The following is a 144,179-nucleotide window of genomic DNA, read 5'->3' as shown; positions in this document are numbered from 1 at the left end:
TTTCCCTCACCCTCCCCTTTGTTCTAATTATATTGAAATTAATCATAGGGGATAATTTTGACCACCCCCTCCATCCCAATATAGGTGGGAGAGTGTCCTGGGGGGAGAAGGGCTGGATTAAATTGTTAACCTGAAACCCGATCCCAACTCCCTATGAATGCGTCTACCTCTGGTTCAACCTCGGGCATGTTTGGGGTCAAAGGGCCCGATCTTGAGAGGTGGGTCAGGTAATTATGTTCTTTAATGATTTTAGCTGTCATTTGGATTTAATGGTTCTGGGCCGTAGTTCTCAGGACTCAGGAAACCAGGCAACTAAAGGGAAGCGGATCTGTCAAATGCAGCAGGGAAATTCTTTTTAGAACACTGCTTGTGGACCAGGAGGAGCTTTCTGCTCACCCTCAAGCAAACATCCTGCTACCTGCCTCATGGTGCTTGGTCCAGCCCCACCCCCACCCCCACCCCCACAACACCCACTGTATTCCAATCTCTACACCCCTACGCCTGCAATCTGATCATTCCTGTGCCCCCACCAACAATCTCCAGACCACCTCGCGATCTCTCCTTCCCTCTTTTCCACTGCACTATGAGGCCCCCATGTTCTTAACAGGGGTCCCTGGCTGGTGCCTTGTACTGCAGAATTTCCCACCCAGCAGCTAGCCAGCTGTCAATATATCTGGCTGCCAGCCAGGAAATGGAGTAAAAGAATTCTAATGTTATTAAATTCAGCGAGACGTCACATCCATGTTTCCCAGTCGCTGACAGGCACCCCCACTCCCTCCCCACCTCCCTGTAAATATTGGACATATGGAAACTTACAGGATAGAAGGAGGCCATTTGGCCCATTATGCCTGTGCCAGCTCTTTGAAAGAGCTATCCAATTAGTTCCACTCCCTTCCTCTTTCCTCATAAGCCCTCCTTATGCTTGTTTATCTTCCATGTTTAGATCCAAAAAGGGGTCCAGCCCAAAATGTTAACAGGTGCTGACTGGCCTGCTGTGCATTTCCAGCATTGTCTGCTTTTGTTTCAGCTTGAATTCATTCAGTAGTGAAGCAATTAAGCACAGTAACTTTAACACACCAAGTACAAATTGCATTCGCTTTCAAAATTATTAATTTGATGTACCCCTTTTATCAAAGCTAATCCTGCAGTTACAGAGTGTAATCATATTCCCCTTGAGGGAAGTGAGTGCTCTTTTGGGCTATGCTACGTAGGATACAAGAACATATGTCAGCTGGAGGACCACAATTAGTCTTAGTACTTCCGGGTTTGGGATCAGGGAGGGACAAAATCATCCAGGGTTTCCCACATCTGGTTGCTCTCCAGTTGCTCTCTACCAGAAAGTAGACTGTGTACACAGAAGAGGATTAGGCTCTTCCATAGTTGAGACTTAAAGGGATATTCACGATTTCATGTTCATTGCTGTGAAGAGCTGTGAACAGGACCTCTGAAACACATTGGGAAACTTTCTGGGACATGTTGTCAAGACTTCACCGACACTTGAGCATCATTTATTCCAGAAATTCTCTGAGGACTTCACCTAAAAAGAGTAAGTGCTGTGCTACTCTACTTTATTAGAGTCACAAGGGGAAAGGGAGTGCTTGGCCATGTGCATCTTGCTGGGTGTCCCTGTTTGTGTGGAGGTGGAATGGGAGGAGGACATGAGGCCAGGCAGCGCAGCACCAGCTGCTGTAGGAGAGAGGGATAGCAGGGCAAGGAGGGTGAGGTGGCATCCTCCCTCCACTGGGGGTACAGAACATCCCTACTCCTCTGGACCTTCTCCCATGCTGCACCTGAGAATCTATATGTTCTCTACCTTGTTCCCTGAGCCATCCTGAAAAACACCACTGTGTGCCAGCCAGTGTACTCCACACCTTCAGTGGAAGTGGATGCAAATAGCTGACATATACTTCTCCACTAAAGTTGTGTCTAAACCTCGTGTTAAACCTCGGGGTTTCTGGCTAAGCACCTCCAGGCAAGTTCAAATCATGGCAATCTGCATTTAGGACCAAAACTGTATGCTAAAAGGAGATTTTCAAACAGGCACGTCTTATTAACACTGCATCCATTTAGAGTCTATTTTCACCCTTTAGCCAAAATAACCCCCTCAAGTCCTGGCTCACAATACTTGCCGGAGTTATCAGATATCCATCAGTGCCTGTGGAAGCAGGTCCCAGCAACAACCGCCTTCTGGAGAAAAGGAGAGTATTTAAAGATAAAAATTATAAATTTTAGAACAGGACATTGCCTTAGTAGATGTATATCAACTGTGCCCACCCTGCTTCTCACCATATCCTTCAGTCCCTTTAACATTTTACAATACAGGAAGCCATTTGACCCATTATACTTGTGCAAGCTCTCCCGTTCTCCTGCCCTTTCCCATCCCTCTTAAAAAAAAACTCCAAATATTCATCAGCTTTCACTCAGCAGTAGCAATACTGCCCCGAGTTAAAAGATTGTGGGTTCAAGTTCTACTCCAGAGAATTGAGCATATAACCTAGGCTTACATTTTAGTGCAGTACAGAAGAAGTGCTGCACTGTCGGAGGTATTGTCTTTAGAATGAGATGTTAAACCAAAAGCCCATCTGCTCTCTCAGATGAACGTAAAACATTCCATGGTACTACTTGTAAAAGACTGTGTGTCTTGACCAATATCTTTCCCTCAACCAATATCACTAAAACAGATTATCTGGTCATTTATCTCATTGCTGTTTGTCAGACCTTTCTGTGTGCACATTGCTGCTTTTGCTAAATAACAAAAGTGATTGAACTTCAAAAATAATTTGTTGGTTGTAAATAGCCATCCTGAGGTCGTGGAAAGTACCACATAAATGCAAGTTTTTTCTTCCTTTATTGACTTCTCTCTGGAAAACGATAACGGATTCTACTGCAGCCACTCTGGTAGGGCATTCCATGTGCTAACAACCCTCTGGTGTAAACAAATTCTCCTAACCATTCCCTTTACTCTTTCTTCTCTCCAGAAGTGCATCTAATTGCTTCTTGAACCCGTTTGTACTGTCCACTTCAATCATCTTCAAATACTATCCTTTCGTATTTACTTCTGCAATCTTGCTAGATGGTTTCAAAAATCCACAACACAAATTATTTTTTTTTGTTTTATCCTGCAATTATTTTAAATGTGATTTTTTAAAAATGTTGTTTCTTCCTCTAGGTCTTCTCTGCTCCATGCACCAAAACACAGATGAGAGTTATTCTAAACCTTTCACAGCATGGCTCTGAAACTCGCTACAAATAGACATATTCAAATATCCCACTGTGATAAGACATTGAATTTTGCCTCTCTGCCCACGGAATAATCTCTCTGTCTCCTTCTGTCTCTTTAACCTCTCTCAGCTGATAGGGTGGATGAGATTGGGACATTGAAATTGCGGGAATGATTTCACATCTAAGCATGATGGGGAAGAAAATATTGTCCTGATGTGAGTCATTTACAGGTTTGTCTTGATGATTTGTGGATGTGTCATCACTTTCTTCTTTGTATTGTTACGACTGCTCAGGACAAAGCCCCCAATCAAAATATATGATTCTGATTGGGGTGGGAGTAAGGCACTGTCAATTCAATCTCCTTGCTCCACAGGTCGCAGCATATTTCTTTAAGCTTTCCAAATCGGGGGGAAAAAAGCAGCCAAATTGAACAATCTAGTAACCCCCGAATGAAGCGAACCAAACTAGGTATCTTTAGATATCAACAAAATAACTACTTATTTAAGATAAACCAATATCTAAAGACCTTATAACTTCTTATTTAAAAATCTAGCTCCCGCATTCACATACATATACTCAGTTATAAATTAGCTGACCGACAAAATAGAAAAAATAAAGTCTTTGCAAATTACATTCCTGACGAATGGTCTTCCAATACAACACAGTCAAAGTTCACTTGCAGTCTTCCAAGGTCCGGTGAAAACAAAAGGTCCTTCCAAAGATAGGGGTTCAGCAGTTCGGCTGTTGTAGTATGAACACAGCATTTATCAATAATTTGTTGTGAAAGATGGAAATAATTTGGCTTGAAGCTTTGTAGAGTTTTGAGGGAGACATAATACTTTTCTTGTCCCTTCAGTTTAAATTGTCTCAGAGCTCTTAACTGACTGCTGCTCAGCTAATTTGAAAAGTCAAAACTACTACATTGAATCTTGTGTCCTCTCTCTCTCTGTGGCTGTTGCTTGGCCACCAGAATGCACTCTGGCTCAGTGATCCTCCGGGACGTTTTGCCTTAAAGATGCACTGATCTTTTTACAGCCTTAAAGGTGCACAATATTTACAAGGAGAGAAAAATAAAACACAGAACTATGACAGTATCTAGATGGTGCGTGTGAACGGTGGGAGGCCACTGATACCTCAAGCGGATGGAGGCCAAGGTTTGCTGCAACAAGCTCTCGGTCATTAATAATTGCGTTTCATTTTCTCTCAACTGCCACAGTTCAGTGATAAGGCGATTGATATAGTATTTTTAAACTTCAAGTGTAGCATCTCCATACTGAAGGACTTGATTCTGTTCATTGATGCGGATTAGAACTTTTAGCCAAGTTGATGTGAGTGAAACACATTTAAGTTTGAACATGTATTTGAGTAGACTCGCAATATTACTTCTGAATGTGCAGTCATACCCAGTTCAAGAAACTCATCCAATTCAGCCTTTAAGCTTTTTAGATTTTTGTTTATTTTTGTTAACCAAAGGTATTAAGAGATATGGGGCAAAGGTGGGTATATATAGCTATGTCGCAGATGAGCTATGATTTTATTGAATGGCAGTACAGGTTCAAGGGGCTAAAGGGCCTAGTCCTCTGTTATTTTGTTCCTAATTTTTGGCAGAAGGATGCACACAATCAATACGAGCTGACCACTGTGTGTTAGACATTCAACCAAGTGAAATTGGAATATTTATTTCCTCAAAATCTCCCACCTTTGTGGAACTTGTGCTAAAAATATTGTACAATGATTGAAAACACCCAAAGACCATGGTACAATCAATTGACAGCTTTGTTGAATTCACACCAACTGGGTTCAGGGTTTGTGCTACACATGGAGAAAAAGTAGCTGTGGATTGTATTGAAGAAGCACCACTTGAGTTTCAGACTACTTCCCTGCCATGTTGGCTCCATTATCATAAGCTTGTCCACGGCAATGGTTGAAATATAAACCATGTGCAGCAATACAAAAGCAAATTACCACAGATTCTGAAAATCTAAAATAAAAACAGAAAATGCTAGAAATACTCAGCAGGTCTGGCAGCACCTGTGGAGAGTGCCAGGCAATGACCATCTCCAACAAGAGAGAATCTCACATCTCCCCTTGACATTCAATGGCATTACCATCGCTAAATCCCCCACTATCAACATCCTAGGGGTTACCATTGACCGGAAACTGGAGTAGCCATATAAATGCAGTGGCTACAAGAGCAGGTCAGAAGCTAGGAATCCTGCAGCGAGTAACTCACCTCCTGAATCCCCAAAGCCTGTCCACCATCTACAAGGCACAAGTCAGGAGTCTGATGGAATACTCTCCACTTGCCTGGATGGGTGCAGCTCCAACAACACTCAAGAAGCTCAACACCATCCAGGACAAAGCAGCCCACTTGATTGGCACCCCATCCACAAACATTCACTCCCATCACCACCGACACACAGTGGAAGCAGTGTGTACCATCTACAAGATGCACTGCAGCAACGCACTAAGGCTCCTTAGACAGCACCTTCCAAACCCGCGATCTCTACCAGCTGGAAGGCCAAGGTCAGCAAATGCATGGGAACACCACCACCTGCAAGTTCCCCTCCAAGTCACACATCATCCTGACTTGGAACCATATCGCCGTTCCTTCACTGTCACTGGGTCAAAATCCTGGAACTCCCTCCCAAACAGCACTGTGGGCGTACCTACCCCACATGGACTGCAGCGGTTCAAGAAGGCAGCTCACCATCACCTTCTCAAGGGCAATTAGGGATGGGCAATAAATGCTGCCCACATCCCATGAATGAATTTTTAAAAAGAAAATATAGTTAACGTTTCCGGGTCAAGGTCATTGACCTGAAATGTTAACTCTGTTTCTCAAGCCACAGATACTGCCTGGCATGTTGAGTATTTCCAGCATTTTCTGTTTTTATTGTCTTCAACTATGGTGTTTTGAATCTTCTTAGCTATTTCCTTGCCTGTGTTCTTGGTAAATTCTCCGAGTTTTTCATTTTGCACCTGTGACTTTTTTTTTACTTATTCATTCACAGGATGTGGGTGCCCCTGGAAAGAGCAGCATTTATTGTCCATCTCTAATTGTCCTCATGAAGGTGATAGTGAGCAGCCTGAGTGGCTTGCGAGGCCATCTCACAGGGCAGTTAAGAATCAACAACATTTATGTAAGTCTGGAATTATATATGGGCCGGATTAGGTAAGGACAGAAGATTTCCTTCCCTAAAAGACATTAGTGGACAAGTCGGGATTTTACAACAATCTGCTAACTTCATGGATATCATTAATGATTCTAGCTTGTTATTCCAGATCTTTTTAATTTACAGATCTCAACTCACATCTCCAGACTATTAGTCCAGTAACATACCACTAATTGTATTTTACGTGGTCAGTCAAGATCTGATAATATTTGGCTACCAATTCAATAAAACCTAAGAAATTGGCACTTGATTTATCACCCGGCTTGGAGCTTATACTCCAAGAAACAAAACATCTAACGTACAGTTAAGAATTTCATTCCACATTTCTTTCTCATTTGTGTGATTTTTGTGAAATAATGAGTGGCTGCTTTTATCACCTTTCAAACTCCTTCTCACACCTATCCATTTCATATATAGCATTCCTTGCGTGCGTAACTTTTTTTTTGTGGTCAGCAATTCGCTTATACAGCTGGTGCCAGCTGCAATCTGCAGTCCAGCCAATCGTCTTGGTTAAGGTCGGAAGAAAATCTTGTGTTGCCGCATCCTGCGGAAAAGTTTAACATGGAATGCAATGAACAGTATGCTGCATCTCTGCTATCCAGTCGCGTTTAATTTTCTCCCCATTAGGAAAAGTGTAGTGGATAGGGAAACAGTTTTCATTTGACACATTTTAGATCAAATTTTAATGTGTGAAGCACTTGAAAGAATTTTCTGAACAGAAAGTTGAGGAGGTACATGTTTGTTTCTTTCCTCTTGGTGCTCTTTTCCCGCCTGCTCTTCATCTAGACTAGTTATTAGGAGGATTACAATAACAACTTATATTTACATAGCGCCTTTAAAGTAATAAAACGTCCCAAGGCTCTTTGCAGGAGCGTTATAAAACATACAGCACCAAGCCACAGAAGGAGATAATGGATCAGATGACCAAAAGCTTGGTGAAAGAGGTAGGTTTTAGGGAGCATCTTAAAGGAGGAAAGAGAGGTAGAGAGGTGGAGAGGTTTCAGGAAGGAATTCTGAGCTTAGAGTTCAGGTGGCTGTAGGTGCAGCCACCAATGGCGGAGCATTTAAAATCAGGAATACTCAAGAGGCCAGAATTAGATGAGCACAGATTTCACAGAGGTTTGTGGGGTTGGGGGAGATTACAGAAATAGGGAGGGGCGAGGCCATAGAGGGATTTGGAAACAGGGATACTAATTTTAAAATCAAGGCGTTGCTTTACTGGGAGCCAATGTAGGTCTGCAAGCACAGGGGTGATAGGTAAACAGGACTTGGTCTGACTTAAGACTGAAGCAGCAGAGTTTTAGATGACCTCAAGTTTACGGATGGTAGAATGTGGGAGACCAGCCAGGAGTGCATTGGAATAATCTGGTCCAGAGGTAACAAAGGCATGAATGAGGGTTTCAGCAGCAGATGAGATGAGACAGGGGTGAAGTCGGGTGATGTTAGAGGTGGAAATAGGCGATCTTAGTGATGGTACAAATATGGGGTCGAAAGTTCATCTGGGGGTCAAATATGACCCCAAAGTTACGAAGAGACTGGTTTAATCTAGGACTGTTGCCAGGCAGAGCGCTGGAGTCGGTAGCGAAGGAATGGAGTTTGGAGTAGGGTCTGAAAACAATCGCTTCAGTTTTCCCAAAATTTAAATGGAGGCAGTTTCTGCTCATGCAGTGCTGGATGTCAGATAAGCAGTCTGATCTTTCAGAGACAGTGGAGAAGTCGAGAGAGGTGGTGGTGAGGTAGAACTGGGTGTCATCAGTGGACATGTGAAAACTAATGCCATGCTTTCAGATGATGTTACTGAGGGGCAGCAGATAGATGAGTATATAGGAGGGAGCCAGGGATAGATCCTTAAGTGACACTAGAGTTAACGATGTGAGTGCAAGAAGAGAAGACATTGCAAGTGATACTATGGCCACGATTAGATAGGTAAGAATGGAATTAGGTGAGAGCATTCCCACCCAGCTGGACAGCAGTGGAGAGGCATTGGAGGATGGTGTGGTCAACCATGTCAAAGGCTGCAGACAGGGTTGAGAAGAACGAGGAAGGATAGTTTACCTTTGTCACAGTCACATCGGCTGTCATTTGTGACTTTGATAAGAGCTGTTTCAGTACTGTGGCAGAGGAGGAAACCTGACTGGAGGGATTCAAACATGGAGTTCCAGGAAATATGGGCACAGATTTCAGAGGCATCAACACATTCAAGGACTTTGGAGAGGAAAGGGAAGTTGGAGATGGGACCATAGTTTGAAAGGACGGTAGGGTCAAGGGTTGTTTTTTTGAAGAGGGGGTGATGGCGGCAGATTTAAAAGAAAGAGAGAGACAATACTCTTTATTTTCCTCAGCTTCAGACTCGAACTGGTCCAGTTTCATTGTGTTGTGATCGGCACAAGGATACGATGTGTTAGGTATTTCACCACTCTCTGCCTCTGAACTCTATGGCTTCTCTGAATAGTGCTTGCTACACTGAATTGGATTCCATCTGAAAGATTCTAAAGTTTTTTTTATTTCCCTGTTACTTGCTCTGCAACTTTTCTCTTCTTTTCCTTTCTTTTGTCTTGCCTGACTTGTACATACCATTTTGACCATTTAATATATTTACTGAGTACAGACTGAGACTCTCCAGAACTCACTGGAATATTCCATGAATCCTGATTGGTTAGTTTGGATGGGCAAGGCACAATGACACCCTGGCATCATTGAGTGACAAGTGCAAGTCCGGTCTTACTAAAACTTACTTTTATCAAATGTACTGCAATGTTTTTGAATAGAAAAGAAATAAGAAGTTAAAATTTATGGAAATCATAGTGATGTATGTATTATACAGGCTGAATTGCTACCCTTTGAATCCACAACCGTTATATAGTGCGGCAGGATATTTATTTCATTTGTTATCTACGTTATCCCTGTAGCTTTCTATTTTCTGTTACTAAACCTAAAAAAATTCCAAAATTAATTTATTAAATGATGAAAATTACAAATATGTTTCTTAAATTCCATTCAATTATAATCTGTAACAAATTTTGAATTGAACTCATTAGCAACAAAGTTTGGGTATGGGATTGGGCCCCAGCAAAGGCAATGTACCTGCCCCCCAATTTTCTCTCAACAGGCCTGCTTATTTTTCTTTATTCATTCAGGGGATGTGGGCGTCGTTGGCTAGGCCATCATTTATTGCCCTTCAGAAGGTGGTGGTGAGCTCTTGAGTTCAGCTCTTTTGTTCATGTTTGAACCAAGGTTGTAATGAGGTCAGGAGCTGAGTGGCCGTGGCGGAACCCAAACTGAGCGTCACTGAGCAGGTTATTGCTAAGCAAGTGCCACTTGATGGCACTGTTGAGGACACCTTCCATCACTTTACTGATGATAGAGAGTAGGCTGATGGGGCGGTAATTGGCCGGGTTGGATTTGTCCTGCTTTTTGTGTACAGGACATACCTGGGCAATTTTCCACATTGCTGGGTAGATGCCAGTGTTGTAGCTGTACTGGAACAGCTTGGCACGGGGTGCAGCAAATTCTGGAGCACAGGTCTTCAGTACTATTGCCGGAATATTGTCAGGACCCATAGCCTTTGCAGTATCCAGTGCCGTCAGTCATTTCCTGATATCATGCGGAGTGAATCGAATTGGCTGAAGTCTGGCATCTGTAATGCTGGGGACTTCAGGAGGGGGCTGAGATGGATCATCAACTTGGCACTTCTGGCTGAAGATTGTTGCAAATGCTTCTGCCTTATCTTTCGCACTGATGTGCTGGGCTCCCCCATCATTGAGGATGGGGATATTTGTGGAGCCACCTCCTACAGTTAGTTGTTTAATTGTTCACCACCATTCATGACTGGATGTGGCAAGACTGCAGAGCTTAGATCAAATCCGTTGGTTATGGGATCACTTAGCTCTGTCTATCGCATGCTGCTTACGCAGTTTGCTTACGCAAGTAGTCCTCTGTTGTAGATTCACCAGGTTGACACCTCATTTTGAGGTATGCCTGGTGCTGCTCCTGGCATGCCCTCCTGCACTCTTCATTGAACCAGGGTTGGTCTCCCAGATTGTTGGTAATGGTAGAGTGGGGGATATGCCGGGCCATGAGATTACAGATTGTGGTTGAGTACAATTCTGCTGCTGCTGATGGCCCACAGCGCCTCATGAATGCCCAGTTTTGCATTGCTAGATCTGTTCAAAATCTATCCCATTTAGCATGGTGGTAGTGCCACACAACACGATGGAGGGTATGCTCAATGTGAAGGCCTGTTGCTCTAGGTTTCTACATGTTAGGCATGGACCTCACATTATGTTTGGCCTATTTTGTGCCCTGTGACATGCTTTTGCTAAGTATATTGGTAATCCAAGTGATAATGTGTTTTATTTCTTACTTCGTAAGTTGATTTAACACTGCTAGGTATTACCACAAAATAATGCACTATTATACTGTACCACAGACTGTGACTGTGATTCTCCATAGGCTCTATTTGCCAATCTTGTTCAACGATAACTTACATTTATATAGCACCTTTAATGTAACAAAACATCTCAAGGCACTTCACAGGAGCATTATAAAGCAAATATTTGACACCGAGTCATATAAATAGATATTCGAGCAGATGAACAAAAGCTTGGTCTGAGGTGGGTTTTAAGGATTGTTTTAATGGAGAAAAGAGAAGTAGAGAGTTGGACAGGGTTAAGGAGAGGGTTAACTCACCTCCTGATTCCCCAAAGCCTGCCCACCATCTACAAGGCACAAGTCCGGAGCATGATGGTATACTCTCCACTTGCCTGGATGGGTGCAGCTCCAACAACACTCAAGAAGCTCAATACCATCCAGGATAAAGCCCGCTTGATTGGCACCCCATCCACAAACATTCACTCCCTCCACCATTGACGCACAGTGTGTACCATCTACAAGATGCACTGCAACAATGCACCAAGGCTCCTTAGGCAGCACCTTCCAAACCCGCAACCTCTATCCCCTAGAAGGACAAGGGCAGCAGTTGCATGGGAACACCACCACCTGCAAGTTCCCCTGCAGGCCACACACCATCCTAACTTGGAACCATATCGCCGTTCCTTCACTGTCGCTGAGTCAAAATCCTGGAACTCCCTTCCTAACAGCACTGTGGGTGTATCTACATCACATGGACTGCCGCGGTTCAAGAAGGCAGCTCACCACCACCTTCTGAAGGGCAATTAGGGATGGACAATAAATGCTGTCCTAGCTAGCGACACCCACATCCCATGAATGAATAAGAAAAAGGAGGGTATTCCAGAGCTTAGGGCCTTGGCAGCTGAAGGCACAGCCACCAATGATGGACTGACTAAAATTAGGGATGCTCAAGAGGCCAGAGTTAAAGGAGCGCAGACGGTTGTGGAGCTGGAGAAAATTACAGAGGCCATGGAGAGATTTGGAAACAAGGATGAGAATTTTCAAATCGAGGCATTGCTTAACTGGGAGCCAGTGTAGGTCAGTGAAAACAGGGTGATAGGGGAACAGGGACTTGTTGCAAGTTAGGACATGGGTAGTTGATAACCTCAAGGTTATGGAGGGTAGAATAGGGAAGGCCATCCAGAAGAGCATTGGAATAGTCAGGTCTAGAGGTAACAAAGGCATGGATCACGGTTTCAGCAGCCGATGAGTTGAGGCAGGGACAGAGTCGGGTGATGTTACGGAGGTGGAAATAAGCAGTCTTAGTAAGGCCATTAGAGGGATTTCAGAGTGGACACTAGGGGCTTCCAAAACAGAAAGTAAAGGAAAATTGGCAGTGAGTTACACTGCAGCATTGGCTAAGGCTTGGATGTAGATGACCTGCTCACCTTCTCGTACTCATGGCAGAGGCAGTAAAGATGGGGAGGAAATGGAAACTTAAAGTGGTTGTTCCTTTGGGAGGAAGGAATTTCACTGTTAAATATTCCAACCATTTGGTTTATCAATCAAAATTCATTTCACCTGTTATGAGATACCAAGCATTGTGTGACTCACTAGTTGTCTATTGGGGAGATAGGCGTAACACTTCTCACCAGCACCTCTGCTGTCCACACATGTGCTTTCCAATTGTAGATTCTGATAAAAACCAGGAGGAGGAGTTCTGCTGATTTATTTTCCCTTTCCTTGCCTGGAGGCACTGAAGCCAATGGCAGTGGCCCTACTGCAACTCACAACAACAACTTGTATTTATATAGCGCTTGTAATGTAGTAAAACATCCCAAGGTGCTTCATAGAAGCTTTATCAAACAAAATTTGACACTGAGCCACATAATGAGATATTAGGGTACATAACCAAAAGCTTGGGCAAAAAGTCTTAAGGAGCGACTTAAAGGAGGAAAGAGAACTAAAGAAGTTTAAGGAGGAAATTCCAGAGCTTAGGGCCTTGGCAGCTGAAATGATCTAGCTCAGAGCAGCTCAGGGTCAAGCATGAAACCTTTTGGTTCTATACATTTCAGTACTGCATCAGACAGTACCTTTATCCACTGAGACATCAAGAGAACTTTCAAATTTAATTCCCAATATAAAATTTAAAAGCTAACAAGTAATGGATCCCTTATTAAAATAACAATGTTCATCAGTTTCAAATCTTGAAAACTTTATTTTTGTTGCCAGATTTATGTTGCTCCCCATGCTCTCAATGGAATGTTCTATTGATGATGTCATGAGTTGAACCATCGCCATGACCCCCACATTATCTGTTCTACTCATGACATCATCCAGTGAAATGGTTCATGGAAGCAAAGGGAGCTACATTATGTGGACAATAAAATTAGAATCAGGCTCTTGACTTTTTGAACATTTGGTTTTAATACTATAAGATCCGTTAGCTGTCAGAATTTTTTTTTAAATGCTTTAAGTTGTTATTAATGTACATGAGCAGAAATATATATTTTCCCAAAAGTCCTATTTGTCAGTTTCAGGTGTCGTTCACCCATTTAAATTTAACTTCTCATAAATCTTTGTATTCTCATTCTGGAGTTTCTGTTAATTTTTTTTTGATAAGGTCAAGGAAGGAATAAGGTTTCTGTGAAATTATAAAGAGGAACACCGATGAAGTAACTTACCTTTTTATTCTTTCCAATACTGACTGATCTACTGCATAATTTTGAGTATTTTCTGTTTTTATTGCAGATTTCCAGCACTTTTATTATCACTCCATATAAAGTAAGTGGAAGAATTGGCCAGCAACAAACCTCATCCCTTTATATATAAGAGGTGATTATCCAATGTTATGCACCCAGCCGGAAACCTCACCCGTTGAGAGCACATTGTGGAATTTCCAGTCAGAAAATTTCAGATAAGCATTTTTGTTGGGCAAAGCTCCTCTTTGGGAGCATGATGTTGGAAAGCTTTTTTGTGCATAAATCTCCACTGTTGCATTTCCCACGCTGCATTTTTTAAAGTTACTTCACTTATCAAACTCTTTTTCCTGATCAAGAGAGCTGGGACATATCCCGGCCTGTAATTATGTTACTCTGTAAGAACGCACAGTCTTCATGAATTATTTGATTTTTTTTTGTCTTCCTCCCTGACACAGGCCTTGAGTTCATTTGCCGCTTACTTCCAATGACACAGAGATTGGGAACTCCAGATAACAAGAGTCATAAGGAATCATTGTGCCATGCTTTGCTGCATGTAAGTAAAACAGCCCACTGGGACATCAGGCTGCCAAATATGTGGCTACCTATTGGCTAAAATATCATTGCCTTATTCATTGTGTTGGTGTTTCTTTCCCCCTCGATTTCTCCTCTGAAGCTGCTGAGGTACATTTCCAAGGATACTGGCAGCCCACTGGTATCTCATTCAATTGCCAATCTCCACACCTGACCCTAGATGGTAAGTGTTCTGATGAAAGGTCACAGACCTGAAACGATAACTCTGCTTCTCTCTCCACAAACGCTGCCTGATCTGCTGAGTATTTCCAGCACTTTCTGTTTTTATTTCAGATTTTCAGCATCTGCAGTATTTTGCTTTTATCCTAGATGGTCAGTATATTGAAATCAGCTTCTGACCACATATTTGCGCCATCAGTAAGATCGCCTATTTCTACTGCCATAACATCATCCAACTCAGCCCCATCTCAGCTCATCAGCTGCTGAAACCCTCATTCATGCCTTTGTTACCTGTGGACTTGACAATTCCAACGCACTCCTGGCCGGCCTCCCATGTTCTCTGCTCCATAAACTTGAGGTCATCCAAAACTCTGCTGCCTGTGTCTTAACTTGCACTAAGTCCCATTCACCCATCACCCCTGTGCTCACTGACCTACATTGGCTCCCAATCAAACAACAGTTCGATTTTAAAATCTTATCATTATTTTCAAATCACTCCCTGGCCTCACCCCTCAATATCTCTGCAATCTCCTCCAGCCTCGGAACCCTGTGCTCTGTTAATTGTGGCCTTATGAGCATTCTCCATTTTAATCGCTCCACTATTGGTTACAGTGCCTTCAGCTGCCAAGGCCCTAAGCTCTGGAATACCCTCCCGACATTTCTCCGCCTCTCTACGTCTAAGATGATCCTTAAAACCTACCTCTCTGACCAAGCTTTTGGTCATCTGCCCTAATATCTATTCATGTGGCTCAGTATCAAATTGTTGGTTTAATAAAGCTCCTAGAAGTGACTTGGGATGTTTTATTACATTAAAGATGCTATATAAGTACAAGTTTTTGTTGTTGTACTAATAAGAGGTTTGATTGTGTAGGTAATTACAGCCAATCTCAACCTATACCCATGTGGGAACCCTGGCGGAATTTCCCCCTTCCGTGCCCAGGGTTGCTAAAGTCAATTGCAGCCAGCTGTTACAATCAGGTGAAGAGGGTCGAATGGCTCCCCTTTTGTCCCTCTCCTTGTTCAACCGCAACAGGATTTATTTCTTTTAAACACTGGATATGCTTAACAATTCAGTGAGTGTTAACCCTTTATGTGCCAAGATTAGAATTAGAATTAGAATTAGAACATTACAGCACAGTACAGGCCCTTCGGCCCTCGATGTTGCGCCGACCTGAGAAACCATCTGACCTACACTATTCCATTTTCATCCATATGTCTATCCAATGACCACTTAAATGCCCTTAAAGTTGGCGAGTCTACTACTGTTGCAGGCAGGGCGTTCCACGCCCCTACTACTCTCTGAGTAAAGAAACTACCTCTAACGTCTGTCCTATATCTATCACCCCTCAACTTAAAGCTATGTCCCCTCGTGTTTGCCATCACCATCCGAGGAAAAAGACTCTCACTATCCACCCTATCTAACCCTCTGATTATCTTATATGTCTCTATTAAGTCACCTCTCCTCCTCCTTCTCTCCAACGAAAACAACCTCAAGTCCCTCAGCCTTTCCTCGTAAGACTTTCCCTCCATACCAGGCAACATCCTAGTAAATCTCCTCTGCACCCTTTCCAAAGCTTCCACATCCTTCCTATAATGCGGTGACCAGAACTGCACGCAATACTCCAGGTGCGGTTTCACCAGAATTTTGTACAGCTGCAGCATGACCTCGTGGCTCCGAAACTCGATCCCCCTACTAATAAAAGCTAACACACCATATGCCTTCTTAACAGCCCTGTTAACCTGGGTAGCAACTTTCAGGGATTTATGTACCTGGACACCAAGATCTCTCTGTTCATCTACACTACCAAGAATCTTCCCATTAGCCCAGTACTCTGCATTCCTGTTACTCCTTCCAAAGTGAATCACCTCACACTTTTCCACATTAAACTCCATTTGCCATCTCTCAGCCCAGCTCTGCAGCCTATCTATGTCCCTCTGTACCCTACAACATCCTTCGACACTATCCACAACTCCACCGACCTTCGTGTCATCCGCAAATTTACTAACCCACCCTTCTACACCCTCTTCCAGGTCATTTATAAAAATGACAAACAACAGTGGCCCCAAAACAGATCCTTGCGGTACACCACTAGTAACTAAACTCCAGGATGAACATTTGCCATCAACCACCACCCTCTGTCTTCTTTCAGCTAGCCAATTTCTGATCCAAAGCTCTAAATCACCTTCAACCCCATACTTCCGTATTTTCTGCAATAGCCTACCGTGGGGAACCTTATCAAACGTCTTACTGAAATCCATATACACCACATCCACTGCTTTACCCTCATCCACCTGTTTGGTCACCTTCTCGAAAAACTCAATAAGGTTTGTGAGGCACAACCTACCCTTCACAAAACCGTGCTGACTATCGCTAATGCACTTATTCTTTTCAAGATGATTATAAATCCTGTCTCTTATAACCTTTTCCAACATTTTACCCACAACCGAAGTAAGGCTCACAGGTTTATAATTACCAGGGTTGTCTCTACTCCCCTTCTTGAACAAGGGGACAACATTTGCTATCCTCCAGTCTTCCGGCACTATTCCTGTCGACAATGACGACATAAAGATCAAGGACAAAGGCTCTCCAATCTCCTCCCTGGCTTCCCAGAGAATCCTAGGATAAATCCCATCTGGCCCAGGGGACTTATCTATTTTCACACTTTCCAAAATTGCTAATCATAAAATCATAAAAGAACCAATCGGACAAGTTTTGAGTTTAAACAAGAGATTAGTTTATTGTACTTAAAATCAAAACTCAATCTAAGTAAAATAATAAACTACGCTCCAACTTTCACACACAAGATCACACACACACAAATAGGTTACAAACTCGAAAAGAATAGATTGGTTGGATTAGAGTCCGGATCAATAAAAAAAATACAGTCTGTGGAGTCTGTTGTCTTCCGGCTGAATTTGTGGTCCTGAAGTTCCTGGCTGGTAGATGTGGCCAACTGGTTCAGGGTTTTCTTGGACACAGTGATGCAGATGGTTTTCTTCCTGGGGTCTCTGTCTGTGGCAATAGTACACTAGGATTTTTTTCAGCCAGCAGACAGGGTTCGAACTTACAGGGTCCCTGGAAAGAAAGAGAGAGAGAGAGAGAGAGGGAGACCCCACTTGAGTCCCTCACTGGTTAAACTCAGATGCTTGTCTGCTGTAAAGAGAAGGAACTGCACATTTTCACACAGATGGAGGGTCTGTCACATGATGGCCCAGTGTATTCTCTCTTTTGCACTTTAATTAGATCAGGTCTAAGAATTCCAATTGCTCTCAGGTACCATTGTTTCAGTGTTTACCCTTTGAGTGGTTCGTCTCCACCAGTGTTAATGTTCCAAGATGGTCTTGACTTTCTTGTTAATGAAGGCAATGCAAGTAGCAATTTCAAAATGCTCAAACCATTTTTCTGGTTGGAGATTTTATCAGACCTACGTCTCCACCTCAATAGGTTGGTATGTAGGGTATTTAGCTGCAAATTGCGGTGGCCATTTTAGCTGCTTGCAGTGACCTTTTATCAGTTTTTTGTTTCCTGCTTTCTTTTTAAAGTTCAATTCAGGTTGCCAACTGATGGATTAAAAAAAATCATTTGGCATAGCACGCGTTCATGACACAGCCAACAGCTCCCCCAGTTTCGATCAGGCCAAGGATGGAAACTGTGACCCGTATGGCTGAGTGGACACCTACACCAGGTGTCAGCTTTAACCACTGGGACGTTTGGAGAGTTCCTGTTGGTGTTTCTTTCCATTGCCTTCATGTGAAGACTCAGTCTGGCTACAGACAGTGAACAGGGACAGCTCTGTTAAAATACTGCTACTTCTACTTTGAAAAGTCAAATTAAAAGATCAGAGCAACCACATCAAAGGGTCTGCCCTTTAAGGAGGAGGGTTAAATCCAAACTGTTTGTCCATACTTATGCTTGCTCGTTTCAGATATCAAAGCAGGTTACATTAAGTGAAACTATGTTCACAGTTAATTTTAAAAGCATGCTGGGCACAGGTTGTACCCACATCGCAGCCTTTCCAATCTGATATTTAACACTTGTTCTGAAGTGAGCCAGACTCCACCTGGCTATAATAGATTGGGTATATTTCAATGAACGTACCCAATGTATCATCAAAAATGTCTCATCTTGTTTTCAGCCTGTCTCCAGGATGAGGGAACAGAGATTATTACGTGACTGAACAAAATTTCTGATCATATCTTTAAAACTGTTCAACAATAGTTATGATGAATGTTCCAATGCATTCTGAATCCACCAAACATCTTGCAGGACAATGGTTATTTGGTCCCATGGTTCCCCAAAATTTGTCACCTTGGCATTGTTGGGCGAATTTCACAGCACTGTTAGTAATACCAAACAACCATGCATGCAAAAGATTGCAACATCAAAACTTTAAGAGCAAATGTGCTGACATGATTTTGGGTAAACAAAATTGTTCAAAAGTCCACGGTTGTGACTTTGCTTTCTGCTTTGGATCTTCTTGGACATCAGGCAAAGATCTACTTAGCCCAACAATGCAAAAAAGTATACAGCTGGTATATCCAGGCGGGCTGATAGCTCAGATCAAAAGGGCAGCATGAAACATGTAGCATTACAGGAAAAAGTCACCTCAGGGTGGGTTTCCATACTGCCAAGGGACACTGTGTCACACTTTTACAGAATTGCCATTCAAGTTAGAATCATAGAATGGGCTACAGCACAGAAGGAAGCCATTCAACCCGTCGAGTCTGTGCCAGCACGGACCAGGCACCAGGCTACAGTCCCGCAATATAAATGTAGTGTAAGATTGCATAAGGTCTGAGCACAGATATTGAGAATGTACCATTTGACTGAGGGTGCAGCAGCTCACTGTGTGCAAGTGGAGAAAATCCCCCAATAAAAAGGCCAGCAAGGATGAGAAGCAAACAACAGCGCTCCCTACCCTCTAAATTTATTAAGGCAGAGAGGGATGTTCCAGAGCAATGGAATGTTCAGAAAAAGAGATTAGATTGGCAACAACCACATGTACCCAATGTAATACCAAAATAATTTTGCTGTCCTTGTTCCATGTTATTTTAGGATTAATGTTTAGAACTGGTGCTGCACCCGATTGCAATTCTGTTTATTTTGAGTATTCCTATGTATCTGAATCTGATCAGATCTGAATTTATAGTTCCATAAATACAATATTACACCCATTGAAGAATTGTCTTTTTTTTACATTTTCTTCAATTCTTTTTAAAAATCTTTCTCACATACATATGTACAGAAAGGCGAGTTGCCAGTTGGAGGCCCATGTCCATCACTATGAAGCAGCCTTTTCTTTTAGAGATTAGATATTGACCTGTATTGTGCTTTTCCTAAATGGATATGGATATGGGCTACTTTCCCAAAAGGGAGGGAGGAAGGGTAGATTGCAGGTAAGTCAGTTCAGGTCCCTCATGTACTTCCATCGGGAACAGGCAGCCTCCAGGACCCCTCAGTTGGGGAAAGGTTTGTGATATGCATTGACCCAAACAGAGGATATGTACATTTGGAAAATAGGGTGGGGCATTATATGAACTAAATTTTTAATTAAAATCTGTTGCTATAATACTTTTTGTATACAAAGGAGACAACCAGAGGAGATTTTATAGCTGCCACTTTCCTTACAGCATTCACAGACTGTGTGTCCAGTATGAGCATACAGGGAATACATTCATTACGATACTTAGCTATATCTATATAAACATATAAGTTCATTATAGACTGCAATAAATTAGAATTTGCATCAGGGTATTTGGTAATAGGCGTATGTAAACACTGAAATCTGATTTAAAATCTTACAAATTACGATGGACCAAGTGGCCTCTTTCTGTGCCGTCAACTTTCTATGATTCTACAAATCTGTTTCTGTACATTCCGTAATATCCATCAGTTTTACAGAAGGTTTAGAGCATCATCTACTGATCATCCTTGGTACTTCACAAACTCTAGGTTAAAAGATTCACTCTGTTCCACTGAACAACTTCTTGCATTTTTTAGTTATTACTTTATTTATTTATTACTGGCATTTTGTAGCAAATAGAAATAATAATCCAAAGCTTCTGGGTGTTTCAATCTTCACTCTCATGAAAGATATCCCAAGTTCAATCAAACTGACTAATTATTAGCTTTTTTAAACAGAATTATCCATGTAATTTACATCCCTGGAGCAAACAAGTAAAAGTTCCCCCAGACCTTCCTATTTGTAACGGAGATTGTACACATAAGCACATCTGTTTATGTGATGCCCGTATGTTTATACTTATAAATTTTCAAGTGCATTCCCTTTACAGTGTACAAAGCCTGTTAGAAATTACAGAAACCTAACAAGAAAAGAATCAGGAAAAGAGGGTAAAGGACAAACTAAGAGAAGGAAAAGGGATAACACAAATGGACAGAGATCGGATAAAATCATAAAGCCTAAAGAAAGAAACAAAAGAAAGACTTGCATCTATATAGCGCCTTTAACAACCACAGGATATCTCAAAACGTTTTACAGCCAATGAAGTACATTTTGTTTTGAAGTGTTCTCATTGTTGTAATGTAGGAAACACAGCGGCCAGTTTGCACACAGTAAGCTCCCACAAACAGCAATGTGATAATGACCAGATAATGTTTTTGTGATGTTGACTGAGGGATAAATATTGGTCAGGACACTGGGGAAAACTCCCCTGCTCTGCTTCGAAATAGTGCCTTGGGATCAAGTTTCCACCGCAGACAGAGCCTCAGTTTAATGTCTCATTCGAACATCCGAAAGACGGCACCTCTGACAGTGCAGCACTCCCTCAGTGCTGCACTGAAGTGTCAGCCTTGATTTTTTGCTCAGTCCTAGCGTGGAACTTGATCTCACAACCTTCTAATTCGAAGGTGAGAGCACTACCAACTGACACGAGAAGTAAAATAATCACTAAACATAAAAAGTGAGGAATATTAAATTAAGAAAATTGAACTTTTGGTACAGCAATGTGCAGAGTAATCAAGGCAAAATGGATGAACTGGAGGCAATAATTTGTAGAGAGGATCTGGACATAGTAGGGATGACTGAAACATGACTACACAGAGAACACAATTGGCAACTAAATATTGCTGGATATAACACATTTAGGAAGGAATGGAATGGAAAGAGGGGAGGTTGAGTAGCTGTACTAGTTAAAGATAAATAATAGCAGTGGAAAAAAAGAATGTAACTGGCAGTACAATAGATGCAGGATCCATATGGATTGAGTTAAAAGATAAGAAAGGATCCATCACCCTAATAGGGGTATACAACAGACCACCAAATAATGGACAGGAATTCAAGGACGAAATATGTAGGTAAATCTACAAGGTGAGTAGCAGGCATAGAATAATAATCATGAGAGATTTCAACTTCCCCAAATAAACTGGCAGGAAGAAGGAGTATTACGACCAGGTGACAAAGGGGTCTAGGGTTCCCTCTCCACCTTCACCTGGTCTTATCTTAACAGGGTTTGATTTTAAACACACTGTGTTTTTAGCTCCCCCTTAGTGAATCCTTGTTCACTGCTTTCCAATTATAAGGCAAAGAAACCAGCACAAACAGGTTTTCTTAGGTTTAAAGAAGAAAGGTTGAAATTTATTAAACTTAAACTCTAATTCGGTTAACACCTACAGATACATGACGCGCCCACGCTAGCATGCATACGCGATACACACATGCTGATAGGGACAGAACAGAGCAAAAGAAATAAAGTGGAAAAGTTTGAGGCAATCTCTGAAGAGGGTTTTGTTACAGATATTCGAGCTCACTGTAGAGTCCTTAGTTGTAAGTAGATCTTGCTTTTCGTTGGGGCCCAGTATTATTCTTAACCTTGTTCACTGTAGGAGGCTTTTCTCTCTTGGAGTTCATGTGTCTTCAGTGGATTTGGAGTTCCATGAGAAAGAGATAGGAGCAGACAAGAGAGGCTGTGGCGAGCCAGCCAGGAGAGGTCTTTTCAGTCCATCAGCATACAGACATTCTGAGTTCAAACTGTTTGTACAATTCAGAAAAACCCAGGTTGCCAAGCAGGTTAGTCATGTGACTAGCTGGTCTGACCATGTCTTGGCCCTGTGGATTGTATCATCTTAGCAGGGCCTGGAATGTGCTTCCCTGCCTTCAGTGTCTGATGCTCAAAGTCCATTGTGGGTTAAATGGATAAGGGAAGTAACCTCTCTTGTCCCTATTGGTATGTAAATGTCTTCCAGACGAGTGTCTGGCAGCCCTTGTAACAGGCCTTCTCTTCTTCCCAGCAACAATTTGAAATTTAATGCCCATATGGCAAAATTAATATGCCTCATTCTTGGCAGGTGGGGGTCTAGCATGACAGTAGCGAAAGCAAAAAGAAACTGTACACAACACTCCTTTCTCACTAAGTACATAAGATAGCCAACAAGAAAGAATCACTGCTGAATCTCATATTGGGTAATGAACCAGAACAGATAGGAGAAGTAAGAGTAGGAGATCATCATTGTAGTAGCGATCACAACATTGTAAGCGTCAAGATTAGGATTAAGAGTAGCATAAGTAGGACGAATACTAAGGTAATAGATTGGAAAAGAGCAAATTATGAGGAAATGAGGCTGGAATTTAAGAAGGTAAATGGGGAGAAAATCTTATAAAACAAAGTGACAGGAAAACAGTGGGGAATATTTAAACAGGTATCAATGGAACAACAACAACTTGCTTTCATACAGCATTTTTAACATAGTAAACCATCCCAAACATTTCACAGGAGCGTTATCAAACAAAATTTGACATGGAGATTGACACATATTGTTGATAGGTGAGTGATGGTGCATTGAGCAGCATCTGAGGCTAGGGGTGCATTTGCTGAAATATGGCGTTTGAAGATGCATTCACTTTAAAATCTTTCCTGGTACTGAATCCAGGTGCTCAGAGTTTGACTCCTGGCATTGACCGTCACAGCAATCTGGTCCCACTGCCTTCTGAGAGTTTGTCTCAAGGACCTCCTGGCCACCCCTGCCATCACCACCCTACATCTCCCCCCACCCCCAATGTGGATAGAGCATATCTCTCCTGCACTGCAACAGGCTGAAGTATTTGCAACATTCTTCAGGCAGAAGTTTTGAGTGGATGAACCATCTCAGCCTCCTCCTGATGTCCCCAGCATCACAGAAGTCAGTATTCAGCCAATTTAATACACTACAACTGTTATCAAGAAATGTCTCAGCGAACAGGATACAGCAAAGGCAATGGGCCCCGACAACATTCAGGCTTTAATGCTGAAGACTTGTGCTCCAGAACTAGCCACGTTTGTTCGTATGTATGTTCGTATGTTCATAGTCAAGCTATTCCAGTACAGCTACAACACTGGCATCTATCTGATAAAGTGAAAAATTCCCCACGTACGTCCTGCCCACATAAAGCAGGATAAATCCGATCTGGCCAATTAACATCACATCATCCTATCCCAATCATCAGCAGAGTAATGGAAAGTGATTAGGGAAGAATTGCGGTGTTGGAAAGAGAGGATGTCCTTGAGGGGGTAAAGACAGAATCCATTTGGCTAGAGTTGAGAAGCAAAAAGGGTATGATCACGATACTGGGGGTATTCTATTGACCTCCAAATAGTGAGAGAGTTGGAGGAGCAAATCTGCAGGGAAATCATAGAAATGTGAAAGAACTGTAGAGTGGTGATATTGGGGGACTTTAATAACCCAAATATCAATTGTGATAATGTTAGAGTAAAGGGAAAGGAGGGGGAAGAATTTCTGAAATGTGTTCAGGAGAACTTCCTTGACCAGTATGTTCTCCGTCCTACTAGGAAGGAGGCATTATTGGATCTGGTGCTGGGCAATGAGGTGAGCCAAGTGGACCGAGTGTCTGTGGGAGAACACTTGAGTAAGAATGATCATAAGGTTTAGATTAGTAATGCAGAAGAGCAAGGAACGATTGAAAGTAAAACTTTTAAGTTGGAAGAAGGCTAACTTCAATGGGATGAGAGGGAATCTAGCCAGGGTAAAATGGAACCAAAGATTGACAGGAAAGAATGTAATGGAACAATGGGTGATTTTTAAGGAAGAGATGTTTCTGGTACAGGATAGATACATTCTAACAAGGACGAAAGATAAGGGAACCAAAGGCAGTGTATGAGAATAGAATGGCAGTTAACATAAAAGGGAATCCAAAAATTGTCTACTGGCATGTAAATTGTAAGCAGGTAGCAAGAGGCAGGGTGAGGCTTATTAGGGACAAAGAAGATGATACCTGCTAGAATGCTTAATGAGTACTTTGTACTGGTGTTTACTAAGGAAGAGGATGTTGATGAAATATTGGTAGAAGTGGAGATCGTAGAGGTAATGGATAAGGTGAAAAGTTATAGGCAGGATGTACTGGAAAGGCTGGCTATGTTTAGAGTCGATAAGTCACCTGGTCCGGGTGGCTTGTATCCTAGTTTGCTAATGGAAGTGTGGGAGGTTGTAGTGGAAGGGCTTGCCATAATCTTCCAATATTCCCTAGATATGGGTGAGCTGCCAGAGGATTGCAGAGTGGCAAATGTGACACTTTAATTCAAGAAGGGGTGTAAGGACATTCCAAGTAACTATAGCCGGTCAGTTTAACATCAGTGGTGGGTAAGATTTTAGAAACAATAAGCAGGGAAAAAAATTAACAGGCACTTGGAGAGGCTTGAATTAATTAAGGAGAGCCAGAACACATTTGTAGAAGGCAGATCATGTTTGGCTAATATAATTGAAATGTTTGATGAAGTAATAGAGAACGTTGATGAAAGGAAAGCAATGGATGTTGTCTATGGATTTTAAGAAAGTGTTTGACAAAGTACCACATAAAAGGCTGGTTAACAAAATTGAGGCTCTTGGGATAGGAGAGTTAGTGTCAGCTTGGACAAAATAGTCGGCTTAAAGACAGGAAACAGCGAGTTGTGGTAAATGGTTGTTTTTCAGACTGGAGGATGGTCAACAGTGGTGTTCCCCAAGTGTCAGTGCGAGGACCATTGCATTCTTTGATATGTATAAATGATTTGGATATTGGAATACAGAGAAAATTTCAAAATTTGCTGATTATACCAAACATGGAGGTATGGCAAACAATGAAGATGATACCAATCGACTGCAACATGACATTGATAGGCTAGCACAAAGGCTAGCAGAATGGGCAGACAAGTGGCAAATGAAATATAATACAGAGAAGTAGGAGGGACTATGGGAATAGATTGCTCTACAGAGAGCTGGCATGGACTCAATGGGCCAAATGGCCTCCTTCTGTGCCCTACTGACTCTGTCGGAGACGGGAGGGCTGAAGGATTGGCCTCAGAGAGCGGGGTGCCAGTTTGCTGCCTTGTTCCTGACTCTGGACCATTTTAAAAGTGGATGGTTGGGGGGGAGGGGGTTAGTGAAGACTACCTGCCCGCAAGCGGCAGGTAGCCACTTAAGGCCGTAAAAAGGACCTAACACAGTTACTGGGGAAGCGCCGACTGCGGCAGTCGGGCCCCCAATGGCAGGAGATGCATGGAGTGGTCTCTGAGCGGCAGACCTGGGGGCCAAAGCTCCAAATTACTTTTATAACCCCTGTGGGTGCGTCTGTTAGATGGCCACAGCTGGGGCTGCAGGCCACGCTGAGGAGGGGATCCCCCTCCAAAGTAGTGGTCTGGCAGCTGTGGCTGGTATAAATTTAATCTGTGTTGATAAGTTTGTAGAGGGCACCTCTATATTAAGGCGCCCTCTCTCCCTTACATACAGGGGCAGCTCCCACCAATAATGGAGCTCACCCGCCATTCTTAATTGGACATCAAGCATGCACCCTGGCCACTGATTGGCCAGCCGTTCAAAAATCGGGTCAGGCCTCAGGCGTCAATGTGATGCAGGGTCAGGGTCAGGCCCAGAAATGGTCCCGACGTCAGGGTCTTGAACCCAAAACAAAATCCTGTCCTATGACTCTAAGATGTTGCTGACAGTGATATTAAGTGTTACTTTTTTTTATTCATTCATGGGATGTGGGCATTACTGGCAAGGCCAGTACAGCTGGGAAGTCAGTTTCAGCCTAAAGTAAATTACCGTTTGTTTCGGTGGAACAGGGGACTGCTGGGTAAGTAAAAACGTATATATTTGGGCAGTGGCTGAACCTGAGACACTACACATGTAACCATGTATACAAAAAAAAGGACTCTGGTGTGTTGATAAGGTAAGCTTTTTTATTTCTTCTGTATCGTGTGATTGGTTAAAAATTTACTTTCTTTTTTTACTTTTTTTTGATTTATCTATTGGTTATTTGAAAAAGACCATAGCAGAGAAGTATCAGAAAGTATTTAACTCATAAATTTATATAAAGTAATAAAGTAATTAACTAAGTAGAGATGGCTGGGCAGGTGATGTGCAGTAGCTGTATGATGTGGGAGATGGCTGTCACCATTGTGAACGGCAGGGACCACATCTGCAGCAAGTGTTGGTTGCTGGAAGAGCTCCGGCTCAGAGTTGATGATCTGGAATCTGAGCTTCAAACACTGCGGCACATCCGGGAGGGGAAGAGTTACCTGGACGTTTTGTTTCAGGAGGCAGTCACACCTGGTAGATTAAGTAATTCAAATTCAGTTAGTGATCAGGGACAACAGGGTGTGATTGCAAGTGAGGCAGGTAGGGGGATCCTGAGTTCAGGAGTGGAGGAGCCTCAGCCTTTGACCTTATCCAACAGGTATGAGACACTTGCTCCCTGTTTGGATGAGGAAAAGGGCTGCGGGGAGGATGAGCCAACTGACCATGGCACCATGGTGCAGAAGGCCATTCAAGAGGGGGGAGCAAAAAGACAAGTGGTAGTTATAGGGGATTCTATAATTAGGGGGATAGATAGTATCCTTTGCAAGCCGGATCGGGAGTCCCGCATGGTGTGTTGCCTGCCCGGTGCCAGGGTGCAGGACATCTCTGACCGGCTTGAAAGGATATTGGAGCGGGAGGGGGAGGATCCAGTTGTTGTGGTCCATGTTGGGACTAACAACATAGGCAAGGCTAGGATGGAGGACCTGTTTGGGGATTATAAAGCACTAGGAACGAAATTAAGGAACAGGTCCTCGAGGGTCATAATCTCCGGATTACTGCCCGAGCCACGTGCAAATTGGCTTAGGGATAAGAATATTAGGGAAGTAAACACGTGGCTAAGGGAGTGGTGTGGGAAAGAGGGGTTCCATTTCATGGGGCATTGGCATCAGTTTTGGAACTGGGGGGATCTGTACCGATGGGACGGTCTCCACCTGAACCGATCTGGAACCAGTGTTCTAGCGAAACGGATAAATAGGGTGATCTCTAGGACTTTAAACTAGTGACTCGGGGGGAAGGGAAAGGGAAAACGACAGGGAGTATGATGATAAATAAAAAGGTAAGCAGCAGGCTAACGTGTGCAGGAGGGTTTAGGTTCAAGGCAGACGATGAAAGAAGCAGAAAGGAAGGATAACTCAGGAGTTATTATTAGAGATGTTGGGAATCATGAGGGTAAGAAAGCTAGCATAAAGGCACTTTATCTGAATGCTCGTAGCATTCGTAACAAGGTTGATGAGTTAACGGCACAAATCATCGCGAATAAATATGATTTGGTAGCCATTACGGAGACATGGTTACAGGTTGGTCACGACTGGGAGTTAAATATCCAGGGGTACCAGACTATACGGAAGGACAGACAGGAAGGTAAGGGAGGTGGTGTAGCTCTGATACTCAAGGACGACATTAGGGCGGTGCTGAGAGATGATATAGGTTCTATGGAGAATGAGGTTGAATCTATTTGGGTGGAAATTAGAAACTCTAAGAAGAAAAAGTCATTGATAGGCGTAGTCTATAGGCCACCAAATAATAACATCACATTGGGGCGGGCAATAAACAAAGAAATAACTAATGCCTGTAAAAATGGTACGGCAATTATCATGGGGGATTTTAATCTACATGTAGATTGGTCGAACCAGCTCAGTCAGGGTAGCCTTGAGGAGGAATTCGTTGAGTGTATCCGTGATAGTTTTCTTGAACAGTATGTAATGGAACCGACGAGGGAGCAAGCTATCCTAGATCTAGTACTGTGTAATGAGACAGGAATAATTAATGACCTCATGGTTAGGGATCCGCTTGGAAGGAGTGATCACAGTATGGTTGAATTTAGAATACAGATGGAGAGTGTGAAGATAAAATCCAATACCAGGGTCCTGTGCTTGAACAAGGGGGACTACAATAGAATGAGGGAGGACTTGGCTAAAGTGGACTGGAAACAAAGATTTTATGGTGGGACAGTTGACGAGCAGTGGAGAACTTTCAAAGCAATTTTTCAAAGTGCTCAGCAAAAGTATATTCCAGTGAAAAGGAAGGACTGGAAGAAAAGGGGTAATCTGCCATGGGTGTCTAAGGAAATAAGGGAGGCTATCAAATTGAAAAAGAAGGCATACAAAGTGGCCAAAAGCAGCATGAAACTAGAAGATTGGGAAAACTTTAAAGGTCAACAGAAAGCTACAAAAAGAGCTATAAAGAAAAGTAAGATGGAACATGAGAAAAAACTAGCACAGAATATAAAGACAGATAGCAAAAGTTTCTATAAATATATAAAACGAAAAAGAGTGGCTAAAGTAAACGTTGGTCCTTTAGAGGATGAGAAGGGGAATTTAGTTATGGGATATGATGAAATGGCCGAGGCATTGAACAGGTATTTTGTATCGGTCTTCTCAGTGGAGGACATTAATAACATGCCAGTAATTGACAAAGAGACAAACGTAGGTGAGGACCTGGGAACAATCATTATTACGGAAGAGGTAGTGTTGGGCAAGCTAATGGAGCTAAGGATTGATAAGTCTCCTGGCCCTGATGGAATGCATCCCAGGGTACTAAAAGAGATGGCGGGAGAAATAGCAGGTGCACTGACGGTAATTTTCCAAAATTCGCTGGATTCTGGGGCAGTCCCAGTTGATTGGAAAACAGCAGATGTGACGCCACTGTTTAAAAAGGGAGGTAGACAAAAGATGGGGAATTATAGACCAATTAGCTTAACCTCTGTAGTGGGGAAGATGCTTGAGTCTATTATCAAGGAAGAAATAGCAGGGCATCTCGATAGAAATTGTCCCGTTGGGCAGACGCAGCATGGGTTCATGAAGGGCAGGTCATGCTTGACAAATCTTTTGGAATTCTATGATGACATTACGAGCAAGGTGGACAATGGGGACCCAGTGGATGTGGTGTACCTAGATTTCCAAAAGGCCTTCGACAAGGTGCTGCACAAGAGGCTGCTGCATAAGATAAGGATGCATGGCGTCAGGGGTAAAGTATTAGCATGGATAGAGGATTGGTTGACTAACAGGAAGCAGAGAGTGGGGATAAATGAGTGCTATTCTGGTTGGCAATCAGTCACTAGTGGTGTGCCTCAGGGATCGGTGTTGGGACCGCAATTATTTACAATTTATATAGATGATTTGGAGTTGGGGACCACGTGTAGGGTGTCAAAGTTTGCAGATGACACTAAGATGAGTGGCAGAGCAAAGTGTGCAGATGACTGTGAAACTTTGCAGAGGAACATAGATACATTGAGTGATTGGGCAAAGGTCTGGCAGATGGAATACAATGTTAATAAATGTGAAGTCATTCATTTCGGTAGGAGTAACAGGAAAAAGGATTATTACTTGAATGGTAAAAAGTTGCAGCATGCTGCTATGCGGAGGGACCTAGGTGTCCTTGTGCATGAATCGCAGAAGGTTGGTCTGCAGGTACAGCAAGTAATTAGGAAGGCAAATGGAATTTTGTCCTTCATTGCTAAAGGGATTGAGTTTAAAAGCAGAGAGGTTATGTTGCAGCTGTATAAGGTACTGGTGAGGCCTCACCTGGACTACTGTGTGCAGTTTTGGTCTCCTTACTTGAGAAAGGATATACTGGCACTGGAGAGGGTGCAGAGGAGGTTCACTAGGTTGATTCCAGAGTTGAGGGGGTTGGCTTATGAGGAGAGACTGAGTAGATTGGGATTATATTCATTGGAATTCAGAAGAATGAGGGGGGATCTTATAGAAACATATAAAATCATGAAGGGAATAGATAAGATACAAGTAGAGAGGATGTTTCCACTGGCAGGTGAAGCTAGGACAAGAGCGCATCGCCTCAAGATTAGAGGGAGCAGATTTAGGACTGAATTAAGAAGGAACTTCTTCACCCAGCGGGTTGTTAATCTATGGAATTCCTTGCCCAGTGAAGTAGTTGACGCTTCTTCAGTAAACGTTTTTAAAGCTAAGGTTGATATCTTTTTGAACAATAAAGGAATTAAGGGATACGGTGGGAGCGCGGGTAAGTGGATCTGAGTCCACGAAAAGATCAGCCATGATCTTATTGAATGGCGGAGCAGGCTCGAGGGGCCGGACGGCCTACTCCTGCTCCTAGTTCTTATGATCTTATGATCTTATTGACCATCCCTAATTACCCTTGAGAAGGTGGTGTTGAACTGCCCTTTTAAACCATTGCAAGCGTAGCGACTTGGTACAACGGAGTGGCTTGCTTGCCCACTTCAAGGGCCAGATAAGAGTCAACCACACTGCAGTTGGTCGGGATTCAAAAATAGGCCAGAATGGGCAAAGGCTGCAGATTTCCTTCCATAAAGGACATTAGTGACTCAGATGGGTTTTTATGACAATCCAATAGTTTCATGGTCACCATTACTGATACCAGCTTTTTAATTCCAGATATAATTAACTGAATTCAAAGTCCCCAACTGCTGTGGTGGGATTTGAACTCAGGTCTCCAGATCAATCGTCCAGGCCTCTGGTTTACTAGTCCAGTAACAAAACCACTATACTTTTGTACCCTTGCTTACTTGCCAATAACCTACACACTAATGTTCAGTTTGGGTTCCGCCTGGGCCACACCCCACCGCCCCCGGGTCAGGGATTGGACACCTACCTGGATGGGGAAAAGACCCAGAGCTGCGGCCTGCTCCAGCGTCCTCCCTGTCTGAAAGGAAGTCAAGACTGTCAATTAGGCGGACTTCTAGGTAGGGAGCCTGTGAGGTACAAAAGACACACTGTGGATTAAAACTCCTGAGCCTGTGGAGAAACCCAGACTTTTAGATTTCCAGTCCAAACTCCACCCTCCTGCCTACAAAACCCACCCCTGTTAATATCCAGACAGTTCACTCGGATTCTCTCTCCAAAGATGCTGCCTGATCTGCTGAGTGTTTGTGGGGTTTATTTTCTGTTTTTATCACAAAGTGCTTCACAGTTGGAGATGAAACATGAGCAGGAGTCTCATGGAAGTCAGCGAGGTGTTAAAAACTGTTGAAAAGGTGCTGGGGTTTAGGGAGAGATTCACATAGAGGCAAGATGGTTGAAAGCTCTCTCGCTGATGGTACAGTGGAAAGAAGGTTGAATAAAAGACCAGCCTTGGAAGTGTGGAAGGTCTGAGCAAGGATAGAAGGCTGAAGGAAATTGAAGGGATAGAGAAGAGGAAGGGAACAGAGTTCTGTAAACAACCATGAGGATTTAGAAGTCGATGCATAGGGGAATGGGGAACTGATGGACTTGCACAAAGGCAGGGGTGATAGTTGGGCAGATGTACTACAGAAACTGGTTTCATAATAAAAGAAACAAATACCGTAGGATAGAATCACATAACAAAACAGCACAGAAGAAGGCTAATCGGCCCATCGTGCCTATGCCTACTCTTTGAAAGAGTTCTCCAATTAGTCCTTTCAATTTAAAAAATGTCAATGAACTACCCATCGGCCAACCCATCTTCCCCAATACCTTTGCCATGTAGCTGAAGGATATATCCAACATAGTACGTGCAACACAAGCTGAAAATATTATTGTAAACAGAGTTGGATATACACCTAGTAAATCATTGCTAGTGAATGCAATACAAACCCAGTCGGGGGTGCTTGGAAAGATCCACTAAATTACATCGATGTAACCAGCAGCAAATGGCAGGGGTCGGGGAGTGCAAAATGCCATTATGAACTGGGAAGATTAGAAGAGGAAAGAGTATCTCTATAAAAGAGTGGAATGTTACAGTCAGGTGAGGAGGGGTCACAGGCTCCCCTCTTGCCCTTCCTCTTATTTGACCACAATGGGGTTTATTTCTTTTTAAACAGTGGTTGTGCTAACCACCTCAGTGAGTGTTTTATCTTTTACCTTTAATGTGATCATGAAAGAACCAGACAGGTTTTCTTGAGTTTAAACCAGAAAGAGGTGAGTTTGTTGTACTTAACAATCTAAACCCGATCTAAAAAAAAGTTACACATTCACGCACACATTCACATGAGAATCTCACACACACAAATAGATTGCAGAGTGAAAAATAGATTTTGTGGTTTGATTAGAGTCCAGAATAAATAAAAATTAAATACATAATCTGTGAGGTTGGATGATTTGGTGGTCTTCTGGCTGAAGTTGTATTCTTGAAATCTTTGCCTGGTCAAAGTGCACTTTGTGGCTGGCCGGCTTGGCTCTGGAAACTTCTAATAAGATTCAAGGTTCGTAATTGGCTCTCCAGGCCCCAGGATGGCAATATTTGTACTTGGTGGGGTTTGGTCTTTTAAAGTCAAGGTATTAGGATTGCCTTGAATGCCATGCTAATGAAGCAATCTTAGGTAATTCAATCACTTAGAGCAAGCCATTGTTCTGGGTCCATGCTCCTCAGACATCTGTCACCGGTTGGGGCCTTGGAATCTGAAAAGGTGTTTCAGATGCAAATTGCAGTGGCCATCTTGGCTGCCAGTTTTTTAAAAGTTAACTGCAGGATTTTTTCCATTAAAAGCTGAATGTAAGTTTCCATCCAATGAATTAATATTCTTTATTTGCCATATTGTTTTTTCTTGACAGAAGAGTTAGTATTGAGGAAGTATTGCATTGTTGGAGATGTTGTCTTTTGAATTAGACATTAAAGCAAGGCCATGTCTTGATGTGAAAGAACCCATGGCACTATTTGAAGAACAGCAGGTAAGTTTTCCAAGTGTCTTAGCCAACATTTGTCCCTCAGTGAAGTTCAAAAAAGATAGATTGGCAATTTCTGCCTATTTTTTTGACCTTTCTTTGCAAATTGGCTGTCATATCTGACTACATAACAATAGTGAATATGCTTTAAAAGTAATTCATTAGTTGTTCTGAAGTCACAAAAGGCACTAAATGCAAAATATTTCTCTCCTTCGGAGGAATGAGGTGGGAGGAAGAAAATTATGAAGAAAAATGGCTATAATTTTCATGCTGAACAATATATGTATAAGGTCGCATGGACAAAGAAAACCACCACAGTCACCAAAATAATTGGAAATGGAAAGCATTAGAATGTCTTTTAATAATTCTTAATGGGTGTCATTGTTCAAAATGAGGTATGCCCATACATTGTTAAATGACATGTTTTAATATAAATCTATTTATGTTTATAAATATATTTACTCTGAATTTGTGTCATGATCATGTCCTTATAAGGCTGTTTTGCACAAATATCATTTCAACAGCCTGCTGCCTAAATAATGTATGCATGTATAGACAGCTTGACATACATAGGGTGTCATTTGGAACATTGTCTGAAAAAATGCTGTAGGCCATAAAATGGACTTACTTCATGCACATGAATCAGACTTTTGCTACTGAATGGTGTAACTCACTGCAGCCAAATTAGAAGGAAAGAGATAGCTCAGACAGTGTTACAACAGGGATTCCGTTCTCTCATAACTACAATAGCAAGGCTGAATATTGTATTGCTGTCTTGTGGGACAGGATCCATTGCAGCTATTGTTATTAATAATTCACATATATTGTTTTTTGAAAATTTTAATAATGCTATTGGGAGTTCCTGGGGTTAGTGACTAATACAGTGACACATGTGATAGGAGTGTCAGTGGATAAGACTTGATTATGGAAGCACCATGGGTACATTTCTGCTAAAATATTCAGGCCACTCACTGTGTCTGTGCTGCTTTTGGGAACTGGCAGTCATATAGATATAATACAGCAATGATTTAGAATACCTATTAAAAGAAGGTTGTGTGTTGGGATAGTTGGCACATCAATACAATCCACAGTGGAATGCTGGGCTAATACATTGGTGTACTAATTCACCTCAAGTGGTTGTATATTTACTGCCATACCAAGTAATTGTGCCATGCAATGGTGATGTGATCCACTCACACATCAATTCATATGCCATAAAAAGTAATAGGGCATAGGTTTGCACCAGCAATTTCCTACAGTGAGAAAGGCCAAATGTTAGTTCCAAAAAAGGAAGGCAAATACTAGAGATAGGTCCACGCATTCCACTGATGGGTTCCAGAATGACACTGGCAAATGACATGGTGAAGATCTGGATACAGGTCACTCCTTGGCTTTTTCAGTCACAGAAATGACAGAGGAAGAGAAACAGAAAGTACAAGAAAGAAATTATAAATAAATACATCTAGAAAGGAGGACCGCCCTAAAACAAATTATGATGTGCAGTGCCAAGTAAAAGGTTTTTTTTTAACATAATTGTGGTGCTAACTTTAGTATTGCTTCACTGGAAGAAAGAGTCTAACTGAATATTATATGTTCTTTCTTAAGGAGTTTTTAACTAGGCTCATTTATATGATACAGAAAATATTGGACAGTGGGGAAATATAAGGACAGTGACTACACCTCAAAAGTACTTAATTGGCTCTAAAACACTTTGGGACATCCTGAGGTCTTAAAAGGCGTATATAAATGCAAGTATTTCTTTTTTAAGGAATCTAGGTGAAGTACTCCAAGGTTGAAATCAAAAGGAAAGAAAATGAGATAAGTCAGGTAATAGTGAGGCAGAAGCTGGATTGGAGGGTCTTGAATAAGGAGTTGGGGAGAAACTAAACGTATAGTTCCAAGGCAACGACTAGGCCCAAGACATTGAAAAGAAAGGGCAGGTAGCAGCTAGGTTGCAAGTTAAAGAGAATAGAGAGTTTGAGATTGGGTTTTTTGAGGCAAGGGTGATAGCAGTGGTTTTGCAAGGAGATAATGACAGTCCCCAAAGAAATGGATGGTAATAGTACACGTGGAGCTAAGAGGGTGAAGTTGTGTATTCCAGAAATGGGAGACAGGAGTTGGTCTTTAGTATTATGGATGAGATAAATGTATTGAGAGCTGAGGGGAAGAAATGGCATAAAATGGAATGGGCAATGACTCAGTTGATATGGAAGACAGGTGTTGAAGTTAGGAACTCGGGGAAGTTAGTGGAACCAGTGACAGCTATGCACATGGCCTCAATGTCAGCCACAAAAACATTGGTAAGTATCTCGTATTTTGAATGCAAGGTGAAGATGCGAATAAGTGGTAAGTAACATTTGCACTACACAAGTGGCAGGCAATGACCATTTACAACAAGAGAGAATCTAGCCATCTCCCCTTGACATTCAATGGCATTATCATCGCTGAATCTCCCACCATCAACATCCTGGGGAGTTACCATTGACCAGAAACTGAACTGGATCAGCCATGTAAATACTGTGACTACAAGAGCAGGTCAGAGAATGGGAATTTTGCAGTGAGTAACTCACCTCCTGACTCCCCAAAGCCTGTCCACCATCTACAGGGCACAGGTCAGGAGTGTGACGGAATACTCTCCACTTGCCTGGATGAATGCAGCTCCAACAATACTCAAGAAGCTGAACATCATCAAGGGAAAAGCAGCCATTTGCTCGGCACCCCATCCACAAACATTCACTCCCTCCACCACCAACGCACAGTGGCAGCAGTGTGTACCATCTACAAGATAAACTGCAGCAACTTGTCCTTCAACAGCAGCTTCCAAACCCACAACCTCTGCCACCAGGAGGACAAGGCAGCAGGTGCATGAGAACACCACTGTTGTGGTATTGTTTTAAGTACTGCAGTATAGCTTTAAGGGGCGTGTATGGCTGTCCATCACCAGACAGGATGTGATGGACACACCCTTGTGACCTCTAAGCACTTGCTGCAAGCAGCCACAGGAACAACAATGTAAAGCAGCTTCCCAGTATTGCTGTGTATGGTTAGTAACTTCAATTAAAGAGCCTGCCTTTTGGATTCACTGATCTTGTCTGTGTAATTGGTGTGTCCATGTTATAACACAAAATGCAACAACCACCACCTACAAGATCCCCTCCAAGTCACATACCATCCTGACTTGGAACTATAATCGCTACTCCTTCATTGTTGCTGGGTCAAAATCCTGGACCTCCCTCCCTAACAGCACTGTGAGTGCACCTCACACAGAATCACACAGAACTGTTACTGCACAGAAGGAAGCCATTCAGCCTATCATGTCTGTGTTGACACTCCGAAGGAGCAATTTACCTTGTGCTGTGATGAAACATAGGTATATTAGGCTTAATTTTAGGTACAATTTAGATATAATTAATACATTATACCTTTTAGAATTAAAGATTGAATAAATGGTCAGCTTTCAAGACTCACTGAAATTCCCCTTTCAGGATAGAGTTTAAAAAATCCATTCCAAGGTCTCCCAAGGTCTCTGCTACAATGGAATTAGAACATGACACACATTGAAACATCCTGTGTGAAGTCAGTACAGGATGGCTATAAAGTTAATTAGTTGATAGTGCTAGTGATATAGACAGACTGACTCAAAAGAATGGTACAAGGTACCCTAAAAAGACAATTGCAGATGATAAATTACAGCATGAAATGGTACGTACGAAAACAGATGCCACGTAAACTCAATTACAAACATTTTGACCAGATAAAAGTTCACAACTTCAAGAGAAGGGGATTTCCAGCAAATATATTAAGTGAGGATGGTAGCTAATGATATTTCCATATATGGATCTCAAAAGCAGGAAAACATACACAGAAAGGTAGCACCTACATTCCAAAGATGAAAGATTAGAAACAGTATAAACATGAGAGTTTTGAATCAAAAAGACAGAAGTATTGAATTCCTCATCAATACTTCTAACATATGGTACTCGGGGAATTTCAGGTAAAAGTTTACTTTAAATTTGGATGGATATTCTAATATATTTTGCTGTAATATTGTCAGGGTTGAACTTTTGGATTCTATTTTAGAAATACGATTATGTTTTACAGCTCTTAATCTTTGATATTGTAGTATACTTAGTCACTTAAAGTGTATTGCATGTTCAAATCTTTCATGAATATATAAAAGTTAATAAATCGTCTCATGTAGCATTCTGTATAAAACTACAAGAACCCCCTCTCTCTGTCTCCTTAAGTGGGGAGATACTTTTTGAAGAGAGTTTCCCAGACCCTTATAATATCTGGGATATTTATGACTTAGCTATAATTATTTTTTAAATAGGCTATCCGAAAGATAGTAATATTCTCTGTTGATTTTCTTTCTTTGAGGGAAGACTAGTTCAGTTCTTCACACCCAAACAAGTGTCTGTAGGAATCTGTCTGGTCTGAACTTAATTAAGGGAGACTTATAGGCATGTACGCTTGATTTGGTTTAGTCCCTATAAGGGGTTAAAGTCATAAATCACTTTAGTGCCACTCCCCCGCCTTCTCCCCATAACCCTGCATAGTCTTCCTTTTCCGATAACCTGCCTCTACCACACTCTCATTCCAGATCCTAACCACTCGCTGCGTGAAGATGTTTTTCCTCATGTCGCCATTCCTTCATTTGTCAATTACTTTAAATCTGTGCCCTCTTGTTCTCGATCCTTCCACCAATGGGAAAAAATTTTCCCTATCGACCCTATCAAATCTCCTATCAATCTTCTCTTCTCTTCAAGGAAAACAGTCCCAACTTCTCCAATCTATCTACGTAATTGAAGTTGGGACCATTCCCTGGAACCATTCTTGTGAATCTTTTCTGCACTCTATCTAATCCCTTCACATCTTTCCTAAAGTGTGGGGCTCGGAACTGGACACAATACTCGAGGTGAGACCGAACCAGGGTTTTATACAGGTTTAACATAACTTCTTTGCTTTTGTACTCTATGCCCCTATTAATAAAGCCTAGGATACTGTATGCTTTATTAACCACTCTCTCAACCTGTCCTGCCACTCTCAATGATTTATGCTGTTACGACCAGATGAGAAAGAAGTCTAGGGGTCCCTTTCAGGCTTCACCTGGTCTTTTGGCTCCCCCTTGGTAAATCCTTGTTCACCGCTTTCCAATTATAAGGCAAAGAAACCAGCACAAACAGGCTTTCTCAGGTTTAAAGAAGAAAAGTTGAAACTTATTAAACTTAAACTCTAATTCGGTTAACGTCTCTACGGATACATGATGCGCCCATGCGAGCATCCAAACACGATACACACGTGCAAATAGAGACAGAAAAGAGCAGAAGAAAAATAAAGTGGAAAGGTTTGAGGCAATATCTGAAGAGTTTTTGTTACAGTTCTTAGAGCACAGTGTAGAGTCCTTGATTGTAGGTAGATCTTGCTTTTCATTGGGGCCCAGTATTCTTCTTAAACCTTGTTCACTGTAGGAGACTTTTCTCTCTTGGGGTTCATGTGTCTTCAGTGGATTCAGAGGCTTCTGAGAAAGAGATGGGAGCAGATAGGAGAGAGATCTTCTCAGTCCAGGAGCAAACAGCTTTTCTGCCCAAACTGTTTGTACAAATTCAAAAAACTCAGGTTGCCCAACAGGTTAGTCATGTGACTAGCTAGTTTGACCATGTCGGTTTGTGTATTCGGCCATCTTAGCAGTCAACCTGGAATGTGAGCTCCCCCACCTTCAACATCTGGTGATCAAAAGTCCCTTGTGGGTTGAATGTCAGGGAATGGCTGCTTTGTCCTCCCAATCACTGTCTGTTAATATGCAAATGTCATTTCCAGCCACAGCTGATCTGTTCAACAAGTCCTCTCTTAACTCCAGTAACAGTTTAAAATCAATGTTCATGACAAAATCAATGTGCCCCGTTCTTGGCAGGTGGGGGCCTAGCATGACAATGCATATATACCCCCAGGTCCCTCTGCTCCTATATCCCCTTTAGAATTGTACCCTTTATTTTATATTGTCTCTCCGCATTCTTCCTACCAAAATGAATCACTTCACGCTTCTCTACCTTAAATTTCATCTGCTACTTGTCCGCACATTCCACCAACCTGTCCATGTCCTTTTGAAGTTCTACACTATCCTCCACAGAGTTCACAATACTTCCAAGTTCCGTGTCATCTGCAATTTTGAAATTGTACTCTGGGCACCAAGGTCTATGTCTAGGTCATTAATATATATCAGGAAGAGCCATGGTCCCAACAGTGACCCCCAGGGGAACTCCACTACAAACATTCCTCTAGCCCGAAATACATCCATTAACCACTACTCTCTGTTTTCCTGACACTTAGCCAATTTCGTATCCATGTTGCTACTGTCCCTTTTATTCCATGAGCTATAACTTTGCTCACAAATCTGTAGTGCCGCACTTTATCAAATGCCTTTGGAAGTCCATGTACACCATTAGCAGCATTATCCTCATCAACACTCTCTGTTACCTCATCAAAAAACTCAAACAAGTTAGTTAAACACGATTTTCCTTTAACAAATCCCTGCTGGCTTTCCTTAATTAACCCACATTTGCCCAAGTGACTATTAATTTTTTCCTGAATTATCATTTCTAGAAGTTTCCCCCCACACCAAGGTTAAACTGACTCACCTGTAGTGGCTGGGCTTATCTTTATACCATTTTTTTAAACAAGGATGTAACATTTGCAATTCTCCAATCCTCTGGCACTGCCCCCAAGAAAAAGGAAGACTGGAAAATTATGGCCACTGCCTCCATAGTTTCCACTCTCACTTCCCTCAGTATCCTTGGATGCATCTCATCCGGTCCTGGTGCCTTATATACTTTAAGTACAGACAGCCTATCTAATACCTCCTCCTTATCAATTTTAAACGCTTCAAGTGTCTGAATTACCTCCTGTTTCACCATGACCTGTGCAGCATCTTCTTCCTTGGTAAAGACAGATGCAAAGTATTCATTTAATGCCTCAGCCATGCCCCCTGCCTCCATGAGTGAATCCCCTTTTTGATTCCTAATCAGTCCCACTCCTCCTTTTACTACCCTTTAACTATTTATATGCCTATGGAAGACTTTTGGATTCCCTTTTATGGTAGTTGTTGGTCTGTTTTCATATTCTCTGTTCGCTTCTCTTATTTGCTTTTTCAATTCCCCACTGAGCCTTCAATATTCAGCCTGGTTCTCAGTTGTATTATCCATCTGGCATTTGTCACATGCGCACTTTTTTGTTCTTCATCTTAATCTCTATCTTTTGTCATCTAGGCACTCTGGATTTGTTTGCCCTATCTTTCCCTTTCGTGGGACTATACCTTTACTGTGCCCAAACTATCTCTTCTTTAAAGGCAGCCCATTGTTCAGTTACTGTTTTGCCTGCCAATCTTTGATTCCAATTTATCTGGGTCATATCCATTCGTACCTGCAACACATGGACTGCAATGGTTCAAGAAAGCAGCTCACCATCAGCTTCTCAAGGGCAATTAGGGATGTGCAATAAATGCTGGCCTAGCCAGCAATGCTTACATCCCATGAAAGAATACAAAAAATGGAGGAGGAAGGTTTGAGGAAACAGTGTGCTGGAGGAGTTTTAAGTTTTTCTGCTCTCTAGCAAGGCACTAGAGTGACAATTGGGAGAGGGAGTGGCAGTATAGCTTCAAGTTGCCCAGTCACATCTGAAAATTAAATGATTTTTTAAAAGTTAAGTGATCATTCATCTTGTTGCTGTTTGTGGGTGTCTTTTTTTACCACATTTGATAAATGCAAATTCTTTCTTTAGATTTAACTGGAGCTTGTTTTTGTTTGAAAACATTCCAATGGTTTTATATAGTTATTGTAGATACAAGATTTCTAAAATTAATTCGAGAATTTATTAATTCATTGGTAGCTGTATTACAAATAACCACCCAACTTATCAGTGATATTGCCCTTAGAAGACAGTATAGATCCCAGGCAGTTATTCATCCTCAGCGCTAGGAGACGCCACTGCATCGATGCTCCGCCGCTCTTGTTCTCAATGCTCATTGGTGTTTGTGTTTGTGATTGTGCCGATCGGAAATTATCGAAGTCTTCTGAAACGAGGCGCTGTCCCGGAAATAGCCGAAGAGGGCCGGTGCTGTCCCGGAAATAGCCGAAGAGGGCCGGCGCTGTGCCGGAAACTCTCAAAGAGAGCCGGCTCTGTTCCGGAAATCCCCGAAGAGGGCCGAGGCGTTCGGCGGAGTCTGTGTGGCTGAGAGCGAGGAGGCGGACGCTCCGTGTTCCGGTGGTGACGAGGCCGGCCGGTAGGCCGGGTGGGAAAGATGGCGATATCGCGGGGGCTGTGGTGCTGTCAGCGGGTCTTGGCCTGGATTCCTGTGCTCATCATCACCCTGGTCGTGCTGTGGTCTTACTACGCCTATGTGTTCGAGCTGTGTGTGTGTAAGTGGCTCTTTGTTGTGGAACTGGTGCTGACAGGAGTAGGAAGTTATTGGCTGCATCCAGTGAGGGATAAAAGACACCGGGTCTGTTAGCATCAAAGCTCAGATCACATCCCACTCAGTATTTGGGCCTTTAACAAGCTGTCAGGACAAGAGGAATTTACAGTGTAAGAAGTTGCTGCTCAACTTTTAAAATCTTACAGCAGTGTTTAAATATACATACAGATTATTTAGGTAGGGTGCTGTTAACAGTCCCAGTTGTAGTTTCACCTATTTTACAATAAATTCTGAAGTTATAGCTATTAGAAACTCAGCAATTAAAGCCTGATTCTACCCAACGTTAAGGCAGTTTTCAGATTTCCAGTTGATACATATAAATATACATTGATACATATAAATATACATGGTACAGATTTAGTCCAGTTTCATTTCCCGTGTTCTGTTCTCCTCTTCATGGGAAAGGCTTTCAAGCGAAATTGAATTATAACTCATGTAAAAGGTCAGATTCCAGTTAGTTTTCTGCTGATACTCTGGGTGGGTAATTTGATTCTGTCAGGTACGTGTCCTGATTGTGGACAGAGGCGAGTGTAACAAGAGCCAGGTCTGCAATTAGGCAGTGAGCATTTGTCCAAGATCAGCAGTTGTTTGCAATAACTATGGTGTTGCTGTGTCATATGCAAGCAGGTTCCTTAGGCATAACTCAATACTCAATCCAATGATATAGATACACTCCGAATGAAGAACTGCTTCTTGATGCTTTCCTGAATTTGCTTCTTACTAGTTTGTACCAGGTCCTTTTGTTCGGCAGTCCTTGTTTAACTTTAAGTAACACTCTAGGTTTGGCTTTTGTATAATATTGTATATCTCTACAAGATTACCTCGACAAGTTTTCCTCTCATTCTGCTCTGTCCCTAAGGATCAACCTTATGGTTCTTCTCTGCTTCCAGGGTTTGATGTTTCTCTTATGCATAGATAACCAGAACTGGACACAGTGCTCAGGATGAATCTTGAACAGCTTCAGTTTTGTCTCATTTACATGCTGTCCCTGGGCAAAAACACGATGTCAGGTTCCACAACCTCTCTCAACCCCACTGTGTTTCTGATTTATCACACTATTTGACCAACATCCAATACTGAATGAGCAGAAATTTCCTCCAACTAATTATTTGGAAGACTTCAGCCAATTTCTTTGGTCTTTGCCACAAATTCCATTCCCGAGTCACCTACTCCATCCCTTCTCCATGGCAACTGTCCGAGGCAGAACCAGATCGGATAAAACCTCAGTTTTAAAATTCTTATCCTTATTTTTAAATCCCTCCATGACCTTGCCCCTCCCCATCTTTGTAACCTTCTCCAGACCTACAACCTTCAGATCTCTGTGCTCCTCCAATTCTGGCCTCTTGCACATCCCTGATTTTAATCGCTCCACTCTCGAGGGCTGTACTTTCAGGTGCCTAGGCCCTAAACCTGGTCACTTCTATGCACCATGGTTCAGCATGGACCCTTGGGGCAATTCCAATTCAGCTGCAACTTGTAATAATATCGTGCCTTTAACGTAGAAAAAAAATTCAAGACATTTCTGAGGGACATAAGCAAAAATGAACACCGATCCAATGTATAGGTGATTAGGAAGGGTACCTAAAAGTTTGATCTGAGAGGACTGATTTAAGAAGAGGGAAATGGAAATCTAACTCCTCATGACTACCCTCTTTCCTTCCCACTAGCCAATTCTTAATCCATGACACTGTTCCAGGTGAAATGTTATCTCTACTGCTTTACTTTATCAAAAGGCATTTTGGAAGTGAAAGGACACTACAGCATATGGCTTACTCCTCAATCAAGATGTTACTGCTTCAAAAGAGTATGAGATTAGTCAGAGATGAGGTCTACCTCTTCTAAAACCATGTTGACTGTCACTTGTTAGGGTTCCATTTTATTTCTGATCATTGATTCACACAGTTTGTATTTTTGGATTATAACTTCATGCACTGTGAAAATACGACGTAAACAATGTGTGATCAATGGAAATTAAATTAACCTAAAAGTAAACTGCAACAAGAGTATTTCGAGGAGAGAAGTATTGAAACAGGATTCATTATATTTGAAGCAAATTGTCATAGGTATGATGCTATTGTAGTTACACTAGGCTTTTTAAATTGCCAGACAAAGGATTTTTTAAGAATAGTTTTAGTCCTGACTATATTGCTGTCCTGCCTCTGATATATACCTTCAGGGTATCTGTCATTGAAATCCTGCAGTTGGTTATAAGACACAAATGCTGCATACAAACTGCTATCTGAAGATACTGTTTCCAGTTGCTTGCTGCAGTGCCAGATGTTATCAGAAGTTCAATCTTTACCTAATGTTGTGTTGGAAATTTAGATCAAATTTGTCAATTGTTTTTAATGATTTGTATAGGATATCCCAATGGGTTGGAGGGAATTACTGTGTAATTGCTTGCATTTGAGATGGAGTTCGATTCTGCTCTTTCAGGATGTGTTCCAGCCAAATTCCACAGGGATTCTAAAGAGCCATTACATAACCTTGCTGTAATCCTATCTAAATCTTGTCAATAACCCCCAGGACTCTAAGCCTAATGGGAAGCTTATGGATTTAGTGACAGCACATTGCCTCTGAATCTCAGCATACCATGACATTTTCTAATGAGATGCACTGTATAAAAAAAAAGAACCAGCAATAGATAATATAAAAACTGCTATCTTCCTCCCTTACTTTAGTCCAGTGGTGGCTAGATCCTTCTATCTGAAGCTACAGATTTACTGACCCCTTTAAGTTGCTACCAGGTCTTCAAAATGAAGACCATCTTTCAGGTTTGCTAATGATTCCCATATTTTCACACTTCACTGCTCATATCATGTACTGTAAGAATTCTGATTAACTTCAAATAATGATGCAGAGTCAACATTGCTCTCCCAAATTGGAAGCACAACCAGAAAATGCTGAAAATATGTAGCAGCTTGTCAGCATCTGTAAAGAGGAAAGACAGGTTCACATTTTGGGTGTGACCCTTTGCCAGAACTGAAAGACAAGCAAGCATTTTAATAGGGTGGGGAGAATAGTGAAGGGAAACAGTTGGTTTTCTAATGACAGTGAAAGAGTTAATGACCTACAGACTCCTTGTTGTTTTTCTCTTCCCTGCTTCCCACTTTTTTTTCCAAGCCTTGCTCAAATGCTTGCTTACCTATCAGCTTTTAGTGCTGGTCTGACAAAGAATGACACTTGAAGGGTTAACCTGTCTATTCTCTTCAACACTGAACTTGCTGTGTAATTTTCTGTTTTTGGTTTCAGACACGTATTAAGGTTTGTCTTTACTCCATGTAATTTACATTTTCTTTAGATGCTTTCCCCAATCATTTGTGAGCTTTTTTTTTGTACAAGCAAACTGGGTTTCACCACACCAGTCTCACTTTACCATCTACTGTATAATTGTGTTATTTTTGTGGAGCATAGTTTGCTTGCGATGTGGACACAGAACTGGGTAACAAGCGTATTAGACTCCATTGATGCAAAGTAGGCAGGGCTCTTCCTATGGAGAAAAGCTGGGCCAGGTTTTGAGCTGGATGTGGCAAGGATTCATTTGATATGTGATATTACTCTGTGGAGCCTGAGGAACCCATGCTGCAGTTTGTATACAAAGTAGCTTTGCATCATTAAAACCTATGGAGAAGGCTGGGTGCTGAATTATGAAGGGCAATGACATTGTGATTAAAACGGGAGGATCTCGTGGCACATCAGTTTCAAAGAGGAAAGCTTCAGAGTCCATGCAGGGCTGGTTTGTTTAGAAAAGACATTTTTAATGTATACAAGGTCTATTGCTCCCAGTAATCTAAACCCTAATCAGTGTAGATCTCAGGACTTTGTTGTTCAATGGAAGGTTCTTAAAAGGGATGATTTTGTTTTTGTTTCCATCCATTCTCCCATTGTGGAAAACGAGGATCTTTCCATCCCCATGGTGAATACTAAATGGGAATGCCTTCCTGACATCATCTTCCTAAACAAGTTTCAGGGTTTTGACTGAGATGGAATATTGCAGCCCCAATTTTCTTTCATGCAAAGATTCTCTGCTTCCATTTTATTCCCCGTTTTCTTACCTTTACTCCTCTCTTTTGAAGGTGCTGGCTTATAGTTTCACATGTTGATGGTCCCCACTTGCTCCTGTAGCTTCAGATTTGATTCTGGACAGTTGAATGTCAGTGGCCTGCTTGATCATAGTTCTATTTTTGAGTGCAGCCTACTGAACTCAGTCTTATCTTCACCTAACTTTGCATGATATGCAGTTTTCAGCAGAGTCACTGAATAGTGATCAAAGGTAAAAAATCTGTCTGATCTTTGTTTTCCTTACCCTAATTAATCGAATGGCTAATTGTAGAACTTCTAATGACTTCCCAGCTAAGATCAGCTGATTATACACACAGATTTAACTAGGAACATACAAGCTGGAGAAGTCAGCTTTTATGCAGTTTCAGTAGCTCTGTAAAAATGTGCATTACTTAGTCGTTCTAATCTTAATCACTGGCAGCACCAAGAATTTCCAATCTCCACTTTCAGCTCGCTTACTGGTGTACAAAAACAAACCTTAACAATGCACAAATAAAACTATTCAAATATTGGGAGTACCTCTTACTACAACATTCCAATGCAACTAAAATAAATATCTTAAACACTGAAAGCTTACATTAAAAAATTAATCATCTTCTCTTGCCTATTCTCATTATTTTAACCTTTTGTTCTCAGTCCTCTGTACCTTTTCTGCTCTGGAGATTGGTGAATAGTGCATTCCAAAGTGTTTCTATATCAGCCTCTGATGTTACACTTGCCCATTCCAGCAAGCTCTATTCATCGTTTACTGCCTTTTGATTCATTAGCATCATCTTATCAGGCACCCCCAATGACTCCTGCATATTGAAGCCCCAATATAGAATCTTCTCATCACCATCAACCTCATTACCTCTTTTTTCTTCCTGTGCTTGTTCAGTTACATTCTCATTAATCTTTCTACGAAGTTGTGATATCCATCTCGAGCACTACAAACTCAAAGTTCAAGATTCACGTTCCAGTTTCCCATTTCATTCCCTTTTCTCCCCTTAAAATGGCCTTTTGGGGTTACATTTATTTCTCATCAACGATACAGACTTATATTTTTCAAGGCAAAATGGATGGGATCATAGAATTTGATCCCCAAAGCACCAGTTTAAAAGTTCCAAGATCCCTTATAATGAAATTGAAATTCTAAATCAGTAATCCTGCTTAGCTTTTTATCTGACACCAACATTGACAAGTTAGATTTTCATTGGCTGCAAACTGGCTCCAGCTAAGGCTTAGAACAATGACAACTGACATGGCTTGCCATAAGACCAAGTCTTAAGAAAATAACTTGCCTGGCATTACAGTTAAAACGGCCCATTTTTATTCTAACTCTTTAGTGCAGTAAAAGCTTAAAAGTGGGAATAAAAATGCTTGTAAAGCTCCTTAAGGAAAAATAGCGGGCAATATTATTTTTGGTAATTGCCAATTAGAATTGTGTTGGTGTAGATGTAAATCTGTTTTGGACAGAAACCATATTTGAAGAGCTGATTCCAAAGAGAGACTTGTGTATGTTAAGTCTTTTCTGAAAGTATTTTAATTAACATTCTTGAGTTCAATACAGATTTTCTGGCTATGTGGTACTGAATACAGAATAGTTAGTGATCATTTTATTCCCAATCATTGTTGCAATGGTATGACTTTTGTGCACTGCTGTGTAATATTCTTTGTACGCTACATTTCCCCACTTCTTTCTTGTTAAGTTGAGCAGTAGCTTTCTTTTCCTCTTCCTCCATTGACATCTTTGGTGTATTTCCTCTCATCTGTCTTCCTTCCTCAAAACCCTTTTGTTTGAGGGTATGGGTGGTGCAAAAATGATCTTTCAGCTTTCAGATCTAGAGTCACATTCATCCCAGACTGATGGGATGGAAGTGAGCCTTCTCAACCAGTTTTAAGGATCCTATGTGATATCCGTTCAAGCAGTCTGTTTAAGATTTCTTGCTGTGTGCAGGTCTGCAACACAAAACAGCCTAGCACATGAACAAAATGGGCAATTTAACTCAGACTGCGAAGATGACTGCTGCGGGACATGGAAATGTGTCAGCGAGGAGGCTGTTCTTTGTTCAAAATGTGGGCAATGTTGGAAAAGCCACATTTTTATTAGCCAGCCCTAGTTACCCTGAGAAGGTGGTAGTGGACTTTCTCCTTGATCCACCAAAGTCCTTGCACTGATGGATGGCTTCTGAGGTTGGAGTAAATGGCAACTGGACAGCTTAGAGGGAGTCTTACTTTACACCTCGCCATGTTGGACCTGAGCTGGAGATGTAAATTTTTATTTCCCAATCCTGACATCTGGGCCTTGCTGATGTGCAGGAGTGTCCGAATGCTGTGCTGAAGATAGACTTCCACAAGGACATTGTCAATTGTGGAAAAGTTTTAATTTTCCTGAAGTGCTTCTTGCCTTTCCAAATTCAAATGTACCTAATTGACATCTCTTTTCTTTGGGGGAAGGGTGTTCAGCAATAACTATGTCTGTTGAAAGGTGATTTTCTCCGTTACTTCTTCCTCTTCCTCTCTTCAACTTTTTTCTCATATGCTAGGATTGGAGTGAAGTGGGTCTTTGAGAAAGGATATATTTTGTCTTTTCTGGGTTCCGCTCTTAGCTATCTGATCGTAGCCAGGACATCTTCAGCAGTGGCTTCTTCTCCTGCCCCTGCACTGTTCCTTCTGTCCTTGACCCACTCATCTACCTGCTGCCTCTTGGCAATGTCATCTGGAGACATTGGATCAGTTTCCATGTGTATGCTGACAAAACGCAGGCCTACTGCTCCATCATCGCTCCTAATCCCTGTACTGCCTCTATCTTGACAAACTGTTTTTCAGACAACCAATCGTGGATGAGCTGTCATTTCGTCCAGCTAAAGCTGGGAAGACCAAAGTCATTGACTTCGGCTGTTGCCAGTGATCCGATTCTGTTTCCTTCCCAGCCATCGTTACCAGTTGAACTAGATTGTTTACAGCCTCGACTCTGAACTGTGCTGTGGTACCAATGCCATGTCAGCTCCATTACAAAAACTGCCTACTTCCAACTGTAACATTGCCTGCCTCCACCCCCATGCTGTGAAATTCCCTGTCTAAATGATTTCAGCTCTCAACCTCCTTCCCTCCTTAGAATCCACCTTGTTGAGCAAGCTTTTAGCCATCCTTCCGAATATCTCCTCCTCCTTTAACTTGATATCCATCTTTTGGTTGTGCCTCTGTGAAAGGCTTTGAGGTTTTTTTTAGCATTGAGGTACTCTATAAATGCAGATTGTTGTCATTCAGTGCAACTGTATTGTCAATCCTATTAATAGTTCACGTGTCTCAAAGATGAAACCAAGAAATTTCAATCACAACATTTGTACCTAGTGTTAGAGAAGCAAGAAACTGTACCAGTGCATGTTTCACACTAACAGGTCTACGTCATAAGCATTGGTATTTACGGTAGCTGTTTCTTAGAATACCAACTGTAGAAAGTGAAATTGACCAATAACTACTGTTGCATGTAACAAAGACAACACCAGCAGTAACTGCCAAGAAAGATGCTTTTTTTGTTTATTGAAATAAATCTGCGGTCTTGGTATTTGATAATGGCAGATTTGCATTTGACAGTTTGACTATTTTTGAAAATCAATAGGTAAATCAATATATGATGCTAACTAGGCCTAACTGAAATAAAAACAAGAAATGCTGGAACCACTCAGCAGGTCTGGCAGCATCTGTGGAAAGAGAAGCAGAGTTAACGTTTCGGGTCAGTGACCCTTCATCGGAACTGGCCTAACTGAGTACTGAGGTGACACCATCTTGGGTCGAATTTCAATGTAGGTCCCTTATTCTGCACTAAACTAAAATAGGTTGACTGATTTATCATCATGCGACATCCTACAAACTTCTAAGTCTTCCACAAATGGTGTGTTTGCCGCCAAGTGCAACAGTTTCACATTTTTAAAAAACTTGAAGAGAAAGTTTACATTTGTTTAGCATCTCATCACAAAAAGTTAGCATGCAGATACAGCAAATAACTAGCAAGGCAAATGGAATGTGGCATTTATTGCAAGGGGGATGGAGTATAAAAGTAGGGTTCTCTTAGTCATAGTTATACAACACAGAAACAGGCCCTTCAGCCCATCGTGTCTGTGCCGACCATCAAGCACCTAACTATTCTAATCCCATTTTCCAGCACTTGGACCGTAGCTTTGTATGTTATGATGTTTCAAATGCTCATCTAAATTATTCTTAAATGTTGTGATGGTTCCTTCCTCCACCACCTCTTCAGGCAATGTGTTCCAGATTCCAACCAGCCTCTGGATGAATTTTTTTTTTCCTCAAATCCCCTCTAAACCTCCTGCTCCTTACCTTAAATCTAAGCCCCCTGGTTATTGACCCCTCCGCTAAGGGAAAAAGTTTCTACCTATCTAACCTGTCAATGCCCCTCATACAACTTGATACAACTGTCTAGGGCATTGGGTATTGCTAACAGTTTTGGCCTCCGTACTTAATGAGGGATATACTTGCATTGGAAGCAGTTCAGAGAAGTTTCATAAAGCAAGCCCTTCATCCTAGGAATCAGCCTAATGAGAAAGGATTGAGCAGGTTGGGCCTATACTCATTGGAATTTAAAAGAATGAGAAGTGATCTTATTGAAACATGTAAGATTCTGAGGCGGCTTTATAGGGTAGATGCTAAGACGGTGTTTCCCTTCGTGAGGGAATCTAGAATACGGGGGCACAGTTTCAAAATAAGGGGTCTCCCATTTAAGACGGAGATGAAAAGGAATCTCTTCTCTGAGAGTCGTTAATCTTTGGAATTCTCTTACCCAGAGAGCAATGGAGGCTGGATCATTGAATATATTCAAGGCTGAGTTAGACAGATTTTTGAACTACAAGGGAGTACAAAGGCCTGCTCCTGCTCCTATTGCTTATGATCTTAAAGCACTTTGTAAAAAACATGTTTTTTGAAATGCAGTTACTGTTGTGTAATCTTGCAGCAATGTCCCACAAATAGCAAATGAATGAGTGGCCATATACTTTGTTTTTGGTGGTAGTGCTTGAGAAAAGATAGAATACTAGGAGAACTCCCTGCTCTTCTTTGAAAAGTGCAATGGAATGATTTGCATACACCTGAATAGGTAGTTGGGATCTCGGTTCAGACACGCAGTCTCATCAACACCAGCATTTCCAACCATGCAGAACTCTTTCAGTACTGCACAGGAGCGTCAGCCTAGATGAGTAATTCTCAAACTTTTTTTAGTTTAGTTTAGTTTAGAGATACAGCACTGAAACAGGCCCTTCGGCCCACCGAGTCTGTGCCGACCATCAACCACCCATTTATACTAATCCTACACTAATCCCATATTCCTATCACATCCCCACCTGTCCCTATATATTTCCCTACCACCTACCTATACTAGGGGCAATTTATAATGGCCAATTTACCTATCATTTTTTGGTTGAAGAACCCCTTTTCAAATGGATTGGTAATCATGGACTCTCCATCTGAATTATAATATATAACACATATAATATGAAAGTGCTGTATGTAACGAGTGTTTGAATAATGTTTTTAAGAAAGCAGGTATTTACTTTCGTGCTGCTGTCCATTCTCATTCCCCTCCTAGATAAGGCACCCGGCCCACTCTGTGCTGCACATGTGAGGGTTTGCACTTCCACATGATTTTGTGGGCCCCCTGGAAAGTCTTTATCGACCCCCCCCCCCCAAGAGGTCTGCAGACCCCAGTTGGAGATCCACTGGCCTGGACTATGTGCTTAAGTCTATAATGTGATGAGTTTACCGAGTGTGCTGCCAACTGAGCCAAGCTGACACTGGATGTGGTCAAAGATGCCAGTGGGTGGATGTGGACGATGGTGCAAGTTGCAGATATTCCATAGATTATGGTGAAAAACCTGTGACGGTTTCAGCCTCTGATTCTGGTAACCCACCCCACCGGAAAGTGTGGATTTGTGGAAATTGACAGGATGTGACACTTTCCATGGTTGCACCATCTGTCACTTTTTGTGCAGCCTCATGAAGGATGGCTATTTTGGGAAGATGCCAGAGAACCATCAGCGCTTGTGAATCTGTATCTCAGCACAATTAAGCACCTTTAGAAAAGGAGGAAAGAAAATGAGGCAGAAAAATAGAGATTCATCTTCCATTCAATGTTAATTAAATACAAAGGGAAAATAGTCAAAACTTTCAATATTTGGTTATCAGTGTGGAACTGATGATTTCTTACCGTGAAGTGAGCATTGCTGTGAAAATACAAAGTATAGGTAGAATTTATTTTTTAAAATTAATTTGTTTTTTAATTCACTGATAATGTGAAAATGCATCATATCCTGCATCAATGAAGTAGTAGTCTGATTGGATTGTGTGTGTTTTTGGAGATTTAGAATCAGTATTTTTTTTTCAGTCTTTTCTCAGCCAATTTTTACTCTGTCAAAGCATGAAATTTAAATGACAGTCTCTGAGTGGTATTGTGTCCTAAAGATTATCGCTGCTCATTCTCCTCAAGCCATAGTATTTAGTTGTTAAAAGCTAGCACATCATTCCAGCGAGCCATGCTTGTGTGTGGATTGAAGGATCAGGACACAAATATAAAGGGTATCATTCATTACAATTTGCTCACTATACCAAGTTAGGGGCTGCAACAAACTGTGAACTGAGAAAGAATTTGGTAGATTGCAGGAAAACTCCAACTGGTATGGAAAGCACAGTTCAATGTTGATAAATATGAAGAGATACACTAGGTTGCACAATACAGTACACAAATCTTTGAAAGCAGGGCTTCAAAAAACCAGAAGAGGGCAGACAGGATTCTGGGTTTATTGTAAGGGGATTAGTACAAAAGCAAAAGGGTGATATTGAATCTGAACAATACACTGGCAAAGGCACACTTGGAGTGCCAGTGCCAGCTTCACATCAACTATCTACTTTAGTTCCTCAAGCAAAAGCAAAATACTGCAGTTGCTGGAAATCTGTAATAAAAACAGAAAATGCTGGGAGTACTCAGCAAGTCAGGCAGCATCAGTGGGGAGAGAAATGAAAGGTCTTCGGCCCGCAATCTTGACCCTGTTTCCCTCTCCACAGATGTTGCCAGACCTGCTGAGTATTTCTAGCATTCTCTGTTTTTATTACTTTAATCTCTATTTCCTAATGCCCTTTAAACCATTTCCTCAATTTCTTCTTAAAATATTGTGATTGGCTCAGCTTTAAAAGCAGTTTGTGGTAATACATTTAAAAAAAAAAAATTTCTGTAAAAGGAAAATCTAACATCCGCCCCCAACTCCCCTCCCCACAAACTTTTATGCCTGTAATGCCAATCCTTGGGTCTTGCCCTTGTTCAAGTGATTCACCAGTCAATGGAAATAATCTTTCACTATGTATCCTGTGAAAACCTCTAGAAGATTTAACATATCCTTTACCTTAATCTTGTCTGCTCCAGCGAATGCAATCTTAGTTTTTCCAAGTTTCTCTTTTTTTTATTATTCGTTTGGGGGATGTGGGCGTCACTGGCTAGGCCAACATTTATTGCCCATCCCTAATTGCCCTTGAACTGAGTAGCTTGCTAGGCCATTTCAGAGGGCATATAAGAGTCAATCACATTGCTGCGGGTCTGGAGTCTTAAGTAGGCCAGGCCAGACCAGGCATGGATGGCAGATTTCCTTCCCTAAAGGATGTTAGTGAACCAGGTGGGCTTTTACAACAATCGACAATGGTTTCGTGGTCACCATTAGACTAGCTTTATTGTGACGATATCCTCCGATCCCTAGGATTTTCCATAGCTCCAATATCCTTTCTATATTGAATGTTCAAAATTGTACACTACTGTAACTGTGCACTCATCAATGTGTTGTACAGATTCAATATCAACTCTTTGCTTTTGTACTCAATCTCCTTACAATAAACCCAGAATCCTCTTTGCTCTCTTCTGGCTTTTTCTACTTGAAACCCTGCTGTCAAAGATTTGTGTACTGTATTGTGCAGCCTATATCTGGCTAATCCTGCACTGCATTTGACAATTTAATCACGTAGGGTACATTTCCATTCTCGGCTCTTCTCCCCCAAAACGTATCATTTCTAATCCAATAAAAATCATTTGAAGTGACTAGTTAATAGTAATGCATTTTTGTACTTTGAGTCTGAGTAACAGGGATTGCTAATTTTGAACTGTTCATGATTTTGAGTCTTCCTGTGTTAAAACACTTGTTCTCTTTTTTTTTTCTTTCTCTACACAGTTACTGTCCAGAATGGGTTTGAGAAGGGTAAGTTTTTTGTTTTGGATCGAAATATCCTGTTATGGAACCTGCTTCTACAGTGAAAAGCCAGTACAGTTCTGCCTTTTCAAAAAATCTTCATTACTATTAAAAAGCAGACTGAAAGACTTAAAGCAAATATTAATGCCACTCAAATAGCTGGCTTTCATTTAACTGAGAATCTTCAAAATGTAGAGTATAGCACCTTCCCTACAAAACCCTGATTTGAATTCTATATTTTATAATCAGGAAATTATATTGTTTAAATTATAACTAATATATAATTGAGGGATTCATAAACCATGAGTGAAAAGCTTGTTTGTTTTATCCAGTGTCACCTGAACATGAATATGCATAGGATGTCAGATGTTTTTCACTAAATTAGGAGCATCATGGCTCTGATTTACTAATACTCTCCCTGCATTCTCAGCAACCCCTCCCACACCCGCCAAAAAAGTCCTTTGCAATCCTTTATGGTATTTGTTGGATGTCTGAACATTTGGATCTATCTGGTTACATTGGTTTTTCATGAACATAAGGACAATGTTCACTCCACCAAGTCAACCTCATTCCATGGACAAAATCATAGAGCTGAGTTTAATTCTCCTGACAGCGGGCGAAAAAAAGGTGACCCGCACGCACGAGCTGTGCGCCACAATCTACCACGTGGTGGCTCAAGATAATATGCCAGTCGGGCTGTCCCCCCACCCATCACATGGCGGGGGTGGGCTCTGCGACACCGGCAATAGCATCAGCTGCTTATCTACAGGTGCTGGCACCATTTTTGAAAGGCAGCCAGACCTGCCATTAAATTTAAATATTTAAAACCGTACAACCCCTAGTACACTGCAATAAAAATATCGGCCCTTCCACCCCTCCCAGTAACACTTACAGATGATAGTTGCCCTCTTTTCCCTCCCTCCCCCTCCCCCCCCCCCCCCCCCCCCGAAAGTCTTAGATGCAAGACTTGACCTTTCCCTGCCCCCCCCCACTCAAAATACAGAGGTCACGCTTTTGCCCCCTCCCCTACAGTGTTAATGCATATTTGACTCCATGCCCCCCACCCCACACTACACTGAAATCCTAATTACCCACCTTCCCCATCTCATTGGTGCCAGCTTTCTGTGGATGGGAAAGTGAAGGCGCGTGAGTGCCAGCCACTGTTCAGAAGATCCCGGGCAGCAGGTAAGATTGCTGACAATTTTATTTAAATGTATTCATTCTCTTAATTTACATATTCAAAGTTGGGACCCGCCACCCAGTGGTGCGGGGGGCTGCCATGGAGCCTTGCTGCCGCCAGGAAGATCCGGCCAGGCACTCCCGAAGTTGGGACCTCAACAAGAACCAGTCTGTAGAATTAGACAGTGCAAAAGGAGGCCTTTCAGCCCATTCTGCCCGTCAGCTCTTTGAAAGCTATCCAATTAGTCCCAGTACCCTGCCCTTTCTTCTGTGAAATCTACCCTACTCACTTAATCTCCCTGAAGGAAATCTTTGCATTAATACACCAAGATCTTCAACAGTTATAAATGGTTTATCATCATGTACCAAATATAGAAGGTTCAGAGGGGAAGTGAAAATACGACCGAGAAGCAAAGAGAGTATGAGAGACTCATGGCTAACGTAAAAGGGAGTCCAAAGTCTTCTATAGGCGTATAAATAATAAAAGGGTGGTAAAAGGAGGAGTGGGGCCAATTCAGGATCGAAAAGGGGATTTAGACATGGAGGCATTGGGCATGGCTGAGATAATAAATGAGTACTATGCATCTGCCTTTAACAAGGAAGAAGATGCTGCCCAAGTCATAGGGGAGGCGGTGGCGTAGTGGTATTATCACGGGACTAGTAACCCAGAGACCCAGGGTATTGCTCTGGAGACATGGGTTTGAATCCCACCACCGCAGAAGTTTGAATTTAATTAATAAATCTGGAATTAGAAGCTAGTCTAATGATGGCCATGAAACCATTGTCAATTGTTGTAAAAACCCATCTTGTTCACTAATGTCCTTTAGGGAAGGAAATCTGCTGTTCTTACCTGGTCTGGCCTGCATGTGACTCCAGACCCACAGAAATGTGGTTAACTCTTAGATGCCCTCTGAAATGGCCTAGCAAGCCACTCAGTTGTACCTAACTGCTACGAAGTCAATGAAAAGGAATGAAACCGGATGGACCGAGGCACCGGAAACGACAACGGCAAACCCAGCCCTGTCGACCCTGCAAAGTCCTCCTTACTAACATCTGGGGGCTTGTGCCAAAGTTGGGAGAGCTGTCCCACAGACTAGTCAAGCAACAGCCTTACATAGTCATACTCACGGGATCATACCTTACAGACAATGTCCCAGACACTGCAATCACTATCCCTGGGTCTGTCCTGCCAGTGGCAGAGGTGGCGGGACAGTGGTCTACAGTAGGGAGGGAGCTGCCCTGGGAGTCCTCAACATCGACTGCGGACCCCAAAAAGTCTCATGGCATCAGGTCAAACATGGGCAAGGTAACCAACCTCCCACTGATTACCACCTACCACCCTCCCTCAGCTGATGAGTCAGTACTCCTTTATGTTGAACACCATTTGGAAGAAGCACTGAAGGTGGCAAGGGCACAGAATGTACTCTGGGTGGGGGAAATTCAATGTCCATCACCAAGAGTGGCTCGGAAGCACCACTGCTGACCGAGCTGGCCGAGTCCTAAAGGACACAGCTGCTAGACTGGGTCTGCGGCAGGTGGTGGGGGAACCAACACGAGGGAAAAACATACTTGAACTTGTCCTCACCAATCTGCCTGTCGCAGATGCTTCTGTCCATGACTGTATTGGTAGGAGTGACCACTGCACAGTCCTTGTGGCGACAAAGTCCTGCCTTCACATTGAGGATACCGTCCATCATGTTGTGTGGCACTATCACCGAGCTAAATGGGATAGATTTCGAACAGATCTAGCAATGCAAAACTGGGCATCCATGAGGCGCTGTGGGCCATCAGCAGCAGCAGAATTGTACTCAACCACAATCTGTTAGCTCATGGCCCGGCATATTCCCCATTCTACCATTACCATCAAGCCAGGAGACCAACTCTGGCTCAATGAAGAGTGCAGGAGGGCATGCCAGGAGCAGCACCAGGCATACCTCAAAATGAGGTGTCAACCTGGTGAAGCTACAACCCAGGACTACTTGCATGCCAAACTGCATAAGCAGCATGCAATAGACAGAGCTAAGCGATCCCATAACCAACGGATCAGATCTAAGCTCTGCAGTCCTGCCACATCCAATCGTGAATGGTGGTGGACAATTAAACAACTAACTGGAGGAGGTGGCTCCACAAATATCCCCATCCTCAATGATGGGGGAGCCCAGTACATCAGTGCGAAAGATAAGGCAGAAGCATTTGCAACAATCTTCAGCCAGAAGTGCCGGGTTGATGATCCATCTCGGTCTCCTCCTGAAGTCCCCAGCATTACAGATGCCAGACTTCAGCCAATTCGATTCACTCTGCGTGATATCAAGAAACGACTGAAGGCACTGGATACTGCAAAGGCTATGGGTCCTGACAATATTCCGGCAATAGTACTGAAGACCTGTGCTCCAGAACTTGTTGCACCCCTAGCCAAGCTGTTCCAGTGTAGTTACAATACTGGCATCTACCTGGCAATGTGGAAAATTGCCCAGGTATGTCCTGTACACAAAAAGCAGGACAAGTCCAACCCGGCCAATTACCGCCCCATCAGCTACTCTCAATCATCAGTAAAGTGATGGAAGGTGTCATCAACAGTGCCATCAAGCAGCACTTGCTTAGCACTAACCTGCTCTGTGATGCTCAGTTTGGGTTCTGACAGGGCCACTCAGCTCCTGACCTCATTACAGCCTTGGTTCAAACATGGACAAAAGAGCTGAACTCAAGGGGTGAGGTGAGAGTGACTGCCCTTGACATCAAGGCAGCATTTGACCGTGTGGCATCAAGGAGACCTAGCAAAACTGGAGTCAATAGGAATCAGGGGGAAAACTCTCTGCTGGTTGGTATCATACCTTGCGCAAAGGAAGATGGTTGTGGTTGTTGGAGGTCAATCATCTGAGCTCCAGGATATCACTGCAGGAGTTCCTCAGGGTAGTGTCCTAGGCCCAATCATCTTCAGCTGCTTCATCAATAACCTTCCTTCAGTCAGAGGTGGGGATGTTCGCTGATGATTGCACAATGTTCAGCAGCATTCGCAACTCCTCAAATACTGAAGCAGTCCGTGTAGAAATGCAGCAAAACCTGGACAATATCCAGGCTTGGGCTGATAAGTGGCAAGTAACATTTGCGCCACACAAGTGCCAGGCAATGACCATCTCAAACAAGAGAGAATCTAACCATCTCCCCTTGACATTCAATGGCATTACCATCGCTGAATCCCCCACTATCAACATCCTAGGGGCTACCATTGACCAGAACATGAACTGGAGTAGTCATATAAATACCGTGGCTACAAGAGCAGGTCAGAGGCTTGGAATCCTGCGGCGAGTAACTCACCTCCTGACTCCCCAAAGCCTGTCCACCATCTACAAGGCACAAGTCAGGAGTGTGATGGAATACTCTGCACTTGCCTGGTTGGGTGCAGCTCCAACAACACTCAAGAAGTTTGACACCATCCAGAACAAAGCAGCCCGCTTGATTGGCATGCCATCCACAAACATTCACTCCCTCCACCACCGACGCACAGTGGCAACAGTGTGTACCATCTACAAGATGCACTACAGCAACGCACCAAGGCTCCTTCACCAGCACCTTCCAAACCCGCGACCTCTACCACCTTGAAGGACAAGAGCAGCAGATGCATGGGAACATCACCACCTGCAAGTTCCCCTCCAAGTCACACACCATCCTGACTTGGAACAATATTGCCGTTCCTTCGCTGTCGCTGGGTCAAAATCCTGGAACTCCCTTCCTAACAGCACTGTGGGTGTACCTACCTCACATGGACTGCAGCGGTTCAAGAAGGCAGCTCACAACCACCTTCTCAAGGGCAATTAGGGATGGGCAATAAATGCTGGCATAGCCAGTGACACCTACATCCCATGAATGAATAAAAAAAAAGAAAGAGGAATTAGTTGAGACACAATTTGGGCTAAAAATTGATAAAGCGGAGGTATTAGATGGGCTGGCTGTACTTAAATTTGATAAGTCACCAGGACAGGATGCGATGCATTCAAGGATACTGAGGGAAGTAAGGGTGGAAATTGCAGAGTCACTGGCCATAATTTTCCAATTATCCTTAGATACAGGTGTGGTGCCAGAGGACTGGAGAATTGCAAATGTGAAACCCTTATTGAAAACGGAGTGCAAGGACAAGCCCAGCAACTACAAGCCAGTCAGTTTAATCTTGATGGTGAGAGAGCTTTTAGAAACGATAATGCAGGACAAAGTTAATTGTCACTTGGACAAATGTGGATTAGTTAAGGAAAGCCACCACGGATTTGTTCATGGCAAATCTGCTTAACTAACTTGATTGAGTTTTTTGATGAAGCAACATAAAGGGTTGATGAGGCTATTGCAGTTGATGTGATGTACATGGACTTCCAAAAGGCATTTGATGAAGTGCCACATAACAGGCTTGTCAGCAAAGCCCATAGAATAACCAGGACAGTAGCAGCATGGATACGAAATTGGCTGAGTGACAGGAAAGAGAGTAGTTGTGAATGGTTGTTTTTTGAACTGGAAAAAAGTGGAGTTCCTCAGGGCTCAGTGTTGGGACTGCAGCTTTTCTTGATATAAATGACCTGGACTTGGGTGTACAGCGCTCAGTTTCAAAATATGCGAACGACACTAAACTTGGAAGTATTGTGAGCTATGAGGAGGATAATGATAAACTTCAAGAGGGCATAGACTGGCTGGTAGAATGGGTGGGCAAGTGGCAGATGAATTTAATGTAGGAAAGTGTGAAGTGATTCATTTTCCTAGGTAAACAATGAGAGGCAATATAAATTAAAGGGTACAATTCTAAAGGAGGTGCAGGCACAGAGGGACCTGTGGGTATATGTGCACAAATCATTGAAGGTTGCTGGGCAGGGTGTGCCCTGTACACCATGGGCTAGGTCATTAATATATTAATATATCAGGAAAAGCAAGGGTCCCAATATTGATCCCTGGGGAACTCCACTATAAACCTTCCTCCAGCTTGAAAAACATCCATTAACCACTACTCTTTGTTTCCTGTCACTCAGCCAATTTCGTATCCGTGTTGTTACCGTCCCTTTTATTCCATGAGCTATAAGTTTGCTCACAAGTCTGTTGTGTGGCACTGTATCAAATGCCTTTTGAAAGTCCGTATACACCACATCAACAGCATTGCCCTCATCAACTCTCTCTATTACCACCTCAAAAAAACTCCAAGTTAGTTAAACACGATTTTCCCTTAAGAAATCCATGCTGGCTTTCCTTGATTCACATTTAATCCATGTGACTATTGAATATGTCCCGAATTATTTTTTCTAGAAGTTTTCCCACCACCGAAGTTAAACTGATTGGCCTATAGTTGCTGGGCTTATTTGTACACCCTTTTTTGAACAGGGGTGTAACGTTTGCAATTCTCCAGTCCTCTAGCACCATGCCTGAGTCTAAGGAAGACTGAAAAAATGTTTTCATGTAGAACTGTTGCAGCTAATTGATGATCAACGCTTCAGGCTAAATTCCACCCAGGTCCCAGAAGTGAAAACAAAGTGTGCAAATCTACTACACCACCCAGTCCCCAAGAGACCTAGTTTCTCTTGATACAGAAATGTTACTACAGTCATAGAAGGTCCTTGTTATCAGATCATGTAATGCTCTAAATATTAAGAGATTATTTCTCCTTGCTGTTCCTTTTGACAACCTTTTTTTTTGGAATGTCCAAATAAATTAGTGTTCAGAAAGTAGAATTATTTGCATGTATACAATGTGTATCATGTAACAAAACATCTTAAGGTGCTGTATAGAGGGAAAGGGAACACTGAGCAGGAAGTAGGAATGAAGTTGGGGGAGGTGACCAAAAGCAGAGATTAGGTATTTGAAGATTTAGGGAAGTGGAGGCTCAAGGCTGTGGCACTGATGGGGGGGATGGGGGTTTGTGCGAAGGAGCAGGAATGCATTGTAAATCAAAGTTGGAAGGTGTACGAGGCATGTTAGGATGTAGGGCTGGAGAAGATTGCAGATCTAGGGCGGAGCGAGGCCAAGGAGGTATTTGAAGACAAGAATGAAAATTTTGGAATCAGTTCATTTGGGGTAGGAAGAAATGGAGGTCAGTAAAACTGGAAAGTGAGACTTTATGTTGAGTAAGATGCAGAAATAGATTTCTGGATGGTTTGGAATTTTCCCAGCATCAAGGGGAGAATGCAGGGAGTTAAGTATGCTGGAAAAGGTCAAGTCTTAAGGGGCAGATGAAGGTTTTAGCAGTGGCGGGGCTAGGATATTGGCATTCGCCGGCATTGTTCTGGAGGTGGAAGTAAGTGGTCATGCCAATGGACCAGATGTGGGCTTTGAAATTCCACTCGGGGTCGAGCAGTATACTGGATTCGGCATATGTAGGTTCCAACTGTGTAAGCAGCTGGAGAAAAATAGAATCAATACCTAAGGTTTCAAATAAGATGACCTCAGTCTTGCAGATGCTGAGCTGAAGAAAGTTATGGCTCGTCCAGGACTTGATTCAGACAGGCATTCGACAGCTCACCAGCAGATGTCAAATCAGGAGTAGAGTTAGAGAGGTGGAGCTTGGTGTTGTTGGCCTACATATAGTAAACTAGAGTCATAGAGTTTTAGAGCACAGAAACAGGCCCTTCGGCCCAACGCACCTGCGCCGACAAACTGACCCACATTTTTGTGAATAATGTTGCCAAGAGGCAGTATACAGATGAGGAATAGGAGAGAAGGCACAGGCTAAGCGAGCCATAGGGCATACCGGTGGTAATTGTTTATTTGTGTATGGAAGTAGTACATCAGCTTTGTGGGAACAGGTAGAAATGGAATGCCGCAGAGGTGAACCATATGGAGATGGTTGGGGTGACAAACTGTTTCAAAGGCAGCAGCAAGGACAAGAAGGGATAGTGTGCTGCTGTCCCAGTCAACGGATATTGGTGATTTTGATCAGAATGGTCTCAGTGATATTGGTGGGAGGAGCGTTAATAAATGCTGAAGGATCTTCTAGGTGAGGGATTTAAACATTGAATGGTTTGAGAGAAGGGTTACAGAGTTGTTAATAATGAAGAAGTTGAAAAAAGGGCAGTAGTTTGCAGGTATGGTTGCCATGTTTGTTGTTTTGACAGTAACTTACTTTGCCAAATGGTGATTAATATGAGAGAAATTTGTTGTCCAAGAGCTTGGGTGGGTGTGTTGTGTAGTCGCTGGATAAATATATGTTTTGTAAAAATGTGAATGTTGGATAAGGCAGCATGACAGACGCATTCATAAAAAGTATGCTAGTGCATCTCATGCTATTGCTCCCTGGACTGAGCTTCATCGGCTGATGTCTGTTGGCCATATTCTAGGTGAGATCTGTAAACATGGTGGCTGGCAGCAGTTACAAGCTAGAAAACCAACTCAGTCTGTGCATGTGGGTTTAGCGGGTTTAGGAGGAGGCAGAAACCTGAGGCTGAAGTTCAAGATTAGGTTGGAGAGTAAGGAGAGTATGTGTCTGACTCCTGATGGGAGAAGGAGCATGACTTGGGAGAGGACAGGAAGTGATGAGTGGAACCCGGAGCCCCACTTCTGCTATCAAAGTCCTCTGTGGCTGCATTGTCCAATATGGTGAAAAGAAAGACTTGTATTTATATAGCACCTTTCATGACCACCAGATGTCCCAAAGTGCTTTATAGCCAATGAAGTATTTTTGAAGTGTATACTCACTGTTGTAATGTTGGAAATGTGGTAGCCAATTTGCGCACAGCAAGCTCCCACAGACAGCAATATGGTAATGACCGGATAATGTTTTTTGTGAGGATTGAAGGGTAAATATTGGCCAGGATACCAGGGAGAATTCCCTTGCTTTTCTTTAACATAGTGCCATGGGATCTCCTACATCCACCTGAGAGGGCAGACGGGGCCTCGGTTTAATGTCTCATCTGAAAGACGGCACCTCTGCCAGTGCAGCACTCCCTCAATACTGCACTGGATTGTTGTGCTCAAGTCCTGGAGTGAGATTTGAACCCACAACCTCTGAGGCCAGGATGCTACCAACTGAGCCACAGCTGACACTACCTTACCTGACATGGTGGTGATCTGCTATATTCTGTATCCTATTGGATCAATTCTGTCTAGTTTCTGAAATTTGGTGTTATTTAATAGAAAGTGATCATTTTGGCCATAGAATGTGATTGATTGAATTAGAAAATTCAGGAAAAAAACAGCAGAAAATCCAATATTTAATTGGAAAGATCAAAATTATGGATATTAAATAATTATTATAAGGAAGATAGTTAACTGATGCACAGTGCCAGCCATTGATAAGCCTAGTGTGAACACGCCCACACAGGAAATAACAAAAATTGAACAATGAGACAGAGATTAATTCCTGCAATTATTTCCTGGTTGTTGTAAACACTATGTTGCATAGAGAAGGAAATTTGACTGCAAGCTGTTTAAAAATGCTGGAGAATCTTCCAGATGGATGCATAGATTGATTCTATTAGTATTTTAAAAATTGGCTTATAAAAGCCAAACAAAAGAGACTGTGTCTGTGTAAATACAGTGTGGGCTCTGTCGAGCCTGTTGACGTGCTGCCACACACTTCCTGCTGATCTCTGCCCAGCACTACAACCGGTACCCTGGTTCTGGCTGATGGCAGCGAGAGATCCATAGGAGAAGCTACCAGATACTGAATGCCCTCGTAGTCTGTAAGATCTGGCATCTTAGTTTTATTTCATATTAAAAGGAGTAAAATCTTTTCATGAACCCAGGCCTTAAACACAAATTATGGAAGTTGCCTCTGTTACATTGTTTAAGAAATTAGACATGAAAATAAAGAGTATGATTCGGTATGGAAAAAAATCTGAGGTAAATTTTAATCACATTGCATAAATAAACTACTGGGAACTGCAGTAAGTTGAAATGAAAAGTATCTCTGTCGCCAAGATTTTACTGAAACAAAGCTACATAAGATCATAAAGACCAGTTGTTCTGGATACAATGGGCTTTTACTGACAAACCAAAGCTCTTCCAGCATGTTGCCCTTTTGATCTTAACAAATGAGCTTTCAGTGCTAAATATCCATGTGTATCTGTCCAGTTTCTTGCATTGAAGCTGAAAATTTTCCTGTAATGAATAAGATATTTAATTGGAGGAATGGCCAGAAACAACATCATCCTAAACACTGAATTCATTAAAACTTGTGTTTTAAAAATGGTTTTTATTGTGTTGAATTTTTTTTTTTTGCTGTCAGTACTCAGGGTTAGTTTGGCAAGTCATTCCCAAACTAATTTTAACAAGCTTAAAACCTGTGCTAAATAAGATGTGAGCTAGTAATCCAGTAACAGTTATAATAACTGTGATATCTGATGTTTGATGCCATATGCCCAGATCAAGCACAATGAACCATATGTCACATTGTGCAAGCTCACAGCAATCAGATTGAAGCCCTTCATTTTCCTTTCACCTGAATGCTACTGCTCTACTATACACCCAGTCCACACACCACAACTGCTTAATAAATCTTACATATTCACAGTTCCTTCTACCTGTCAGTTGAGTCAGTATGCCTGAAATAAAACAGATGTTTTAATAAATATTGGCTACCAGCAGATCTGCTGTGACAAGCTTCTTGGCAAATGGGAGGATATGCTGTGTTATCAACAAAGTTTTAGAGAAAGTTAAGTGCAACATTTGGATAAATTTCACACTATATGCAAGAATTTTATATATTTTTGTAGTTAATAAACAATCCGAATCTTGAATACTGCTCCCATATCTGTGGAAGTTGTTCTAACATCTTGCACTTCTGCGCAGAACTTGAGGAAAAAGCTTGTCCTGTAATAGATGATTGCTCTTTAAGCTCCAAGAACATCCCTCCCCTTTCTTACTTTTTGGTTTTATCAATGCTGTTCTGGTCAATGGTGTTCCAAATTATCCACTCTTGTTCTATTTCTATCCACTGTCTCTAAATTGTCAGATTTAGTCTGACATCCAGTACCGAATGAGCAGAAATTTCCTCCATTTAAATATTGGGAAGGAAGGTAGGTTTGTCTTCAGCCCCCGATGTAAACTCAGCTTACCAGCCACCAACTTCATCCCTATCCCTGGCAATTGTCTGATGCTGAGCCAAGCTGGTGTCTTATTTGACCCAAAGATAATCTTCCAACCACACATCCATGCCATCACTAAGACCAGCGATTTCCACTTTCGTAACATCACCCGACTGCCCCTGCCTCAGATCATCTACTGAAACCTTATCCATGCCATCCTCCTGACTTGACTATTCTGATGCACTCCTGGCCAGCCTCCCACGTTCTATCCTCTGTACGCTTGACATCATCCAGAACTCTGCTGCGTGTGTCCTTACTCGCACAAAGTTCTGTTCACCCATCGCACCCTGTTTGCGCTGACCTACATTGTCTCCCGGTTGAGCAATGCCTTGATTTTAAAATTCTCATCCTTGTTTTCAAATCCCTCCATGGCCTCACCCTCCCCATAACTATACTCTCCTCCAGCCCCATAACCTTCCAAGATATCTGCGCTGCTCTAATGCTGGCGTCTTGAGCATCCCTGATTTTAATAGCTCCACCATTGGTGACCGTATCTTCAGCTGCCTAGGCCCTAAGCTCTGGAAATCCATCCCTAAACCACTCTGCACCTCTACCTCTTTCCTCCTTTAAGACACTCCTTAAAACCTCTTTGACCAAACTTTTGATCATCTGCCCTTGTATCATATTTTGTTTAATAATGCCCCTGAGAAGCACCTTGAGATGCTTCATTATGATAAAGGTGCTATATAAATACAAGTTGTTCATTCCAAGTTGCAACTGTCATTCTACATGTTATTCTCCCCCCCACCCCCCCCTTCTCTAAGTTGAAATCAAATCTCATCACACAATCTCCTACTCTAACATTCTTTCCCAAAACCTCAAAGCTGGAATTCCTTACTTTCATAGAGTCATAGAGAGATACAGCACCAAAACAGGCCCTTCGGCCCACCGAGTCCACGCTGACCATCAACCACCCATTTATACTTTCTTTTCTTTTGGGCCTCCTTATCTCGAGAGACAATGGATACGCGCCTGGAGGTGGTCAGTGGTTTGTGAAGCAGCGCCTGGAGTGGCTATAAAGGCCAATTCTGGAGTGACAGGCTCTTCCACAGGTGCTGCAGAGAAATTTGTTTGTTGGGGCTGTTGCACAGTTGGCTCTCCCCTTGCGCCTCTGTCTTTTTTCCTGCCAACTACTAAGTCTCTTCGACTCGCCACAATTTAGCCCTGTCTTTATGGCTGCCCGCCAGCTCTGGCGAATGCTGGCAACTGACTCCCACGACTTGTGATCAATGTCACACGATTTCATGTCGCGTTTGCAGACGTCTTTATAACGGAGACATGGACGGCCGGTGGGTCTGATACCAGTGGCGAGCTCGCTGTACAATGTGTCTTTGGGGATCCTGCCATCTTCCATGCGGCTCACATGGCCAAGCCATCTTAAGCGCCGCTGACTCAGTAGTGTGTATAAGCTGGGGGTGTTGGCCGCTTCAAGGACTTCTGTGTTGGAGATATAGTCCTGCCACCTGATGCCAAGTATTCTCCGAAGGCAGCGAAGATGGAATGAATTGAGACGTCGCTCTTGGCTGGCATACGTTGTCCAGGCCTCGCTGCCGTAGAGCAAGGTACTGAGGACACAGGCCTGATACACTCGGACTTTTGTGTTCCGTGTCAGTGCGCCATTTTCCCACACTCTCTTGGCCAGTCTGGACATAGCAGTGGAAGCCTTACCCATGCGCTTGTTGATTTCTGCATCTAGAGACAGGTTACTGGTGATAGTTGAGCCTAGGTAGGTGAACTCTTGAACCACTTCCAGAGCGTGGTCGCCAATATTGATGGATGGAGCATTTCTGACATCCTGCCCCATGATGTTCGTTTTCTTGAGGCTGATGGTTAGGCCAAATTCATTGCAGGCAGACGCAAACCTGTCGATGAGACTCTGCAGGCATTCTTCAGTGTGAGATGTTAAAGCAGCATCGTCAGCAAAGAGGAGTTCTCTGATGAGGACTTTCCGTACTTTGGACTTGGCTCTTAGACGGGCAAGGTTGAACAACCTGCCCCCTGATCTTGTGTGGAGGAAAATTCCTTCTTCAGAGGATTTGAACGCATGTGAAAGCAGCAGGGAGAAGAAAATCCCAAAAAGTGTGGGTGCGAGAACACAGCCCTGTTTCACACCACTCAGGATAGGAAAGGGCTCTGATGAGGAGCCACCATGTTGAATTGTGCCTTTCATATTGTCATGGAATGAGGTGATGATACTAATCCTACATTAATCCCATTTCCCCTCTCACATCCCCACCTTCCCTTGGCTTTTTTTCCCTTCCTATATTCTTCAAGCCTGGCCTCACCCATCACTGTCCCTTGATGTACTTTGACTTTTTACCTATTCCTTTCAGCCTTTGTGGTGTACTGCAAATATGGGCTTTGGCCCTTCAAATTCTTAATTTAGAAAAAAAAGTCAATGAGTAACGACATTACTTTAATCTCGGGGGAGAGCAATTATATCTTTTACTCTTGGTGAATTTTATTTTCCACTCATTTGAAATAAGGGATGTGACTGTTAACAAAAGCATTATTTTTACACTTTTAGCATCCAGTGCCAGAGTTGAGCACTTTCAAGTCAGGAATAGTGCAGCCAACTGCAGAGGAATTTTCTGTTCCATTAGTGTGCCGCAGTTTCCAATGGCCCATGTGCAGTGGGTTGAGATTGTACTAACTCTTTCATGTAAGACTCTAACAGCCAACAGACAGCAAAGGTTTCCTTTCCATCATTCTGCAGTGCATTTGAACCTTGGTCATTCAGGTGAAAGAGCATTGCACCACCTGTGCTCCTAGTCTTGTGGTTCTGCTGATATCAAAAAACTCCTGAGCCTTGTTCTTGTGTAGATTACAAACTTGGAATCAAGAATAAAATTATCTGATATGTATATGTTAAACATATTGTAATCTTTGATCTGTCAATGACTTCAGTTCAGGCAGTGTGACTCTATCATGTCTGTCCCTGTTCCCTTCCATGACTGCAATGCAGAATAGGGCTGCACGTAGGTTTGAATCTTCTCATCCTGCCCAGGCTCTGGCAGCTTAGCTGCACGTTTCCAATCGGGATTTATATTTTTCTGCTCCTCCAAAATTTTGAATGCAACTACTATTAGTTAAATCATTGGGGATAAAATCAGTAATATTGCATTTCTGTGCAATAATTCAATTTCTTTTAATCTAATCCTCTTTAGACTGTTTAAAAGTAAGGACATATTTTCTGTCAAGTTACAATGCATTGCATAATATGTTTCCCACTCTCTCTTTTTTCACAATAATCCTAATTGCAGCATAAATGCAAGTTTGCTCTTGCAATATCCTAAAATAGTGACCCATGTGAGGAAACAAAATTGTCACCATTTTCTGGTGTTGCAACACTTGTGAAAGACTCATTGACAAAATGTTTTAATATTGGGACACCTGCTTGTACAAAAATGATTTATGCCTTTGCCTACATAACAATGATCACTGCACTTCAAAATATTTCATTGTGTCTGAATTGCCTTCGGACATTTCTAACAAGCATAATAAAACTCGATATAAATGTTTTTTTCTTTTCACACCAGAAATATCAAATTGGGCTCTTGTACTGTAGCCAATCAAAGTTCAAACTAAATATATGAATAGCATTGTAAATTTTACAATATTGGATTACTCTCAGATCACTTATTAGTTTCTTTAGTGTTTGTACTAGTTTCCATCTGATCCATTTACTGAATATTTAAGAAATAGTCCACACTAAGGATTTTGTATTTATTAATAGCCTTGGGGATGTGCAATGCAGTCGGGAAATAAATCTGTTTTGATATCTGGCCTTAGGTTTGGGGACTGCCGAAATCAAAGTCTGCTCCATTTAATTATTAAAAAAAAGTTTGGTAGTCTCCACTTGTTGGCTGCAGAAAAGCTGTTTCAGTTTAGTGCAAATTGGTACTAATTTAGCAATTTCAGTAGAAATGTGATGAAGGGAGCTGGCTTTTTTCTGAGATCTGAATCAAGACCAGTTGTTGGGGCACAACAGAGGATGTTTTTGGACTAGCTATAAACATTCTCAATTTGAGGCTGCCTTATTAGTGAGGTTTCCATGGCCAATTCTAGGTTTAGGTTTCTCAGCTTCTGTTCCCACCCCCTCTCAAACCTCCCCTTCATCCATCATCAAACCAATCCATGCTTTCAGTGGAGGAGCATGGTATGCTGAGAGAAATTGTATATTCCAACATCCATGAACAAGGAACTGGGCAAAATGGCAATCTTAATTGGAGGCACTGCCACTACCTGGTGAGATTTAATGTATTTAATCTTTTCAAAGAAAAACAAATTTTTGACTTGAAGAGTGATACTCCAGGATAAAGTTATTACAAGAAATTATCCTGAAGGTCTCCACATTGTTGTTCTTTATATTATTGCTTTATTGTTGTTGCTTTATATGATGAGCCACTGGCTTATGTTTTCCAATTGTAATGCCAACTGCTGTCCATTCATTTTAATGGCTTCCCATCAGTATTATCATTGAAAAACTTAAGCCACTGTCTCTGTCAAGCGGAACTGAATGTCTAATCAACCTTTACATACGCGAACATATTTGTTGGTAAATATAGCTACATGTATTTTTTTATCTGTTTAAAAATAGAACTGTTTTTGTTTTATCTGATCTTTTTTTTTATATTGCAGCTGCGTATCTCGTGGTATTTCATTTATTTTTTGTGATGTTTGTGTGGACCTATTGCAAAGCTATTTTTACAGAACCATCTCAACCTTCCCGAAAGGTAATTCAATTTGAGTGAAATGTGCAGCGACTGTTTTTTTTTATATATATGTATAAAGTTCAAATCTTTGTAGCGTTTAACTTCAATGTGGTTTATGTAAAGATGACTAGATTGATCAGACTGATTGCAAGGTCTTAATGCTCCAAGGCACTCTGCTACAAAGTAGAGGATTGCAAGGTGTCTGCCACAGCCCCTTCAGTGCAGTTGGATGCTGATTCCAGCAGTGCTATTGGAGAAAACTGTAGAGAAGGCCATTGAGAGGGAGAGTTGCTTTGGGCTCCTTTTTGCACACTTTGCCTTGAGCAGCATTGGCAGATATGAACCAACTTGAACTGTTGGCTGTTTCAGTTGGAGGCTTTAAGGTGGAAAATTTAAACTAAATTAAAGGGCAAGGAAATAAACAATGGGGGAAAAACCTCCTCTAAAAACAAGGCTTAATCCGTTGCTGCAAGATATTTAACTGGTACAAGCAGTTGTACAAAACTCACTGCTGTGGTATGTTTATAACAGAGCATTATAGGATTTTACAGGCTATAAAATCTTTGCAGGATAGTATGTAACACTAAGGTTCTTATTTTTTGTTCTCCATTCCCTATCACAATTTTTCTTCTACTTCAGTTCATCTCAGACTTGTATCTTTGGAGTTGGGCAGGCAGCCTGCTTCCAGACTTTTAGCAGAGCCTGCTTCAATTGGCTGTTGAGGATTGTGAGGTAGCATCCAATGCACTGCTCAGACAGGACAGTCCCTGACTTTTGCCTCCTTGCTGAGAAGGATGGCAGAAACCCTGCTTAACACCTCTGGGCCCAGCCAGGCTGTAATCAATTTATGAATGGGGTTGCCGATTTAAAAAGGCCATCTTTCAAATTTGTAGCATTACTAGCTAGTGCTCAATTCACAACACTAGAATACTACAGATCTTTGGATTTAAAATATAGCAATAATTAATACAAATAGATTCTAGTGTACTAAAACCATACACTGAGAGATTGTAGGGTTTTTTGGAGGACGATTGAATTCTATTGTCTCATTTCCACTGTGTTTTGCAGAACTAGTCCTGATGGTAAACAGCAACAAGCTGTGAGGGTGAATCAGTTTGAGTATTTATAGGGGAGAAGGTGAGGGTTATGTGCCTCTGGCAATCTTTCTGACTTCCTGCCACTATATTACTTAGAAGTCTGTTGTATGTTTCATGCTCCACTGCTGATCACCCATTTTATTTTGACACTTCCTGGCATACTCTTGACAATAGTGTTATCATCGTTGAATCCCTCACCAATATCCAATAAGGCAGTCACCTTATTGGACCTGCTATGCAAATATGGTGGCTGTAGGAACAGGTCAGAGGCTGGGTACTTTGCTGTAAGTGACTTGCCTTCTGACTCACAGAGCCTTTCCACCACCTACAAGGCACAAGTCAAGAGTGTGATGGAATACTCTCCACTAGCCTGGATGAGTGCAACTCCAGCAACACTCGAGAAGCTCGGCACCATCCAGGGCAAAGCAGCTCACTTGATTGGCATCCCAACCATCACCTTAAACATTCACTCACTTCACCACTGGCGCAGCATGCCTGCAGTGTGTACCATCTACAAGATGTGCTGCAGCAACTCACCAAGGCTTTTTCAACAGTACCTCCCAAACCCATGATCTCTTCCACCTAGAAGAACAAGAGTAATCAGGCACTCGGGCGCACCACCACCTCCAAATCACACACCACCCTGACTTGAAAATATATCACTGTTCCTTTGTCACCACTGGGTCAAAATCCTGGAACTCCCTGCCTAACAGCAATGTGGGAGCACCTTCACTGCAGCAGTTCAAGAAGGTGGCTCACCATCACCTTCTCAAGGGCAATTAAGGATGGCAATAAATTTTGGCCTTGCCAGTGACGACCATGTCCCATGAATGAATACATTTTGAATATGTTTTTGTTACATTTTTTATGTGCTTATAGTTCCAATTGTCCAGAGCTGATAAAGAAAGGTACGAGCGAGAAGAAAGGCCTGAAGTACAAAAGCAAATTCTCTTGGATGCTGCTAAAAAGTTGCCAGTATACACCAGGACTGCAGCTGGAGGTATCCAGATCCAATCGCAAACTTAGTTTTAAAATAAATCAGTTGCAAGTAGCCAAAGTGGTATTGGGCTGTAAATATCACAGTAGGTCTGATGTTGTGATGGATGACATTTATAACCTGTGATAACTATGTTTAAAAAAAAAAGAAACTTATCAACCAGGGTGATTGCAATAAATCAGTCGTAAAAGTAACCGTTGGCATCTATATGTAGTAATCCCAGATCCAAATTGCTGTAGTGAAGTTATTGTTACCTTAATTAGAAGCGAGAACAATGGAATAGCATCTTAACTGATATCTTAAAACTAACAGCTGGAAAACAGTTAATGATTTGAGTTCAAACATTGTCTTGTAGTGCATTCATGCTTTAGCGATGGAACTCAAAGCTAGTCACTCCCACATTCACTTCTGGTTTGGAGATCTTCACAAAGGAACCCTCAAAACCTGAACTGTGATTGTGGGGATTCTTCTGGTCATGCATGATGTTGTGAAGTCATGATGCAAGTAAACAAAATAGTTCATTTCTTTAAACTTTTAAATTATTGTTAACTTTATCCCTCAGCTGGGACAGCCAATTGGGTTTTGATTTTTGACAATTTTTCTCTTCTTGGCACTACAGAACTTTGCCCATTGAATCCAAACTGCAAAAGGCCATCTTTGCACTGCGATCTGCAGTCTGAAAGTATCAGGGTGCTGGGAGTAGAGGATCAGCACTGGAAATTGCTTTGAACTGCCATCAGCTCGTAACAAATCATCTTTAGCATCACTGTGAAGTGGGAACCAATTGACAGGAATGCTAAAGATGGCTTGCAATATGCCTTGAAGGTGACATTTAATTAGGTGAAGTGTGAGTGCCCAACCACCCTGATCATCCTAAAAAATTTGCTCTGTACTTTCATGTATTATATTAATACATGTTCATGACGTATTATGGAAAAACTGATGTTTCTCATAAGCTGGGCAGAAACATGATGTTCAGTTCCTGATTGTGGAAGCATTATCTGAAGAGGGAATAATTAGAACAATAACAAGAAATGCTGGAATCACTCAGCAGGTCTGGCAGTATCTGTGGAAAGAGAAGCAGAGTTAACGTTTCGGGTCACTGACCCTTCTTCGGAACAGGTTTGAGTTCCGAAGAAGGGTCACTGACCCAAAACGTTAACTCTGCTTCTCTTTCCACAGATGCTGCCAGACCTGCTGAGTGATTCCAGCATTTCTTGTTTTTGTTTCAGATTTCCAGCATCCGCAGTATTTTGCTTTTATAATTAGAACAATATTGATCATTACTGATGAGTAAATCGGAGCATTCTGACAGAGAAGGGGGTTGGGGAAGCCTAACTCACTAACTGTTCTACTTCCTCTGGCTTTACTGCCTTCCCAAAAAAGAAAGAATTTACTCATTTTTGATCAGTAATAGAGTTCTGAAGGTGTGTTTCAAAATTCTCCACCCATTAGACCTATTGATATGCAATATTTTAACATTTACAGATTGTTTGTAAATAACTAAATCCTATGAAGTAGCAATGGTTTAAAAAGGAAATTTGTTTTTAACAAGTTTTGATTTTGAAAAATGATGACATCCTGAAATTGAAATTGTATGTTGTGCAAGTACTTTCAAGTATATTTTGTAGTACTAATCCTTGCTTTCTTCCCTCATTAGCCATCCGGTACTGTGACCGATGTCAACTGATTAAGCCTGACCGCTGCCATCACTGCTCCATCTGTGATACGTATGTAGTTCAGGTCTTTTCATTAAGAAAATCTAGAATAAAGGAATGAGACTGTTTAGATCAACCATGTCCTTGCATACAGGATCATACATATACACGGGGTTCCACAATTAACAGACCCAATTGTAACAACTACCTACCGCTCAAACGCCTCGATTTGAATTCAGTGCAACTCCATTGTGACACCAATTGCATGCAATGAATGGATTTCTCACCTGCAGTGTTATCTATGAGTGATGTTGCAGTGAAATTAGGGGCATGGTTTCTCTATTAGAGAGTGTTTGTCACACTGATCACACCTTCTCTGTCTGGTTCCGTCATCATTTGAACCTCTGCTTCCCAGACGCCATTGATTGTATGTGTAAAAGTCCATTTGATGTATTGCTCGCCTATCTGTGCACATTTCAGTTATTACTGGAACACTTCTGTTTGATGAATGTAATTTCATCTTTCTGAAACTGGCAAAATACATTGAAATATTTTGTGCCACACTGGAATTCAAAATAGGAGGGATTAGCATTTTTTAAAGTTATTACAAGTTGAGGTGGTCCTAATTCTAAATGCAATAGAGAATACAAATGTTACAAGAGCACAAGAAATACTGTAACATATTCAACCCAGGATTGAACAAATAGCCTGTTATAATTATTTAGTATGACAAGCTGATGTTTATTATACTTAGGGTTATAATTATCTGATATGGTAAATGGTTGAATAAATAATGGTTAAAACAACACACCATGGGTTGTTCCATTCCCACCCCAACCCAAAGTACATTTTTCTCCATGGTTAAGTTCCCATTGCTGCTAAATGCTTTAGAGGCACTGAGCAGAGGAAAGCATGTCTCCAAAAATAGGATGGGACAAAATGATGAGTAAATTAATCTGTACTGCCTTCACAGAACTTAGCAGTTGGTTGAGAGCATTATTGGTAAAAGATCATGAATATGTTGCCTATCTGATATCTCAGTTAGAATGGTGATATCAATGTGATGGTGACTGTGGAACTCTTACAACATAAGGTGAAATATCAAGAATATACAATGGAGAAGGAGTGAAAGCTTAAACCTGGCAAATTGTTGAAATGTGCAAACGATTAATGTTGCTCTCGGTAGATTACATTATCTAGATTGAATCATGGACTGAAATTACTTGAGCAAAGAAAGGTTCCTGGATTATACTTCAGCCATTAAACTTTCCTTAAACATACTTTAGACCTTTAATTTGATAGAACTTACTATTTTCCCTTCTCCCCCAGTTCTCTGGGCTCCTCTAATTCTGGCCTCTTGTGCAAGCAACAACGATTTTAATCACTCCGCTGTTGGAGTTGGCAGCCATGCTTTCAGCTGCCTAGGCCCTAAGCTCTGGAATTCCCTCCCTAAACCTCTATTTCTCGCTCCTCCCTTAAGACGCTCTTAAAAACCTATCTCTTTGATCAAGCGTCTTCACCCATCCTAATAGTTCCTTTGAGGCTTTCTCAAATGTTGTTTCATAATGCTCCTGCATAGCGCATTGGGATGTTTTACTATGTTAAAGGTGCTATATAAATCCAAGTTGTTATGTAATACCAGCCAAAGCAAAATGCAAATTAACATTCTGATACACATAGATCACAGAACTCTGTGCCCCAAGAAAATGGCTTTTGTTAAAATAGCCAACTAAAATATTTTAAATATTTTGAATTCAATTTCACTGAAAAACCTAAACTCTTTTCTCCTGGAGCTACCCTGAGGTTTTACTTTTTTAGATGTCCGGTACCATCATTTGTCACTAACTGGATTTTATTGCTGTCTTTGTTTCTTAGATGTGTGTTGAAAATGGATCATCACTGTCCTTGGTAGGTCCAAATTGATATTTAATATATTGCTAGCCCTTATCAGTCGCACTGGTCACGACCAAGATACAAACCCATTTATAACAAAGTTTACAGTTTTGTTGAACAGTGCACAGAAGATATTTTCTCCCTTGGTATCAATGCCTGGATTGTAGGGTTATTCTGTCATAATTTAAGACTGTTCGTTGTTGGCTGTCCCTCAATTCGAGGATGGCGTCTACTCAAGGTCTGCCATGGGCCTTCAGGTGACTGAACAAGCCGATTCTCGACCTGCAGACCTTTGGGCACATGGGGCAGGACATCACACGAGGTAGTGGGATCTGGATTGCAGGATTTGTTTACTTTTCTTTCCTTCTTTGCTGCCGCTCTGCCTCATCAATAAAGTGTTTGCAGTATGATGCAGTTGTCCAGTTGTCGCTATTTTGAACGATTGGTAGCAAGCTCCTCCCAGTCATCAATGTCAATGCTGCTGCAGTTCAAAGAGAGCTTCAGAGTGTCTTTGAAGCATTTTCTTTGTCCTCCCCGGAACACTGGCCGTTTGAGAGTTGAGAAAACGGGACCTGGCAGAGGCAACGGTTTTCAGCCATCCGGACACAGTGTCCAGTCCATCGAATTTGGTTTTGCAGGAGTTTTGTCTGAATGCTTGTGGAGCTGGCTTCAAGAAGGACACTAGTGTTGGAGCGACGGTCCTCCCATTGAATCCGGAGGATGCGGCAGAGGCATTGCTGATGGAATTTCTCTAGCACGCTTATGTGTCGCTGATACACAGTCCAGGTCTCTCTGCAGTACAAGAGTGTGGTGACAACAATTGCTTTATACACTAGAACTTTTGTTGCCTAGCGGAAGTCTTCGTTGTCAAACACTCGCTACTGTAGTTTGTAGAAGGCTGAGCTGGCACAGCTGATTCGATGTTGAATTTCCTCGTCAGTAGTGGTCTTTTCAGAAAGATGGCTGCCAAAGTTTGAGAAGTGCTCAACATATTCCAGAGTCGTCTCTTTAGCATATATGGGAGGTGGAATATTTGGCTAACCAAGTGTGGGTTGATTTAGGAGTTTGTTTTGGCAATATTCAAGTACAGGCCGTGTCTCTTGTATGCAGAGTTGAAGAGATTGAGAGAGGCTTGCCAATCTGGTTCAGAGTAAGCAATGACACTGCAGTCATCCACAAACTGTAGATCATGTATGTCTATAGTGGTCAGTTTAGTTTTGGCACAGAGGCAACTGAGGTTAAAGGGATATCCATCTAGGTGGTATTTACAACAAACACCAGAGGGCAGCTGATCTTTCACAAGGTGAATAGCCACTGTCAGGTAGATTGTAAATAGTTTGAGGGCTATCACACAGTCCTACTTGACCCTGGTCTGGATTTTGAAGGCATCTGTTTCTGAGCTCCCACTCGAGACAGTTGCAGTCATGTCATATATGGAGCAATTGCAAGATTGTGAAGAAGTTTCTTGGACATCCAAATTTTTGGAGCACAATCCACAGAGCCTCGCGATTTACTGAGTCAAATGCTTTGGTCAGGTTGATAAATGCAATGAAGAGTTTCTGGTGTTCTCGACATTTTTCCTGGATTTGTCGGGCAGCAGAAACCATGTTGGAAGTTCCTCTGGAAGATCTAAAGCCACATTGTGTCTCTGGGAGGATTTACTCAGCCACAGGAAGTAGGTGATTCAGGAGAATGCATGTCAGGATTTTCCCTGCTATGGACAAGAGTTCCCACGGCATGATTTATCTCTCTTCTTGAAGATAATTACAATTGCGTGTTCCTGAAGTCGGGGGTAAGTTCATTTTTCTCGCCAATCTGTAGGATGAGTGCATAGAGACTTGAACAAAAGCCCACCAGCTTTGAAGAGCTCAGCTGGAATACCATCGGGCCGCAGGCTTTGTTGTTTTTCATCCGTTTGCTAGTTGCAGCTCTCCCATCCATGGATTCTACCACAGGGTAATGGGGGATAGCCTGGAGAGTATCAGCTGCCATTGTGGATTCACGGTTGAGGAGTTATTGAAAATGTTCTTTCCAGCGTTGACGGATGGCATTGTCATTCTTAAGAAGAGAGACACCATCCTGTGAGCGAAGGGCATTTTGTCTATTTGATCTTGGTCTATAGATAGCCCTGACAGTTTCAAAAAAGCTTTGCAAGTCATGATGGTCGGCGTATAGTCTCAAGCTTTCTCTTCCCACCACATGTCCTTCCTCTTCCAGATTTGTCTTTGAGTGTCAGAATTGAGCTGTTTGAATGCTGCCTTCTTGACTTGCCACCTTGGGTTGTTCTGCCAGGCAATGAAGTCTGCTCGTTTTTGTTCCAGGAGGTCACAGCATTGTTTTCATCAAACCAATCCTGGTGATGACTATGCTCAGCACCAATGGTCTGGACACAGGAATCTAGTACAGCTGACTTTATTTGTTCCCACTGTTCTGAAATCGAGTCGGATGCATGAAGGTTTTTCCAGATAGGTTGTGAGCTGCACTTGGAATTCCTCTCTTCGGTTGGGCTGCTTTAGGGCTGAGACATTGATCTTCCTCCTCTTGGACTTTTGGGTTTTGCGATGCCTTGGTGCTAGGTGAATGTTCAACACCGATCGAACACGTCGATGATCTGTCCAGCAGGTACCAGTTCCCCGTCTGGATTGAGTGATAGACATCACTTAGATCTTTGACTCGAACAATGACATAATTCAGGAGGTGCCAGTGCTTTGACCTAAGATGCCTCCATGTGGTTTTGTATTTGTCTTTCTGGCGGAAGACGGTGTTTGTTATAATGAGGCCATGCTGAGTACACTTTGCCAGCAGGCGGACCCCATTTGCATTGGTTTTCCCCACCCCGTTTTTCCCAATGTTTCCTCTCCAGACGTTGGCGTCACAGCCAACCCTGGCATTAAAGTTCCCCAGAAGGGTGATCTCTTTTGGGATGGCAGTGAGAACTTCATCAAGGTCAGAATAGAACTTTAACATCTTCATCGGAGTCAAGGGTTAAGGCATAGCGCTGATGACTGTGGTGTTTTGATTACGGCTAAGTTGTAGATGAAGTGTCATGAGTCTTTCATTTATGCAGTTGGGGAGTTCTGGCAGTGCATCCAAGATCCTATTCTGGATGGCAAAATCAACTCTGTGAACACGTGGGTTGCTGTCAGCCTTTCCTTTCCATTAGGAGGTGTATCCTCCTGGTTGTTCCTTCAGCTGCCCCTCCCCTGGAAGGTGGGTCTCACTGAGGGCGGCGATGTCAATTTGGAGTCTTGATAGCTAACGTGATATGAATGCAGTTCTTTCTGGGCGGTCACTCTTGAGATTATTCGTGATGAATGTTCTGACATTCTAAGTTGCAAAATTTAAAGTTTTCTTCTTTCTTTGACCATGAAGATGGTAATCATAGAATCATAGAAAGTTTAAGGCACAGAAAGAGGCCACGGCCCATTGTGTCTGTGCCGACTGAAAAATGATCCACCCAATCTAATCCCACCTTCCAGCATTTGGTCCGTAGCCCTGCAGATTACGGCACTTGAGGTGCATTTTGAATGAGATGAGGGTTTCTGCCTCAACTACCCTTTTCAGGCAGTAAATTCCAGACCCCCACCACGCTCTGGGTGAAAAAACTTTTCCTCATCCCTCTAATTTTTCTACCAGTCACTTTAAATCTATGTCCCCTAGTCACTGACCTCTCTGCTAAGGTGAATAGGCTGTTCACATCCACTCTATCCAGGCCCCTCAAAATTTTGTGCATTTCAGTCCGATTTCCCCTCAGCCTTCACTGTTCCAAGGAGAACAACCCCAGCCTATCTAATCTTTCCTCATAGCTGCATTTTCCAGTCCTGGCAGCATCCTCGTAAATCTCCTCTGTACCCTCTCCAGTGCAATTACATCCTTTCTGTAATGAGGTGACCAGAACTGCACACAGCACTCACGTTGTGGCCTAACCAATGAGTTATACAGTTCCAATATAACCTCTCTGCTTTTATATTCCATACCTCGGCTAATAAAGGAAAGGATTCCATATGCCTTCTTAACCACCTTATCGACCTGTCCTACCTTCATGGATCTGTAGACATTCACTCCAATGTCCCTCACTTCCTCTACACTTCTCAGTATTTTCCCAATAGTCGTGTATTCCTTTGTCTTGTTTGACCTCCCCAAATGCATCATCTCACATTTCTCCAAGTTGAATTCCATTTGCCGCTTTTCTGCCCATCTGACCAGACCATCAATATCTTCCTGCAGCCATCCTCCTCGCTATCTACCACACGGCCATTCGTCTGCAAACCTCATGATCATGCCTCCTACATTTACGTCCAAATCATTAATATATACCACAAATAGCTTAGGACCCAGTACTGAGCTTTGCCGAACGCCACTGGAAACAGCCCTCCAGTTGCAAAAACACCTGTCAACAATTACCCATTGTTTTCTGCCACTGAACCAACTTTGTAACTACCTTGCTGCATTTCCCTGGATCCCATGGGATTTTATTTTTTTAACTAGTCTGCCATGTGGGACCTTGTCAATAGCCATGCTAAAATCCAGGTAGACCACATTAAACTGCACTACCCTCATCTATCTTCCTTGTTACTTCTTCAAAAAATTTGATCAAATTGGTCAAACAAGATCTTCCCTTAACAAATCCATGCTGACTATCCTTGATTAATCTGTGCCTTTCTAAGTGACAGTTTATCCTGTCTCTCAGAATAGATTCCAATAATTTGCTCACTACTGATGTTAGACTGACTGGCTTGTGATTATTCAGTCTATCCCTCACTCACTTTTTAAACAGCGGTGCAACGTTAATAGTTCTCCAATCCTCCGGCACCACACCTGTATCCAGTGGGGACTGGAATATGATGGTCAGACCTTCTGCTATTTCCTATCTTGCTTCTTTTAACAGCCTGGGATACATTTCATCTGGCTGTGGTGATTTATTAACTTTCAAGGATGCTAATCCCCTTAACACATGCCCTCTCCCTACTTTTATCACATCCAATACTTCACACCCCTCTTCCTTACCTATAATATCTGCTTCGTCCCCCTCTTTTGTGAAGACAGGTGCAAAGTATTCATTAAGAATAATACCAACATCTTCCGCCCCTACAGATAGGTTACCTTTTTGGTCTTTTATGGGTCCTACTCTCTCCTTAGTTATCCTCTTACTCGTAATGTATTGATAAAACATCTTTGGGTTCACCTTGATTTGGCTTGCCAATATTCTTTCATGCCCTCTCTTTGCTTTACTGATTTCCTTTTTGATTTCACCCCTCCGCTTTCTATACTCCTCTTGGCTTTCTGATGTATTGAGTTCTCGGTGTTGGACATAAGCTTTCCTTTTCTGCCTTATCATACCCTGTAAGCTCCTTGACATCCATGGGGCTCTAGATTTGGCTGACTGGAAAATTTGTGAAGAGAAGGTGTTTACTCTGAACCCCTTGAATCTCCGCTTTGAATGCCTCCCACAGCTCTGACTCTGATTTACCTTCAGGTAACTGTTCCCAGTCCACTTTAGTTAAATCGGACCTCAGTTTAGTAAAATTGGCCTGTCCCCATTTGAGAACTTCAACTCTTGTTCTACCTCAGTCCTTTTCCATAATTATGTTAAAACTGACTGACTGAATTATGATCACTACCACCAAAATGTATTCCCACTGCCACTCCTTCCAACTGCCCAGCTTCATTTCCGAAAACTAAGTCTAAAACTGCACCCTCTCTTGTTGGACTTGCTATATACTGGTCAAAAAAGTTCTCCTGAATGCACCCCAAGAATTCTGCTCCCTCAATTCCTTTCACACTAAAACTATCCCAGTTAATATTGGGGTCGGTAAAATCCACTATTATTACTGCCCTGTTGTTTTTGCACTTCTCAGAGGTATGCCTACATATCTGCTCTATCTGTCTGTTTAGGGGTCTACGGTACACACCCAGCAGTGTGATTGCCCCATTTTTGTTCCTTAGCTGAATCCAAATGGCCTCATTTGATGAACCTTCCAACAAATCATCCCTCCTCACAGCTGTTATAGTTTCTTTGACCAAAATTGCCACTCCCCCTCCTTTCTTATCCCCCTCCATATCACGTCAGAACCCGTGGGGTGTAGTTCCCTAGCCAGGAGAAAGTGGGACAGCCTATTTTTAGGGCACCTTTTCTAGCCCCCTCTCCATTTGGGGTGAGCAGAGGGTATCCTGAAGAGGACTGCTCAGTCACCGATGCTGCTGCCTAAAGAAACCTCTGTCCCAACACAGCTGTCCAGTGACCTTCATGCATCGGTCGCCTGTGTGCAGGTTCTTGACTCGGGACTCCTGGGTTCACAGCCCTGTCCCCGTCGCCAATTCTCCATCGCCACAGGACTAGGCAAATGGACTCTAGTAGAAGCCTGCGCGTGACTTTGTTTAACGTGGGGACCATGGGGCACCGTCGCTGTCCGCATGATCTTGATGGATTGGTGGTCAGATTTCAGTGATGTGTCATAACACAATGACTGGGACCACCTTGGTGCTGCAGCCTTCTTCCACCTTCGCAGCCGGTGAGATGCACAGTCTTCCTTCGCCTGTTCTGCCATTGAGGACTTTTTGGACCGCACTTTGTCTGGCACAACTCCCTGACCTTACCGCCATGGGTGGCCCTACCAGGAGCAAGGAGGCTCCCGATGTCATCCCTCCGTGGATTGCCACCTTGACGTGGTGGAGAGGCTTGCGTGCACCAAGGATCACTTGAGCGATGCAAGACTGTAATAATCATTTAAATTATAAATCCTGTTCAGATGATCTTGTCTTTTTTTTTAATAGCCATATTATCTCCTTGGTAATATTTTGAAAACCCTTCAAAATTGCTATTTAGCTATTGTTCAGTTGTCACTGTGGGCGAGAAGTGTTAGTTTAGAGAATTAAAACAAGAATTTAAATGTAGAATAAATGTACAGTTAGTATTCTAAGACTACTTAATTTGAAAGGCCTAAGAAGTTCTACCTCTTGTCCATCTGATTGCATGCATTAACACTTTACGTCACTCCCAGATATTGAGTGGTGGGCTTTGATTTCAGACTAGTGGATCATTGAATGCAGCTTTTACCTGGTAGTTAATGTGTTGTTTCAAAAAATTAAGGCCTTCTTGGAATCAAGGTTTGAACTCCAGTTTATTCAAAGTGAAGAATGTTAGTGATTTGGGAAATCTGTTTACATTTACACCTTGGTACAAGAGAACAGGCAACATTAAAAATCTACATGATTTGCTCAGTGGTAGCACTAGCCTCTGAGTCAACAGGTTGTAGGTTCAAGTTCCACGCTGAGGACTTAAACCCGGAATCTAGGCTGATACTTCAGTATTGTAATGAGAGAATGCTGCAATGTCAGAGAGATCATCTCTCAGATGAGTTATACCAAGACCTAGTCTACCTTCTCAGGTAAAAGATACCATGGCACTATTTCAAAGAAGAGCGAGGGAGTTTGCCCCCAATTCCTGATCGATATTTATCTCTCAGCCGATGTCAGGACAGACCCAGCAGAGGTGGCGGCACAGTGGTATACAGTCGGGAGGGAGTTGCCCTGGGAGTCCTCAACATCACCTCCGGACCCTATGAAGTCTCATGGCATCAGGTCAAACATGAGCAAGGAAACCTCCTGCTGATTACCACCTACTCTCAGCTGATTAATCAGTACTCCTCCATGTTGAGCTTGGAGGAACCACTGAGGGTGGCAAGGGCACAGAATGTACTCTGGGTGGGGGACTTCAATGCCCATCACGAAGAGTGGCTCGGGAGCACCATTACTGACGGAGCTGATCGGGTCCTAAAGGACAGAATTGTGACAGTGTAGAAGGAGGCCATTCAGCCCATCGTGTCCACACTGGCTCTCTGAAAGAGCAATTCCCTCAGTTCCATTCCCCCGCCTTCTCGCCGTAACCCTGCACATTCTTCCTGTTCATATAACTGTCTAGGGGGGGGGGGGGGGGTCGGTTACCTCAGTTGGCTATAGTATGAGGCAAAAAGACGCCAGTGCGGGTTCAATCCCCGTACTGATGTGGTAGTTTATGGAGGCCTGCCTCCTCACATTGTCCCATGCTTGAGGTGTGATGACCCTCAAGCTGTACATCACCAACTGTCTCTCTGTAATAGGGAGGGATGCCTATGGTCCTTTGGGACTATGGCTAGAGCTTATAACTGTCTATTTCACAGCGCTGTTAGGAAGGGAGTTCCAGGATTTTGATCCAGCTACAGTGAAGGAACGGGGATATAGTTCCAAGTCAGGATGGCGTGTGCTTTGGAGGGGAACATGCAGGTGGTGTGTTCCCATGCATCTGCTGCCCTTGTCCTTTTAGGTAGCAGAGGTCGCAGGTTTGGAAGGTATTGCCTAAGGAGCCTTGGTGCATTGCTGCAGTACACACTGCTGCCACTGTGCATCGGTGGTGGAGGGAGTGAATGTTTGAGAATGGGGTGCCAATCAAGCGGGCTGCTTTGTCCTGGATGGTGTCGATCTTCTTGAGTGTTGTTGGCACTGCATCCATCCAGGCAAGTGGAGAGTATTCCATCACACTCCTGACTTGTGCCCCGTAGATGGTGGACAGGTTTTGGGGAGTCAGGAGGTGAGTTACTCGCCTTGGGATTCCTAGCCTCTGACCTGCTCTTGTAGCCACGGTATTTATATGGCTACTGCAGTACAGTTTCTGGTCATTGGTAACCCCCAGGACGTTGATAGTGGGGGATTCAGCGATGGTAATCCCCATCCTCAATGATGATATCAAGAAACAACTGAAGGCACTGGATACTGCAAAGTTTCTGGCAACATTCCGGCAATAGTACTGAAGACTTGTGCTCCAGAACTTGCCATGCCCCGAGCCAAGCTGTTCCAGTACAGCTACAACACTGGCATCTATCTAGCAATGTGGGAAATTGCCCTGATATGTCCTGTACACAAAAAGCAGGACGAATCCAACCCTGCTAATTACCGCCCCATCAGTCTACTCTTGATCATTAGTAAAGTGATGGAAGGTGTTGTCGACAGTGTTATCAAGCGGCACTTGCTTAGCAATAACCTGCTCAGTGATGCTCAATTTGGGTTCTGCCAGGGCCATTCAACTCCTGACCTCATTACAGCCTTGGTTCAAACATGGACAAAAGAGCTGAACTCCAGAGGTGAGGTGAGAGTGACTGCCTTGACATCAAGGCAGCATTTGACCGAGTATGGCATCAAGGAGCCCAAGCACAACTGGAATCAATGGGAATCGGGAGGAAAACGCTTCGCTGGTTGGAGTCATACCTAGCGCAAAGGAATATGGTTGTGGTTGTTGGAGGTCAATCATTTCAGCTCCAGGACATCATTGCAGGAGTTCCTCAGGGTAGTGTCCTAGGCCTAACCATCTTCAACGCTTCATCAATGACCTTCCTTCAATCATAAAGTCTGAGGTAGGGGTGTTCGCTGATGATTGCACAATGTTCAGCACCATTCGCAACTCCTCAGATACTGAAGCAGTCCGTGTAGAAATGCAGCAAGACCTGGACAATATCCAGGCTTGGGCTGATAAGTGGCAAGTAACATTCGCGGCACACAAGTGCCAGGCGATGACTATCTCAAACAAGGGAGAATCTAACCATCTTCCCTTGACATTCAATGGCATTACCATCGCTGAATTCCCCACTATCAACATCCTGGGGGTTACCATTGACCAGAAACTGAACTGGAGTAACCACATAAATACCGTGGCTACAAGAGCAGGTCAGAGACTAGAAATCCTGCGGCGAGTAACTCACCTCCTGACTCCCTAGAGCCTGTCCACCACCTACAAGGCACAAGTCAGGAGTGTGATGGAATACTCTCCACTTGCCTGGATGGGTGCAGTGTCAACAACATTCAAGAAGCTCGACACCATCCAGGACAAAGCTGCCCGCTTGATTGGCACCCCGACAAACATTCACTCCCTCCACCACTGATGCACAGTGGTAGCAGTGTGTACTGCAGCAACGCACCAAGGCTCCTTTGATAGCACCTTCCAAACCTGCGACCTCTACCACCTAGAAGGACAAGGGCAGTAGATGCATGGGAACACACAACCTGCAAGTTCCCCTCCAAGCCACACACCATCCTGACTTGGAACTATATTGCCATTGCTTCATTGTCACTGGGTTAAAATCCTGGAACTCCCTAACAGCACTGTGGGTGTACTTACCCCACATGGACTGCAGCGGTTCAAGAAGGCAGCTCAAGGGCAAGCAGGGATGGTCAATAAATGCTGTCCTAGCCAGCGATGGCCACATCCCATGAACGAATTTTTAAAAAATTATCTGGTCATCACCTCGCTGCTGTTTGTGGAACTTTGCTGTGTGCATATTCACTGCCGCATTTCCTATATTACATCAGTAACTATTTCAAAAGTAATTCAATGACTAAACTGCTTTTGGGGCAATCTGAGGTCATGAAAAGTGCTACATAAATGCAAGACTTTTTTTTTCTCTATTATTATGAACAGAGACTCTATCCTGAAAAATTTCTTTTTCTCTAGGGTGAACAACTGTGTTGGATTTTCAAACTATAAATTTTTTCTGCTGTTTTTGGGATATTCCATGTTGTATTGCTTGTTTGTTGCTGCCACTGTTCTACAATACTTCATCATGTTTTGGACGGTAAGTTCCACTTTGCATCTATCACCACCAAAAACAGAGAATGTACACAAATAGACCTAGGAATTGCCTCTTTACTCTTCATATAATGAAGTTAATTGGTCTGATGTATAGACAACACACTTGTACATCCTTTCACTTTTCATGATTTAACAATTTATCCCTGTCAAAAAGGAGTCGATGAGAAGCATGAACCACCCGTGGTTAACAAAGGTGGTCAAGGAGAGTATCCATTCAAAAACTAAGGCATACAAAGCGACGAAAACTAGTGGTAGGCCAGAGGATTGGGAATTTTTTAGGAACCAGCAACGGATGACTAAAAAGCTAATAAAGAGGGAGAAAATTGATTATGAAAGTAAACTGGCAAGAAATATAAAAACAAAAAGCAAGAGAGTTGCTAAAGTGAGTGTGGGACCCTTGGAGGATGTGACTGGAGAATTGTTAACATGGAACAGGGAAATGGCAGATAATTTAAACCAATATTTTGCATCAGTCTTCACGGTGGAGGACACTATAAACATTCCACAGATATCAGATAAGCAAGGAGCTAATGGGAGGAAAGACCTTATAATAGTCTCTATCATGAGGGACAAAGTATTTGACAAACTAATGGTACTAAAGACAGACAAGTAGCCAGGACCCGATGGCCGACAGCCAAGGGTTTTAAAGGAAGTGGCTGCAGAGATAGTGGAGGCATTGGTCAAAATATTCCAGAATTCACTGGATTCTGGGAGGGTCCCAGCAGATTGGAAAACTGCTAATGTGACCAAAAAGGGAGGGAGACAAAAAGCAGGAAACTATAGGCCAGTCAGCCTAACATCGGTTGTTGGGAAAATGCTAGAGTCCGTTATTAAGGAAGAAATAACAGGACATTTAGAAAAGCTTAACACAATCAAACAGAGTCAACATGGTTTTGTGAAAGGGAAATCGTGTTTGACAAATCTGCTGGAGTTCTTGGAGGATATAACGAGCAGAGTTGATAAAGGGGAACCGGTAGATGTAGTGTATTTGGATTTCCAGAAGGCGTTCGATAAGGTGCCGCATAAAAGATTATTGCACAAGATAGGAGCTCACGGTATTGGGGGTAATGTATTAGCATGGATTGAGGATTGGTTAACTCACAGAAGACAGAGTGTCGGGATTAATGGGTCTTTTTCAGGTGGGAAAGATGTAACTAGTGGAGTGCCACAAGGATCAGTCCTCGGGCCACAATTATTTACGACCTATATAATGACTTGGAGGAAGGGGCAGAGTGTAATATATCCAAATTTGCTGACGATACAAAAATAGGTGGGAGGGCATGTTGTGATGAGGACATAAGGAATCTGCAAGGGGATATAGATAGGTTGAGTGAGTGGGCAAAAACTTGACAGATGGAGTTTAATGTAGGAAAGTGGGAGGTCATGCACTTTGGTTGGAAGAATCAAAAAATAGGGAAGTCTTGTTACAACTGTACAGGATGTTGGTGAAGCCGCACCTGGAGTACTGTGTACAGTTTTGGTGTCCATATTTAAGAAAGGATATACTGGCATTGGAGGCGGTTCAAAAGAGATTCACTAGGTTGATTCCTGGGATGAAGGGATTGACTTCTCAAGAATGGCTAAACAGCTTAGGCCTTTATTCATTAGAGTTCAGAAGAATGAGGGGTGATCTTATTGAAACTTACAAGATTCTGAGGGGGCTTGACAGGGTCGATGTTGAGAAGATGTTTTCACTAGTGGGGGAATCTCGATCCAGGGGACATAGTTACAGAATAAGGGGGCATTCATTTAAAACTGAGATACGAAGGAATTTCTTCTCTCAGAGGGTAGTGAATGTCTGGAATTCTCTACCCCAGAGAGTTATGGAGGCTAGATCACTGAAAGTATTTAAAGAGGAGGTAGATAGATTTTTGAAGTATCGAGGAATTGAGGGCTATGAGGAGCTGGCACAAAAGAGGAGTTGAGGTCTGGGGCAGATCAGCCATTATTTTATTGAATGGCGGGGCAGGCTTGAGGGGCCAAATGGCCTACTCTTATTTTTTATGTTCTTGTGTAATCTTTACTGCAATTATGAATTAAATTTTTTTGACTTTTTTTTCCATCCCAATTCTCGAAGGTACAATTTCTTGCTACCATGCAGTTCCATTGATGCTAGCAACCTGCCAGTGCCTTACCGCAGTGGCCATTCATTATCTGAGCCTAAATAGTGAGTGTTGGCAAGCTATTTGGCCTCAGGTGGTGTCATCGGCAAGCCCAATTCTCTCCTCGCTCAACATTATCCAGTAGCCACTGTTGAAATGTGTTAATGATCAAGAGATCTGGGCGTACAGGTTCACAGGTCACTGAAAGTGGCAACGCAGGCGGATAAGGTAGTCAAGAAGGCATACGGCATACTTGCCTTCATCGGTCGGGGCATAGAGTATAAAAATTGGCAAGTCATGCTGCAGCTGTACAGAACTTTAGTTAGGCCACACTTGGAATATTGCGTGCCATTCTGGTCGCTACACTACCAAAAGGATGAGGAGGCTTTGGAGAGGGTACAGAAGAGATTTACCAGGATGTTGCCTGGTCGGGAGGGTATTAGCTATGAGGAGAGGTTGGATAAACTTGGATTGTTTTCACTGGAACGACGGAGGTGGAGGGGTGACATGATAGAGGTTTACAAAGTTATGAGTGGCATGGACAGAGTGGATAGTCAGAAGCTTTTTCCCAGGGTGGAAGAGTCAGTTACTAGGGGACATAGGTTTAAGGTGCAAGGGACAAAGTTTAGAGGGGATGTGCGAGGCAAGTTCTTTACACAGAGGGTGGTGAGTGCCTGGAACTTGCTGCCGGGGGAGGCGGTGGAAGCAGGCACGATAGCGCCATTTAAGAGGCATCTTGACAAATACATGAATAGGATGGGAATAGAGGGATACAGACCCTGGAAGTGCAGAAGGTTTTAGTTTAGGCAGGCATCAAGATCTGCGCAGGCTTGGAGGGCCGAATGGCCTGTTCCTGTGCTGTACTGTTCATTGTTATTTGAGTGGGAGCCCGTGATGACTTATCTTCCCCACCACCTTCCTCAACCAGGGGCACAGAGACCAATTATAGTACCATAATTCCTGAACAGACTAAGATCAGTTAACTCAATTCACACTGCAGATTGAACGAAGATCTTCTCAACTGTATAGTTTAGTGCTACACCAGGTGTTGCCTTTAATCTGCTTTCATTTTATTGACTACATGACTAGGAACAAATGAAAACACATAAAATAACAGTGATATTTCCAGCATGTAATACATGTCTTCAAATTTGAGAAGTTAAACCTTGAAAATCAAAGTTTATTTTGATCTTCCACAATGATAGAAGAAAAATATCATCAGCTCATTTTTTTCTCTGATTGACAGGGTGGTCTGTCTGATGGTCGTGCAAAATTTCATGTTCTGTTTCTTCTCTTCGTGGCTGTCATGTTCTTCCTCAGCCTCATGTTCCTCCTCAGTTACCATTGTTGGCTGGTCAGTTTGAACAGATCTACGTTAGGTAAGAGTTAAGCAGCATCTCTCTAATATTGCATTGTTAATGGAAGAGGATAGGGTAGATTTGAGATCCTGTTTTTGTTTTCTCCCTCGTAGCACTGCTACCTCATTTCCCCCTCTTACCGTTAATTAAAGAATTAATCAAATTAAAGGTTATCTCTGAAGGAAGGACATATTGTAAGTGTTAATTCCCTAACAATAGTTTGTGACTGATTTGTTAATGTTTGCACAGGTGACTGGCTGTTCTAGTATCTGCAGGACAAAAAATAGCCCTTGCTCCTATATTTGCTATATAAATGGAGATCCATTGTAAAATTGTAGTTTAGGATTGATATCATTGTCATGGAGCTGATGGTTATAACTATCATCGAGAAACATGCTTGAACCTCAAGGGAATAAGCATTGTTATAATGTAGGGACCTTCAATGATCTCGGTTCGGTTTCCTTGTGATGCTACACGTTGGAGATGGTAGAATTCAGTTAGCAGTACTTGCATATATACCACTTGAGCCAAGTTTAGCAAGAGTTTGACAAATTAACTGGAGGGACAATCAACGTTGTGTTTCTGCTTCTGTGTAGTATTTTACCTGCAACTAAGCTGGACCAGTAGCTTAAGTTTGTATGATGACCTAGCAATATGGTATTTTCCCCCTGCAAACCAATGGGATTATAGTTAGCATCCTATATATTCTTTAGCAAGCAGTTTACTGTAATGAAAATTTGTTGTTTGGCACGGGTATTATAAGTCACATATATGCCAGAGCAAAAGGTGCAAGTTTCAGTTTTGAGGAGACTCAGAGTTTATTCAAACTGTTATCTATCTGTTTACCCAAGTAATGGTGTTGGTGAAAGCCCTAACTGTAACATGGGTGCTGAAACATGGCTAATTGTATCTTTTTCTTAATGAGCTTCTCTTTTCTGCATAATATTTTGAGTCAGCCAGCAATAACACTTCTCCAATGGCAAGATTGAACTAGTCCTCAATTTAAAAAAAAAATGTAGTACTAGGTGTTGTAAGTTCTTATTTTGCTGGGGTACAGTGCAGAAAAGAAGGAAGGAACACTGAGAGGAGAAGCTAGATGTGCCCCTCGCCTATCCCATTCAAAGATGTATCAGTGGTGGCCAGTTTCATAATTGTATTTGTCTGGGATCCAGTAGCCTGAGAGCTCAAAAACTAACTTTTTATAAAGTGGGGGTACAATAGAAAACTATAAGGAAAAATATACTAATATTAAAAATGGAAAGCTCGGATCACCTCTGAGAACTGAAATAAGTGGCTGCTGCTTCAAAGCATGTGCCATCAGGTTGCTTTTGAAAGTAAAGCAATGCAATAGAATTTTTCTTTATTTGTTTTCTTTCTTTCCTTTCCTCTAGAGGCCTTTTCAGCACCAGTATTTCAGCACGGTCCAGATAAAAATGGCTTTAATCTGGGTGTGGGGAAAAATTTAAAGCAAGTATTTGGACAAAAAAAGAAGTACTGGCTGCTTCCCATCTTTACCAGGTATTGTCTTTTCTTGGATTGCATTCTATCCATTCAGACTTTCATTATTAATGCGCACTAGTTGGGCTAAATTTTGTCGGCTCGGTGTGGGGTACTGGCGCCGGACTGGAACACCAGGGGCAATCCCGTCTCAGCCATTTGGGGAACCCCCCAAACGAGCTTTTAGCGCTCAGGCAATTAACTGCCTGGCGCTGGGGCTCCCAATCCCTTTTAAAGAAGGGAGCCTGCCACCCAGCTGCTGGCCAATCAGAGGGACAATCGATGTAATGGATGTATGGGAGGTCACTGGTTAAGTGTTCCAATAAAATGTGGCCTTCCCCACGACTGAATTATATATTCTTTTTATGACCAACTTCCTTCGTGCCAAGTTCAATCATTCTAAACATAGTGAATTTTTAAATTTCACTTTCAGTGTTGGAGATGGGCATTTCTTCCCCATGACATCGCAGTCAGAGAGTCACAATCCGTTACTATCCAATGAGGCGCACTGGGACGAGGGTGAATCAGATGTGGAGTACACAGGCAAGACGATCAGATTAATGCTATCCTGATAGAAATCATCTTTTCTGATGTGTCAAATGAGAAACTTTGTTATAAGCGTATTGTCCTGGTGCAGTTGCTTTGGAGATGATGTTTGCAACCCAAGTTATTTGATGTTCAGCCAGCTCCCATTCAAATACTTAGAATAATGCCTTCTTCCTTGAGTGTTTATCTACATCTAATAAGCTATTTAAGGATCATCTTGGGGCACTGGGAGCTGAATAATGAAACACTGTGTTTCCATACCTGGCTCAGGAGAGGAGCTAGAAGATGGCAGCACCAATTTGGGAGCAATGTCACTTCACAATAAGTATATAGGACTTGTTGGTATGTTATTGGTAATTAATTGTGTGATGGGGATTTGTGTATATATTTTTTTCTTTTCCTTTCTCTCTCTCTCTGGCCCTTCTCTCTCCCCTGGTACCCATTCTCTTTCCACCGTCTCCCCATCTTTCTGCGCTCACTCTTCCCGACCCCCCCGCGCCCGTTCTCCCCGACCCCCCCCCGCGCCCGTTCTCCCCGACCCCCCCCGCGCCCGTTCTCCCCGACCCCCCCCCCCCGCGCCCGTTCTCCCCGACCCCCCCCCCCCGCGCCCGTTCTCCCCGACCCCCCCCCGCGCCCGTTCTCCCCGACCCCCCCGCGCCCGTTCTCCCCGACCCCCCCCGCTCCCGTTCTCCCCGACCCACCCCCGCGCCCGTTCTCCCCGACCCCCCCCCGCGCCCGTTCTCCCCGACCCCCCCCCGCGCCCGTTCTCCCCGACCCCCCCCGCGCCCGTTCTCCCCGACCCCCCCCCGCGCCCGTTCTCCCCGACCCCCCCCCGCGCCCGTTCTCCCCGACCCCCCCCGCGCCCGTTCTCCCCGACCCCCCCCCCCGCGCCCGTTCTCCCCGACCCCCCCCCGCGCCCGTTCTCCCCGACCCCCCCCCGCGCCCGTTCTCCCCGACCCCCCCCCGCGCCCGTTCTCCCCGACCCCCCCCCGCGCCCGTTCTCCCCGACCCCCCCCCCGCGCCCGTTCTCCCCGACCCCCCCCGCGCCCGTTCTCCCCGACCCCCCCCGCGCCCGTTCTCCCCGACCCCCCCCGCGCCCGTTCTCCCCGACCCCCCCCGCGCCCGTTCTCCCCGACCCCCCCCGCGCCCGTTCTCCCCGACCCCCCCCGCGCCCGTTCTCCCCGACCCCCCCCGCGCCCGTTCTCCCCGACCCCCCCCGCGCCCGTTCTCCCCGACCCCCCCCGCGCCCGTTCTCACCCGACCCCCCCCGCGCCCGTTCTCCCCGACCCCCCCGCGCCCGTTCTCCCCGACCCCCCCCCCGCGCCCGTTCTCCCCGACCCCCCCCGCGCCCGTTCTCCCCGACCCCCCCCGCGCCCGTTCTCCCCGACCCCCCCCGCGCCCGTTCTCCCCGACCCCCCCCGCGCCCGTTCTCCCCGACCCCCCCCGCGCCCGTTCTCCCCGACCCCCCCCCGCGCCCGTTCTCCCCGACCCCCCCCCCGCGCCCGTTCTCCCCGACCCACCCCCGCGGCCCGTTCTCCCCGACCCCCCCCTCCCATCGCCCCCCCTCCCATCGCCCCGCCGCCCCCCCCCATCGCCCCGCCGCCCCCCCCCATTGCCCCGCCACCCCCCCCCCCCATTTGCTCCCATATGAAAATGGTTATAAACAATCGATGCCAGCAGCATGTGGAATCCTCCTTAATAAATTTACATAAGAGGGGGTGGGGGAATCATGCCCCCTTTACATTTCTTGGCTTTTGAGGAAATAGAATATATTTTCCAGTTTTGAACATCCGTAGAAATACATCGTCAATTAGTATGGAATATCCCTTGGTCAATTCCTTTGGTCTTTAAAGAATTAGCCATACTTTCTGTTTTGATATCATCTGCAAATTTCAACACCATTCCCGCTAGGTTTTTACCTAAGTCCTTAATTTACGAAAAGAACTGAACGGGAACATCGCTACTTACTTCCAAACACACCGACAAACTCTTACTTTGTTTTGTCCTTTCTAATCAATTTTAATTCAATTTGCCATCCTCCCCCTAATTCCATACCTCTTAAAATTTTCTCGTAATCTCCTGTGTGGTATCTTGTCAAAAGTTTGCCTATAGTCCATGTTTACTGCACCCACTGCACTTCCTCCAACCTGCATGTCTGTTACCTCCTCAAAGAATCCTGAGGTTTGTCAACAATGATCGTCCTTTTTGAGATATTTCCAATTATTTTTTCTTTATCTAGATGGGTGGTAATTCTATCCTTAAATAAAGTCTCTGCGATTTCTCCCTACCACAGACATTAAAGCCTATAATTACCAGGATTAGCTCTGACATGTATTAGCATCAAGCAAGTTCACTTCAGGCTGTCTAATAATGTAAAACCGTGCAGCAATCAACTTTTCCATTACCCCACCAGCCATCATGATGCGCTTTATGTCAAATTTTGAGTATTCTTGTATTCGGCACTCCTGCCCACTGGGAATTGGCCTGAGATTTCGTATATGATCCTTGCAACTGGTGAACAGAGGAGAATTTGTGCCATTAGCTTAGGTGGATTCAAACCCAAGGCTCTGTAGCTAAAGGAACCAGTGCATACTCCAGTTCTCTAATAAACTTCTTGTCATTTTTTTGCTAAACTTTATCAATTTAATCTGTCGTCCATTAGCGCCTCGGCATTTAGGAGAACAGTACAGGATTTCTGCTAAATACTGAAGGCTGAAATTATGAGAGTGCCACCTCCAAATGTAGTTAGTTAACAGTACCACTTGCTGTGGTACAGAACCAAATAGGAAAGCTTCAGGTTTGATCCCTGTTCTGTGATGATCTTGAGCAGCGGTGGTTAACTACAATTGGCCTTGATGTCCTCAGGTTAAAGAAGGGGAAAACATTGGCCAGTTTTCTGGCTCCTGCTCGCTTGCTCTGCTGGAAGTGTGTCGGTATAAACATTGAATGAGGACAGGGTAGTTTCACATGTTCTGCTCTTGATCAAGCAGCTTGCTCACACATGAAGAATGGCTGCTTGACTGGTACTGGAAGGAGAAAATTGGGAAGGGCTGGGTACCAGGGCAAGATTGGGGGGAGGGTATAATAATAAAGAAATTTGTGTATTGTAATCTTATAATATTCAGTATAAAACTGTAGAAGCAAAGGGAAAATAAGTTTTTTTTTGAAAGAAATCAATTATTTGTTTTCTCTAAAATGTAACTTTTTTCTTTTTAGCAACTGCAAGTGGCAGTACCTCAGTGACAGTTGAAATGGAGTCCTAGTTGACCTCTGGTGCTGTTTAGTATTCGCAGGTCAGTGTTGGTGATCCCCAGTAATTTCCACTGATTGCAGATTCTATTTCAACTCGTTAGGAGGATAGAAGCAAAAATTTAGTTCATCCTGGAATGTGCTATTTCCTGTTGGTTGAGTAAGAAGTAATTTCAAGTTTGCTACCCAAAAGGCAAGTGATGTATGAGATTGTCCAAGTCTCTCAAAATCCTTGCATTTGTCAATAAGCGTGCAATGAGGTAAAGAAAACGTATCCTGCAGATTAATAAGAATTGTTATGTGGTGAAGCTGCAGCATTAAGTGTGGTTTTGTGTAATGACAGCTTCCCAATCCAATATAGTTGGTAAGGGAAGTGAATGAAGCCACAAGTCAGTAAGCAAAATTGAATCACCCCAGATTACTGTTTGGCAAGTTGCTCTTGGCTGGTCATAGAGCATCACTAGCAATCATCTTGGAATAACATATAGAGTAAAGTATGTTCCTTAAGAGAGGCAGAGCATTAGCGTGTGCATTGAATAGCATCTTGCTTTCTTTAAGTTCTGGTTATAGCTGAGAAGAAGCCCAGTACTTGCACATAAGAGAGTCACACAGGGTCACTCTTGACAAGCCTGCTGGTGACCACTTTGAGTGTCATTTGGCAAGGCTTGGAATCAGATTTATTCTCCCTTTCAATTGAGATGTGCAGCACGGTAAAAAAAACTCCAACTGGTGAGAATAAAAAGGTTATGTAATATGCAAAAATTATTTATTTTGTTAAGATTTGAAGATTTCTAAGTCCAAATTTCCAATACATTAATCTAATGATTTTAAAATTCATTGAGGAAATCACCCCTGCTGGTTCATGATGATGTGATATCAAACCCCTTCAGACAAATGAAATCCCATGTTAAATTCATGGTCAGTGTTGATCTCAACTGGGAGTAAGGTTTAAAAATTGGACACTCTGCACCCTGGGTTCAGCTTCAGTTTCTGCTTTTGACCATTATCCAGGAACCGCCCTTCCCCACCGCCCCCCAATTTTCCCCGCCTCGCCTTTGCTAGCCATGGATCTCTGACAAGGACAGGATTGGGCGCATGGGGGGGGTGGGGTTTAATATTCTGATATGCTGGAAGGCGTGAGGAAATGGAAATGGGGGTGGTTAGTAGCAAGCAGGAAACCCAGAAGTCTGGGTTTCCCTGTATGTTGTGGAGATTTAACCTCACAATGTGTGTCTCTTGTCATCGACAGATTCCCTGCCCGGAAGTCAGCCTGATTGGCAAGCTTCGCTTCTAGTTGGGCAGGAAGTGCTGTGGAGGAGACCACAAGACTAGCGAGGGTGCAAACTCCCGACCATGGCAGGGAGGTCTGACCCTAGGGGTGGGGTGGCGGGGGAGGGAATCCGATCCTGGCAGGGTATGATTGTGGGAGAGGGGGTGGGGAAAGCACTCCTGATGGCACTTGCCTTCTCCCTGAGTTTCTCCTCGCCTCACTGTAGCTGCTGGGTTTATCGTAGCCCAGGAAACTGTCGGCCACAGTTAAACCTGCATAGCAGGTTAAATCATAAGCTTCCAGCCTCATTAACATATTTGAAATGCCAGCCCACCTCCTGGGAACAAGTTGACTGCCCAGAAGTCAGTGGGTTGGAGCTATATTCCTGACGCACATTTAACCACCCCCACGTACCCAATCCCAATGACTCACCTATGCTAAAATACTCTTCGTAGCCATTGTTGTCAAAGAACCATCCAGTACTGTATGGACATGCACATGAAGCATGTCCATTTGATTAGGTACTGAAGAATGCCTCTGCCCACAGGATTGTGGCTCAGCATGCATCTGTGCTTTCAGGAGGTAAGCAGAAAAATTGGTGAAGAATTAACAACATTTATGGAATAAGTTTGCCCCTTTGAATTCCAAAACTGGCCTTGACGCTGCTGACAAATTACACTGCTTCATACCATCTTTGATTTTTTTTCAATGTCAATCATTTTAATGCCTACAAAGCATAGAGCTCTGAACCTTGCCACAATTTATCTGCAATACTATGACAAGGCTCAAAAATTATTTTGATTGATTTACTGATGATAGGTCACCTCCATAAACAAGAAGTGTTCATTAATGGTAAATAATTTGTCAAAAATAACTTCACCCATTGTTGATATTGGTTATTGCCATCTTTTCAGGTCATTCCCAGAGGCCACAGTATTATTTGAAGTGCAAATTAGAGAACCAAAGATCCTCGCGTGTCTTCAGCATACAAGACGGAACTGAGTATTACATGCCTTACATCAGGCAGTCTCCTGAAGATCTTTTCAATAGATAATGTACATAGAGGCTTTGGTTCATGAACAACTGCATTTCCTTGGTGGGGGAGGGAAACGCTGTAAAGTCAGTTACAAACTGGGTACCCACGGATACGGACTTTGATGTGAATAATGTGTGTGTGAATGAGGCTCTATCACAGATACCTAAAACCAACATTGGGATTAATTTAACATTGACGTGCTATATTTAACTCATTAGGGTGAAGTGCTAAACAAAAGTGTTCCTTGCATTAAAATTGCATGGGTAAGGTACAAATATAGAACTGTCAAATGGAAAAAAAACTGCACTGTCGATTCAACAATATGTTCGAACAAAAGAGCAGTGGATTGCTTGTTTACTGTGCTTATATGAATTAAGTCATTTCAAACCAGGTCATTTTTTAAAATTTTTTTTTATTTTTTTAAATATGTTTAGAAGATTCTTAAATTTAGCTAGTTTTTTTTGATATGTTTGTAATGTGATGTACATATTTTTTAAACTAATTTACCCTCAAAATTAAATACAATAAATTACTCCAATGAGGGGCCAAAGATATGTAAAGCAGCATCTGCTCAGAGTTTGAGTCACTCGAACCTAAGGAAAGTTTGAATTTCTGCTATTTAGTATGCTCACACCAGTGTTAACCTTTCACATTATAACACAGCAACCAGTTAGCCCAGTTTTTATTATTGTTCCATGAAGGTGTGATTTCTTTTTTCTCCTAACCTTAATTTTGAGTAAAGAAAGGATCAACAAAAATCTACAGTAAAAATCCTCTTGATCTTCTACCACATCCAAAAAATGGTTCACTAATTTATGTCTGTACTCTGTGGCACAATTCCACCCTAAAATGTCACCTTGCACTTTCTCCCTGTGTCACCTCCAATTGGTGAGGACCGGTTGAGAGTTTGAGACATTTTTACATTTTATTTTTAAAAATATATTTAAATTCAGGACAGAAATTAACTGTTGAAATAAAGGTATGTAAATCACTTATATTTAAAAGTAAGAGTCCTTAACAGCTGTTGATTTTCTGGCTGCCTAGAAATGCATATATTCAATAACCTGACAGAGGTTAGTGGGTATCATTATGAGAACTTTGTAATATCTTTTCCAGGTTCCAGATATGACTTGAGTTCTCATCATGTGGCTTTTGAATTTCCTGAATTTTAGCTTGTGGTAAGCCCTCTGAGCCCAAAGTGCTGAGGTTAAGGTAGAACAAGCTGCTTGAACTGGAGGAAATGAACCCCCAACAACATGAAAGAATAACTACTACTTGGTTCAGGGACATTAACCCACAAAGGGAAATAAACCTGCTGATGGACCTCAGAATGTTTATTTTTAAAGGGAATATTAAAGCACTGAGCAGCTTCCATCTTTGACATGCAACTCAATTAAAAACCAATTATTTATATCAGTGGGGTTTAGTGAAACCATTTGTTCTTACAAATATTATTAGCATTCAAAGCATTAGCCCAATTATTTCCTTTTATTGCAAGATTAATTGTTTTGCTTTTATCTTTATCAATGTTTATCCCTCAACCAACACCTTAAAAGGTGGTTTGGTCAATTTATTGCCTTTTGTGGAATCCTTCTGTGTGAAATTGCCTATTGCATTTCCTATATGACAACAGCAACAACACGTCAAGAGTACTCCATTGGCTGTAAGCCACTTTGGGATGCCCTGTGGTTGTGAAAGGCTCTAAATGAATGCAGATTCAGTCCTTCTTTATTTTCCTTTTGTTGACCAAACTGAATTAAAGGACTCCCAGGATTCTAATAGAAACAGGATTATGAATGCCTTTTTATATTTAAAAGAATAGTGTAAAACTGTCCCCTCCTGTTCCCTGACTAGAACACACTTGCTCTTTGACCATTCGATGCAAAGCCATCTGGCAATTGAGGCAATAGTAATGCAAGGAATTTGGATTTCTAATAGGAAACAGTCTATATTATAAAAGACATTGGATAGTTTGTTACCCACTATAACACAACCTTGGGATTTTTCAGATACTATAAATGCTGTCACAGCTGTGCACAGGTTTTTTTTGTCAAAATCTCTGAGGAATTGTTCCAATTTTATTTTCAATTGCATTGTAGATATATATTTAAAAGAACTTTCGTGTCTTAGGCTAAACCACTTTACTATGAACCAATCAGTGACTAAATTGCAAGTGTTGAAATAGTTAGGGTTTAAATATTCCAGTTATTTTTTTAAACTGATGAATGATATATGTAGAAATGGAAAAGTATTTTTAATTTTTTTTAAAGTGCAGTTTAGCAAAGTGAAAGTAATTGTGAGGCTTACCTCTGAGAAATCTGTTTGATAACCCTGAGATTTGCTTTTTGTACAGTGACACCTATGCAATGTACAAGCAAAGTTCTGGAACTGAGAATTGAAGAATCTGGTCACTGATGTTTGGCTGATGTTTAAGCAGCTTTGATAAGTACACTAAACCTTCACAAGTTTGACTTTTAATTAACATACACAAAAAACTTAAGTACTTTATTTAGACATAAGACTATTAGATTGTCCTACAGTGGAGTCCATTAAAAAGTGAGGTTGCAGTGTTAAGGCGGGCTCGGTTCCTGCAAAAGACTGTTCTGAAAACTGCACTATAATACGACAAAACACTCAAGCCCCAGCATGCATTATCTGTTACAATGCAAACACTTTTGATATTTTTCAGATATATAATGACTTCGCCAAGCTCTGTTTTTGTAGGAGCAACCTTTCAGTGATATTGCTGCATTTAATGTCGGCTTCAACATATTGACAGAGAAAAATAGTTTTAATGTAACAGAAAACATTCATGCAGCCCTTGATCCTTCTCAGCCGCTACAGTAGAAATAACTGGTGTACTTGCTAAATCCTCATGCAGAATTTTCCAATGATCAGATACATCTAGTGGCAGGTAGAAAGTATTGCATGATTTTGTTTCTTTAACTAATCTAAAGATTTTTGGTGGTGGTGGAAGAGGATGATCATAAATGATCCTGGATTTGCATTTGGGGGATAGACAATTTGGTCTTCATAATAGAGCTGCACGTCAATATTTTTGAGCAATTATATTTTAATAAGTTGCTCTCAGTGTTTTTGTACCTGAGTATATTTGGTTTTATGCAAGATTTGATTTTTATTGTAGTTTATCTTGACTTTCAGACAATCTCTCTATCTTTCTCCCACCCCCTCCCCCACTTTTTTAAAAATAGGAAAGTGAAAATAAAAGAATGCTGTAATGTGAGAAATTTCCACACATAGAAAATGTCTTTAGAACAGTTGTGTGGAGAAATCCCAAGGAGAAATATAATTCCTATTTCCACCGATCGAATTGCAGTGGTTAAGGGAGAGCTTTAATTGATTTTCCAATGCTAACAAAACACTCAGTATAATACTTTTTGAAGATAAGAAGTTAAAACAATTGTCTAAAGTAGGCCATGATTCTTCATAGCCTGATGTAATCAGAATATCCATCAGTGAGCTGATTTAATCCACTGTGACTTTGTTACTGGTTAATTATCTGGTAACTTGCAAATATTTTTACCATATCACAGAGATGTCAGAGCCCATCCACTGCAAATTAAACTGGAACAGAATGATGACATGCTGAGCAAGGGGAGACATTACTTGTTACTATACATATTTTTCTGAGTGGCTTTATGAAATGGGTTATAAAGTAAAACGGAGGGGATTTTGGAATACAATAGATAAGAAAGTCCTTAAATTTGTGTGCCTATTTCTTCTTCATTGGTTCCCATGCAGCTTTAACAATAACCTGGATGAGGCTGCAATGTAAATTTGGTCTATGGTAAGTGTAATAAAATACTACCTTTTTAATAACTTGATATATTGCTGTTATTTTCTAATTATTTTATATGCAGCAGTAAGGTCCTTCAAATATCCCTATTCTGTAAGGAGTTCAAATCAACTTGCAACTAGACTATTGAATAGAGGCCTTAAAAATGACAATGACTCTATCTCTCACTCATACTCTCTCTCGTTCTCCCCTCCCTGATTAAATGTCCTCTGTCTAATTATTCTTATGTAAATTATTAAGAACTAGAGAGTGAAATACCTGCAGTTTTTACTCAAAAGTCATCATTAATATAACATGGAAACTTGTTTTGTATTTGCATTACTAAAAATTGACGATAAAAATGTCATCACCACCACTCTACAAGTGCCGTCTGCTTGCAGCATTTCCTGGAAATGTCCTGGAATTCAAGACTTTACTCCCTCTCTTGCAGTAGTAGTTTTACTTTGGAGAAGTAATTGCGTGTGCAACTGATTCATTTGAGATTGCCATAATATTAGGAAGCTTGTATAGTCTATTTAGTGACACGAGTTATACTTGTGAAAATCTAATCTGCATTCCACAAAAAGAATCCCAGGTAACTGTGTCCTTTATCTGGCAATTGGGAATTGGATCAGTGCAGGATAGTTTCTATATAAAACATTGAAAATCTGGTGGAATAAATCTGTCTTAGAGGAAAGGATTTGGACAGTGTCCATTACACTGATTGGAGGATGAAACTGCCTGTTATCCATTAGCTGTTTGAGGAATAAAACAGTCCATGTTGAGTAAAATCCTATTATCCAGAGCTGTCAACTTCAAGCAAATATTGGAAAATTTATGATCAGTGTGGTTGAAGGACTGTAAACTTGGGGAGGTGTATTTATTTTGAAGAGTGACAAAAACAATAAATCGGAGCAGGCCATACAGCCCTTTAAAGCCTGGTCCCCCATTCAGTAAGATCAGACGAACATACAAATTAGGAGCAGGAGTAGGCAACTCGGCCCCTCGAGCCTGCTCCGCCATTCAATAAGCTCATGGCTGAACTCATTACTCCACATTTCCACCTACCCCCGATAACCTTTCATTCCCTTGCTTATCTATCTACCTTTGCCTTAAAAATATTCAAAGACTCTGCATCCACTGCCTTTTGAGGCTGAGAATTCCAAAGACTCTCAACCCTCTGAGAAAAAATTTCTCCTCATCTCTGTCTTAAATGGGCGACCCCTTATTTTGATTCTCCCACAAGGGGAAACATCCTTTCCACATCCACCCTGTCAAGACTCCTCAGGATCTTATATGTTTAAATCAAGTCGCCTCTTACTCTTCTAAATTCCAACAGATACAAGCCTCGCCTGTCCAATCTTTCCTCATAAGGCAGCCCACCCATTCCAGGTATTAGTCTAGTAAACCTTCTCTGTACTGCCTCCAACACATTTACATCCTTCCTAAATAAGGAGACCAGTACTGTACACAGTACTGCACATGTGGTCTCACCAATGCCCTGTATAGCTGAAGCATAACCTCCCTACTTTTGTATTCAATTCCCCTTACGATAAACGATAATATTCTATTAACTTTCCTAATTACGTGCTGATCCTCGATTTGAATTCCACTTACCCGCATGATCCCCATATCGCTTGATTTCCTCAGTGCCCAAAAATCTGTTGATCTCAGTCTTGAACACACTCAATGACTGAGCATCCACAACCCTCTGGGGTAGAGAATTCCAAACATTGACAACCCTCTGAGTGAAGAAGTTTCTCCTCATCTCAGTCCTAAATGGCCAACCCCTTATTCTGAGACTACGACCCGTAGTTCTAAACTCTTCAGCTGGGGAAATAGCCTCTCAACAGCTATAGATTACAATACAGAAATCAAAATAAATTACAATTTTAAACCCAAGTGTTTTAGAAAGGTTTCTGCTGACATACTGCAAGAAGTTTGTAAATTGATTTGCAACTGGTTTATTGCCTTGGCCTTTTGTAGCCTACAAACTTATTCGTAAAGAAAATAGTAGAAATAATGCTCACAAGAGGGGTATTATCATTTGTCTTAAGCAGGACTGAACTGATGAAGCATACCTGGTACCTTACTAGTAGGTCACTCAATTCTATCATATTGAACTACCATTTAATGCCATTTGAAACTTTACAGATTCCAGACACTGCTGAACTATGTCATTAGTTGGTGCTGAGTTTTTCTTTAATTTTAGCCTTCCTTAAACAAGTGTTTTAAAACATTAGCATCTCTGATACCTTGATAACTTAGCAGTTGAACATCTGACTCAAAGTCAGGGTCCACCAGTTCACGTTGCTAGTTGACTGCTCTGAAAAGGATCAGTTTTGCAAATTCATCACTGGTCCCCTTGATTGAACCATTCTCTTGATTTTGAAAGTGAAGATGTAGGAAAGGCCGGTCTGGCCATAACAGAAGTATGCCTCCACTTGATCAGAAACTAAATTTGGAGAGAATTCTGTCATCCAAACCACCCCTTAGAGGAAGGAACAAGTGTAGTGATGGGAGGCACTGGGGAGAATATTTTGAAAAATTGTATCTATTATGTTTTGTGTTAAAATTTGATTGACCTCAATTGTGTAATTAGCTGAAAACAGTAGCACTTCCCAAAGTAAAGAGCTGCTTCAAAAAAAAGTAATTTTGTTCCTGACACATTCAGACGGAAAGACCGTTGAACTGCATTATAAAGCAATTTATTTATTGTTGTTCTTGGGGATTTTGACCAACAGCACTTTTAAAACTGTGGGCTGGACTGCATTTATAGGCAAACTTCATATTTTGAGGCAATTTTCCAACACTGCAAACAATATTTTACAAGGAATTTGTATTCTTTCTAATGTTTGTTTTAATTTGATATGCTGTGATTTTTCACACGTTACATATTTACATATAAAGCACTCTTTCACCTGCCTCTAATTGTTTGCATGTAGTGTATGCTGGTTTATAATGGGAACATGGGTTTGAAGCCCAGTTTTTAATATAATGTGTGTTGTATGGAAAAATGACAGTAATTGTCTCTTTCCCTCTCTCTCCACATTTTATCCAGTTTACTAACGTCTTCACTAGCCAAGTTAGCCAAAAATCATGTCATTTTTATATCTGTGCATCAATAAAATACCTGGCCAGTCGTCAGGCTTATAGAGAATTATTTTTATTAGTTTTTAAGTTTTATTTAATTGAAAGTAACCTCTGACATTACCATCCAGAGTGGATGTATTATAGGATGCCAACCAGTCAGAATGGCTTCCCAAAGTAGGAACAGTCAGCTGGGGGAAACATGAGGTGGGGGAGCTCATAAATGAGATAAGGTTGCATAGAAAGTGACACAGACACTATTGCGCCATGTCGCCAAAGCAGCAAAGTCGACCTGAGAGAAATGGAAAAGCGAGCAGTTTCTTTTTAGTAGGCAATGCTCAACCATATGCATACAGTAATGGAGGGGGTAAAATCAAAACTGGAATTTTTTAATGACTTGCCGTGCCCCAGGATGCCATCACTATGTTTGAACCTGCCGCAAAGATTGTTTATAATCAAAAATCTCCAGCTTGCAAGACGAGCATTTCTGACTATTATCCTTTAGTGAAAACCAGCGTTTGATATTGTAACTGAAAGCATATCTCCTACGAGTACAAATGTCAGAGAGCATCCATAAAAGGATGGGAATGATCTCAAAACATGTACAATAATTATCCATAGCTCCCAAACTTGTGCGTCTGCAACATATCACCTGCTGTGCTGTTAAGTCGTCCATTCTGCATGTTCAACTAACGTAGGGGACAGGACCAAGGCTTACGAATGAAACAGCTGATCCCAGTATTAACTTGTGTATTGGGTATTCACCCACCTTATATTATCCTACTTTACCAAGGTATTTACTAAATTAAGAAATTTGATTTCAATAAGCAACCAATGCAGGGTGCTAGCCAACTTTGAAAACCACAGCTAAATTTCAGTTTGGCATGTTATTTAATATATCAAAGCAATTTGTCTTTTTCAAGTATTAGTTGAGTTGTATGAAATTGGCACCTTCATGCCTATTTTCCATACTTAATTTATGATTATATTAAGTATCATTTGGAGTTTATTTCACGTAACTGATTTCCAAACAGCACCATTATCTAAAGTTGACTCCATCAGAAAATTCCCTCAGCCCTGACGTGTAATTTTCTTTCCTAGCTCCACAGAAAGTTTAAACTCCTTCCTTTATCATTTCCATGTTCGAGTAGCACCAATAAATTTTCTATTGCTTTACCAACATTGTGCTTGAGATTGAATTCCCACTCTGTTCTGTTCCACTGTCATCCTGTACTTTTTATATTGTATTAAACTGAAAAAGACTGTAATTGAAGAAAACCACTTTAATGATGCCTGTGCTTTTAAAATAACTGGTCAGTATGAGCATGAAAAGGTTAGCAGTATTTTCACTAATGACTTCTGTAAAGAAGCTCTGAAAATTCTTTTAAACCTTTAACTGGCATGCTACAGTTATTTGCAGTTGCCCTTGTTGAGATGATCATCTTGATTTAAAACAATGGTAGGAGAGATCCTCTTTATTTGGCTGCAACATCCAAAAAGTTGCTGATCTGGGTCATGTGATTTGGCACTGTCAGCATTTGAGATGATGAAAAGCCCGGTCAGGACCAAACTGATGCCAAATGGCCTGAATTTGTATTTCTAGTGTAGCATCCCTCATGTCCTATCCATAGAACAATGTATTAGCAAAGGTGATATGTACAAATATCCTTTCGTCCCATTTGATTGCCATTCTGTCCTGTCACAGTGCAAAAAAGGTACAGTTTTTTTTTAAACTTATGTACAAGGTCTTGCATCTGCCATTTTTAAAAAATTTCATTCTTGGGATGTGAGCATTGCTAGTAAGGCCAGCATTTATTGCCTATTCCTAATTGCCCTTGAGCAGGTAGTGGTGAGCCACCTACAACCGAGTGGCTTGCTAAACCATTTCAAAGGGCAGTTAAGAGTCAAATCACATTGCTATGAGTCTGGAGTCACATGCAGGCCAGACCCGGTAAGGACGGCAGATTTCCTCCCCTGAAGAATGGCAGATGGGTTTTTATGACAATCCAGTAATTTCATGATCATTATTAATGAGACTATAGTTTTTTGTAATTCCAGATTTATAAATTGAATTTAAATTCCACGAGCTGCCATGGTGCAATTTGAACTCTTGTCTCTGGATGTCTCCAGAGCAGTCTGGGCCAGTAACATTACCACTATGCTACTGGCCTCCTGTTTTCCTGGTGCCAAGGAATCTAGCACTTTTTTTTTCCTTTAGGTTGCCCTGTTTAGTGCCCCTGATGGCACCAAATTGTACTATTTAATGAGTTGTTAAGTATATCATCAGAATGCAGTTTCTCTGACAATAGTCCATTTATATATTTCAATTTTCCCCTGTCTTCACGTCCCTATACAATGCAAGGATGTTGCTAATCCACAAAATGATTGTATTTTATTAAACCTGTATGCCAATGCCAATTGAAAGGGTTAATGGTTTTTACTGCACTTTGTAATGCATTCAGTAATGTGTCCGTTAAATCTTTATTGTAAGAAAATGTGTTTACAAGAATAAATAATTTGTTTTAATAAGTACTGGACTTTTAACCACTTATTGAGCCGCAGTCACATTTATTAGTCGTAGGTGTAATGAAACTAAGGTTGAAGCATGTTACAGAGCAGGAACACACTTAAGAACTAAGCTGATAACTTGAGTAGCTTGTCAGCCTCTTGCATTTGTTAGTGCACTCAGTCTTGCATTTTATTCTTAATTATTTTTTTAAATATAACTTTACATTTGTTACGACCGACTGCTCCAGTCAAAGCCCCCAATCAAAATATACGATTCTGATTGTGGTGGGAGAAACACAGTTAATTAAGTCCCCCCCTCCCTCCCCAGATCACTTAACATATAATTTTAAACTTTCCAAATTAATTTTCCCAACAGCTATCGCTGGGCGGCCTTTCACGTCCTCAGCACGCCCACTTGCCACTGGTAAAATACCCGTGGAGGTGGGCGAGGACCCTTAAGTGGCTGTTCAGTGGCCACTTAAGGGCCTTGACTGGCCTCGGCAGGCGGGCCGTTTCCCACCCCCCCGCCTGCGCCGTAAACTTGGCGGGAGGTGGAAGCGGGGTGGGTAGGCCTCCCGGAGCCTCCCGCTCAATTTTGCACCGCCCCCATGCCATCATCCGACCCGCTGGGGCGGCGTAAAATTCAGCCCAATATATCTCGTGTCTTTGGTTCTGAGTGGCTGTATCCTATGGCAATGAGAATGCACTCTTTGACTTAGTCTCTGGAGTGTGTTGCCTTAAAGCAGTACGGCTCCTTTTCCAGCCTTAAAGGCACACTGCATTCTTCCCAGAAAAAAAAACTACAGGATCGTAACACATTAAACAACTTGCATTTATGTAGTGCTTTGAACACAGAAAATTTGCCAAGGCTCTTCATGGGAGACGGAAGAAATAGAAAACCCAAGGAGGCAAAGATTGGAAGGGGTGACCAAAGGGTTGGCTGAAAAGAATTGGTTTTGAGAAGGCCGAGAAGGATGAGGAAAGGCAGAGAGATTTAGTGAGAAGAGTTGATGATTAGGGCCAAGGCAGAATCTTCAACTGCCAGCAATGGTGAGAAAAGAGAGCGGGTATGCACAAAAAATGGAAGTCCAAAAGGTATGGAAGGGAATTAAGGTGGGAAGACTTCGCAGATATAAGATGGGCAAGATCATGGAGGGCAACAAAGTCAATAGCAAAGGATCACCAATGAAAATGGTGTTGAAAATAATGGCTTTGGTCTTCCCAGTTGGACAGCATTGAGATTCCGCTGTGTTGATGTTAGATGGTAGATGGAGCTTGATATCAGTATACATATGGAAGCTGACTTAATGGGCTGGACTTTAAGGAGACCGTGACGTTGGGATCCATGGCGGGGAGGCCTGAAGATGGACCTGGACGCCGGCAGGGCCGCTGGGCAACCGGACCACCATTTGAATAGCAGGTGGTGGTGAGCCACCTACAACTGAGTGACTTGCTAGGCCATTTCAGAGGGGAGTTAAGAGTCAACCACATTGCTGTGGGTCTGGAGTCACACGCAGGCCAGACCAGGTAAGTATGGCAGATTTCCTCCCCTGAAGAATATTAGTGAGAGGATGAGTTTTTAATGACAATCCAGTAGTTTCATGATCACTATGAACGAGACTTGAGAATTTTGATCAAATTTATCAATAAAGGTAAACTGCTTGGATTTAACGAATTAAAAAATATTCAGAGGTAGACAAGGGTCAATAGTATGTATGGATGTAAAATTGTTATCTGTAATGCAATATATTGTTTTGCATAGCCTGCATTGTTTATAATTGGTATTTTATAGGAAACTGTTAGTAGCTTTACACATTTATAATCTATATTTACAGTATAATATTTTTGTTATAGTCAAGCAGTAGCAATAATTGGGTGTTTACTTGGCAGTTTGAGTGTCCAGGATAGTGGTGAAGAACTGCTGGCACTTATTCCACAGTTTCCTTAAGAGTTGCTGATGCTGGATCTGCCCATACCTGACCTCGGCTCCGCTAGTGGTCAGGACCTGCTGTGCTGGTCAGTGGCAGAAGCAGCAGAGTGTCCATGTAAGCAGGGGCTGCAAACTAGGTCAAGGTGCAAGGCACAAAAGAGAGACCTGGACCTGACCCCTGGAGTGCCAGTGAAGTGTCCTTGGGAAAAAGAGGTGGAGCAGACTGTATCATCCTGAGGAGCGAGTCGAGAAAACCTGAGAGTTTATTTATTTAGAGATACAGCACTGAAACAGGCCCTTCGGCCCACCGAGTCTGTGCCGACCAAGAACCACCCATTTATACTAACCCTACAGTAATCCCATATTTCCCTGCCACCTACCTACACTAGGGGCAATTTACAATGGCCAATTTACCTATCACCTGCAAGTCTTTGGCTGTGGGAGAAAACCGGAGCACCCGGCGAAAACCCACGTGGTCACAGGGAGAACTTGCAAACTCCGCACAGGTAGTACGCAGAATTGAACCCAGGTCCCTGGAGCTGGGAGGCTGCGATGCTAACCACTGCGCCACTGTGCCGCCCCAAGTGACGATGAAGGCCAAAAGCATTGCCAAACCCTTATTCAAGTACCAGGGATGTCAATGCTGATATTCTAGTCCAAATACCATGGAATACAAGTTAAAAAATTAGGAGTAAAAGTAAAGTGGAACTTTTTTGTACATAAAAGGCAATGGACTTGTGAAATGTGCTTCTAAGTTATCAGGGAAGACTATTACAGCACATAGTATTAAAAATGGATACAAGAAGCATTTGGGTTTCTGGGGGAGACCTAGATTCAGATCTGTCAAAAAGAGATTAGATCATAGCCTTGTGTTCCTACTTAATCTTTCAGCTGAACGATTGTGGAACGTGATATAAATATTACAGTTCTTTGCCCGTAGGTGCTCTGTTCTATTAATTGCAGAGATAATCCGGGAATTTTCGTCATTGTCTTTTGGTTATGTGCTTTTTCCTGGAAGAAATGAAAACTGATAGAGGTTCCCTCGTGGCTCAGCAAGTTTATTCAGTGAGCCATACAGAGTGGGAGAGTTCCACGTTTGATTCCTAGTCTTTGTTTAGCTGGTTTCATGGAATGGGGATGCTTTAGATTGAGAAAAAATAGCGAGAGTTTCTGCTCCTGATTACTATCCAGTGATCCCTTCTGGAAGGATGTGTGTATGCATAGGATAACAGCAGGATCAGGGTCAGCGAATGCTTTCTCCCCTACCCCATTCAAATAGACAATCAGCACACTCTGTTTAGGCTCTTGCTGAATAATGGCCATTTGGGAAAGGTCTAGGAGGATCCCTATTCTACTATACTCCACCAAAGAGACAATGCTTTTGAGAGAGGAGGAATGGAGAAAGTTGGTTGGGGGGGCTGGTGGTGGCGATGGTGAGGTGCATAAAGTGAGATAAATAGTGGGACTGAGAGCCAGTTATAAACCGGTGTATTCAATAAGTTAATTGCTCTGGTCTACAATTTCCTCAATGAGTTGCAACGCGGTTGCTCCCTTCAATAAAACAAATGTCATCTACCAGCGACCTCTAGAGTGCATTCCCAATGGTGTAAAAGAGGTGAAGTACCTGGAGACTTCTGTGCAGCCTTCAGAAAGAGTTCAGCCTATGCCATCCAGCAGCAGACTGGGGGCCAAAGAGGTAAGAGATAGCAATGCTTGGCTTTTTCACTTCACTCTCTCAATAACTTCACTGTGGGCCTCAGCAATATTGCCATTATACTTGGGTAAAATTATGACTATGCAGCCACTATCTGGACCCAGAGAGCAGTAGGGCTTGGCACCAAGACAGAAGATTGCACATTTTCAGACATGCAAGCCCTCCTTGAGGAAATTGAAGGCAGGAGGCCAGATTACTAGGCATGAGTGCTATCTAGTCATCCAAAAATGTCACTTATTCTGCCTGGAGGGGGTGTGGTACTAACACAGTGCCAAGCAAGTCAGAGATGGCCTATTTCCTCTTTGGTAAAGTGCAGATCTCCTCAGAGATGTCCTGATGTGCAGCCTGTATATTTTTTGGTGAAGGGAACAGGTAATGGGGAGTGGAGGGGAGTTGAATCCGCTTCAAGTAGTGTCTGAATCTCCTTTACATTCCAGCTTGTGCTGCTACTCATAAAAGCAAACAGTGATATTGGGAAAGCTATACCTATATCTGAGAAGCACTGATTGGTAGAAGGTGGTGGTCTGAAAATCTTGCATTGGACTGATCCTGAGAGAGGTGAGCCGAATCAAGTGCAGGTCTTGGCAGAAAAATGTGCAATAAAGAAAACTGGTTCAAAAAATTTCCAAGCTACAGGGAATTACAGGCAGTATAAAGTTGCCAGACTCTAATTCAGACACTACTTGAAGCGGATTCAACTCCCCTCCACTCCCCATTACCTGTTCCCTTCACCAAAAAATATACAGGCTGCACATCAGGACATCTCTGAGGAGATCTGCACTTTACCAAAGAGGAAATAGGCCATCTCTTCACTTCCAGTTTGATCTGGTGATTCTAACAGCTGCTGCACCTCATTTAGCTCTGTTACCCAAAGTGCAATAGCAATGCAAACCCAGGAAACTATAATACAAACTCTGTCTCTCTCTGACATTCAAATGAGGCCCCTGGGGATTCAGGGGCAGACTGCTGAAAGGCTCAAAAAGTAAGGTGAAACTAGAATCATAGAATGTTTACAGCACAGAAGGAGGCTGTGCAGAGACTGTACAAAAGCAACACATCTAGTCCCATTCCCCTGCCTTTTCCCGGTAGCCCTGAAAATCTTTCTAGATAATTATCCAATTCCCCTTTGAAAGCCACAATTGAATCTGCCTCTTTCACACACTCGGGCAGTGCGTTCCAGACCTTTACCACTTGCTGCATTAAAAAAATTTCCTCATGTCGCCATTGCTTCTTTTGCCAATCACCTTAAATCGGTGACCTCTGGTTCTGGATGCTTCTCACTCTGTCCAGACCCCTTATCATTTTGCACACCTCTATCAAGTTTCCTCTAAATCTTCAAAGAGAACAGCACCAACTTCTCCAATCTATCCACATAACTGAAGTTCCTCATCCCTGGAACCATTCTTGTGAATCTTTTCTGCACGCACACTAATGCCTACACAGTCTTTCTAAAGTGTGATGCCCAGAACTGAACACAATACTCCAGTTTAGGCTGGACCAGAGTTTTATACAGGTTTATCATAACTTCCTTGCTTTTGTGCTCCATGCCCCTATTTATAAAATCCAGGATCCCATATGCTTTATTAGCCACGCTCTCAACCTGCCCTGCCACCTTCAATGATTTGTGCACATAACTTACAGGTTCCTCTGCTCCTGCACCCTCTTTAGAATTGTACCCTTTAGTTTATATTGCCTCTCCTCATTCTTCCTACCAGAATGAATTAGTTCACACTCCTTTGCATTAAATTTCATCTGCCACGTGTACGCCCATTCCATCAGCCTGTCTATGTCCTTTTTGAAGTTTATCACTATCCTCCTCACAGTTCACAATATTTCCAAGTTTTGTGCAATCTCTAAATTTTGAAATTGTGCCCTGTACACCGAAGTCTACGTCATTATTTTATTTACATATACATTATATATATACATATATACATATATATACATATATATATATATATATATAAATAAAAGAAAAGCAGGGGTGCTGGGGAACCCCACTATATACCTTGTTCCAATCTGAAAAACAACCGTTCACAACTACTGTCTGTTTTCTGTCACTCAGCCAGCCAACTCTGTCTCCAGGCTGCTACTGTCCCTTTTATTCCATGGGCTCTAACTTTGGTGACAAGCCTGTCATGTGGCACTTTATCAAATGCCATTTGGAAATCCATGTACACCACATCAACATTACCCTCAGCAACCCTCTGTTACCTCATATAAAAAAACTTAAGCTAATTAGTCGAACAGAATTTGCCCTCAGCAAATCTATGCTGGATTTCCTTAATTAATTCACATTTATCGAAGTTACTGTTAATTTTGCCCAGAATTATTGTTTCTAAAAGCTTTCCCACTATGGAGGTTAAACTAGTTGCTGGGCTTATCCTTATACCCTTTTTTGAACAAGGGCGTAACATTTGCAGTTCCCCAGTCCTCTGGCACCACCCCTGCATTGACAGAGGATTGGGAGATTATGGCCAGTGCTTCCACAATTTTCACCCTTACTTCCCTCTCATCTGGTCCTGGTGACTTTAAGTACAGCCAGTCTATCTAATACCTCCTCTTCATCAATGTTTAGCCCATCCAGTGTCTCAGCTACCTCCTCTTTTATTATGACTTGGGCAGCATCTTCTTCCTTAGTAAAGACAAAGACGAAGTACTTATTTAGTACCTCAGCCATATTCCCTGCCTCCATGTGTAAATCCCCTTTCGGGTTCCTAATTGTCCCCACTCCTCTTACCACCCTTTTACTATTTATATGTCTGTAGAAGACTTTTTGATTCCATTTCATGTTAGCTGCCAGTCTCTTCTCATACTCTCACTTTGCTTCTCTCATTTGTTTTTTCACTTCCCCTCTGAATCTTCTATTTTCAGTCTGGTTCTCAATTGCATTATCCCCTGACATCTGTCATATCCATCCTTTTTGAGCTGCATCTTACTCTCTATTTCTTTTGCGATCCAGAGAGCTCTGGATTTGTTTCACCTACCTTTCCCCCTCGTGGGAATATATCTTGACTGCACCCAAAACACCTCCTCTTTAAAGGCAACCCATTGTTCCATTAAAGTTTGCTAATTTTTGATTCCAGTTTACCTGGGCCAGATCCATTTTCACCCCAATGAAGTAGGCCCTCCCCCAAATAATTATTTTTACTCTGGATTGCTCCTTGTCCTTTTCCATAGCCAACCTGAACCTTATGATACTATGATCACTGTCCCCTAAATATTCCCTACTGATACTTGATTCACTTGACCCACCTCAATCCCCAGATCCAGCAATGCCTCCTTCCTCATGGGACTGGAAACATATCGATGCAGATAATTCTCTTGAACACACTTTAGAAACTCTTGCCCCTCTCTGCCTTTTACACTATTACTATCTCAGTATATATTAGGATAATTAAAGACCCTCAGTACAACTACTCTATAATTGTTGCACCTCTCTAATTTCCTTGCAACTTATTTCCTATATATCTTTCCCACTAGTTGGTGGCCTATACAATACACCCATCAATGTACCTCTATTGTGTCTTAGCTCTAACCAAATACATTCTGTCCTTGACCCTTCTAGGACATCCTCTCTCTCCAGCACCATAACGTGCTCCTTGATCAATATTGCTAACCCTCCTCCTTTCTTTCCTTCCCTATCTTTCTTGAATACCTTGGTATCCAGGAATATTTAATACTTAGTCCTGCCCTTTTTGAGCCAGTTCTCTGTAAACGCCATGACATCATATTTCCACATGGCTATCTGCACCTGCAGCTCACAGCTTTATTTACTACCCTCTGCGCATTTGCTTACATGCACAGTAAACCTAATTTAGACCTTATTACATTCCCTCTTATTCTGACCCCACCTAATACCTTACTATTTCCTTATCTAGTACTATCTGCATTTTCCAGTATTTCATGCACCTTGTTTTCCCCCTCTCATATTATCTCCTGATTCCCACACCCCTGCTAAGTTAGTTTAAACCCTCCCCAACACCACTAGCAAATCACCCACAAGGACATTGGTCCCGGTTCCGTTCAGGTGCAACCCATCAGGCCTGTACAGGTCACATCTCCCCCAGAACTGTTCCCATATCTCAGGCATCTAGAAAAGCATAGTGGCAGAAACAGCTTCTGCACATACTTCCTCACTTAAAACAAAATACTGCAGCTTCTATATCGCAAATACACTGAAAACAATGAGGAAATCCACCCCCTCCACTCCACCTAGTGGGCAGTAGCAGAAGCTATAAAGACACTGCAGAAAGTTATGCTCCATCCTTTTTTTTTTAAACCCCATTTTGTTTTTCACGTCAAGGGGGCCTTTATTCCTCAGGCATGCTCCATCCTTGAGTATTCATGGAGGAAATTCTCTCTCCCCTCCCCCACCTTTCTAGTTTATAATTTAAAACTTCTATTTTTTTTTAAAAACAAGCCCTTCAATCAAAGTCTTTATCTTCACAATTCTTGGAGGGTGGGAATTTTGTCTGCCTCCCCAGTCTTATGAAAGAAATGCCCATGTGATTATATGCCATATATACATATATGCCATATGCTGTATATTCCACACACTGAAGTGTGGAGTTACGAGTGCCCATTTGCTTTCTCTCCCAATTGATATCCAGTAATGTTGAAATAAGATGTTACTAACTCCAGACAACTCTTCATAAAATGCAGCAGTAAAGATGTTGACTAATTTGAATGATAATGTATTGGGGATATCTCTGGTATGTTACTGAATCACACAGATCAGGAAGGTCCCAGGTTCGATCTCTGGTCTTCATACTGCAGAGGTAGGAACAAGAAACTTTTTTAAAAATGTGTTCATGGGATGTGGGCATCGCCGGCTAGGCCAGCATTTATTGCCCAACCCTACTTGCTCTTGGGAAGGTGGTGGTGAGCAGCCTTCTTCAACTGCTGTAATCCATGTGGGGTAGGTATACCCACAGTGCTGTTAGGGATTTCCAAGATTTTGACCCAATGACACTGAAGGAACGGCGATATAGTTCCAAGTCAGGATGGTGTGTGGCTTGGAGGAGAACTTGCAGGTGGTGGTGTTCCCATGCAGCTGCTGCCCTTGTCCTTTTAGGTGGTAGAGGTTGCAGGTTTGGAAGGTGCTGCAGTACATCTTACATAGAAACAAAGAAAATAGGAGGAGTAGGCTATTTCGCCCTTTGAGCCTGCTCCACCATTCAATATGATCATGGCTGATCATCCAACTCAGTAACCTGTTCCTGCTTTCCCCCCCCATATCTTCTGATCCCTTTCGCCCCAAGAGCTATATCTAACTCCTTCTTGAAAACATACAATGTTTTGGCCTCAGCTGCTTTCTGTGGTAGTGAATTCCACAGGCTCACCACTCTCTGGGTGAAGTGATTTCTCCTCATCTGAGTCCTGAAAGGTTTACCCCCTATCCTTAGACTATGATCCCTAGTTCTGGACTCCCCCACCATCAGGAACGTCCTTCCTGCATCTACCCTGTCAAGTCCTGTTAGAATTTTATAGGTTTCTATGAGATCCCCCCTCAATCTTCTGAACTCCAGTGAATATGATCCTAACCGACTCAATCTCTCCTCATACGTCAGTCCCACCATCCCAGGAATCAGTCTGGTAAACCTTCGCTGCACTCCCTCTATAGGAAGAACATCCTTCCTCAGATAAGGAGACCAAATGGTACACACTGCTGTCACTGTGCGTCAGTGGTGGAAATGACTTGTGCCTTGTAGATGGTGCACAGGCTATGGGGAGTCAGGAAGTGTGTTACTCGCCGCAGGAGTCCCAACCTCAACTGCTGCTCCTGATTGCTATCCTGTCAATTTTGATTATGTGTGGGTTTCGTGTAAGGACATGAAAAGGCTCAGCTGTGATCCGCGCAACACAGAAATCAAACAACCAGCTGACATTTGTATCTACACTCGTGCATGAAGAAAAGCCACTTTAGTGAGGTAACTGAAAGCTGCCATGCTCGTGGAACAGTAGCCTAGTGTCATCTAAAGAAAGGAAATCTGGAAAAAGAAATCTTTTTAAATAAAGAGATTTTAATCCCAAGATTTTTTTAAACAAATTTAATGTAGTTTTAAGTTACAATTAGGCACTGCCTCTAATTACAAACAATAAATATGCTAAAAATGACTTAAGTGCCAAGGATGCATGAAAGCACAGCACAAGCAATTTTGATGGAACTGGAATGTGCTTTTCAGAACTGACTTCCTTTTATCAAAATAACTTGGAGAAAAGAACTTAAGGCAAAAAGTTTAGATCAAGTGCTCCCAGATGTCTACATTAAGATAGTTAACATTTTGACATGTCCCAGAAAGGATTGGGTGGGTGGGGACAGTGGGCAACACACCTACTGAGATAAAACTATGACTTTATCTATCAAAGCAACAATGCATTCAAAGATTTCATTTGGTATCTATCTTGGCTTCAGTCCGTGCCGAAATACTTCTGTCCAAAGTGCGTGGGCGCCACTTGGTGGACCTCTGTTGCTAAAATTGTGATCTCGGGGAATTCTTCTATAATAGATTTTGCACCTTTTGCGGGGGGAGAAAAAGCTGATGATTTACTAAATTTCATGGAAGCAAGATAGAAATCTGCTCTGTCCTATTTGTTATAAAGAACACTAAATATCTTTCTGCAGCTAACCTCTGTATATCAATGCTGTGCCTGAATTGTAATGTCTGCAGTGATTCACACTAAAGAACTAGTGCAGTATTGCAATTCTGGAAGGATGGTCAACAAAAGTCATCTCAACAATAAAGTATACACTTCACCAACAATATACACAAAATACACTCAGCTGTTAAAAAGATGCACCTGCTGCCCAGGTAAGCACCTAAATTGTCTTCCAAAAACTTGCTTGGAGTTGGAATGGTTAAAAGGAGAAAATTCCAGAGTCTGGGAACAAGCTGGTTCAAGCAATGGTTGCCAGTACTGAGGTGAAGAGTGGGGGAGAAATACAAGAGTTTGGGAGAGAAATACAAGAGTTTGAGTTCGGAGGAACAGAGAATCGTGAAAAGTTTGCTCAGATGAGGAGTGGAAAGGCAAAGGAGGGATTTAAACACAAAGAACAAAATTTAAAATTTGAGGCACTGGGAGACCAGTGCCCAACCTAGGTGAGCGAGGTCAGAGGAGATGGACGACCGTGATGTGATGTGCGATAGGATGCAAAGAGTAGAGTTTTAGATATGCTGAAGTTTAGCAAGAGAGAGTGCAGAAGATGGGAGACCAGCTGCAAAAGCATTTGGGCAATCAAGTCTAGAGGGGAGAAAGGCACAAATGTCATGCTTTTTACAGTAGATAGGCTGAGCTAGGGATGATGGCATGCGATCCTGTGGAGGTTGGACGTCTTTATAAAAGAGGATATGAGATCAAAAAAGCAACTCAAGGTCAAATTAGGATGCAGAGGTTGCAAACTGTCTGATTGAGCCTGAGATGGTGACTAAGGCGGGGGATGGACTTGAAGAGTATGGAATTTGTGGCAGGGACTGAATATGATGCCTTTAGTCTTAGCAGTGTTCAGCTGAGGGAAATTACACTCATCCAAAACTGGATGTCAGACAAGCAGCCAAATGGTACAGAGCAGTGGAGGGGTGGAGCTGGATGAGTGAACATAGTATAAGATAATTTCACCAAGAAGCATCATGTGAATGAGAAATGGAACCAAGAATGAATCCTTATGGTACTGCTGAGATGACAGTGGGAAAAGAAGCCTAGAAATGCTGTGTCAACAAGTGGATAGGTTAAAACTGGAAACAAACCAGGGTAATTTCACCAAAGTGGATACAGAGAAGAAGCTTTATAGGATGGTGTAGTTGACCATGTCAAAGTCTACAGAGAGCCAGTGGGAAAGAAAACCCAAGGTGATTGGCTTAAAAAGTAAAGGCCTTCACTCAATTGGCCCAGTTTATAATAATTTAAAAATTTAGCCAAAGCAATTCTGGAGTCTTCCAGGCCTGAAAACATCATGGGCTCCACATCTGCCAATCTGTAGACCTGGATGCCACTATTTTCCTGACATCAAGATGGATGAGTGCTGGATAATACAGCAAATGACAGCATCCCTGCCTTCTTTTAAACATCAGCCCATTTAACATTTCCATGGAATACCTCAGGTCCTTAGCCTAATACAGGAACAACCAAATAATATCTCTGGGGTGGAGACTCAGCACTGCCGAGTGCTGCTTCACTCCTGCCTTTGCTCCAAACCTCGAGAAAATGTGAGGTTGCATTCAATGTGACTCCTGACAATGCAGCAGCCGCTGCTGTCATCAGAGCATTCCAAGCACTGCACATGCACAAATGGTCTCCTGCATTCAATGAGATGCTGTGCATGCGCAGCTTCCTACGCGCCAGGACTAATTGGCGCATGCACAGGAAAATGGCAACAGGTACTTGCTTCCTCCCATTCAGCTACTCTCTCCCACCCCACTGGCCACTCTCCCCCTCGACCACTCACTCCAGGCCCTTGACGCTTTCTCCCCCTCCTCCCGGCCGATAGTTCCCTGCTCCCCCTTGCCGCCACCTCCCCACTGGCCAGCCCGCTATCCACCCACTCGCTCCCCACTCCTCCCCCTGGCTCTCTGGCCGCTCGCTCCCCGCTCCTTCCCCCCCCCACCCCGGCTCTCCAGCTGCTCGCTGCCCGCTCCTCCCCCCTGCCATCCCGCTCTCCGGCCGCTTGCTCTCTGATCCTTGCTTTCCCCCACCCTGCATCCCCACTCCTCACTTCCCCCCACCTCCGCCACCCAGCTCTCCAGCCGCTTGCTCCACACTCCCCCACCCCGTTCTCCGGCCACTCGCTCCCCACTCCCCAACCCGCTCTCCAGCCAATAGCTCTAGGCTGCGGTGCTTCCCTGCTCTCCACCACGTCGCCCCGTCACCCCTCACAGCCCACCTTGCTTCTTCGGGTGGCGTGGTGGAGAACAATCGAATGTGGGAGCAAGTGGCCGAGAAGAGGGAAGTGGCGTGGCCTGGAGCTAGCAGCTAGAGGGAGGGCGGGGTTGAAGTGGAGAATGAGCGGCCGGAGAGCGGGGGTGGGTGGGGAAGCTGGGAGCAAGTGGCTAGAGAGCAGGATTGGGGGTGGGGGAGGTAGGGGAAGTGAGGAGTGGGGAGAGAGCGGCCAGAGAGCGGGGTGTGGGGAGCGGGGGGGAAAGAAAAGCGAAAAGCGTGGAGCAGGGAGCAAGTGGCCATAGAGTTGGGGTGGGTGGGTGGGGAGCGAGGAGCCGGAGAGCAGGGTGTTGGCGGGGGGGGGGGGATTAGCGAGGAGCAGTATCACACCAGAGTTCTTTCTTTGTCAAAGGAAAAATCAAAACAGTTGAACAGGAGACATCCAAGAAATTATACAAATGAAGCAATGGCAGGAGTGGCGGGGGACTGTTGGGGGTGGGATGGAGGCAGCAACGGCAATCTTTCAGTGGTTGAAGTTGTTTTCTGTGATAAATTGAGCAGCGCCATCTTTAACCCTAGCAGCTGCCTGAACATCGCAGACAGTGACATTTCAGTGGAAGAGGCTGCATTTGTGTATGTGCTAGTACTGCGCCACCTAGCAGTTGTATTGTCAGCAAATGCAGCCAGTTGCATTATTTAACTCGCACCATGAAATTAAAATTTTACTTTGAGCCATATTTGCACCTACTTTCAGAATCCAGAAGACATCAGAGGGAGTGCAGTTGCCTGCTGTCATCCCATTCAATTGAAGATAAATGAAGGATAAAACTGAGGCCAATGTCTATGTTCTTTAAAATCTGTGACAGAACGTCTACAGTTGCAGTTGGTGTGGCCTGCACTTTACCAAGCAGTGCTTAAAGAATGAAATTAACATACGCTTTCAGTTCTTGCACTGAAGAAAATTTTCTTGATCTAAAATAACACTCTAATGTGCATCTCAGCTTTAAAGTCTCACATCAAAATAAGTATTCACATGTCTCACTTACCATGTGGAGTTGAAAAAAGACTGAGTAGGATTATACAGTTTGGCTGCACTCCGTGCTCAATCAGGACCTTCACAGCTTCAATAACTGTGTTGCCTGTACCTGCAGAGTAGACAGATGACCTGCAATTATCCGGAGTAGAAATTTCTCTTCTCAGATCAGTCCAAAGCATTGTGTTTATAAGGGGAACTTCCAAGAGAGGGTCAATAGATTGCGGTCAGGAGACAGCAACTATAGTGGCTTACAGCTACCTCTCCTGAGGTCAGCTGACAATGCATTTAACTTGCGACTTTAATGCCATGTGCTCCATGCATTTACCAACTGGGTCAACAAGAAGCTCTACAGTTTCACATTTCAAGAAAACTACTGCTACTATGGTACTGTAGTCGTTTGTCCAATCTGATAAAATGTTAAGCTTGTGTTGAGTTCCTACCAGTCGCACAAAGAACAGGTTGCACAACATTAAAATAGTGGTGTTTTAGCTATTTGCAAAACTGAGTACAAAATAGTAAAACATTCCCATTTCTAAAAGACAAGAGCAGGGAGAAAGAGCATTTGGAGAGAAAGTAGCTTCATCACTTTCCCTCTGCACATTCTCTAAATCTGAACTGTTCCTGTATCTTTAAAAAAATATATATATTCTTCACATGTGGGCAACGCTGACAAGGCCGATATTTACTGACCATTCCTGGTTTCCCTGAGAAGCTGGTGGGGGAACTGCCTTCTTGAACCGCATAATTTTTTTTGATACAAATGAGTGGCTCGCCAGGTCTCTTCAGAGGGCAGCTAAGAGTCAACCACTTTGGCATGGGACTGGAGTGACATATAGGCCTGACAGGGTAAAGAGGGAAGATTTCCTTCCTTAAAGGACAACTTGAAAATCAGCTGGGCTTTTACAACAATCTGACAGCTTCATGGTCACTTTTACTGATACCAGCTTTTTATTTCTTGGTTTAAAAAAAAATGATAAACTGAATTTAATGTCATAAACTGCCGGGGGGTAAGAAGTAAACCCACATTCTCTATATTACTAGTCTAGCAAACGCGACATGAAGTCCTGTGACATTGATCACAAGTCGTGGGAGTCAGTTGCCAGCGATCGCCAGAGCTGGCGGGAAGCCATAAAGGCGGGGCTAAAGTGTGGCGAGTCGAAGAGACTTAGCAGTTGGCAGGAAAAAAGACAGAAGCGCGAGGGGACAGCCAACTTTGTAACAGCCCCGACAACCAATTTTTTCTGCAGCGCCTGTGGAAGAGTCTGTCACTCTAGTATTGGCCTTTATAGCCACTCCAGGCGCTGCTCCACAAACCACTGACCACCTCCAGGCGCTTACCCATTGTCTCCCGAGACAAGGAGGCCAAAGAAGAAGAAATTAACCACTACACTACCATGCCTGGTTTTAAAATGACCTCATTACCATGCAGCTTGCCTCAAAACCAGGTTGTCAGTTTGAGAACCAAAGAAGTGGTCACTCTACCCTTGATTGCCATCCATACCACTCTTGTCATTGATTGACATGAGTTGTGGCTTTGTAGAGTATGACTGGTCCTCTTTAGGATAGGTGGTGGTGGCCTGTCCTCCAGGTTACACTGCTATCCATCATCCTGGCAAAGAAATTGTAAACAGCCCATGCAAATGTCACCTGCGGTTGTAGGTCAACTTCACACCCTCCTCCCTGACTGTTTTTCAAAAAAAACTGAATTCGTTTTTACCATACTAAATAACTGGGAAATTCCAAGTGAAGGATTAGATCTGAATTTGGCCAGTTTTTAGGAAAATCAGAATTTCTGATCCAAATTTAAATGTTTTTTCCAAAACCGATTTTTCTCCTCCCTCATCATTGGCAGTAAGTCACAGCAAGGTGTCAGCCTTGACTTAGTGGTAGCACTCTCACCTCAGTCAGAAGGTTCTGAATTCAAGCACAACTCCAGATACTTGAACACAGGATCGATAATGGAACTTGAGTGCAGTACTGAGGGAGTGCAAACGTGTGAATGAATTGTAAGTAAAATGACCAACAATGCCAAAACACAACTACATTCTAAATCAGTGTAAAGTTCTATAAGAAACCTGTTCTAGATCTTTCCATTCCCAGGTTTCTGCCAAATGGCACAATGAGACCATGTGATACCTACTCAATATCGGGTACATTAGAAGCACTTTCCTGCGGTAGATGTCAGGTGGGAATTTTGCATAGTACACCTTTGCTCTTTGGGTCTCTTCATCACTTTGTATTAGGATTTTTCCAATACGTATTGATCGACAACAATCTCGCAAACCTTGTTCCATTGCTTCACCTATAAGAAAATGAAAAATGATCAATGTCGGCAATTGTTCGCTCCCATTGGAGCAAAGTGGAGCCATTAATTTTGAAATACGATTATACAATAGCCCAGGTTTTGTTAATTGTAATTGTTGATGCCTCATCATCAGTAACAATCTCCCAAACTAAAAGTTTAAGTATTTGTAAACATCCCATCAATCTGTAAATATACTCCAGTCTTACAACTGATATTATTGAGTATTTCATTTTTGTTAAAAAAATGACAGTCTCAGGAATAGTTTAAAACGAATTACTTGGAGTTTATTCACAATTAGAATACAAACAATATGTCACAATTTTAAACCAAAATGAGTGACCACCACCTCTGACAGGAGGTATTTGGCAGGTTGTATAAATAATGAAGTGATTCAGGGAACTACCAGCCATCCTGGGAGGTTTGAATGTGCTCATGGAAGGTCCTGGCTCTGTCCCCATCCACATTTCTACACACTCTACTCCTAGAAGGGAGTCAAAATTCTTTGTAATATGTCCTGACAGAACCATCTACATAGTCTTCCTCCTCTGGACTATTTTCCAGGGAATGTGAACGCAAGCAAAATGCACTGGCAGGTGGCACAGGGTGAGGATATAACTTAGTGTGCTTAGAAGAACAGTGATGACTGAGTCTGCCTATATTAATGGGTCTCATAGTGGGAATTACAAAAGGCAAATGGAGAGAAGCAGGATGAAGTGGTAGGCATTCATGATTGGCCTCCTGATCGGGCTGCCATCTTCTCCACATTTATGAGATGAAATACTGAAATACTCAATGACATCCCCATCAGGCTGTCCGACTGAAAGCAAGTAAAGATCATGGATGGCAAATAGCTTTAATACTCAACAATGGTAACTTACCACTTCTCATAATACTAACACCACAGTTTCCCTTCTCAAACTTCACTCCATCATACTTATGGCCTGTATAAAATTAAATATTAATCGGGGTTAACATAGCATTAGTGGTCTAAATTCTTTCCAATCCTCACCACCCCACCCGTAATGCCACACCTCATTCTCAGAACATGCAGGTAGACACCACATTGCTTGACCTCTGCTTATTTTCAGTGGGGCACAGGAAGGAAGCTAAGCCCCCAAAAAAATCACAAACACTTAATTCTCAACCTCTAAATTAAAATGCTTCCTCTGAGGAAAGGTCATAGACCTGACAGGTTAACTTTTCTTCTCTCTCCACAGATGCTGCCTGACCTGCTGAGTATTTCCAGCACTTTGTTTTTATTTTTTGCTTCCTCTAAAAGCTGACTCATGCAGAAAACTGTTATCTGCCTGGCAGCAGGTCACTCACCCACTCTCTGCAAAGGGAACACACAGGGAGAGTGAATCGATTCAAGACGTATCTTTTTAAAGCAGTCCCTGACTCAGACATACTTTCAGCATACTTTGATAAAAAAATGTCTCAATCTGAATGGATGAATCCCCTTCAACTCAAAACGATTCCTCAAAGAAAGGAGAATGACTTAAGTTTAGTTTAGTTTAGAGATACAGCACTGAAACAGGCCCTTCAGCCCACCGAGTCTGTGCCGACCATCAACCACCCATTTATACTAATCCTACACTAATTCCATATTCCTACCACATCTTTCCCCACCACCTACCTATACTAGGGGCAATTTATAATGGCCAATTTACCTATCAACCTGCAAGTCTTTGGCATGTGGGAGGAAACCGGAGCACCCGGAGGAAACCCACGCAGACACAAGGAGAACTTGCAAACTCCACACAGGCAGTACCCAGAATTGAACCCGCGCCGCTGGAGCTGTGAGGCTGCGGTGCTAACCACTGCGCCACTGTGCCGCCCATTAAAAATAAATAAATTCTGGGTCTCCTAAGGGAATGAATATTTTGCATTTTGAGTACTGTCCCACTAAGCTACCCACCCTTTAAACTACAATAAAAACTCTACTGATCAGGGTAATTGTTTGCTCAGTTCATTGCACAGTGATAATGTGGAGTTCAGTGAACCCTGACTTACTGTGTTTACATTGTGCAGCCAGGCCATACTTTGGTTCCCATGCTGAAATACTAAACAAAAGAACAAAAGTGCCTTGCAGGGTCTGTTCTGTTGGCACAGCAGCATCAACAATCTGGACTTGAATAGAACCAGACCAACATTCAAACATTTCTACAATGTCCACCAGTACTGATGACTGACGGGTCTGTAAATAGACTACATTTCTCTTGGTTTACTGGCAATCTCACTTAAAAATAAAAGTGCATCAGTAAGATTAACCATCTAGCCTCCTAAAGGAAGAACTCAAAAGGAGCTATGATTAAGTAACATTCATTGCTTTGTCAGGGAGGGTTGTCAGTGTTCTGTTTTGCTTCCAGTTCTCTCCCCATCTCTTTGAATGTGGCAACTCATGCTCGAGTTTGCAGCCCTCCTGTTCATTGCCAAAATGATCAATCAATCCAAACAGTGAGCAGTGGCAGGCATTTCAAGGGCCATTTTAACTAATTCTGTCACCTCTGGCAAGGTGGATGGCTAATGATCAGAAAGTGGCGACCCTGGCTTTTACACACCCCTCTTCCCTAGTTCAACAAATAGCCAAGGCAGTAGCTGAGGACATCGATCAGGCACTCTTCTCCTTTCCTGGAGGTAATTAAGAAGGGGGCCACAGGCAGTTTTTGGTACCTCAGCCAAGAGGCCTTGAGACTGAGTGTGGGTAGGCTGCTCCAATACAGGTGGGGGCCTCACAGCTCAGCCCAATCCTGCTCTCACCTAACAACATTACCCACAGAACACATACAGTTCCAGAAGTGGAGAGTGATCAGGAGCAGCAACTTTGCTTTATCTTACCCTCACTCAGTGGCAAGTACTGAGGCCCAGTTCCTACCATAGCTGACATCAGTTAGCTCAGAACAGACTGTGGATTAAAACTGGTATGTGAGCCTCAGCAACTCACTCGATAAAGTCACTGAGTAAACAAAGGAGCTTACTGGGACACTGCTAAGTGATGAAATCACTGAAGTATCCTCACCTTTAATCTGCTGATGTTGATTTCACTATTAGGCTCACTAATTCCCCTAAGCCAAGACTGTGATATTAATTCTTAGTTTAAACAAAAGTAGTTTCAATCATCAGCAGAAATGGACTGAAAATAAAAGAGAAAATGTAATTGAAGTGTTTGGGAGATATTTTTCCAGTCTCGATACAAACGTAACAGAAACTATACTGTTCATGACACTGACATCATTGAGTGGTTTCCATAAACTTTCACAACAGCTAACATGGCTCCCAAAAAAAAAAAACAATGGCCCAGCAACTCCTGAAAAGTGCTCACCTCTAAATTGTCCAAATCCGCGCCTCGGCAAGGTACCTCGCATGTCACCATCGTATACCAGAAAATTCAACAACAAGGGATGGAAAATCACAAGCGATGCACCAGAGATTTTTCCTTATGTGCTAATAATGGGTGAGGTACCTCACTGCCAGCTGGAACTCAGGAAATTTAGCCCGTGTTCTCTCTAGTTTTGAAGCCTGGTGTCTGGCTGTGTATAGTTTAGTCTAAGGGGAACAATCAAGAGTGGGAAGCCTAGCCATTTTTCATTTGTTACCCTTGAGACCGTGAGGCCCTACATCTGTCTGCTGTGATCCCTTTGAACAATTTGGGTGTCATTTTGACTGAGAAAAAGTGTAAAATAGGCATTTTCAGATCAGATGGTTGTTTACATCTCTCCCGACCTCGATGAAAAGAAAATCGGGATTATATATAAATACTAGGCGGCTGATCTAATATTGCCCGATATACACTATCATCATCAAAATTACCCCTTCGATTTCTAAGAATATAATGATTCTGATTCTCTTCAAGGTATTTGGTCAAGTTTGGTCATCAGCTTAAAGTGTTTGGCAAAGCGGTGAAACTCATTTACAAATGGAGGGCTGCCTAATTGCTGACAGTTACCTCACCCATCTTACTTTAAAAACGTTAAATTATTAGTAAACACAAAGAAGAACTTTGTTAAGTGCCATATCCCTTTTAATCAGCAACTTTCAAAATGGCATCTACATAACAAAACATTTAGGATTCTCTAATATCACAGATATAGTAGTGAAGCAGCCTAATTATGGTCACGTCTCAATTCCGTGCATTTTGCTTATATCTAACCTGTAGGGGTTGTGACTGTACATTCTGTGTATGGCAGCTGGTTCAGTCCTTCTTCAACCACCAGTCTGATCTGTAATACAATATTCACAGGTGAAGGAATTTTGACTTTGTCCTGCACATATGTATCCCAAATTTAGAAAATATTATCCTTTCACTGGGCAATAAAAATAATTTAAGCAACAATGTCCATTTCTTTTCCAAAAGAGAAATGTGTCAAATGTAAGTACAGTTCTTAATTATTTTTTAAAAGGGTGGTAACCATTTGAAACACTCTAAAATCATTCCCATAAGCCCCACCGCACTCTACCTTCCTCTCCCTTCCCACTCACCTTTCCTTTCTCGTAAGAACTCCGATCAAGGAAGAGTTTTGATGGTTCAACAAATTAAAAGCACAGAACTAATGATATGTTTATGTTGCTACTCACCAAACGATCAGCACAAAATACGAAGTCCCCTCTGCTCGTTGTTCTGGAGATGAAAGGGAAAAAAACAGCCTATTTAGTAATGGACAAAAACCTTCAAAATGGTCAGGTATTTTGGTCCAACCATTTAACCCTTCACAAACGTAAAATAACTATCTCAGAAAGTAAAAGTCTTAAGATATTTTAAGCTCCATTCAAAAAAAAATGCACCATTTTATAGGATATTGAGCTCATCAACATGAGGGCTATTAGTGTAAGGAAATGGAACACTCACATTTTTGGGCAGCCAGTGTCACAATCAAGTATCTGTAGTTGACCATTCTTTACTGGGGAGTAAAGCACCTTCCACTCTGGTCCAACAATATGCCTTGGCTCCGACCTTAGAATCTAATCGACGATGACCTGAGGCCTGACGGTCCCCATGGCAATCTCCTACCTGCAGCCATCAAGGTCTCCGTCGCCTTGAGCTTCTATGCAACTGGGTCGTTTCAGCGATCAGCTGTGGACCTAGGTGGCATCTTGCAGTTGGCAGTTCACGGATGCCATTTTCAGAAGGAACTACACCCACTTTGGCACAGGTGGGCCTGCGCAGGGACAAAGGGCATTGGGTTCAGCCTGCATCGCTGGATTCCCCCAGGTGCAGGACATCATCGCTTGCATCCTTGTGGCCATCAAGGTACCCAGTGACCAGCCAGTGAGATCCATCAACAGGAAGGGTTTCCGTTCCCTCAACATCCAACTGCTATGCGTGCGCTTGCTTTCCTGACAGCTGCCATGACTCCTTCATCCTCTGCCAATCCAGGCTGCCTCAGTGCTTCACTCCATCCCCCAAAATGCATGGATGGATCCAAGGGGACAAGGGAAATCCCTTGAGGAGATAGCTACTGACACCTTTATGGAAGCCTCAGACAGGGACACAGAGGCAATGCAACCAATGCTACCAGCCCAGCAGACCAACCATCGAACAGGCTTTTGAGTTTCATTCCCGTGCCTGGATCGGTCGAGTGGCACCCTCCAATACCCTCTGGCAATGGTCTCGGTCATTGTGGTAGTCTGCTGCACTGTTGCTCTGGGGGTGGAGGCGGCGGCTGGTGGGGTGGGGGGGGGGGGGGGTCTCTCATTAAAAGGCATTCAGTGCCTGAATGAAGGACCTGGCATTGAGAAAGGGGGGCCCCCTTTACCCAGAGAGGTATGGACCTTAGAGGACAGTGAGGCCTTGGAAGAAGACAGTTCATCAGGGGAGGTGCAGGAGCTAAGCGAGGAGGAGGAAGACAGGGCAGAGGGAGTAACATTGAACAGAGAGGTGCCCTGACCTCCTCCTGCCACCCTCCCTCCTCTCCCTCACAGCCTCCAGCATTAGATCCAGGTCGGCATCGATGAAGAAAGGGTCTGCCCTGCGCCAGTGCCAGGCCTCCAGCTCTCCTGTGATATCTTGCTTCCCTCTGGTGCAGTGAAAGACAAATCTCACCCTCATGACAACCAGCAGCCTCAGTGATGGCTGCCATGGAAGTCTACTTGAGCCCCATACTTGGGTTGGGATTTGGTGATGGGGGTGTTGACCATCGCCTAATCAACAGTGAGAGCCCGTGCCACTTCCTCTGGGGGGAGGCCCTCAGAATCAAGTGCCAATTAGGCACTTAGGGCCGTCCCCGGGATCAAGGACCCCATCAACAGAAGTCCCGCCTGCTAGGAGCTGCTGGCCAATCAGAGGCTGGATTTCTTTTCCAAAAATATACTTTATTCATAAAAATCTGTAAAAGTACATTACAAAACAGTTCAAAACAGTTCCATATTGATATTCCAGAAAGTGCAAAAGAAATTAGTTTCCTTCAATACGGAGGCCGGCAGCTCTTTAACTGAACAGTGCCACTGCGGAGACGATGGCTGCTGCTGGTACTGGACTCACTCAAGGCCACCTGTAAGTCACAGCGGGAAGGGTTTCACAGGGTGGGTTTCATAATAGGAGAGAGGGTTGTAGAGGGGTCAGCAGCAAGGGCAGGTGGGTGGTGCTCAGCGGGCCCCCCTTTCTCAATGCCAGGTCCCTCAATCTGGCACTGAATGCCTTTTAATGAGTGACCACCCCCCCCAGCCAGTAAGCAACCTGCACGGGTTTGCTTGGCATGCTCCCCATGCTCCAACAGGCCTGCCCGCCACTGGTCTAATTCCCGCAGCAGCACAATGAGGGATCCCCGCACCCCCCCCCCCCCACACCATCCCGCCCAATTATAAGCTCCCCCCTGTCTCCAAAGTCACCATTGGGAAGAGCATAAAATTCCCCCTGTGATCTGACCCACTGCCATTTTCAATCCCACTGGCTCTAAGAGGACAGGAAACCTGTTTCCACACCAATTATGGGCTTACCCATTTGAAAATTGCAATGTGAATCAGCTTCCCACAGGAGGCAGGCTTCTGACCCAAAACCAGACCCGGTTCCTGTTTCCCACCTCTACAATGAAAGTCCAGCCCAGAGACATTTAACTTATTAGTCTGGGCTGGATTTGAGCCCTCGTGATGCCTTTCATTAAGTTAATCTTTGCTCCTCTTTAAATCTTCTGGATCGTTTAGTTTAGAGATACAGCACTGAAACAGGCCCTTCGGCCCACCGAGTCTGTGCCGACCATCAACCACCCATTTATACCAATCCTACACTAATTCCATATTCCTACCACTACCCACCTGTCCCTATATTTCCCTACCACCTACCTATACTAGGGGCAATTTATAATGGCCAATTAACCTATCAACCTGCAAGTCTTTGGCATGTGGGAGGAAACCGGAGCACCCGGAGGAAACCCACGCAGACACAGGGAGAACTTGCAAACTCCACACAGGCAGTACCCAGAATTGAACCTGGATCGCTGGAGCTGTGAGGCTGCGGTGCTAACCACTGCGCCACTGTGCCATTCCTTGTTGAGGTAGTGCGCAAGTAACCTGATCAGAGATACCTACCAATGTTGCAACACTGCCCATAACTGTGGAATTCCCTCCCTAAAACTCTCCGCCTCTGTCTCATCCTTTAAGATGCTTGTTAAAATCCCCTGCTCTTCTATTGCCTTGGGATCCAAGATGAAAGACAGGGCCTGGATTTGACATTTCATATGAAAGATGGCATTTCTGATAGTGCCCTCGGTACTGTACAGATGTGCCAGCCTAGATTATGTGCTTGAGTCTCTGGAGTAGGCATTGAATTCATGACCTACTGGCTCAGAGGCTAAGGTGCTGCCACTGATACAAGGCTGACACCTTGGAATGAAGTACTTAGCCGCAACACTGCACTACCAAGCTGATTGCACAGATGGCATAGCTAAAACTGAAAATGTATTGTGGTGACTAAAAAACTCAACTGATTACCATAGTAAAGGTTCTCTCAAAACCAAGGTAAGAATTTTGGAACTAAAGATTGTTACTATGGTAAAACCTGTAAAACCTGCATTAGGTAATTTACTTACATTCTGGGGTAACTCAGGTCAAATATTTGGTGCGCAAGTGGAGTTTTGTACCTTACTGAGATCTTCTGTAGAACTCACAACTGTGAGAAAAATGTTAAACTTTTTTAGCCTGTATGCCTTGATCTAAAGACCATTCCTCCCGATTCAAAACAAATATTCAGACAGCTCTATCTGGTCTAACTATTTGATTTAATAGTTTTACATTTCAGTTAGACTTTTCAGTTATTGCTAGATAAAATTGTTAAAGGTTTTTTAAAAAAAATACAAGAGTGTCACTAGGCTTATTTAGTATATTTTTACCCAGTCACTGTGGAAAAAAAAAACGACTTTAATGTACTGTAATTTTGTGTCAAAATGCTCCTTGTGTAAAACATCTAATTTATCATTCAACTTTGTCCTACCACTACTGGCACCAATGACAGACTTGTAACCACCAGCACTCTAATCCAGTGTTATATAGAACAAAAGTTCTCTTTCCTTTCCAGACACAACCCAAACTTGGAAGGGAAAAACCTATATTTATTACACCACTGCGTGTTTTACACAGTTCAGGTTAGTGTTAAACGTATATTTTACACAACCACTTTACTGAAATCCTATTAACATTAAAATACGTTAAGTAATGGTTTCCAAGATGCAATTACTTATATATGTAGGCCTGGTCGTCATGTATAAATGTTGCATTTATAATGGTCTTTAGTGGCCCTATACGGTATTAATTCTCATGTAATAATAGGGGGGGGGGGGGTGGTGTTGAGGCAGAAAGTATCATTGAAACTGGTGGAGTTTACTATACCTTGGCTCTGAGAGCACTTGCACACCAAAACAAACATATTGAAATGTTAAAAAGGAAAAAAATTGCAAATGCTGAGATTCTATATAAAAATAGTAAATGCTGGAAATACATAGAGAATCAGGCAGTATCTGTGAAGAGAAATACTGACTATTGTTTTTTTCTATGTGTGTCATTCCTCAGAACTCATTTTCTGCCCAAGGATACACAGCTGAAACCTCAGGTACCTGTCTTTTCTCTTTATGATGCTGGCTGCCCTACATATTAGAATATCCCAGTCACAGATTGTTACAGATTTTCTATGAATTCACCATCCACATGCTTGCCAATTCCAGAAAATGTTAGCTTGTGATGTTTCTGATCAGCCCATTACCACAATTGCTGCAATGTTATGATTTTAATTTCCAGTTAAACATTGGGAAGACTGAAGCCATTATTTTCAGTCTCCAACACAAACCCCATTCCCGAGCCACTGACTCCATTCCTCCACCGACCCCCGCCCCAGCCACTATCCAAGGTTGAATTGGACTGTTTGCAAGCTTGCCACCCGATTTGAACCGGAGCTGAGCTTCTGACGCCATATCCTCGCCATCACTAAGACTGCCTACATCCACCTCAGTAACATCGTCCATCTCTGCACCTGCCTCAGCTCATGCGCTGCTGAAACCCTCATCCATGCCTTTGTTACCTCCAGGATCGACTATTCCAACACTTTCCTGCCCGGCCTTCCATCTTCCACCTTCCATAAAGTTGAGCTCATCCAAAACTGCTGGCCATATCCCAACTCATACCAAGTCCTGTTCAACCATCACCCCTGTCCTCCTGGTCCAGCAAAGCGCCAATTTTATAATTCTCACCATTGTGTTTAAATCTCTCTATGGCCTCGCCCCTCCCTATCTCTGTAACTTCCTTCAACCTACAACTCTGAGCTCTCTTTAATTCTCCAGTTCTGGCCTATGTGCATCCTTGATTTTCAACACTCCACCCCTGGCAGCTGTGCTTTCAGCTGCCTAAGCCCTAAGCTCTGGAATCCCCTCCCTCAAGTTCTCTGCCTCTCTATTGCTCTCTCCTCCTTTTAAGTTGCTCTGTAAAACCTATATCTTTGACCAAGCTTTTGGAAACCTCTCCTAATATCTCTTTATGTGGCTCGGCATCAACTTTTGCTTGATTATACTCCTAAAGTGCCTTGGGACATTTTTAGTACATTAAAGGTGCTATATAAATGCAAATTATTATTTTCAACTATTTAAAATAACTTAATTGTGCAAATTAGGATTGAAAATTGGATGAAAGAACCAGTATTCATATGGTGCTATATCACATCTTCAGAAGAACTCAGACCACTTCATGTCAATAGATTACTTTTGATGTGCAGTTACTTGTAATATAGGAAAACATAAGAACAGTATATGATAATTTGCACCTTGGGACCTCTCGATTGTTGATAACAGAAATACAGAGACTGCACATCTTGCTACTGGGAACCACCACTGTACCATTTTTATTTTCACTCTTCTGCCACTATTAAGGTTAAATGTTTCCCTGTGATAAGCATCTGCCTTGTATCTCCCTCATGTACCAATGGTTACTTCTTGCTGTCACATTCTTTCTGAACTGGAAATGTCACCACCTGTTTCTGTCTTCTCCCCCTCCTCAATTTCATCCACAGTGAGAAAGCTGGCACATACACAATGCTTGGCAAAACAGGTCATCACTTACTTTTCACACTCACCAGGTAGTGTGTAGAATTGTGATTTCTAATGTGTAAAACCCATGTTGATAATCACATTACAATCAAAATGATTGCTGATTGTGGTTTACATCAAAAAGAAAACAAATTAGAAGGGAAATAATCCAAATATTTTTTACGCCAACAAATGTTAATTCTCTAGACAGCCTTGATGGCATTCTAAAATATCATGATTCAATTAACAAGATGTCATTTTCTTCAATCTGAACTATCCATTTATAAAAAGGAACATTTACCATTATAAAAATCAAATACTTTCAAACCCAACATGTATAGTTTCAGCATAACAAAATCATTCCAATAGAATTCCAACCATGGGCAAGGGGCTAGGAGGTGATAGGGCTGGGAGCAGGTTTCGGGCAGGCATAACAGAAGCAACAACAACAACTTGCATTTATGTGGCACCTTTAATGTAGCTAAAACATCCCAAAACGTTCCACAGAAGTGGAATGGAAATGGAACTATGACGTCAGTAAAAAGTGGATTCACTTTGCACTAATGCTGCAATTATATTGTAGATGCCGCCTGAATCCAGAGTCTGTTTGGCTTTGATGTCGGTTCAGGCTGACGTCTGAATTATGCTTCACTAGTTTAGTGTCAGTGGAAAGCTAGAACCACTTTGCACTTACAAAAAACTTTCACTGTGAATTCAGTGTAAGAACTAGCTCTCCCGATAACTCAAGTGTAAAGCCAGTATGTAACTGAATCATGCTGACCAGGTCCCAGGTTAGATTCCTGATCTGGGCTGCTAGCTATCTCAGCCCAGGTGGCAGTAGGGGTGCTACATTGTTCCTGCTCTTGATTGCTATCCAATGACCTCTGCTGTGTGGAATTTGAGTGAGAACAGGGTCGGGCTGCCCTCCATGCTCGAATAGCCTGCAAAGGCTCAACGCCTAGGCTCACACATGAAGGATGCCCATGTGGGTGAGGTACTGAAGGATTCCCAATGCCTGCGCAACCACCTTCAGCAGAACAGAAACAGATGGCAGAAAATTGGGAGAGAAAAATAGAGGGATGCACAAATGTAATGACATTCTCAACAAAATGACTCATTTGAGAATTGTTTTAATTACTACTCCGTTCAGATGAAACACTGCGCTAATAATAGATCAATTTTTAGATCAAAATATGCCCAAGCTTTAGATAAGCAAAAACTGAATTAAACCCCTAAGGAACTTGAATTTATATTTTGTTTTAAAACTAGTGATTTGCACCAACGTCTAATACAGCAGAACATCATTGAGCGAAAGTCTTTGGGAAATACCTCTCTCTACCCAGGTAAGTGAATAAATTCCAATGTTGCACTAAATCCAACAGAGAAACCCATGAACAGCGCAACCTGACTGCCAGGAGCTCCAGCCAGTTTGGCTAACCGGTCAATCGGAACAAGATAACATTAAAAACTGCAAATGCCGCAATAAAAAGCGAGAAGTACTGGAAATACAATGCAGGCCAGCATTGGAAAGGAGAGAATTGTGTTTCTATATCTAGGATAAACGTGTTTAGATAACATCCATGCGGCTATTTCATTCTCTTGCAACAATGAGATGATTAGGCATTCCACGCCGGAAGAGACTGGCTGGATTATGCATTTGTCAAGGGCTGTGTGCGGCTTTCTCACTTCACCTCCAGCAGCGATGCATGAAAACCAGCGGCAAAAATGACTCATTTTCCTCCTTATGTCACTATCCCCGTTGAGAGAAGGCCTAAAGCTCCAGGCACGAGCAGAAAGGCCAATCTCAACAGCATTTTTTCAGTCTGCAGTCACACTTTGCTCCCCCCACTCCAACCCCCCACCCCCGCCACTTACTTGTCCCTGATGATGGTCTGCAGCTCCCGGATCTGATCGTTCATGGGCAGCAGCTTGAGCTGGGGTCCGATGGGCTCGGGCTCCGCGCTGTCTGCGAACCTCACTTGCTTCGGCAGCGAGTGGCTTTGCTCGGAGTTGCTGAGTTGCTGCTGGGCGTTTTGGCAAGGCATGATGCTGGCAATGGGAAAATCAGCTTCCATAGACAGTTACAAATCCTCCTGCTCACCCTCCCCTAGACACTCTGGGTCTGCAAGGTCAATAAGATTGAACAGAAGAACGAGACTAGAGAAAAGGGGAAATTAATCCACGTTTCTCCCTCTGTGTCCCTGCCTCTCGTTTCCTGGCTCCGCCTGCTGGCTGGCCCCTTTACTGGTGATACAATCATGTTACGCGTGTCTAATTCACGATAGCACCACCCCAAATGAACAAAGTACATTTCCTGCTTTTATCTGGAGTTGATGGGCAAGTGCAAACAATCTATTGATTATCCTTGATGCCATAATTTTTTTCTGAGTATGGGTTAACCAAGTAAAATATGATGAACAGGAATGTGTGCTTTTTTTCCAAAATAAAAAAAACATGTAAATAGTGACAAGTACTTTATGATTGCTTCAGCCAATAGTAGCCCTGAATGTCGCTACTGTACTGAAATCTTCACAAAATCAGGAAGTATGCTATGAGCTTTAAGGACTTTTAATTTTATAATTTTCTGCTTTCTCAAACATGTCATTAAATTTATCTCTATTTCCAATCATATCAATAAACTTTTTTTTAAATTGCATGACGGTTATGATGAAACAAAAAAAAGAGGGTGTATCAGGTGAATTCTTCAAATGAGAACCAGGCCATATACAATTCGTTGAAAGGGGAGGTTAAGAGGAAAATAAGACTGGTAAAAAGAGAACATTTCCAAGTTTGCAGACGACACAAAGCTGGGGGGGGGGGCGGTGGGGGGTAGAATGTGAGCTGTGAGGAAGATGCAAAGAGGCTCCAATGTGATTTGGACAAGTTGGGTGAGTGGGCAAATGCATGGCAGATGCAGTATAGCATGGATAAATGTGAGGTTATCCACTTTAGTTGTAAAAACAGAAAGGCGGATTATTATCTGAATGGTGATAGATTGGGAAAGGTGAAAGTGGAACGAGACTTTGTACACCAGGGCAGCACGGTGGCGGTACAGTGGCGTAGTGGTTAGCACTGCAGCCTCACAGCTCCAGTGACACAGGTTTGGTTCTGGGTACTGCCTGTGCAGAGTTTGTAAGTTCTCCCTGTGACCCCATGGATTTCTGCTGGGTGCTCCAGTTTCCTCCCACAGCCAAAGACTTGCAGGTTGATAGGTAAATTGGCCATTGTAAATTGCCCCTTGTGTAGGTAGGTGGTAGGAGAATTGAGGGAAGGTGGGGATGTGGTAGGGAATATGGGATTAATGTAGGATTAATATAAATGGGTGGTTGATAATCAGCACAGACTTGGTGGGCCGAAGGGCCTGTTTCAGTGCTGTATCTCTCTATGACTATGACCAGTCGCTGAAAGCAAGCTTCCAGGTGCAGCAAGCAGTTAGGAAGGCGAATGGTATGTTGGCATTCATTGCAAGAGGATTTGAGTACAGGAGCAAGGATCTCTTACTGCAGCCATACAGGGCCTTGGTGAGACCACATCTGGAGTATTGTGTGCAGTTTTAGTCTCCTTACCTGAGGAAGGATGTTCTTGCCATGGAGGGAGTGCAAAGAAGCTTTACTAGGCTGATCACTATGATGGCAGGATTGACATATGAGGACAGATTGGGTCGACTAGGCCTATTCACTAGAGTTTAGAAGAATGAGAGGGGATCACATAGATATCTATAAAATTCTAACAGGCTAGATGCAGGGAGGATGTTCCCGATGGCTGCGGGAGTCCAGAACCAGGGGTCACAGTCTCAGGATATGGAATTTGCCATCTAGAACAGAGATGAGGAGAAATTTCTTCACTCAGATGGTGGTGAACATGTGGCATTCTCTACTGCAGAAGGCAGTGGAGGCCCAGTCATTAAATATATTCAAGAAGGAGATAGATATATTTCTTGATGCCAAAGGGATCAAGAGATATGGGGAGAAAGCAGGAACAGGGTACTGAATTAGATGATCAACCATGATCATTTTTGAATGGCAGAGCAGGCCCAAAGGGCCGAAGGGCCAAATGGCCTACTCCTGCTCCTATTTTCTATGTTTCTAATATGAGAATAGGGTAAGGTTTTAGAAACAATAATCAGGGAAATTATCAATAGACACTTAGAGAGATTGAGTTAATTAAGGAGAGCCAGCTCAGATTTGTAAAAGGCAGATCATGCTTGACCAATCTAGTTGAATTTTTTGATGAAGTAACACAGAAGGTTAATGAAGGGAATGCAGTGGATGCTGTTTATATGGATTTTAAGAAAGCATTTGATAAGGTACTACATAAAAGGCTGGTTAACAAAATTGAGGCTCATGGAATAGGAGGGTCAGTGTCCAATTGGATTTTTAAAAATTGGCTTAAGGACAGAAAACAGTGAGTCATAATAAATGGTTGTTTTTTTCAGACTGGAGGATGATAGACAGTGGATGCCCCAAGGTTCAGTGCTGGGACCACTGCTTTTTTTGTTATATATAAATGACTTGGATCTTGTAATACAGAGTAGATTTTCAAAATTTGCTGATTACACCAAACTTGGAGGTGTGGCAAACAGTGAGGAGGATATGAATCTCCTGCAACAGAACATAGATAGGCTAGCAGAATGGGCAGACAGGTGGCAGATGGCATTTAATACTGACAAGTATGAGGTGATGTATTTTGGCAGAAGGAATAGGAAGAGACATTATATAGATAATGGCACGGTTCTAAAGAGTATGCAGGAACAGAAGGACCTGAAGGTGCATGTGCATAGATCTTTGAAGGTGGAAGGACATATTGAGAGAGTGGTTAGTAAGGCATATGGGATCTTGGGCTTCATAAATAAAGGCATTGAGTACACAGAATCACAGAATCGTTCAGGGCAGAAGGAGACCTTTCGGCCTATGGTGTCCGCACCGTCTCTCTGAAAGAGCAACTCCCTCAGTTCCATTCCCTGCCTTCTCCCTGTAACCCTGCACATTCTTCCTTTTCATATAACTGTCTAATTCCCTTTTGAATACTTCAATTGAACCTGCCTCCACCACATTCTCGGGTCGTGCATTCCAGACCTTAACCACTCCCTGCGTGAAAATTTTTTCCTCGTGTCACTTTTGCTTCTTTTACCAAATACTTTAAATCTGTGCCCTCTCATTCTCGATCCTTTCACAAGTGGGAACAGTTTCTCTCTACCTACTCTGTCCAGACCCCTCAAGATTTTGAATACCTCTATCAAATCACCTCTCAGCCTTCTCTTCTCCAAGGAAAACAGTCCTAACTTCTCCAATCCATCTTCATAACTGAAATTCCTCATCCCTGGAACCATTCTCGTGAATATTTTCTGTACTCTCTCCAATGCCCTCACATCTTTCCTAAAGTGCGGTGCCCAGAATAGGACGCAATACTCCAGCTGAGGCTGAACTAGTGTCTTATACAAGTTCAATACAACTTCCTTGCTCTTGTACTCTATGCCCCTATTAATAAAGCTCAGGATACTGTATGCTTTATTAACCACTCTCTCAACCTGTCCTGCCACCTTCAATGACTTATGCACATATACACCCAGGTCCCTCTGCTCCTGCACCCCCTTTAGAATTGTACCCATCATTCTATATTGTCTCTCAATGTTCTTCCTACCAAAATGAATCACTTTACATTTCTCTGCATTGAACTTCATCTGCCACCTGTCTGCCCATTCCACCAACTTGTCTATGTCCTTTTGAAGTTCTACACTATCCTCCTCACAGTTCACGATGCTTCTGAGTTTCGTATCATCTGTAAAATTTGAAATTGTGCCCTGTGCACCAAGGTCTAGATCATTAATATATATCAGGAAAAGCAAGGGTCCCAACAGTGATCCCTGGGGCACTCCACTACAAACCTTCCTCCAACCCAAAAAACATCCATTAACCAATACACTTTGTTTCCTGTCACTCAGCCAATTTCATATCCATGTTGCTACTGTCCCTTTTATTCCATGAGCTATAAGTTTGCTCACAAGTCTGTTGTGTGCCACTGTATCAAACGCCTTTTGAAAGTCCATGTACATCACATCAACAGCATTGCCCTCATCAACCCTCTCTGTTACCTCCTCAAAAAATCCAGCAACTTAATTAAACATGATTTTCCCTTAAGAAATCCATGCTGGCTTTCCTTAATTAAATCGCATTTGTCCAAAAAGCAGGGAAATTATGCTGAACTTTTATAAAGCTCTGGTTAGGCCCCAACTGGAGTCTTGTGTCCAATTCTGGTCACCACACTTCAGCAAAGATGTAGGGATCCTTGAGAGAGTGCAGAGGAGATTTATCAGAATGGTTCCAGGGATGAGGATTTTAGTTACAAGGTGAGGTTGGAAAAGTTGGGTTTGTTCTCCTTTGAACAAAGGAGATTGAGGGGAGATTTAAAGACGTATACAAGATTATGACAGGTTTAGATAAGTTAGACAAGGAAAAGCTCTTCCCATTAACTAATGGCACAAGGACTAAGAGACACAGATTGAAAGTTTTGGGCAAAAGATGCAGGGGGAATATGAGGAAGCACTTTTTACACAGCAGGTGGTAATGACCTGAAACTCGCTGCCCACAAGTGTGCTGGAAGCGGAGACGATCAATGACTTCAAGAGGAAGTTAGATGGCCACCTGAAAGAAATAGACTTGCAGGGCTATGGGGATTGAGCGAGGGAGTGGGACTGAACGGGTTGATCCATTGAGAGCCGGCATGAACTCGATGGGCCGATTGCCTCCTTCTGTGCCGTAAATGACTCTGTGACTCTATGCATTCTCTAATAAAGAGGAAGCCCGGGCCTACAACCAATGCTACTTCTATGACTGCCCAGTAAAAAGTTGTGTGTGAAGGCTTCCCTTATTTTCTGGCATGCATAATCTCGGTTAACACTTCAGTGCACCATTATTGAAGGGGTTGTCTTTCAGACGAATTATTAAAAGCAAAGTTTACATGTTGAGTTAGATGTAAGATGTAAGATTATGTGTTTAAAATCATGAAGTGTCTAAATAGAGTAGATAAAGAGAAACTGTTCCGTTTGGCAGAGGAGTAAAGAACCAGAGGACATAGATTTAAGGTGATTAGCAAAGGAAACAGGCAACAGGAGAAAACATTTTTTTGCATAGCAAATGGTTACGGTCTGGAATAGACTAGAGTGATACAGCACTGAAACAGGCCCTTCAGCCCACCGAGTCTGTGCTGACCAACAACCACCCATTTATACTAATCCTACATTAGTCCCATATTCCCTACCACATCCCCACCATTCTCCTACCACCTACCTACACTAGGGGCAATTTATAATGGCCAATTTACCTATCAACCTGCAAGTCTTTGGCTGTGGGAGGAAACCGGAGCACCCGGCAAAAACCCACACGGTTACAGGGAGAACTTGCAAACTCTGCACAGGCAGTACCCAGAATCGAACCCGGGTCACTGGAGCTGTAAGGCTGCGGTGTGGACCACTGCGCCACTGTTCCACCCTGAAACAGGTCCTGGAATGCACTGCCTGAGAGTGTGATGGAGGCAGATTCAATTGTGGCTTTGTAAAGGGAATTGGATAAGCACTTGAAGAATAAAAACAAGTTGCAGGGCTGTGGGGAAAGGCCAGTGGAGTGGGATTAGCTGAATTGTTCTTGCAGAGAGCCGGAGAGGACTCAGTAGGTTGAATAACCTCCTGCTGTGCGGTAACCATTCTATGGGTCAGATCTTGTTCTCATCCCAATGGCGGGTTTCATGGCAGCAGGGCTGAAGAATTAGGCAAATTCACCCGCCAATGAACCTAATGCTGGAATTCCCGGTTCCAATTCTTCCGGGGGTGGGATAGGCCGACGACGACCTTCCTGCCCAGAGGCGAATTGAGGCCCTTAAGTGGCCTATTTACAGCCACTTGAGGGCCTCTTTCCGCCGCGGTTGGTATCTTACCAGTGGCAGGGGTGCCTCTGCCGTGCTGGGACGACGCCTTGGAAAACGAGGCACCCTCCCTGCTGGCTTGGTGGGGGGGATCCCTCCTTCATGGGCAATTTGTGGCTCATGGAGAGCCCCCACCGGGAACCAATTCACCCCCGGAACCCCCCTCCCCCGTTGACCGAATGCCCAACCCCTCATCCCCCCTCGCCAGGGCCTTCCAGACTGACCCCGGCAACCCTGCCTCACCTACTCTTCTCCAGGATTCCAGGGCTGGGCCTGGGTCTGAGGCCTCTGTAGTACCAGCAGTGGCCAGCGCTCCTGGTGGCGCTGCCGATACTGCTGAGCAGTCAGCCCTCTGATTGGCCAGTAGCTCCTGGAGGCAGGATCCCAGTCCCTATTAAGGGCTGGATTTTGTTCCCAGCCCAATGTCGGGTTCCGTGATGGGGCGGGCGGGTGGGGGGGGGGGGGGGGGGGGTGGTCGGAGAATAGGAGCGGCAGCAATTGTCACGGAACCCGATGCCAGGATTGCCAGACCCGATTCTCTCGGAGGTGGTATAGGCTGCCGTCGGCCTTCCTGCCCAAATACCAGTTGAGGCCTGTAAGTGGGCTATTAACTGCCAATTAAGGGCAACTTCCTGCCACCTCAGGGATCTTACCAGCGGCAGGGAGGGCCTCTGCCACGTGGGGATGGCACCTTGGAAAATGAGGTGTCCTCCCTGCGGGCTTGCGGGCAAGTCCCTCCATCATGGGCAATTCGTGGCCCACAGAGGATTCCTCCCCCGTGAACCACTGCGCCGACCCCCCCACCCCCCACCACCACCCCGGACTCCCCTCCTCCTGGACCGAACGCCTACCCCACCCATCCCTTCTCACTGGGGCCTTGTGGACCCTACCCCCTTACCTGCATCCCAGGTGGTCTCCTTCATTATCGCCACTACAGACCTCCTGCAGTACGGCAGTGGCCACCGCTCCCAGTGAAGCTGCCGATACTGTTGAGCTGCCGGCCCTGTGATTGGCCGGCTGCTCTTGGGGGTGGGATCCCCATTCCTGTTGTGTTTAAAGGGACAGGGATTCCACTTCCTTCAACTTTGACCCCAAAAGACCAGAGGATCCCTCTGGGGGAGCCGAAAAATGCAGAGGCTGGGATCCCCCGCCTTTTCGGCCCAGCGCCAGGAGCCCCGCCTCCTGCACAAAATCCAGCCCCATGATTCTATGAAGATAACCTATAGCACAATTCAAAGGAGAGCAAGGGGCTCTCATACTCTGAATATATTGCATGCTTATTACTATTATTAATATTCATTAATGCTATTTGTAATAAAATTGAGTTTTTAAAATCTGGCTTAGTCATAACCTGTTTATTTGCAAATCACTTAAATGCAATTCCTGTTTTAACACAACCATTTCTGTATTCCCCTTCTTTCTTTTATGCTTCCAATTGTGAAAAGTTCATTTTATTGCAATTACATTTATTGTAATTCCCACTTAACTGCAAATGTGGTGCATAGAAATCTTGATTTGACAAGATTTTTCACCTTGGAACCTCAGGATTTCACGTTACAATCTAATTGGGTTAATTGGTCACCCATCAACCTGGTTTGGCACTAACTCTGATGTTTATTAGTGTTATGCGGGTGAAGAAGGAATGGAAATTGAATTACAAGATGGCTCAAAAATAGCAATTGAATGGTTTGAACAGTGAAGGAATTGAAGATACAAAAGCTGGTCACACAGAAACGTGTCTTATCTAAATCTCAGGTTTCTTGAATTCTGAAAAGAAAAGATGACATCTTGAAGGACTAGGAAGAAGCAATGGGGTGGTGGTGGTCTCACCTCTTTCATAGTGTTTTCATATATGAATAATTGTGTATTCTAATATTCCCATTAATAATAATGCACTGTATGTTATTACTAATAATGGGTGCCTCTTATTATCCTGATTCGGAACAATGCTCTGAAATGCTCTTGCTATTAATCTATGTATTCTAATCATTATTAGTTCCTAATGTAGGTTCCGTTAGTCGCATTTTTGGGTATCTGTTATGTAAAGTAGATGTATTACTATAAGTAATATGTGCATTTTATTGTTATTAGAAATAATGCTGTGAGTATTGCTAATATGAATCTGTTATTTTAGTACAGTGTTGCTATCAATAATGTTCTGAGTATCATTACTAGCAATAATAAAGTTTTGTAAATTGTTGCTCCTAGTTAAAATGTTCTGCATAGCTCTACTATCAGTAATAATGCTCCGAGTATTATCGCAGACAGTAGTATTGCTCTGAATACACTTAATATTGTTCTGAGTATTATTGCAGACACTAATATTGCACTGAGTATTATTGCAAATGTGGGAGACGGTGGTGTAATGGTAATGTCACTGAACTAGTAATCCAGAGATGCAGGTTAATGCCCTGGGGACACAGGTTCAAATCCCAGCGTGGAAGCTGGTTGAATTTAAATTCAATTAATTAATTAATTAAAATCTGGGATGAAAGCTAGTCTGAGTAATAACTATCATTGATTGTCATAAAAACCCATCTGGTTCACTGGTGTCCTTTAGGGAAGTCAATCTGCATCCTTACGTGGTCTAGCCTACGTGTGACTGCAGACCCACAGCAATGTGCTTAACTATCCTCTGATATGGCCTAAGAAGCCATTCAGTTGTCAAGGACTATTAGGGATGGGCAACAAATGCTGGCCTTGCCAGCAATGCCCACATCCCATGAAAGAATAAAAAAGACAGTAATAATGCTTTGAGTATCATTGCAGACAGTAATATTGCACTACAAATTATTGCAAGCAGTAATATTGCACTGAGTATTATTCCAGACAGTAATATTTCTCTGAGTAATATTGAAGACAGTAATAATACTCTGAGTATTGTTGCAGTCAATAATATGCAGTGCATATTATTGTAAACAGTAAGATTACACTGCGTATTATTGCAGACAATAATATTGTGCCAAGTATTATTGCAGACAGTATTATTGCTCTGAGTATTATTGCAGACTGTCATAATGCTCTGAATATTATTGCATACTATAATATTGCACTGAGTATTATTGAAGACAGTGATATTGTTCTGAGTATTATTGCAGACTGTATTATTGCTCTGAGTATTATTTTAGATTGTAATATTGCTCTGAGTATTAATGAAGAAAACAATAATTCTCTTGAGTATTATTGCAGACAGTACTATTGTACTGAGTATTATTACAGACAGTATTATTGCTCTGAGTATTATTTCAGACTGTACTAATGCTTTGAGTAATATTTCAGAATGTAATAATGCTCTGAGTATTAATACAGATTGTAATATTGTTGTGAGTATTATTGCCGACAGTAATATTGCACTGCATATTATTGCAGACAGTAATATTGCACTGCATATT

General features: G+C 42.8%; 2 protein-coding genes across 6 annotated transcripts; one reads left to right on the top strand and one right to left on the bottom strand.

The window, feature by feature from the left end:
• Window positions 1-41,277: 41,277 nt before the first annotated feature.
• zdhhc15b (zinc finger DHHC-type palmitoyltransferase 15b) lies at window positions 41,278-104,057 on the top strand. 2 transcript variants are annotated; one of them, XM_068047272.1, is made up of 12 exons: window positions 41,279-41,517; window positions 53,837-53,863; window positions 69,724-69,818; window positions 71,774-71,894; window positions 73,552-73,621; window positions 75,425-75,457; window positions 85,923-86,043; window positions 89,409-89,541; window positions 90,912-91,038; window positions 91,451-91,560; window positions 94,780-94,856; window positions 96,997-104,057. In XM_068047272.1, exons 1-11 carry the CDS (start codon window positions 41,400-41,402, stop codon window positions 94,824-94,826), a joined length of 1,002 nt encoding a protein of 333 aa, XP_067903373.1. In that variant the 5' UTR covers window positions 41,279-41,399; the 3' UTR covers window positions 94,827-94,856; window positions 96,997-104,057. The 2 variants fall into 2 exon arrangements, with proteins under 2 accessions (XP_067903374.1, XP_067903373.1); XM_068047273.1 differs by lacking the exon at window positions 75,425-75,457 and having other exon boundaries at window positions 41,278-41,517.
• Window positions 73,108-135,123, bottom strand: uprt (uracil phosphoribosyltransferase (FUR1) homolog (S. cerevisiae)). Of its 4 annotated transcripts, none has more exons than XM_068047277.1 (7): window positions 134,746-135,123; window positions 126,947-126,989; window positions 126,522-126,591; window positions 123,250-123,312; window positions 122,207-122,368; window positions 120,077-120,175; window positions 73,108-73,653 (listed from the first exon to the last, which is right to left on the bottom strand). In XM_068047277.1, exons 1-7 carry the CDS (start codon window positions 134,943-134,945, stop codon window positions 73,631-73,633), a joined length of 660 nt encoding a protein of 219 aa, XP_067903378.1. In that variant the 5' UTR covers window positions 134,946-135,123; the 3' UTR covers window positions 73,108-73,630. The 4 variants fall into 4 exon arrangements, with proteins under 4 accessions (XP_067903378.1, XP_067903379.1, XP_067903377.1 ...); XM_068047278.1 differs by lacking the exon at window positions 73,108-73,653 and adding an exon at window positions 89,192-89,513; XM_068047275.1 differs by lacking the exon at window positions 73,108-73,653 and adding an exon at window positions 116,203-116,677 and having other exon boundaries at window positions 134,746-135,121.
• Window positions 135,124-144,179: the final 9,056 nt, after the last annotated feature.

This window comes from Heterodontus francisci, chromosome 15 (assembly GCF_036365525.1).
Source record: "Heterodontus francisci isolate sHetFra1 chromosome 15, sHetFra1.hap1, whole genome shotgun sequence".
In the NCBI taxonomy this organism is placed as follows: Eukaryota; Metazoa; Chordata; class Chondrichthyes; order Heterodontiformes; family Heterodontidae; genus Heterodontus; species Heterodontus francisci.
Note: the sequence above shows the minus strand (reverse complement) of the source record. Positions and strands in the feature narration are given on the sequence as shown.

What these genes read in the sequence shown, in the direction of transcription:
- zdhhc15b (XM_068047272.1), top strand. Translation starts at nt 41,400, where the DNA reads ATGGCGATATCGCGGGGGCTGTGGTGCTGTCAGCGGGTCTTGGCCTGG. An exon ending in ACTTCATCATGTTTTGGACG is followed by an intron (nt 86,044 to 89,408) that starts GTAAGTTCCACT and finishes TCTGATTGACAG; the next exon opens with GGTGGTCTGTCTGATGGTCG. An exon ending in ATCAGATGTGGAGTACACAG is followed by an intron (nt 91,561 to 94,779) that starts GCAAGACGATCA and finishes TTTTCTTTTTAG; the next exon opens with CAACTGCAAGTGGCAGTACC.
- uprt (XM_068047275.1), bottom strand. Translation starts at nt 134,945, where the DNA reads ATGGAAGCTGATTTTCCCATTGCCAGCATCATGCCTTGCCAAAACGCC. An exon ending in TATTTTGTGCTGATCGTTTG is followed by an intron (nt 126,592 to 126,946) that starts GTGAGTAGCAAC and finishes ATTGTATTACAG; the next exon opens with ATCAGACTGGTGGTTGAAGA. An exon ending in TCTTTTTTCAACTCCACATG is followed by an intron (nt 116,678 to 120,076) that starts GTAAGTGAGACA and finishes CCCCCGCAAAAG; the next exon opens with GTGCAAAATCTATTATAGAA.